This window comes from Fringilla coelebs (assembly GCF_963513975.1).
Source record: "Fringilla coelebs genome assembly, chromosome: 8".
Classification (NCBI taxonomy): domain Eukaryota; kingdom Metazoa; phylum Chordata; class Aves; order Passeriformes; family Fringillidae; genus Fringilla; species Fringilla coelebs.
Window position 1 is genome coordinate 11,771,531 of NC_140066.1, and position 117,923 is coordinate 11,889,453.

Consider the following 117,923-nt stretch of genomic DNA (forward strand, 5'->3'; position numbering starts at 1 on the left):
AGAAAACTCAGGGATAGGAAATAACTCAGGCAAAACAAAAATTAAAAATTTTAATGCAAGATAATTATTCTTTCTCCCCTTCCTTTCCCAAGCCAAATTAATATATGGATAAATTCATGACTGAGAAGAGCAGGGAAATTTGTAGTAAGGATGCCTGCTTCCTGATTTTGGCCATCCATCATCTTTTCATCCTTCCTGAGAAGTATTTTGAATAGTTTAGTTCCATTGCTTTTCCACCTTGGTTACCCCTAGTTCCATAGTCCAAGCTAAGCTAAAATCATTACAGAAACATTACAACTCAACAGCCTATGCACAAAATAAAAGTGACAATTAATGGAGCTCTTTGTTGGCAGTTATTACCTTACAATAATTGCCAAAAAACTTGATGCTCTAATTAGTAGCACTATCTGCAAGGAGGCCAGAGCTGTTTAAAATTTAAGCTTGGAGTTCCCTTTAATCTTAAATGGCATCTTCTGGGACTAGACACACTCTGCCCCACCTGTGGTGTAGCATCTTTCTGGCTAAGCACTCCTCAACACTGCCACTAGACTCCATCTGTTGGGGGAAGGGGAGGGAGGGAGAGGAAAAGGTATGGAAAAACATTTTAATTTCATTTTTTAAAGGGAAGTCCTGTATTGATCAAGGGCTGCAAATCTCTTCATCCATTTTCCTCTGAGCATGTGCACCTTCCATTCCCTGAACTGAACAGCTCACTGGCAATGCTGATTATTGCTGAGCCAGGAGAACAGCATTTGCATTTTATGACAAGGCCATATAATCTACTCTAGCCATGTAATTTACATAAAAACATTGTGCTATAACCTACACATTACAGGGGAAGAGAGGGCTGTAATGCATCTCTCTCCCTAAAGATTTATATGATTAGGAAAATAGTAATTAAAAAATATTTTCTTAATATGATTAAGAAAAAAACCCAGTAAAGAAAAAATGTGGCAATCATGTTTTCCAGACTCTGAACTCCATGGTCTTAATCAATTTCTTGTGGTTTATGTCTTTATATTTTTTATTTTTTAAGAGGAAGGAGCATGCAGTATCTTAATTTTTTAAGTCCTGCTGTGTCAGCATCAAAAGAAGAACAGTAGACCCTGGAACCGAATGGTGCAGGAGGGAGCTGACCATGTAAAGGGGAAAGGTAAGATTAACATTTGGCTGAGGTCTCCAAAACCCTACAAATCTGTCACTACAAAAGCAAACGTGCTTTGGCATTCCCCGTGAACTAGCCTTATGTCTGATTTGAAGTTGCTGTTAATTAAAAGCTAGAAAAAAACAAAAACCAATTGAGAACCATCCCTTCCCCACCTCCTCTATCACAGACGGGCACAACAAAACCTGCCTGGCTTTCCTCCATTTCCATAGTCAAGTCTGTGGCTCCCTCTAAGGGCTGAAATGAGTTTCTCAGCAGCACAATCTGCAGCTGGCTCAGAATGATTGTTTCCCTGAAGCTGCTATTCCATTACAAAGCACCACATAAAGCAAAAATGAGAGCATATTTTTCCAGACCTTCCTTTTCAATAGAGCTCTAGCATCAGTAAATCAGACTGCAGCCTGCTTTGGAACATGAGCAGCTTTGCATGCTCATCATCTTCTCCGTACTCATTCAAGATTGCTATTTCTGCAAGGCGCTGTGTTAACGACAAAGAAAAGGAAAATTTAAAAAAATTGAGATATGTATAGCAAAATAAGAATTAAACAGATAGATTAAAACCTCATCTTAATGAAATGAAATGCAGCAAGAGAGCTACAAGCCAATCAATGAGAAAATACATCTTATGCTGTCAGTCTTACAGCTGCAAGTGAAACTTGCTAACTGGGAATTTTAATAGCGCGGTGAAGATTTACAGCGGCAGATAGATGGGTTTTGCTTGGTTTTATTTTAATTCAAATCTGTTATTTCTCAGTCCCACACAGAAATCAGACAATCACAATTATAGAGAGCACTGACAGTAGGGAAAGCAAAGGGATGGGCACTAACCCAGGGAAAGCAGTATTTGCAGTCCAGGGCTGCAGAGAGTAGAGCCATCTGTCATTACTCCAGTCTCCCAAGGTTAGTTTTGTACTCTGCCACACTAGCTGCCCTTCAGAAGGAGTCCCATCAATGATTATTTTTGCCTGGCACTGTGGCAATCCTACCCAGCAAGATTACTTTAGGGCTATCCCTTTGTGTTCTGTGCCACAGCTGTCACAGACACAATTACACTGGAGCCTGTGGTGCCTTCAAGGTTCAGCACAATTTATTAGAGATTTGGGGACCTGAGTGGAAAGACAGCCCTTTGATTTTTCTTCAATTTTATAATAGATATTCCAAATTCTAACCTGCATTACAAAGGTCTGAGAACTATGTAGAACAATATATACTTGATGTTTATTGCTACTAATATACTAACAATAGCAAGACACATCAAAGAGCTGGCAAGTGCTATCATAATTTTTCAAATGGAAAATAAAGCATCCACTATTAAAATAATTCAGAATGAGTGAGTAAAGTAAACTGAACAGAAAAAAAAAAAAAAAACCAACAAGATTCCTTGATAGAGTTCATCTGAGAAAACACGGTAAAAAGGCTACAACCAGTGTTCCCTAAGACAGACACTGAAGAGAGAGACTTTGGAGAGGAAGGGCAGAAGATGATGACAGAACACTCCCACACATTGCAGTTAACTAGAACAGAGTTCTTGGTGCTTCACCAACTCCTCCCTGGGATTGTGCTGTCTAATTCAATTGGTGTACATCGCATTGACAAAACAGTAATCAAGCTCTTCAGGTCAGGCTCTCAGCTCAAATGGGGTGTGCTTGGTTGGCAGGCAGCAGGCTCTACTTGGGAAGAAATTACAGCTCACTAAGTGTCTGCAGGGATCTAACCTTATCAGATTAAAAGGCACACTGGTAACAGCCTCTAAGAACTTCCTTTGTTCAAAAAGATATGCAGAATGCACTGCCTCCTGCTCTCCTATTTACCCTTCCTTGCTCACATCAGGACATTATATTACACCGTGTGGAACACAGCCTGTGCTTACACTGCACACTGCAGGCCAGCTTTGTGCTGGGTAAGTACAAAACACATCAGCCCATCTGTTTCTCAGCAGAAGTCTCCAATGGAGACTGAAGGAGGCCAGCCATGACCCTTCAAAGCAGAAATGGTTGCCTTTCAACTCTGGAGAGATAGGCTTTTCTTAAGGGTCTATACACCTTTTCTTTTTATTGATTTACCTCTATCTGATCTTTATAATGATCTGTTAACCAAGGAGGAAACTCTAAGCGCAGACAGCTGCCTAAAGAATATTGCTGTGGTCTGCTCTTCTTTCCCTGCCCCTCAGCGCACACCTTCCCAGACCCAGCTGTCTGCATAGCAACAGCACACTTATCTTCAAGCAGGAATTCAGCATTCTCCTCCATATGAATGACTTGCTTTGTGTATCCACAAAGCCCAAAGAGACCTTTGGATTCCATGACCTAATTGCTACATGAAATTATTCCAGCATTTGGTATGTTTGCAGTGAGGTTCATTACAATAAGCTACCCAAGAGATATCATGCTCTACATTATGCGAGTTTCTTCTCTCAGATATATATTAACTTATGAAAATGCTCAGTAAATTCACTTTTTTCCATCTCACCATAAGTGCATCAGAACATATCATGTAAGAGCTAATTTTCGTTAATATACTCCCTGGTACCATTCAGCTGCATTATACATAATGCAGCAGTTGTAGCACATCAACTTCACATCATATCAGACACTACATTATGGCAGCTGAATTGATTACTAGTGTAATTGAAGGGCACCAATAGGAACATTTTTAATCATTTAAGTGACTCATCAGCTTTCCATGCAAAATGTCTTGCTTTAGTGGCATCATGCAAGTGACCTACTCTCAGGCCGTATTCTTATTCTTGTGATCTTTGTTTGCTATATAATCCTACAGATTTACAAAAGGCAGAGCATAAACTGAATGCTGACTGTGAAGGATTTCTTTTGACTGTCAGACTCCTATTTGCAAGACCTAATAAAAACCCAGCTAGACAAAAGTAGTTTTGTTTTTGTGGGTCTGTTGTTGTTCTGTTGTTCTTTTTTAATTGTAATATTTCACTCACCATAAGAAGCCAGCCTTTTCTTTGTTTTCAATGGTCAGATGGAAAAATTCACGAACACTTTATATAGTTCTATTATATTGTTCTTTTCTTTTCAGCTTCACTTGCAGCCCACTTCCTAAAGTAGCAAAACCTCTGCTGCAAAAAAGTGCCTAACTTGCTGCTGCAGATCACATTCAGCACTTCCCGTGTCCTGACACTGAGGTGCTGTTCAAAAGTTTAAAAAGCAGTACCTAAAGGATTTTGAAAATCCTTCCCTTTTACTTGAAGTCTTAATAAGAGCTTCTCCACTGCTGTCATATACCATAGAACAAAGAGTAGCTCAGGACATTCCTGAAACTTACTTGATTTTTTTTTTTTTAACTTTAATCATCTTCACAGTTTCAAACCACAAAATCTGGATTAAGCCCGTTGGCTCATTTTCACAATACGAGCCTGCATAGCTTTGGCATTCATGTCTGTGCTCCATTCACCTGACAGAAAATACCATTTTCAAAGCTATTTGCAAAATTATGACAGATCCAAGTTTCACAATAGAGATGTGTCCCTATCAATCCCTTACTGCAGACTTGTGAAGTAAGAGCAGGCTTATTTCATTCTCTCTGCCCTTGTCATATCCTCAGTCATGAGAGTCACCTCCTCATTCTTTTCCAACAGTACCATGCACTGCACTTCTCCAGGCTTTTATTTTCTAAGTTTCTTCTTTTTATATTTCTATGTTGCTTCCTGCACTAAGCCTCTGCCCACTGTCAGCAGCTCCTGCCTGAAAGGATGACCAGCTCAAGCAATTTCATCCCTGCTCCTCTCACTGCAACAGAGGACAGCAGTGTTTTTGTGGCATCCCAATGTTTCCCTCTCCCAACAGGAAGATGAGCCCCTCTACACTCCCAATATGCAGAGGCAATAAACTCCATTATATTAAATACATTGTACAGTATGACCACAAAATGACTAAATATAAATATTTTTTACTAAATACTCAGAGTTGATTGAGGAATTTCTTCCTACAGAAACTCTTGCTTTGCTGGAACTGACACTGTACCATACAAGCTAACTCATGCAAAGAGACATTACATGAATTGGGTAAATATTCTAGCCACTCCTGAGTAACAATGGATACAGGCAGGTTATGGATGCTGCTTCAGGTCTTTCTATCCTTTTGGTAAGTCATTTTAAGCCACCTTCATGCCCTCAGCTAAAAAAAAACCTGTATTATTTCTAACTGCCAAACAAGTATTATGTTCATGTGTTCATCTAAGAATTCTGTAAGTACCTCCTTATTTTACCACAGTGCCTACTTTGTTGGCCCAGCTGTTAAAGAAAATATAGACTGAAGCAAGTATTTAACTTTATGCTGTATAGTCAACTTTAGTAAAATCAATGGGATTACCTAGACTGTGCAATATTCAAGAGCTTTGTAGGTCACTGAGGAAATGGGGTCAGACATTGCATTTTCCCTGAAAAAGCACAGTAACTACCAGGGACTAGAATGTGATATGTGTGGGAGTAGGATAATACAGGCCAGATTCTTATCCCAGAAATAACCCTTTGGAAGGCACAGGGGGCTCACAGAACGAAGCTAACATTCAGCTGAAAGGCCAAAAAGCTACAAAGACCCTCTAGAACGGGGGGATTGTTTGGAGAAAAGATGCACACATGCAGGTCCCTTTGGGCTGAGGAAAAGTACTGGAACAGCCTTGAGGCTTCTCTAGGCTGCACAGGAGTTTGAACTGCCCCAACTCCACCCCAGGCCCTTCCCACAGACTCCAAAGCTATGCAAAGAGTTTAGCTCAGCTAAACACAGAACTGGTCCTGGTGATTATATTTTACTGCATTTTCTCCCTTTCTAATCAGCCTCTCTTCCTACAATCCTACAGAAGTACTCAGAGATTGTATTTCTTTAGTTGTTGCTGTTCCATTACAAAAGTATTCATAAAAACTTGTTTTCTGGAAATAAAATCCATTGTAGAGCAAGTTGGTCAACACTTGCATCCTTTAGGAGGGCTGCTGCAGACATTCAGGATGTAGAACAGGGACTAAATGCCTAGGAAAAAAGAACAAACTGCAGGAGGATGCAGATGGTTGATACAGGAAGTCAGTTTAAGGTCACAGCTGAATTTAAAAAAAGAAAGAGAAAGGAAAACTGTCACAAACTAAAAATAAAATAAACAGTCTACACTGTTTCAATAAAACAAGGGCCTATATTTTAACCACTAATATTTCATTGTAATCTAGATCTTCAATCAGAAACTATGCTGGACAGGGTTGCAATTTCACAATTTCTACAAGTCCAGATTTCCATGATGTTTGCCTCCCAGACATTCATTAGCTTCTGGACTTACTATGATACATTTTCCTTAGTGAACAAATACCCTTTTTTAAAATTCAGTAGCAGGTTGAGCACAAAGATGCCTCTCTGCTACTTGTATATCACTGTATCTTGCAGCTCTTATATATAACAAAATACTTCGTACCTTTAATGTACCATGTGTGATCTCCTAGTGAGTAAAGATATTTTATGATTTTTTTCCTAAATATTCAATAAACAAAATCATATATAAGGATATTTACACACTCTATCACACTAGGATTGTAAAAAATCATATATGCAACTCCACTCAAAAGAACAATCCTAATTTCATAACTTTTTATGCCTAATTATATATTGTCATCACCAAAGTGGATGAGATTAAGAAAATCCACAACAATTTCAGAAGAACACACTCAGTTCTAAGCAGCATAAATAATTGCACATATCCTTCCCTTGTCATTTCTCTTTCTAAGTTCATGTGTATCAGCAACAAGTCTTTTTTGTGGATTTTACAGGCTCTTCTATGCCCTACAAAGTCAGAAGTTCAGGTAGTTTCAATCATTTCTGGTTTTCTTTGGGAAAAAAAAAAAAAAAAAGCAAATTTTTTTACATTCCAAACAATTTTATAATACCATGAGCAAAATGCACAAGCCCTTTTCTCTGAACAAAGAGGGTGCTGGATTGCTTTGCTGCTCTTCAGAACAGGGAATTCTCCACTCAGATGATGGAGTTTCATTCCAGGAATCTCTCACAAAGAACAAGCATGGGTTTGGTTGACTTCTCTGTATCTTCTAGAGTCCCTCCAAAGGTGAGCTGGAATGATCTTCCAATATCCTTAAGTGAGGACTCTGGTCATTTTTAATACAGCTGAGCTGTAGGACCTACCTGCTTCTTTCTCTTGCTATTACAATTTTCACTGCCTCAGGAGACAGAGAGCTGGAAACACTGGAAATAGAGCAGCTCAAGTCAGAATTCATTCACTGGGCTTTGAATCTGTCTCCTGAGCCTCAGCATGTGCAACCAAAGGAGAACCAGCCTAAAAAAACCTCTAGCTATTAACAAAAACTATTGGAAGCAAACCCTCAAATACTCAGAGGGCCTTAGAAAGAACTGACACCAAAAATTAATCTCAGCAATGAAATTCCTCTGATCTCCGTTATAAACTGAAAAAGAACAGCAGGATTTATATAACAATAGGTAATTAAAAAGTGGCACAGAAGATAGTGAATATTTCTCTAATGTTGTTTGAATTTTGCAGTCAAATACATGAGTTTTCCGAGCCTGACAGAGATAAAGCACAAATAACAATCTAATACCTGCTCCTAAGCCTTATCCCTGAGCAATAAATGTATTAATTGCAGAAAGCAGGATCTAGCTTTCCTTTTGTGCTCTACACATTGTCACACATGGATGGAAATAATTAGCATTTATCAGAAAGTTTTTGGCTCACAAAAGTTCAGTGAAAGCCTAAGTATTTTGGAGACATATCAATAAACATTTCATTAAGAGAGGCTAGTTGGGGCTAGGTCTATCTATGCCAGTGAGACATTCTTATTGCTCTGGCCCTAATACTAAAATCCTGCATGTACCTGAATGAATTCCATCCTAAACTTACACTCAGCAGACAGTAGGCAGAACAGAGGTGTGTGCATTGCAGCCCATTCCCAAACCAGCTTTATGAGCCTAGCTGGGTATCTCTGCAGCCTTCTAATTGAAATACCAAGGTCTCAATTCCAGAGATGAGACCCCAGCACAGCTCTGGTTGTAGAAGCATAAAAATGAACCTGAATCTTCTAATGTGGAAGAAAATGAAATGTCAAAACATCAAAAAATTTTTCTGAAACCAAGCTTCTGTTGTGTAGCCAGCCTCTATTGTGACACATGTTATGAAGCAAATTATCTTTTTACTGAACCAGACAGGAAGAATGAAAAATCTATAGCTAATTTAAAATCTGCCTGCTCTACACAATATCTAAAATATTTTCCAAATGCATAGTGGCAGAACAGTTCTCTTAAAAAAGGGATTTGCTCATTTGCCCTCCAGATCATCATTGATACTCCCTTAACCATTGCTTGGTCTCTTAAAAAGTTCATTAATTATCTTTCAGAAAGTTTCTTACCAAGGTCCTGAGGAAAAAAAAAAGGATTTGAAAGTAAGTTACAGGAAAGGGCACGACATCTCTGAGCCTCAACAAAACTAGGGAACCCACAGAAAAGTTCTCTCTCTTTTTTTCCCCCCTTTCTTTTTTTACAAGAGAGTTAACCTCTGACAGGCTGGGATTTTTCTTATGCTAAACATTACAGGGAGAGAACCAAGGAATGGAGAACTGGCCTGTACTCGTGATAATAAAGGCTTCCCAGGTAAAAGAGAGTGGCAGCAGTCTGTAATTATATTGTCCTTTGGTCACACAGATCCCCAGCTCCTGCCCCACAGGAACATGCACCAAGATTGCTTAGGCTTAACTGCCTTCCTGCAATTCACAGATCTCTAATTCACCACAGGGACTCATTACCTAATTACTAAGGCCTCAGTGCCCCAAGGAGAAAGGGAACTATTAGCTCTGCTTTAACCCCTTTAACAAAAACCTGCAAAAAAATAAATCCTCACACACAGCCGTTCAGACACAGGCGCACCTGTGCAAGTCTGTGCCACGGCCTCCCAAGCAGCCTGAGGGCTTCTGTGGGCAGCAGCACCTGCACAAACCCCAGACTGCCCCAAACACACAGCAGCACCTGCACAAACCCCCCAGACTGCCCCAAACACAGCAGCATCTGCACAACCCCCCAGACTGCCCCAAACACACAGCAGCAGCATCTGCACAACCCCCCAGACTGTCCCAAACACACACAGCAGCACCTGCACAAACCCCCAGACTGCCCCAAACACACAGCAGCATCACCTGCACAAACCCCCCAGACTGCCACAAACACACAGCAGCATCATCTGCACAAACCCCCCAGACTGCCACAAACACACAGCAGCATCATCTGCACAAACCCCAGACTGCCCCAAACACACAGCAGCACCTGCACAAACCCCAGACTGCCCCAAACACACACAGCAGCACCTGCACAAACCCCAGACTGCCCCAAACACACAGCAGCACCTGCACAAACCCCCCAGACTGCCCCAAACACACACAGCAGCACCTGCATCACAGCAGAGGTGGGTGTGATCCACTAGGAGGGAAGTGCAAGACTGGCAAAGTGGAAGTGAAGCTCAGGAGGGTGAATGACCTCCTGGGCTGAGCTCACAGAAACCATTCATCCCAAGAGCACTCCTTAAAATGCTGCAGAAGTGAAGGACAGTCAATGCAAACCCACTGCACACAGAACTCTCACTCCTCAGCATGGAGTGGTCTGCCCATCCTCCTGAGACTCATGGTGCTCATGCCTTGGAGCTAACCTGACCTTCTCCCATGACACTGCTCCAGCACCAAACAAGATTAAGAACAGTGTTTTGAAAACTCTGAGAAACATTAGCATGTGGCACTCATAAAAGTGACTCAGAGCAGAAATCAGAGCATTGCAGCCTTACCAACAACTTGAATATTCACATAGAAGCTTCCAGACTAAAGTTAAATTCTGCCAGGATCACAAACTATCACATCTATTCCTGTTAGTAATTTCTTTGCTTTCCAGAAGCATCTCTTGGGAATGAGGACTGAAATGACATATTTTCTACCTTCCCCCTTTTCTTAGAAAGGGTAGTTTCTTTCTAGTTCCTAAAATCACAGACTTCAATTCCATCAAGTCTCTGACCATTACAGGGATCTCCAGATAAGCTTCTTTGAAATGTGAGTCAAGGGAAAGGCAGGATATGGTGGTGTTTTTTTCCTCAGCTGAAGTTACTTGGGTTGACAGGCATCTGATATTTTCCATTTAGTATTTTTATTCTGTACTAAAAAGCATAAAAATCTGTGGGAGTATGTATATTTTTAGTGCACCAGCACCACACAACAGAGAAAACAAGAAGTGGTGCATAAAAATTGCAGTAGGGGAGAGCAGAGACAGAACTATTGAAAAATAAATAGATTTGCAGGATCTAGACACTTTATGGATAAACAGAAAAGGACACCTGAAGTGAGTGTCACTATAACGTTGCTGCTTTTAATTAATTAGGAATACCTAGCTAAGCTAGTCTGAAAGTGAAAGAAGAGTGACAGTAGCAATTCATACACTTATTGAACAAGTCTTTTTTTACCATCAAGAAATGTTCAATTTGGGAATATGACCATTAGGTATATCCCATTTTAAATACCCTGACCAAACTGCCAGAACTCCAAAATGGTCCCTGGATATGCATAAATTCTGTCTCTAGTGAGTACATAGGGACCAGAGTGCTACATGGTCTCTGCTCAGATTTGATCTGAGCAGAGAAACAGCCTGCCCAGATCAAATCCAACATGCACAAGAACATGCAGAGTAAATCCATTGCACAATAGAGGGGTGTGCTTCTTTTCAGGAAACCTTGGACAGAACTCTGGTAGCTGTAATTACATGTTGTTACCTATAAGAATATATAACAATTTTCATAATAAATCAGACATGTACCTCTAAACTCAATAATGGCATTTGCTAACATGGATTCCCCATCAAAGATTAATCTGAATTGCAGAGAGCAATAAATCTCTGATGTCCTGCACACAGCTGGAGCAGCATGCAGGGAGGTGCAGCCACATCTTTTGGAGCGCTGTGACGTTGGGCACTGCTCCCTGTGTGGTGATGCATCCCCACAAAAAGGATGGCACTTGCTGTGCATCTTCATGTGCTACTGTACTATTCCCAGTTCTTTCCCCAAAGCAGTGTACTGAAGCACGACCACAGGCTTCAGCTTGCTTCTCCTCTCAGATATGCTCACCCTATGCTCTAACTCCCCCACTCTCCCTTCTGTTCTGTTAGGTTTATTTTCATCACAGCTACTGAAGTTTCATGCTGAGCAAGTAAAATGATAGTTCCTTTTCTAAAAATCTTTTGATGTTTCCCAAAATAACTGCATCTACCAGACCTGTGAACCAGACCAAAATACCCTTTCACTAGTATTCAAAGGCAGAGAAGATAAACAGTGTTATATAAATCAGATTATATTCCCCAGCGCAGAAATTCCTTTCCAATAAGTCTTTCTGGTAGTTTACTGCTCAGATCAACACAGATACACACTGTCCACTTTTTTTTTTCCTCTTGGGAAGAGGACAGTTTACTTGAAGCCACAATCAAATGAATCACATTTCCACCTTGTAAAAAATTAAAGCAGCAAATTAAGCTGCAGATGAGAGATACATCACACTGCAGAATATTAGATAACTTAACTTAAAGCAATCCATCAACTAAGAAAGGAAGAAGGACTCATCCATTTATTCTAGATAATTTCTTTTGCTGAAAGGAAGCTTTTTCATTGGTATCCACAGAGAAAATAGTTTCTGCCTGTCTATCAGTCCTGGGATGTGCCTCCAAGAGGAGGCACAAATACAGCTCAGGTCCCCCAAGTGGAGGCTTTACCTCAGGAGCTGTAGAGGCACAGCGCCTGCCTGAGACCCAAGCACATTGTCCTCTCAGCAGTGCTGACCAGTTAATGCTTCACCACAGCTGAGCTTGTTCCTACCTGAGGAGCAGGACACTGCTGGTTCCTCTCACTGCCTCTGCAACTGACTCTCTACCAGGTTACTGATTTTTCAGTTTGGTGTAAACTTTCCCAGTGCAAAATTTGCTCCCTGAGCATTTGTACAGCACCCAGCTCAATCAGCACCTGAAGCTGGTAAGAACCTTGTGCAGTGTCTCTTACAACAGATTTCCAGGATTATGTACAAACAGAAAGAGCATTTTGGCTTGACAGTGCTCTTCTATAAATTTGCATTCCCAAACCATCTTATTTTGTCAATCTTTGAAACTGATTAGTTTGCATATAAAATCACAGCTCATTTGGCACAGGATTTCCATACCTGGCTGCTTGTCAGTGCTTTGTGCAGTGTTATGAACCTCTGTTCCCCCATTAGTATTCACTGCAGCAAGATGATGAACGACACTGAAGATGTGTTTATCTGACGTGATTTCTTACTTGTCTTCACCCATTTACTATATACCTCATTTTGTTTCCTTTGTTGTCTTCAGTCTTTTACCAAGGACAACTGTTACATTTTTTTCATGATTATCATTTTCTACATATCCATGAGCCTGATCCAGCTTCTTCGAAAAAAATCCCATTGACTTCAGAACACACTGGAACTGGCCTCTGTGGAGGATGAATGTGTCTGGCATGCCTAATGCTGCAGTACTACCACCTACTCATCCTCTCTGGTTCTTGTCTCTTTTGGGACTTCACACTTTACCAGCTCTGCCAATAAAATGCTAACACTTACCCCCCTTGCTTGCATTTCAGAAATATCCCAGCCTCTGGCCATGCTGGCAGCATGTGGCAATCCTCCCCAAGCCTCAGCCTGCACTCTGACCTCAATAAACAGTGGTACCTTTGATACCCAAAAGCCAACAACCACCTCACCTTGCCAATCTCTGAGCCAGCAGGAGGGTCTCATCATTTTGTGACCTGCAGCTTAATCCATGACTGATCTTGGTCCCTTTTAAGCAGTGAAACATACCTGCTCTAATTCTCCATCATCTGTAAAAAGCATTTTTTTCTGGATGTGACAATGCAAACATAATGCAGTACACACAAGAATTTTTCCCATTACAGGATGCAAGGTAGCAATCTTTATCTTAGGACTTTTATTTTCCAATTCATACGCAACTTTGCACGACATGTATTTCAATTGGAAAAAAACAATTATGCCAGAAAGAATTCAGCTCATCCTCCCTCTCTATAAGCCCAGCCAAAGGGACCAGCTTTTTAATTATTGAGCAAGAGTGTCAGTAAAACATCTCCACCTCCTTTACAGGATCCTCAGGCACCAAACTCATTATCAGATTGCTTTTTAAGAGTCAGCAAATTAAACTCCCTCCAGCGCTATAATCACCACAGTGATTATAATTCCATGGTGCAGTTTCAGGACACAACAGACTTGGAGCCAGTGTTACAACCACAGACTGCACCACACAGCCCCCACCAAGCAGCACCACACTGGGAAGTTCAATCTGCTTACTGGAACAATCTTTAAATAGTATTAACTGGCAGACAGCATTTCCTCTAGCTCAGGCTGCAGCAACACTAGGGGGTTGTAATGCATCCCAAATAGAACACAGCACATGCTTCGTAAGCTGTCCTATAACTGGCTCTTATTTATTAGAGATTCAACTCTCCCATAAAGTGGGCTTGCAAAGGCAACAGAAAGAAAAAAAACACCTATATTATTTTTCAAACCATTACATTCAAACTATTGCTTCAAAACCAGCAATTTTTGATAACCAATTTTTTTTAAAAGCCATGCTTTTTTAAATAACCATTACAAAATAATAACTGAGAATATTTCAGAAAGCATTCTACTTGATCAAAAACAGTAAGCCAGAGATGGTACCTTCTGACTCTAAAAATTCCTTTACAGAAAGAAAAAAAAAAATCCTCTTTTATATTTTAGCCACAGACTTGAAAGATGGGTGTAAAGGGCTTGGACCATTTCTCAAACGCTTAGCACCTCCCAGATGAGGTCCAGGTATGGGTAAAATTTGGCTAGAGAACACTCTTAAATCTGGCTGTAAGTAGATGCCAATAGTAATCTAATCTCTTTTATTAGAATCAATAATCACTCTTCTGAATGACAGCAAAAGGAAATTCACTAAAAACTGTTTCAGAGATCTGAAAAGATCTCTCCCAATGTGATAATTACTATGTTTCCATTTCTGTTAATGACATCTAAGAACTGGAAACAAAAGTAGTGGTGGAGGATTAAGTAATTATGGAGTATTAGATGCATTTGAAGAGCAGGGTCACAGAAAAAGGCAGGAGGAGGAAAGAGTGAGCATGCTGTGGGCTGCTCATCAGCTTGAAAGCTGTAAAATATTGCCCCTTACTCACGGCGTGGTAGCTGTAAAGGACACAGACTCACAGTACAGATCAGCTGTTCTTTATTGTCCCCATTCTGGAGAGCTACAGCTTTTATGGGTAAGTAAAGCTCTTGTTAACTATAGATAGATACAATCTCTAGTCTGTGCTTAATTTTCTCTCATCTACAAATTGCAGATGTATGTGACAGAAATAGAAAACTAATTTGGGCTCATTTAAATCTACAAGTGTAGTTCTATGATAAATGCAATACTATAGGCGACCTAAAATTCTTGTGTCTTCTATTTCAAACAATACTTAACACTTAAAGTCACATGAAAATTAAGGCTGGTTTAAATAAAACTAGTAAATTATAAGAATGGCAATGAAAAGGGAACTTAAAGCACTGGAAAACTATGAGTTCTTCTGAAAATTAAACATTTGAAAGCAAACTGAAAGTCATTCCTCTCTATTGACTGCACATATCCATCAAAGCAAATATGCTCACATGCTCTGCATACATGCTTCACTTTGCCAAGCACTACTGGCAGGACTGAAGCTGCATTTAGGTGGTCCAGCCTTTGAATATGCTTCTTTATGACTCAACCCTCACAGGGAAAGCTGGAGTACAAGCCCTTAGCTCTGACCTTTCCATGTGGAAGCAATGTCTTTCATACTGGATTTTGAGACATAGACCTTTGAGACTTTAATTTCCATTAGTCTCCAGATCATTCCAAGGTATTGCCTAACTGGATCAAAGGGCTCAGCCTTCCACCTTCATTCATGTGATGAACTCACATCACAGATGGACCTTGTGACATCAGCAGAACTAATCTTAGTAATACTCAATATGTTTAAGGGTGAAATAATCTCTCTTAGAGCAGTATGACAACTGAGCTGCCATTTAGAGTAATTACCTTCCTAGTCAATTAAATTATTATTCAAGTAAAGTTAAACATTTCAGTAGTTTAGGGACACTGATAAGAAAAGCAGGTCAAAATTTAACCTAAAAGCACTTTAAACAGTCAGAGAGATGGGCACAAAACATAAGTGGACTAAACTGGTATTAGACAGGTATTGCTTCTGGCTAAACTACCCCGACTGTACAGGTCATTTCTATAGGACTGACTTTCTATTGCCATTCAGGCAGAGATAGCTGTACTTGGTGGATTGTTTCTTCTACTCCTACATCATTTATGTGCACCTGTCCTACTTCTGAATGTTCTGCTCAGAAGGCTTATCCTTTTGATATATTTGCTGGTCATGGCTCAAAGTTTTTATTCCCACTTTTGTTCCTGCTCTTTCCAGCCTGATTTTACTCACACAGCACAGTTTCTGCTGCCCAAGTACAAAACTCTGGGCAGGATAATAAGAAATGACAACCAGAAACCGACACACTTCTAAGCACGGGGTTGTCAAACTTATCTGAAAAAAAAACCAAACCAAAACCATTCATTCCTGTAAAATCATATAACAATTCAGATAATTTTTAGATCTAGGCTGTGTTACCTTCCTTACAACTAAAAATACTAAAGCCAGCCTGGAAAATGTTACAAATTCCTTGTGTGTGCAGTTTTCAGCATTCCCCAGCACCCTGCCATTTGCTTCAAAAGCATAATAAACCCATAATACATCAATACCATAGGGAAATCCCACAGCTGCTGCTTTTAATGAAAGTTGCTTTTCCTTCTTGATTTTAAAGCATTGTATCAGATGCACTTAAAGAAATTGGAGTCGGCAAACTTTGCTGTCCAGAACCTAATGAAAATTCAGCTACTCTTCTTTAGAACTAGAAATAGACTGCAATAAAGCCATCCTGACCTGCATAGGCTGAAGGAGGGGAGACAGGGTCCCAAAAGCAGTTTGGAACCAACTCCTCAAAGGCTCTCAGCCTCATTTCTGAGGTGTTTTGTGAAGTAAAGCTCTTGCACTTGAGGAAGAATGAGATTGTGTCTGAAGGCTCATACCTGCTATGGGTCCATCTTTTCTGTTTCTAAGGACTTGTTTGAATCAGAGTCTCCAACGATCTGGAAAAAAAAAAAAAAAAAGAAAAAACAATCCCTGTCTTCTTGCTCTGTTGCAATCCAAGTAGCTTAATATCCATTTGCCTAAACTTATCATTCCTGTGCTTTGGGATCTCTCCACATGCATTAAAAAATCTACATTAAGTAAATAAAACACAGTGTTGCTTGCAAAGAGCTAAATTATTTTTTCACTATTGCAATACCAAAATCAAATTTTCAGGGGGAGCTGTTTTCTAATGGAGATACAATTTAAATTAAAACTCTACAGAAAAAGTACTTCATTCAGGGCCCAGTCCAAGGAAGGACAGTGATGGTATATTGCTGTTTATAAACTGAAATGGGAACTTTGCTATGGTCCTTTGTAGCTAGGAGTACAAAACTATATCCTGTCAAGTCTAAAAACATTTGGGAATAAAAGCAGCTCAGCTTTACTGAAAGACCTGTAGAAACTCCTTTAAAAACACCAATTCCAGAGAAGAAAAACAAATATCCATTTAAAAGAAATTACCCCATGTTACAAATTAGAGACTATTTTGAGACTATTAGAAATATCAGAAGTATTTGGAATCAGTGCTGTTCAATGCAGATGTTGAATCTAGCATCCCAAAACTATTTTATCCAAATAATTTTATCATTATTTAACTTATTTGTGTAAAAAAAAAAAAAAAAGAACAATAGAAAGAAATCTAGCCACAAAGACATTCAGCCAAGACAAGCTCAGCACAGCAAAAGAATCTTAGGACTTGTTCAGAGACAGTCCCCCCCTCCCTTTATTAAATGTTTCTTTTTCTGAAAAGCCCCTCCCACCCCCTTTGATAATTTTGATATTAATAAAATTATTTAGATAATTTCTAATGATTGCAAGCATTTCTTCCAGACAAATAAAATTGAGAGAAACCTGCCAAGAATTTTGAACCAGATAGTTTTGGTAACATCAAAAAAGCTTGCCCAGCATTACGTAAAAGTGAATTTGTCCAGGAAAATCTTATTGCAACCTTCAATGCCCAGGCAACACCAACCCACTCATGCAGCAGAGCTCAAACCTACTCACATAGCACAGGTAACCAGGTCAACTTCATTAAGTTAAAACAAACAAGAAATTACCCAGGAAAAATTTAAAAAAAAAAAAAAATCAGATTTTCAAAGTTGCTAAGACACCTGTGTCCACCTGCATACATTTAAAATCTGATCCTTCTTGCTCTGCTGAAAACAAGTATAAAAGTAGCACTTTATAGATATTGAAAAAGGGATGCCCAACTAAGCATATTCTGCTGAGCAACTTGGGTTTGGAGCAGAGCTCTAAATTGTAGGTCACATCTTACAGCAGTGTGTTACTTGCATTAAGCACCAGCAGAGCTTATAAGGCCATAGCTTTTAAAATGTGTGTCAGAACTGAGAATGATATTTTTTATGGTACAAAGTCTCTTATATTGCATAAAAGTATCCAAAAACACACACCCACTAAGCAAGAAAAAATATTCCTGGCACGTCCATTATGCAACCAACTTCAATCCTGTCTTCCAAGGATCCTCTCCACATCTCTCTCATTATAAAATGGGTCAAAAAGCACATGTCAGGATCAAAATCATAATACTCAGCACTACAAAATTTCAATGCCACAAAATAATTTTACATTTAACAGAATTTAGGCAAATTCCCTCTACTGTCCACTTTATTCTGGAGATCTGAGATTAATCAGGTACCTCACTCCATAGGTTCCTGCAACACCCTTATCTTCAACAGTGCAGGAACAAAACCCTCCTCTCTCCATGGCTTTTTCCACATTGTGAGTGGAGTCATACAAGCAATTAACAAGAACAAGACAGGTGCAGGTAGAGGACCAGTTGCAGACAAAATGCACTTTTTTAGCATTGTACCAATGAGAAGAAGCAAAAGAGAAATGAATGTCCTTTCCAGGCCTACAATATATCTTTGTACTATAGCTCTTCAAACAACATTTGTCACGCACAGGCAGAACAGACAATGAGTTTACTTGCATAGAAGCCACCATTAATTAAACCCTAGAAGTTCAGGAATTTTAATCTGGACAGTGGAACCTTTGTGCTGTGCTTGTTTAGGTGGAGTCAAGGCACAAAAGGGCAATAATTGCATTTGCTTTGTTATTTGCCATCTCTCCACACAGGGCTCCTGCCACTGGGCTCCCTGGTGGTTCTCCCTGCTGTGCCAGCTGTGTCCAGCATCCACCTACACTCCCAGCAGATTGTTCAGCAGGGAGAGCTGAGGGCTGGGCTGGTGCTTTCATATCAGCAAAAAGGCTTCTGCTTTTTCACAGCTGTTCTTTTGCTTGGCCAAAAAGCCCCTTGTAGGAGTTGTCAGCCAAAGGAAATTAGTGTTTTCTCTGCCATGGAGTCTAATTGGTTTTTTCTCCACTGACAGCTCTTCAAGCTAAATTTAGGGAGCCAGGAAAATTAGGCTGACTGCTATTTGGCTGAGACTATGGCCCACTTCCCATACACACATGATAACCAAAGGGAAGGGTTCCTTTAATTCACTGCATGCTGCAAAACTTAAGATGTATATTAACTGCATGATCAAAGGTATCTTTAGAGACCAGCATCACTCAGCAAATGCAGAAAACTAGATCTCCAGTGAGCAAGGCAGAAATTTCATTCATTTCCATAAATGAAGCCAATTTATCCCCAGCTGTCACAATTTGTCTGATTGCTTATCTGCTCACATGTAGCTTTGCTGCACTGACAATTTACTCCTCTTTCACAATACATGATGAAATCAACACCTCCTGGAACCAAACAACTAGGAAAGAAGCTGAACTTGGATTTTAAACCATCAAGTTTCCTGACCCCTTGTTTATTAAAACAAAAAACCTACCTGAAAATATTACCCAAACACAAATGGTGCTACAAATTGTGCTGCTGGTGCTTTACTCATTGCTTTTGAGCACAGCACATTTGTGGCTATTCCTGCAAGCACGACTTCCAGCCTTTGGATCTGGAATTTCCTTACCTTGCATAATAAATTGGAGTATCTGAGAGCTCAGGCTCAGCATTAGCCTGTGAAGCTGCTCTGTGGCCAGCAGACCTATTCCCTAAGCACCAAGCCAGTGAAATTATCCAGCACGTGAAAAGGCACATACTGGTACACGAGTTTACAACATTGTGATACCTTCACACTAAAGTGAATTTTACTCCTATTCTCCATCCCTCAACAAAGGAACAAGTTTAATAGAATACAATTAAGCAGCTTTTCTTGCTCTTTGGCACATATGTTCTCCCTGACTGCACTTGGCTGGCTTTATTTTGACTTATCTCACTGACCTGTTTTAGGTTATCATATTTTTCCTCTTATCTGCTTTCAGTCAGGGTTCTGCAGCCATTTTTCTTGTTGACTCCACAGGGCATAACATCAGCCACAAGCCAAGAGGATCTGCTTTCTACCCACAGCTTTCCCCACACACACTTTTTCCTGTACTCCTCCTTGGTGGAATTCAACTACCCAAGAATAAGCCAAGAATGATAAAATATAAGTTGCTTCCCCCTCCCAAAAAAGCTCCATTTCACAATCAATTGCCATTTTTTTCTCTCCATAACCATATATATCAGCTTGGGTAACCACCAGAATATCAGTATCTCCTTTTACCAGGGCCTCTTCTGAGACTGCATTTCTCTACTAGTTTTCTGAAAACTTCTGTCCATCTGAGTTTCTTTTTCATGGATTATAGAAAGTTTTCTAAATCCTTGTGATTAACAGAGAACATTAATCTAAGTACTAGCCAGGCAGGCTTAAATTCCTGTTTTCATCAGCCCTTCCACCTATGGCTCAGGCTAAACAGTGAAAATCTCCTTTAAAATCTGCTGCTTTCTCATGTTCTTTGAATAGTAAACTGTTCAAAGGTCCAGCCCACAGGATCATAGGCATTGAATACTTGAAAGAGCTCAGGATGGCCAAGGCAGTCCAGAAAGGCTGCAAAAGCAAAGAGCAAAGGCTAGATTTTGGGGACAACACAGCAGACTTTCCCCTGTTTCCAGGTCTATGCAAGAGGTATTTTTAGTGCACACTTATGTATTTCTCCACTAAGATTGAGAATAATTACCCATAGCCCAGACCAGAAGAAAAGAATATTGGGGAAAATATGGGCTTTTTCAGATTCTGAAAGTGGGTGGAAGGAGATATTTCAATTCCAAGGTAATGACAGGGCTCCAGCCTTCAAGGAAAAACTGTACTCATACATTCCTAGTCCTTTCCTCCTTGAAGAGAGTTCCTGAAGGATGTGGAGGAACAAGAGTTAAAAACCAGCCAGGTCAGGAGTTGTTCATAATTATATCCCTTTCATCCTCAGGATATTAGTTTTAAATTCTCTCCCCAGGTCCTTTTTAATCTCGTGATTTTTCTCCTACATCTCATCACCCCTGAGTGCAGTGACAAAGACACAAAATGTATCTTTTAACATGGCCATAAGTGGCTTTCCGTGGAGACATAGATAATAGCTTATCTGATTTATAGAACAATTTCCTTGCCATGGGTTTGAAAGTCTGAAGAGATGGAGGATCTGTTCCTCCAATGATCTACTTCATGTACCAAGATAAGATAGCTCTATTGGAAAGAATATAAGTCAGCCCAGTCCCAAAACAGTTGCATGACTTTGTAGAGATGAAATACAATAATTCACCACTGGAAAAATTAAAAAAAAAAAATCTTGCCTTGGATTGAATTGTACCTTTCCCCTCCTTTCCCTGGTAACAAAATCAAAAGCAGCAGCTTTTGCTACCCTTGGTTACAGCAAAATGCTATAATCATGGAGCTGCAGCACTCAGAGCCAGCAGGAATGTGTTTGACCTTACAGGCTTTATTTGCTCTTAACACACATGCACTCACCAGCCCTCCTGGACTTCTCCATCCCCAATTTACACCTTTATATTTCACATGAAACAAATTTAATATCACATTCCCAGACAAGGAGACCTGGAGCTTTATTTCAACTACCATGCAGTAATACTTCTACTCAGCATACAGGTACATTTATTACCATAGGTTCATTTAGGACATGCCACAACAAACCAGGAATTATTTTATCTATTTCAGAGAAGAGCATTAAAAAAATACCGTGAGAAAATGGAGACTTACAGCTACATGATTTTGCAGGCTGCCACATTAACATGAATGCAGGTCAACTTCTCTTTTTGCTTTGTTTTTAATTACATTGCTAGACAGACCCATCAGCTATTTTGCAGTACTATGAGTTAAATTTTAGTTTCTTCAGGCTACATCTTATGCTTTTCAGCTACTCTTGACCTGCAGAACTCTAGGAGTTTCTCAACCCTAACCCTCATCCCTCAGCTGTTACACAGGATATGTCAAAACAGAGACTTATGTTTCCTGCCCTGGTGATACAACATATTTACCAAAACCTGCAGTCAAGAGAAGGCCAGATGACAATTTCAACAAGAAAAAAAAAGAATGAGCTATTTTCTTTCTCAATCCAAAGTTACTTTGTGGCACTTATCTCTAGTCCATGGTCTGCAAGCTAAATTACAAACTTAACATAAATACTTTAATGAATTTAAGTGCAATTAAGCAACATGAAACTTCCACCAAAGAAGATACCTGTGGAGTTGATTACTAGAAGTTAAGAAAACATACCTGGGAAAGGATATATAGTGCCTGCTTTTACTGTTCTTTAATCATCTATTACCAGAGACATTAGACAAAGCTAAATAGACCTCTATTGTGAGTAACTACCTCATCTTTATACTCTGGAAAAACACATTATCTTGTTTTTCTGCTTTGAATAATGCTGATGATAATAATCCATGGAAGATCCTTCTAAAGTATACTAAAGGTAAGTGACAGAAAAATAAGTTCAGTATGTGAAATTACTGAAGGATGAGGCAGCAAAACACAAGGCATTTGACTGGATTAAGTTGTGTCAAGCCCTCAAATTGGCTCATACAGAGCTCACATTGCTCAGGACCCAAATAACAATAAGTAATACCTTGAGTAGCATTTATATTGAAGTATAGAATCTATACTTCATCTAGAAAGAAAGCAAAAATAATTTCTACCCATGTGAGCAGCTATAAAAAGAAAAAAAACCAGAAGCCATTGCTGCTTGAGAAGGGGCAAAAGCAGTTGCTGCAAGAGGGAGCTGTATGGGATTCTCTCACTCCCTGAGGACTTTACAGGTCAAAACTAGCACAGAGAACTGACACTGCAGCAGTTCAAGGGGTCCAAAGAGCTCACTCATGGCTCTTCCCCACTCATGAAGCTGCTGTGCTACAGCACGTTATCTGCACTATTGTCTCCGCTCTCATTAGGTTGATCAAAACTCCCACAGCAAAAGTCTGGTTCCTACGCCCCTTACTCAGTATCTCATGTACAGATTTATGTGTGAATTAATAATCTATGCCTACAGTTCAGGAAAAAAGCCTTTTTACCTCAGTCTCAAGAGCTTTCTAAACTCAGGCCCTGCAGGCAATGAGTGCCCATTTCCCTCTCTTCTGTGATGGATTACTAAAGCTGATGAGTGATATTCTAGCAAAAATGCTAATTCAAGAGAACGAATAGTATTCCTTGAGAACATGTTTATTCTGCTAAAAGCCTCCCCAGAGGCCAGAGGGGCGGGCAGTCCCTGCTGTCTGACCAGCTGGCCGGCCGGGCTGGCGCCCGTCCAGCCTGGCTCCCCGCCGGCCGGGCAGCGCGCCACGCAGCCCCGGCTGGCCAAGAACCACTTCTGCAAAAAGCCTGAAACAAATCCTCCTGGTCTGCCTCTAGCTCCACCGTGCCAACCATCTATTCCAGCACGGGATGAAACAAAATGTCAGCACCCCAGAATTTTCCACAAAGGAGAAATAAATACCCTATTCTGGTCAGTTTTAGTCGCAATCTGTACATGTTGTACTGCTTTTTCACATGAATCACTGTCCCAAGTGTCTGCTTCTTCACTGCCCCTGCAAAAGCATGGACTTAAACACAAGGAGTATTGAGGAATCTGTCCCAAGCTGGTTATGTTAATCAAGTTTTTATGAATAACGAGCATGATAAAATTCTGAGTCCCTGAGAAAAGGGTTCAGTGTTTTAACACTGTTATAGTTAAATGCTGCTTTCTGTGAGGCTTTTAGAAGTAACTCTTCAGTCAGCTACAGCTCGTACTACTCATTTCAAAATACTACAGACTGAAACCAGAGGGGTGTTTTACAAGGACTTTGTCATCATGCATATGGTGCTATTCTACTATCTATTCCCTGGAGAAATGACAAAGCATCTGGATTTCTAGTTACCACTGCACTGATCCAATGAGACACCAGTATACACTGGCTCCTGTTATTTGTAAAACAAATCCTCCATCTTAAGAAATCCTGCCTTTCCATAACTTTATAGATCCCAATTAGAAATATTTTAGAAATGTATTTGCAGACATCACTATTGCTCTAACTAGAGAACACGTTACTAGAAGTCAAATGCACATTTGGGTCTTGATAAGATGAAAGCAGAATTCAGTAGATAAGTCAATCTCACAGGCTTCTAATTTATTTCACGTTGCTCAACCAGCAGCTGTAGCCTTCTGCACACTCCCACTAGATCTTCATTTAAGATCAAACCTGATTTAACTGTCAGGTTGCTCAGGTGGTTTGGGTTTTTTTCTGGTTTTTGTGTAAAAAAGCTGCATTCTGCTGTACTTCATTTACACAAAATCATTAATTCACCAAATTTTGGCAGGAGAACTTGACCTGATGAATTCAGACATTTTTCTGGAGATGGCAGCTTCTGTAAAGCACAAAAGCAAAACTGTTTTTAAAGAACTGTTATAATATTTTAAGCCAAATAATTTTTCTTCTCAATAGGCAGTTACAGCTTTTAATTATGTTCTACTTCAACTCCCTTTACTTCATCCTCTTTTCAAAACAGCTCAAAACACTTCTGTTCCTCAGAGGTAAATTCCTGTATGCACTGAATTCATATGTTTTCATTTAAAAAAATCTCACATTAATTAATGGATACATTAGGGACAGAGAATATAGCAAGTTCACCAACCAAAAATAAGTGATCAGTTATTAATCCTCATAAAATAATTTCTGAGGCATGATTCACGAGTCAGCATTTTCAATGAAACCGTTTGTAAAGCACAAATGCTATTTTACTACAGTTTTGGTAACATTCTACATTATATCATGAACATTAACTACTTCAGACATCAGATTTCCAGCAATATTTCTTACATTAATTGCAGCCACTTTAGGTCTTTTGTTTTAGAAAGCAGATGGAGGAATCTTCATATGAAAAGGACAGAAAATTTTTAACAAAACAATAAAATAAATGGTAACCAGCTGTCAGAATTGGATGCTATACTACAGAATTTATAAGGGATTAAAAGATGATTCATTACATCATTAACTGTGACATGCAGAATAGCACTAAGGTCAACAACAGCATTAATAAAGATGGAAGCAGTAAGAGTGGGATCAGTTTACAAAAACAGTTGCAAGGAATGTGGGAAATTAAAATGCAGAAGTCTGATCTCTGCACAAGTAAATTGTAGGATTATAGTAAAGCACAGAGATACTAAACACGTATAATAAAAAAGGATAGTTTCTCTGACTTTTGTGGAGGCAAACCTCCACAACCTGTTTCAACCTGCTTCTAAACATATTTTTAAGGAGCTGGTAAGAAGGTCAGTAGAGGAGATACTGTTAATGCACTTCAATTTCCACAAACCTTTCAATAACCTTTATCTAAGTTATCTTGGGATATGAGAGATGATTATCTGATGAAGTCTGAAGAGCTGAATAAAGGCTGCTTTTATAATAGCAAGCCAAAATTATTAGAGTTTACCCTTGCTGGAACCTGTGCAATTCAATATATTCATAAATGAATGGTAAGGAGTTTTTTTATTATTTGGAGTACTCAAATTTTACTGTAGAGAATTGCAGGAAAATTGTATCATCTTGTGTGACTTGGGATAAAGGGACATATCAAGCTCAGTCTGCAAATGCAAAACAACCTACATGGGAAAAAGATGGCCAAATTATAAATGATGGTGGGGTTTAAGTTACCTCCTGCTGCCTGGAAGGTGAGAGATCATTTTGGTTAACTGCACAAAAGCCATTCTCAAATAGACAAAGAATTAACAGAGTAGAAAACAAAACATGAAAATCTCTGTCTGAATCCCAGCCCATCTCGAGAACATTTTCAAATTCTAGATCCTCACAAAGAATAAAAGTGAGCTGGAAAAATATTCAGAGCAAGTTATCAAAGTTACTGTAAATATTAAGCAAATTGACAGAGGAATTACAAAGGTGGACTATAATAAAAATCCATCTGATTATGACAGACATGGAAGAGCTAATAGTGAAGGATAATTCCTTTCTCTTATGATAGCAACTCAAAGGCCATCAACTTTCACCTTTTTGGTAAATATTTTAAAACAAAGGGAAATATCTTCCTCTTGCAACAGTGAAACTGTGGAACTGTGGGATGTGGAAATAAAAATTTTCAACTAATTTATACAGATAAAAAAAAGAACAAATACAAGTTGATCAACATGTATTAGATATATATTGATGTAAATACTAGGTATGTTTCTAAAGGCCACAGTTGCCAGAAACAAAGGGAGAAGTATTTGACCCCATCTGTTTCTTGCATCCTTTCAGGACCTGCTACTGGCCGCTGCCACAGTAGATAGTTGAGCTGCAAGTACTGCCTTTATGATAAACAGGTATTTTGAAATGACAGGCTTGATTTGGGTCCTGTAATTATTCCTCTCTCCTCCCCACCTCCAACTCTGCCACAGTTATTATATGTTAATTTCTGTTTCCAGATAGAATTTTTCCCTGCATGCTTATGCCTGCACAAGAGCTGTGTGCTGTCTGAGAAGTGACCACACCTTTGACCTCATGCTCTTGGAATAAATAAGCATATTTAGACCTTGACCCTTCAGGAAATTATTTACAATAAGACATTAGCACTGAAAAGCATGAGCACAAGGAACTCAGTATTTTCCATGCTTGCTCACCAAAGTTTTCTATCCAATTCTGTATAGAATCCCTGAATAAGCACCTGGAATACCTTGGGCTTTGTGGAGATGACACAGAAGCTGAAGATCAGATCCTTGAAAGTTTGAATGGGATTCTCCTGGCTACTACTGAAGATAGTTAAGTATCACTCTGGATCACCAATTAACCATTTGCACAATTCAAAAGAATTCATGGCAGGTTTTGTTTATTGTGATAATCTCTATTTCAAGAAGTGATTGCTGCTGGAACTATAGCTGTCCTCGGGCTGTGTTGCTTTCTTTTGTCTCTGTATAAAACTCACAAAATTACCTGTGACCAGATAAAGTTTCTGGTCACTAAAATAGCAAAAGCTCCAGAGAAATTCCAGGTTTAATATTCTATTTATTACAAACTCCTAGGATTAATTTAGGGTGACCCTGTCAGGTCAGGCATTTTAAAAGTAGTTTCTAGTCTACTTATACAAGAGTCCCTAAAGCCTTTGCACATTCTCCTAAAATGACATAAACCTGCATTTATTTGAGTCTCCTGGCAGATGGTGATTTACTATCTTCAGCCAGCTGGCCATATTTTTGATGAAAAAAGGCTAAGGGAATTGTCTGTTCTAATTGCTAGTCTAATAAAAGATATTGTGCCTACCTACAGAATTAATTGCTAGGCCATGCCTCAGGAATAGCATCTTAATCCCTGACTTCCCATGCCTTATGCAGACATCCTTTTATAGTCAGAGAAGATGAAACTGTTTTCCTCTTTGCCTTGCCACCCCTGCTTCAATTCAGCATAAAGCAGAGTAATCAGCTGGAACCACACTTGCTGCAATTCAAGCAGGTGACTGTGCCCATGCATTCAGACTCAGACAGCCTTTAAGAACCTTGTTAAATTGGAAGATTGGATCCCACAGATACCCACTCAGAACTCTAGGAAACAAAGGCACATGTGAATAAAACAGCTGCAAACCTACTGCAGGTATTGCTAACACTCTTATCACTGCAGAGCAGAGATCCTTCCACCTACTCAGAGGGAGTGGGATCTTCCCAACTTTGGCCAAAATCCTGAAGGGCAATCCACGATGTGCAGTGAAAGCAGCCCACGTGCTCTCAGAGATAGCCAAAAATGGTGAGTCATGCTCAACTATTACTACAAGGCATCTTACAGCACACTGGCTTCATCTTTTCACTCTTGAATTTTGTTTCATGGCTACCAGCTATTGCAATTGTTTTATTCCCTCTCTTCTATCCACTCAGAGGAAATGAAGATACCATGTATTGAAGCAGATTTGGTTCTAACACTGATACCTTTGCTGGAGAGCACAGACCAAGAAATGCTGCTGCACGCTGGGAGGGCCATCGGCCGTATCTGCTACGATAACCGTAAGTGTCCTCTGAGGAGAATCTGCTTTTCCCTGGCTCTAAGGCATCATTTTAAAGGGCACTGCAACCTGTAACTCAGAATAACTTCATGAGACCCGAGCACATCATGCACCTCAGCCTCCAGTTGGGTATGCAATTCACAGAGCTCACAGACCCCTGGCTGAATGCACCCCAAGCACTGCCTGAACTCCGGGATTCCCCCCTACATTTTTGACTTCAAGTAGCACATCTCTGTCAGAACTGCTTTGAAATCACAAGAGGAGCAGAGCCTCACACATGTTTTAACCAATTTTGCAGAGTTGCCTTGGGTCCAAATCCTGAATGGCTTGGACTTCTTCCAAAGTAATAAGAACATCTATAAAGCAAAGCACTTGTTTAAAAAGTGTGTTAGGAAAAAAGAGATTAAAAAAATACTGAGATATTTATCTAAGCAAGGAATAGTCTTCTCTGAGAACCACTGCTTTCATGCAGGAGATCTTTGTGCTCCAAATTCCCTGGATACCCGGCTTGCTAGCTGGGCTCAAAAGTTAAACAATTTTCATTTACTTGCCCAAAACAATTTAAGATTTTTTTATATCTTTAACTTCCAGATTGCCCAAAATATTTACTGTATACTGAAAACAATACGGAAATTTTCACCCAGTATCTCATATCCATTACTCTCTGCCTTCAACCTATCTTCTCTAATCCTTCTAGTGTGGATCTGCACAACTTTACTTAGAAATTTGTGGGTTTACCTCCTTCACTATTCTTATGAAATCCAAGCGTGATAGGTACCTGGTATAGATTCCACTGAGCTCCCTGCGAGTTACATGTATTGGTCAGGGAATGACACAATAGTTTTTAAAAAAGCCGTTCCCTAAAATTACATTCCCAGCTCATGTAACTCCTGTACACAGCACTGCTGCAGCATATGGCCATCCTGCACATCTGCTTCCCTTCTGGCAGAGCACAGGCCCAGCACACGTTTGCCAAGACAACTGTGACATGCTTTAATAAATCCTATTACTAACACAGCAATAAATGCATCAAAGAGAAGAAAAATTAACTTCACCAATTCCCTGTCTGAATTCCAATTGCCTGGGCTACAACAGCACCAGAGCCTTTCTGGTGTCTGCCATCCACTCTGTGACCCAAGCAGCAGCCCCAGCTCTCAGGACTGCTGCAAAAGCAGTGCCATTGTGCTGTTAAAGCAACCATCACTGTCCAACTTTGCATCTTACAGTTCTTGGCACCCTCAAAATCATTTCAGATATTAAGCTTTCATTCATTACATAACAAACTACAAACAGAAACAGTTATCAGGGTTTTCCTTAGCAAGCACATGTGGATGGAGACAGTGGCTGAATGCCTTAAGTCAAAGTCAAACCAGGAGGTTTAGCAAGAATCTGTCCCAGACTTGCATTTCCTCCACACTCACATTAGCCTGGAGCCACCACCAAAAGCTTTACAATTTCTAACTAACAGTGTGAGAAAGAACCAGACTGCCTCGCTGCTAAGCATCTCAGTTGGGCCCTTTCCTCTGATTTAATCAGTTCCTGATTTAACCACCTTTAACACCTCTGCTCTGCTGACCAGGCAGCCTTCAGGAAGAGCTGGTGAAGGTTGGAGTGATCCCATCACTGGTCCGAATATTGACTGACTATGCAGAGAGTGAAGCACTTGTCCACGTTGCTCTATTGGCCTTGTACAATCTGGCAGACCTTGGTAAGTAAGGTCGTTTTTAGGTTTTTTAAAGTTTCTGCATCTTAGAGCAAAATATCATCTCCACACTGCCACTGCCTTTCCATGCCCACAGCTCTGTGGGCTTTGTTTTCTCCTTCATTTTTGGTGTGGGGTAGGGCTGGTGTTTGGGCTTTGTTTTTAAAACACTACTGATATCTAATCAGGAACAGCCACAGTATCTGGATTGGAGAAATAACTACTCTTTTATGTAGTACCAGCAATTACTTATACTACATTAAAACAATTAAGTTTAACAGCTTTTGACCCCAAATTAAGAGATGGCATAATTTCACATAGTAAATTGACAGTTTCAACAACTTCAGATTTGGTACATTAAAAGCTTGCTTATTAAAATTTAATTTCTATTTAATAGTTAATTTTCTATACCTTACTAAAACAGCTTCCATTTACACAAATTTCAAAACAAAAGCATCTCCACTCATTTAAAATATATTTGCCCTACTTTACACAAGTTGTGAGTAGTAATGGAAGAAAAAGACCAAGTACAAAGTTATTATCACTCTCTATATTTGGTCTGGCTAAAATTTATCTTCCTGCATTTAGGGGGATATGAAGGGAAGGGGACAGGATATCACACTGTCACATTACTCTCTAAGGAGGTCTGTCCTTGTTATAGCTGTTATATTATTTAATACGATATTCAACTGAAATGTATTCTATGTCAAATAGTGGCAAGCTTTGCTAACATACATCTTGCAGGTGTTTAGGACACCAGCAAGGCTAGAAGCACCTAATCAAGGCAAAAAAAATATACTATTACAGCAAACTGACATGTGCCAATTGTTATATTAAATAATCATACTACAGATGGACTCGTGCAAGTCAGTGAAATTAAGCCAGGATTAATTTGACACCTAAAGCTACAGAAAACCAGTAGAACTTGGGGGGAGAAGGGAGAGAGCTCTGGTGTCTCAGTGCTGTCCAAAGAAACAGAAGAGTCTACAAGAACAAAAAAAACCATTCAAAGACAGTGTCTAATCACTTCAGATCATAGGGAGATATCTTTAAACACTTAATCAAATAAAAATTCAAAATCCTGACTTGATCACATACAGATTCAGCCAAGGAAGCTCTAAGCAAGACAAAAGTTGCTGAACAACTGGTGAAACAACTGAGGAGAGCAGAGAGCCACGAGAGGTTAGAAATTGTCTTTGAAGTCCTGCAAGCACTTGCAGAAAATGGTAAGGCTCCTTTCAGTCTGGGTGGAAGAAGGGGAGACTGGGTATTGTACTGGTTTAAGCTCTGGGTTCCAAGTTTGCCATGGGATCCTGCTAACAGAACCAGCAAGCCTTTCAGGAGAAATAAGCCCCAAGAACATGCGAGATCCTGGGCCAGACAACACGAGAACAGGTGAGAAAAACAAAGGAAGGAGAAACTACCATTCCCCTGCAGTTCAGTACATCCAAAAGACAGCAGATTCACACTTACTCTCCATGGTGGGTAAGAGGAAAGCAGCAACACGGATGATTTTTTCATTTAAAAAATCAGAACTACTGGGTACCAGTTCAATCCCTGTTTGGGCCATTCACTGAAGAGTTGGACTGCTGCTCCCTGTGGATCCCTTCCAGCTCAGAATATTCTGTGACTCTGTGAAGATGCATACTCTAAGCAGCAGTGCAACACTAAAGCACTGACACTGCTCCACTAAAAATATCTAGATATCTGGCACAGATTTGAAAGACATGAAAGCTCTAGACTGGCAACACAAGAAATGCCAAAGACCAATGCAGAAAGCTTTGCTCAGTCTGCCTCAGTATCATCCTATCTCCAGAAAGCTGCTCTAAACAAAACCAAAACAGTGACTGCACCTGAAAAACAACTGGCTAAAGTTCAAGGTTTCAGCTTTCTAGTTTGAAATGCCTCCACAAAGAGCCAAGAAGCTTTTAATGTGCTTTTGCTGTTATCTCTACAGATGCTCTCAAAGTGCAGTTGGTGGATGCAGGTGTGCCAGAGGTGCTGTCTGAGATCCTGCTGAGGCTCCAAGGCAGTTCCCAGGCTGAAGATGCATGCATTGTGAAGGCTGCATCAGATCTCATTGTCTCTCTGCTCCTTGGAGGTAAAAAGGGGAATATTACAGGCCAGGTACATAAAGAATCAACACCCAAAAGCCTCTTTAGCAGAAGAGTTTCCGTTTCTGGAGGTTTCTTTCACTTAAAGAGGGACCTATTCACAATCTCTTTCATCATCCTTGCAGGAGTTCTCAGGCATGACACTTTTCATTTCTATAGCCTATAGCCCAGTGCTTGTGCCTAAGAGTAACTTAGTTTGTATTGCTGCTATGCTGTATTTTGGGCAATATGGATCAAAAAATAAAATATCAAGAACTGCCCACAGACTGCATGCCACCACTCTCAACCCCAAAGCAATCAACAACATAAAGGTCTTCAATTATTAATCTTAACAACAAACTAAATCATCACTGACAGAACAGTTCAGTTTGGGGCTTATTATAATCAGATATGAGATTCTCTATTTCTCATAACACAAACACAGAAGGTTTTTGCTAAGGGTTGTGGCATCATCTCTTAGAACACAGATATTTGCATGACATCCAGACACTTGCAGGTACCAAGACAGGGGCAAGGCTTATTGCTAATTTTTCAAAAGAAAGGGCAACTTTGGTTATTCTTTACCCTTTAAAGATGGAAAGTGCAGAGAAAACAAACACTATCAGATTTCACTACTCCCTGGTTCTGAAATAGTTACTCACTCTTCTGCAGACTAGAGACTTGCATGCTTTTAAGTTACAGATGTTACTGATACTAAAATAATTTGGGGGGCATAATTGTAAAGAAAGAGGTGATCAAGTATGCAAGCCTTTGGACTTTTTTTTTTTTGGCTGAACCACACTATATTAGAGAGGAGACTCTGAAAATACTTAATGGCAAATATATTTGCTAGAAATAAACACAAAAAACCCCACACACCAAAAAAAACCCACCAAAACCAAACAACAACACACAGAAAAACCTCCAAACAAACAAAAAAATCCACAGAGTTACTGCTGCTTTATGTTTTAAATCACTTCTGGGAAGGGAGGGTTACTCGGACATTGAGATGGGAAGAAATCTCAAGATAAGCCATTTTATCTTTCAATTCCTATTACAGAAAGCAATGAGCCTTTATACTCTGCAGAGAGAAAGAGATATTCTTATGAGCAGACTCCTGGAAAGCATGCTGTGCTCAATCAGTCAGCAAAAGATTCCCCCCCACTTCCTGTCCTAGCTCACTGATAGGCACTGTACTGCCTTCAAACTCAATTAACAAAATTGTGCACCTTTCTGCATTAATAGGTGCTTCATTACCAGAAAAAATTCCCACACATCCATGAATGTTGGTTTTGGGTTTTTTTTTTTTGAAGCAAGCTATCATCTACACATCTCTTCACCTCCACCTCACAACCCTTCTAGACTCCCTTTCTGCCTTGCCTCATACCTTGCTCTGAATCAGCCATTGTGCATCATGGCTCTCCAAAGGCCACAGAAGTGCCCCCAGTGCCTTTAACTAGCTATTTCAATTTACTCAGCTCAATGGCTTGCTTTGTCACTCCCTCTTCTCCCCCCATCTTCCCCACAACAGCATGAGATGTTTCATGTGGAAGAAGTGAATAATCCCTCTCCTGACTCAGTGTGTGCCACTGATGTATGCACAGCTTTTAATCCGAGTGAAAAAAAAAATCCTATGGAAATCTGTTCTCAGCATCAAATGACTTCCAGGCAGTGAAAAGATGACAGACAGCTTTTGCAGCTATGAAAAGTTCCTATCAGATTTTAACTATGAGCCATTAAATCGAATGTTCTGCTGCTATCCAAGCAAAAACTCCATAGGAGAGAAAAGCAATTTGGAGCTCTGTGACAATCAAAGCAAGGCAACCACTAATGGGCTCTGCCTATTTGCACTTTCCTACATGAGGGGGGAAAAAAATGTTCTGACATTCTTCAGTTTGAGAGGTGGGGGGGAGGAGAGAAATTAAGTTCAATTAAGGTTAATCTATCTGAAGATCAAAATATTTTCCCTGTAGAATTTTATCAGACCAAAAGAGGTGACCTATTTCTATGGAACCTGTTTTTAAAGAGGACTGGGCAAATTTCCTCATATACTCTGATCTCCAAAGATTAGGACTAGGCAAGAGAACACTTGAAGAATGACAAGCAAAACCATCAGAATGTATGCATAAAATGGTATCAAAAGATTTCTGTGTGAGTAGCATCCTAACTAATTTCACAGACTGACAGTTCTCTCATGAAAATATCCAACTACATTCTACAAGCATTTGACAAATTCTGATCTAACACATGTAAGAATACAGAGGAAAAACAGACTACTAAGTTAAATGTTAAGAGATGAAAAGAATAATAGGCACTTGTTCAAAAGACAACAGAAGTGTCTATGACTTTGAGGTGGAAATAACATCCTAACCAGCCAAGGTGTTAAATTACTAAGGCCCTAAGGCCCTTTTTACATGCTATACATACAAAAATCAGAAGTCTATACACCTCAGTTGGTAAATTTAGTTAAGACTATGAGAAGTACTGTTGCATACAGGTAGAGATATTATAAAAGAAAGGCCTTATAAAATCAGGCCTTGCTCTGCTGAATTACCAGCTAAACCTGTAAGTTCCCATAAGAAAGAATCAGAGGAATGAGAAGCAGTTAGCACAAGTAACTATTCTAGTAAGAGAACCATTTGCACCTGCAAAATACAAGGAGCCTGTCCCATGAGAATCCACAAAGAAAATATGGAAACACCTGGCTAAGAGAGAGTCTTATACATACACACACGAGCATTTTCTAATTCATTGAGTGGAAAGAAAGTTATGACCCAATTAGAGTTATACATGAGCTCTTGACAACTGTACAAAAATGAGCTGCAAGATTTGGCTTTTCTGCAAGAAGAAACTGACTCCCATCTGCTTATTACTGCAACAAAGTAGCTACTTTTGGCTAGACCATGTATTTGCATGAGGTGTGTATAGTTCCATGGATAACTCTTCATTCCAGGTGAATATGTCTTTCTATTTAGTGCTCACACTATTCTGCCATTTTTAACAAACAGCTTTCACAAGGTAAAAGCACACAATAAGGAGATGTTCATGTGTGTCAGAAATATACTTCTCTTGAGGCACAACAAACTACATAAAGCAAAATACAGAAAGTTATTTTCCAAAAGGCATCTTCAAGAAACTTCCTTCAGAAAGGAAGGATAGCATAGAGGGCTTCCTTTTGCTCTTTGGCAGAACCTTCTCATTTCCTAACAAGGTAGCTAAGCAGCTTCTGAAGACAAAGCTGCCACCTGTACAGAGCAAGTTCTCAAAGACAAGAGGAGAGATCCAGACATGCACTGACAAAATACTGCAGTGCATTGCTGGGCAAAGTGGTAGTTTTTTTGGAATGTACAAATCTGCTCATTCACTGGGATTTAATAAACCAGATCTCTCCAGGTCAACTAATTTTCCGAGCTTCATGTGAGTTCAACACAAATAGAGTTCTCATTTCAGAAAACGGGTTTCTCAAAAGAGCTAAGAAAAACCCAGCTTTGATTCTTTCAAGGAGTCATTAAAGACAATTTATCTCATACAAAACAAAGGCTAACAGCAGTACAGAACTAGTAATCAGATTTACCATTTATGGGTAAGATCCCTGGTTTCACAATATTGTCTCAAATCAGTAGAATAGCAAAATTAAAGGAGCATTAAAGCTGTCCTGGTGAGAAATGAAAAATGCCACTGGTATTCTACATGTATAGTGGAAAATGCAGCAGCACTGAGGGGAAAAAAGGGACTGGGGAACCAATGGTTTTGAATTTGACAGTGATTATCCCTTGGAAGCTCTCTCGAGTTAAGCTCTGCTGGAGTCTGTCTCAGCATCAGTTTACAGGTAGCTGATGCTCACTTCTCTCTAAAGAGCTGAAGGTTGCAAAAAAAAAAAAAAAAGTAAAAGCTATAGTCTTGATCTTAGCAAGACACAAAAACAGCCAAGGCAAAGACTCCCTGAATTCTGAATTTGCATCACCGTGTTTCTTCCCTCTCTCCCCTGCCTGGTTCTGCCTCTCTTCAGATGGGAACTGCCTGCGGCTGTTCCAGCTGGGGGTCATCCACCAGCTCCTGGACCTGCTGGAGAAGCACGTGCGGAGCGGGGACACCTCGGTCCAACAGGCTGCGCTCAGCGCCCTGCAGAGCCTCGCTGTTCCAGGTGCGCGGCTGGACACCACGGACTCACCCACTGCCACCCTCTGCAGCCCTGTCCAACACCAATACCAGCAACTGACCTTTTCCCCCTCCCCTGCAGAAACATATATCTGAATAATTCATTGGGAATTCCTCATCTACATGAAGGGTTTAAATATCATAAGGTGTAATCTCATTACCAGCTGCTGAAATAGTTTCATATTAATAGCACACAGCAGCTCAAGACAAAAAATAAAATCAGAACAGGGTTCATAGCCCAAATTACAGAGAACGGGGTGAAGACACCTGGTAGGGATGTCTAACTTTCTCTTCCATAAAGCTAATATTAATTTATACAGAACTAGTAAATCTTAATGTCTTTTAATCTTAAATCTTAAGTTGTATTTTAAAAATACCAATACATAGTGGATATTTTCACCCCCGATGAAGGGGAGAGAATGATGCATCTGACTCCATCTTATCAGAAGGCTAATTAATTACTTTATTATACTACATTATTCTATACTATATTACATTACATCTAAACTGAATCTGCCAAGCACTCAACTGCACAGCATCTCATGACTGTCAGCTCATAGTCCCGACACACACAAACACATGCTTGGCCCTGACAGGCCAAGGAAACAAAACACCATCACTTTGGGTAAACAACCTCCATATTGCATTCTACTTTTGCACAAACACAGGCACAGCAAATGAGATAAGAATTGTTTTTCCTTTCCCTGAGATTCAGAGAATGTGAATCTCAGAAATATTCTTGCCTTGCTTTTCTCTGTGAGGAGAAATGTGGCTACACCAACATACAGCATTTTGATTATCTCTTTTGTTCAAGTTATTATAAACTATTTTAGATGTTTCCAAATGTGTGGACACTTAAAATGCTATTCCTACAATATACTTTTTGTCATAAATTCATAAAAATATCTGTAATTTATCTGTAATATCTGCCAGGTATTCTCTAACACTTCTAGAAAGACTTCTAGAAACACAAACGCTATCACTTTCAACAATATAATCTGCTACCTGAAAAAGAAAAATGAAAGACACTGAGTGCAAATCCATAAACATGAATTAAATATGGGTGAACACTTGGAAATAGACATAGAAAACTCTTCAATTCAAGCATTGATCTTAAAAGATAACAGATGCTTATAAAAAATTAAAAAGTCATTATGATCTAGTAAAAGGAGTCCGTCTGTGCCACTGAAGAACAAGGACATTAAGAGCAAGTTACCTAATAGGGTGTGCTTCTCAAATTGCCCAATAAAAAGATGAGGGATATAACAGTTAATTCCCTCATTTCACTGTCCAATCTTCCTCCTCACCCCAAAAATATATGCAGAAGACAGGAAAAAAAATTGCTCTGGAGGAAGCAGCTTTTGGTAGCACAGTTAAGCAGTATTAAGACTCCTTGCAGACAAGCTTCTGATTATTACAAGGGATTTACTGCACCAACCACTGGAGCAAAGACAAGAATGAGAGGAAAGCACAGAAACAAAGGCATGAACAACGGGGCATCAGTGAGCTCATACACAAAAAGAAAATCCATTTCCAAGAAATATGGCTGAGTAAATCACTTCTGCCCCCCAGTTCAGTTAAGGTGAGCTAGCACAGAACAGGCTTCCTCAAGTGCCTGGGCAAGTGGATGGATAATCTATTACAACTAGAAAAAGGAAGAGCAACAACAATGCTGTGTTTTCTGTAGTTTGTTCTGGGCAGGGCTAAGATCAAAATAACCAAAACTACCCAAGAGCAGTTCCTATGACAGTTTTGGCCCAAAAGAGAAGTCTAAGCAAACAGGTAGCCCTGACCTAATGTCTGAGCTCACTAACAAGTTGGACTTTTCACTAGAAGCCTAACACAGCACACAATTCACAATAGTTATGACATATCTATATTTTGAGATGTTTGTGTCATTACTGAGCCTCACAGCAGCCTCTCTTTCCCATTTTGCAGTTGTCAGCAAGGTTCAGATGCTGGAGGAAGGCGTTGCAGAGCGGATCGAAGCGCTGCTGAGGTCAGAGAGCCCTCCTGTGCAGTTTAAACTCCTCGGGACATTACGGACCTTAGCAGATGGTCAAGGTAGGTAAGGCTCACTGAGATCAGCCCTGAGCTCCCCTCCTCCCTTCCCCTTCAAAACAAGCTGTGCAAGACTACAGGCTGAGCGTCCTGCTAACCCAATTCCACTCCATCTGGAGAGCTTCCAGCAGAGATTATTGCCAGAGGCTGCACGCTTTCCAGACTGCCCCGGTCAGCCTCAGAGGTAGTTGAGAAACAAACCACATGGAACAAATCTGCAGCAGTGAGAATGGGCAAAGGCCTAAAAAGGAGGTGTTCTTCACCAGATACAGCAGCAAGGCATGAGTCTGATGAAAGAGCCAGGTTTTAATGCCAAATCACAGGACAACAAATCAATAGAGAACTAGAGAACACAAAAGGAATAAAGGGAGCTGGGGTGGAAGAAGGCAGGAGAAATTAATTTCCACCAGTCTTTCTATACATGTTGCCAGTTTTATCTTGCTCCTGTGGCTCAAATGTTGAATTTACTTTTCATCTCATGTATTGGATTATCTACTTGTATTTAATTCAATTTAACACAGAGGGGGGTATGCAAAAGCAACAATCTTTCTGTGCACATCATTGTGCAAGTTTCTCAAAATGCAATGTTGGAATTACATTAAGATATACTTCAATATCTTAATTTATCCTTAGGCTTACTTAGCTCTTCCCAGTGACACAAAACAAGTGTCATGGAGTTTGGTATGGTCTTTCACATTGCCAGAGCAGCTGCTCTAGAGCACTAATCAGTACTGATTCCTTCACATGCAGGAATAATGTAAGTTAAAGCTAGAATAGTTATGACCATTTTGTGATGGGAAGTGATAACAGACATAGGACAATTACAGACATCACTTTTATATGGAAGAGGATAAAACTTTGCTGCATTCCATGCTGCACTACTGCAGACACCACTTAATATGCGAACTACTTGCATCTTTTACCAAATTAACATGCATGATAGAAGATTAAGATCTAGTCCTTCTATTAATTTGCACTACTTCCAGTCCAGTGTAAAGCTGCTCTTGTTTACATTTCACTGTGGTAGGAAATGAACATTGCAAGACACATAGAAACCTAGAATCTTCTTGTTCTGAGGCTTTGAAGAAGTCATTAGAAGGTCATTTCTCCAAAGTTATATCTCAAGGTTATCCAAAGTTATATTGTGACAAGGCATTTAACATTTAAAATTGAGACATCACAGTAACATAGAACTAAATTATCAAACACTAAATTATCTTTTTAAATTTTATTTACCAGCCCTAAAACAAAGTCAGAATTTGGCACAAGGTACAACTTCTGAATCTGAAAGAAATTATCAAAATGCAAAGTAGAATAAAATATGTAGGAGACTCAATGTTTATCTATTCCCACCTATGAACACACAATTCTCCCACTTTTAATTACCTTCTATTCTGTTTACCCATGAGCTAACATTGCCTTTAATTAACTCAGCCTGAAACTCTTATGAACACATATCTACTAAGAAGTCCACACTAAATTAGTTAATTGCCTTATCTAGTATAAATTCATTACTCGGACTATCAGCAGGCATGCTGAGGCTTACAGACTAGAAGAGGCAGGTATCTTTCTAACCACAGAAAACTGCAGGCAGATCTGTCAGCTTCATTACTCTAAAGAGATGTTTACTCCTGCTTCTTCCACCATTCAGAGGAGCCGAATAATTTGTGCAGTTCAGTGGCCAAAGGACTTTCAGCACAACTGAAAGTTCAGCCTTATAAAATAACAAATTTGAATAAATTGTATGTAAAAAGGTCTTCCTCTTAGGAGTAACTAGCTGGAGTTTGTGGCAGAGGCAGGTTTTTTACTCAGTTTGACAGGCAGTAGAGCTCTTTGAGACAAATGTCTTAAACTGGTTCCATCTTCCCACCTGTTAATTCAACTTCCTGTACTAAACTGGATTACTGTGATCTCTGCAGCCTAACAAGGAACACCTGACTAGAAACAAGAGTCTTGTGTTACAGGAGATAACATGCAGGTAGCCCTGCAATGCCCAGTAACTCTTGTCTCAAAACAAAGTATGCCAGCTAGGCTATAAGCTCTCCGATTCCTTGTGGGATTTTGAAATATGGATTGTTCCTTAGCGTACTGGACAAATTAAAAAGCAAGTGTGTACACTTTCCCATCTCCCTTCCCCAAAACAGCGCATGGACTGATTTACAGCTTCTGGAAAATATCCAGAGCCATCATGGGGTTTATTGACACTGACCTTCCCATGCATGCTCCATCTGATTCTTCCAGCGTATCTCAAAAGAAATGCAGTGCACAGGGAAAGGGACAGGTAAAGGAACAGGAGCAGGGTGATGCCTCTATCAAACCTATCCCTTCTGTTGCAGATGTTCAGGTAACTTATCCTAGGAAGTGGAACTCTAATTAATCTAGTGAGGTTTTTTCCAAATGCCAACCACAGACACTAATATTTCTAGCAAGTCTTGAGATACGGTTCCTGAAACACAGGGGAATGAAAATGAAAAGGCTCTTCCACAGTAAGGGGAATTTTTGATAATGCTTTATACATGGTTCAACACACATTCTTAAGACTCAGGTCATCCAATTACTGACACACTGCCATTCTGTACTAAGCCTTGGCTTCCCACACTACCAACACTAATGAATTATCACCGAAACAGCACGAACGGGCTCCCCAGAGCCCACAATTACATTTGCGCAGGGCTCAAAGTGCAAGTGCCAAAAGCCAAGTGGGAAAGGAATGGGCCTCCTGAAGTATCAAAACAGAATATTTCTTTTCAAAGACAGAAAGCTGCTTATTTTAAGTCCTACTTCAGCAGCCCCTTTAAAACGATAGGTTTATTGACACAGTTTATGCTGTCCTTCCCCTGCATGATTCCTTTGGAAAATATTCCCAAGATCTTTCAGAAGCAGCTCAGTGCTTCAGTTTAAGAGTTCTTGAAGGTTGCTGATCACAGGTCCACCACCCCAGTTACTTCTACATTGGTATTCCTGTGACAGACAGAGGGGTCTGACTTTGAACACCTCTTGCTGATGCTCTTCTCTCCAGCTGATGCAGCTGAACTCCTGGGCCAAGACCCGCTGCTGCTCAGCAGGCTGGTGCAGTGGTGCAGCGAGAGCGACCACCGTGGCATCTGCGGAGAGGCCAACCGGCTGCTGGCATCCATCCTGCACCGCAACAGATCCCAGGTACCAGAAACCCAGCCCTGACACGTGTCTACTTCACCCTTCTCAAGTATTTTTAAAGCCTGTAGACAGAGCTAGGGATTAAACAGCACATGCAGCTCTATAATGAAAACCATGCAGGTTCACAGTGACAACCTCTCTGGTCTGCCTCAATGCCAGTAAGGGGGAGACCTGTGCTCTCCATAAGCACAGACATCTCACAGAAATGAGCACCATGGTCACTGACTGCCACTTGTCAACACTGACCCTGCTCCAGTAAGGCTTGACAAATGGTAATGAGCAGGTAAAGATTTATATGGCCATAAATGTTTCAAATTAAAATGGTAAAAGTAACCCAGAGCTGTCCTAAATGTCAGTCCTCTGGAACCTCCAAAGAGCCCACTTATCCACGATGGACAAATCCGGCACGATCTTTACGTGCTGGCATTTTCAAACAGGTTTCTGTTTCTTGTAAACTGTGCTATTACACACAAGAATCCCAGCCATGCTTTACTATGAGGTAGTGACTAAAAAAAGTAAATACTGTGTGCACAGGCTTTGATAAAGCAAAACTAATCCTTGCTAGTTTGATGGCTTGAAATTAAAGAGTGGAATAAGGAGAAATTGAAACTAAACAAAATATATATTTGTCTTACAGATATGCATCTATAGTTAATTCTAAGTATTGCTATTCCAGGTATATTAGACCAGCCCCAAGCAGACATGTATGACCAGTGCCAAAAGCAATGTTATCCCTAGCCTTTAATATTGTCAGTTTGCACTGCAGCAAACAAATAATTTCCCTTTATTCAGAAGCTGAAGGGTGCAATCTCATTTCCCTCTTCATTCTACTGCATTCCTACATTAGATTCCCATCTGTTTTACCTTTGCTTTCACAGGAAGTGGTCAAAGCCATCCAGGCAGCACACGGAGTGAAGCATCTGGTTTCCATGACAACAAGTGAACATGCTGCCATGCAGAATGAGGCTCTGAATGCCTTGGCAATAGCATCTGCCATCGATTTAGGTATTTTCCTCCTAAAAGCATTTATCTGTCCGAGATCCTCAATCATTAAGAAACACTGTCATGCTGTTAATTCTAGGTAACATGTACAAAAAAAGCACGTTTCTGGTCTAGATTTAGCTCTTCAGCATGAAATAAAGGTTGTCACCATTCAGATCATAAAATCAATAGGTTTTGGGAATGGCCTGAAGGGTTTTTTTTATTTAGGATAGAGTCAAATTATCATGCTGTGTGGACAGGCACTATTTGAGCAGCATAATATGATGCTAGAAGCCTACAAAAAGAAGGGGGAAGTGCAGGTGATGGAGACAAAAAAAAAGATGATAAAGGCTAAATGAAGGACAAATAATATACTCAAATGGACAATGAAGACTGTAAGTAGCAGAAATAATCTTCAAACAGACATAAGGAAAGAATAAAGCAGAAGCATAAATAAAAAGGCACTGTAGAAGCTGCAAATAAAACAAGTGAAAAAATGGTAAAGATTCAAACTACTTTTCCTGAGCTGATTTTCAGTTTGGTACAAATGTTTTCAGACTTTTCCTGTATAGCTTGAAAAAAAGGTCTGAATTTATTACAATAAAGAGACACCAGAGAAACCTACATACCTCAAAAGGTAAACTGAAAAGAAAAATAAACTTGAAATTTGTAATTTTCTTTACCAACATGTAAGACTGAAGAGCCCATTTTACTGCTTGTCTACGATTAAAACACTTAAACTCATTTCGGCAACTAATGGGAATCAACATTTCTAGCACTGAACATTGCAGATTTTATTACAAGGTTAATTATACACAGTCAACAGCAGACTGATCCTGTCCTCAAGAATAAGGCCAGTAAAGAAATTCTGTACAGAAAAGAGCACAGAAATTCTTCAGTGCAGAAGAGAGATGCTGAAGGCTTCCCTGTATAGCCAGCTTGAAATGAAGCCAGTCCAGAACTTTCTTTAAAAAAGGAAACATAATGACTTTATAGTTTATTTTCAAAAAACAGCTCAGGGTTACCATTTCTTTGCTTATTTTTCAGAAACTCTTGAAGCATCTTTTAAAGAATCACAGCTAGTTCAAAGCTTACACAAACTTCTACGAGATGATAACACAAGTCCTGAGGTGAAATACAATTCAATGGGCCTTTTGTGCAGACTTCTTAATTCAGGTAACCTCATTTACGTTGTCTGTAACAGAAGGATGAATATTTGTGAAGAAGACAAGAGGGTTTTGGTTACCAAAATATGCTGCCTGCAATTCTCCAGTTAATGAGTAAAAGATATTAGAGGTTCATTCTGTATTGATCACCAAAAATCAGAGTAAAGTAGTTTCCTTCTCTATGAAAAGCTGATTAAACCATTAGTTGAATAAAATTAACAAAGGGAGGAAGGCTTCATTCCAGTGAGTCAGTGGCATAACTAAGTCTCAAAATAGCAAAACTAGTCTTGGAGTAAAAGCAGCTTTTTCCAACTTCACCATGCACAAATGCCTGGCAGTCCCAGAGCATTTCTGTGTCCAAAGAAAGAGTCTGTACCATGCTCTCAGGCAGGCAGATATTTGTTCTGCCTGTGCTGTGAGCAAACCAGAAGTGGAGATAAAGCAGCCATTTTCGCAATGCTGCCTTCACAGAGACTTTGAGTAAAGCATCTGAAGGGCACCATTTCAGTTTCACTCCACAGTCAGGGAAGACTTAAAATGCTTCCAGCAGTATGGGACTATCCCAGATGTGTAGCTCAAAATCAAAATCACCTTGAAACCAGGAGTCCAAAAATCTTGTGGCAGTTTCTCACATCTTAACACAAAAAATTACATAAATTGAAAATAACAATTGCACTTGGGCAAGGATGGATCACAAGATGAGCTGCCTTTTAAATCCTGTATTGACAGACAAGCTTGATTTTGCAGTACTCTCTATTTTATCCCTGCAGCCACACAGATATTGGAATAGGGATAAAGAACTTGCAGCTTTCAGTGCTGCTATGAAGTATTGACATAACAGATATGATCTATAAGACTTCTTTCCAGAGATGTATATACTTTACATTTTATAGACTAACTGTAAGGCTAAGAGTTGAGTCTTACTAATATGGAATATGGTAGCAAAAAGCAGACAGGCAAAAAAGTGCCAGACATTGCCCTGTATTAGAATTTCAAAATTTCCTTTTCTGTCAATAAGTTCTTAGAAGTCAAGTAAGAGGAAAAAAAACCTTAATCTGGCCAATACTTTCAATGGCTGAAAGAGTATCTATTGAAACAAATGTTTTAATTGAAGCAGTTTATTACAAACAGCAAGTACTCCAAACTTTTATATTACAATTGTTGGGAGCCACTATGCCATGGCAGGTAACTAAAAGTCATCATTTAATCTCCCATTCAGGTGATCTGAGACAAGAAATAGAAGAGGACAAGATCAAAGACACCCTCGAGCAACTCTGCAGTCACAGCAATGCAGATGTGGTCAAGGAAGCCACCACAACATTACAGGTTTTGAGAGGAGAGACACCCTACTAGCCTCCCCTTCTCCCACCTGGCAAGCCAGCACTGCTGCTGAGGCACACACCACCAGCTTGGCAACCCTTGCATTTGTCATGCTGCTGCACAACCAACACTGCTGAAGCCCAGGTGCAGCTCCTGCTTTGAAAGCTGTGTACAAAAACCTCCTCATTAGCACATCTCGTTGGCCTGATACTTGCACCACTGCTGCTCCTCACTGAGCCACTAACACAGCAGCAGCAAAAAGTCCTCTCAAGCAAATGGGGTTAAGAAGCATCACAGGAGAAACATCAGGCAATTGCCACTTGTTATACATTTTTCAGCAGCTTGGTTTTGTGATATTAGGATATACACTTGCAATTCTTCTTGTATCAATGGGAACATAAAATAATTATATAAAAGCCTTAAGCTTTTATCATGCAACCTGAAACACGAGTTAGATTAAACTGTAGCTTAAACAATGCAAAGGGATAACTGGCACCAATTCAACATCTGCACATCATGAATGACACTGTGAGCCCAACTGTTAGGTGAACATGTCAAAACCAAAACTACCTTTAAATTGACTCCCCCTTCAATCTCCAGTTTTAGAGCCCATCTCTGTAACTGTACCTGCTCCTGTCACAAGTTATACTCCTAAATACTTGAGGCTACAAGTCTTGCCCTGATTTCAGAGTTGCACCTACTGGAATGAGACCCTGCAGAAGCAAAGTTTACAAGAAACCACAGTCAGTGAACACACAGTGCTTGGACAAGACAGAGAAATAAAACCAGTCAGAAATTACAAGTGGGCAGGGGTGAGGATGTGGAGGCAGCCAGCATTCCATTATCACCAATAAGAGAACCTGGGTTTAACTTTAGATAATGGAAAAAAATGTGGTAAAACACATGTCTCTGAACATTTCTGTGGAATCCTTTTGTACTTAAAAAGGTCACTAGATGAGAAGGTAACAGATTTATTCCACAACTTGTTCTTATGGGAAATTTTTGAAGCAGTTGAAGGTACATTGCAGAGTCGTGCTATCCAGACCTAGAAGATCAAATTCAAAACAATGAAGTGGTAGAGACTGAAAGGCTTGGGAGCAATTACTTTTTTTTTCTTAGCCAGCAGAAAAGTTATTGGGGAAAAAAATAAACAAGCACTGATCTTCAGAAACCTATCATAAAGCAGACTGTATTTAGAAGTCAACAAGTCTTCATGTTCTCAATTTGAGAACAACTGGCTTATGTCTGCAAACAAGTATGACAACTTTGTTCCTGCAAAAGCTCTTCCACTTGCAAAACCCAGTAACGCTACTTAGCCCATGACACTCATCACCAAATATCACTCTCAGGAGTGGCCTTGAGAAAGGGAATTTCATAAAACCACCCAAGAGAAGTGACACTTGTTGGGTAACACACAAGCAAGTCTTGACCACATAATAGGAGAAAAAAACCAGCACTTCTAACTTATTTTGATGCCCAGAGATTTAATAGTTACTCTACACCATTCTGCAGCTCTTCACTTGTTCATGGCTTTCCATTAAAAATGCAGAGAAAAGCATCAGTCTCACCTATTATTCAACAACTCAAACTGAAAAAAAAAAAAAGAATTAGTTTCAGCAAAATACAAAAAACAAGCACCCCTGGACCTTCACCATTTCTGGGTTATCCACAAACTGCAGTCTCAGTAGCCAGTCTAAATCTTTGAGAGAGAAATATTAGTGACTGCAAGCAACAAATCTCAGTAATCAAACTCCAGGAGTAGAAAATATTGAATTTTATTTAATCAAATTTAAGGCTTGAGAAAAAAAATATATCGAAAGTCACTCAGAAAAGCCATCTCAGAAGAGGAGACAGGAGCTCCCCTCACAAAGGCTGAACAATGTTCAAGCTGCATGACAATGCACAGGCAGTAAGGGGAAGAAAGAGGGAAGGATGGAATGGGGATACAAAACCCAAGGCAATTCTACACCTAAATCAATGGCCACATTGAGCTCCATGGACTGGGAGCACAAGTCTGTCCACATGGCACTGCATGAGCTCACCAAAGCTAAAGATCTCTTGGGAAGAAACATTCAGGTTTTCACAAGGCAACCCAAGGTCCTTTGGTCACTGCACTTTCAGTGCTTAGATTCATCCTCCTTTTCATGTACAGGGAATCTATGTCCAAATGCAGTTATATCAATAACACCAGAGGCAGCTGCACTGTCAAACACACTGACACATACGTACATTGCCTAACGGAAATAAGTTGTGCTCATTTCTGAGAAATAAAAGTAATCACATTGAAGTTTGCTTCTCAGTCCAGTTCTTCAAGTCTGACCTCTTTTGACATCTTCATGAAATACTCTGGTTCCACTGTAGTGTTGGTGAACTTGTTCCAAATGCAACCGCTGAAATCTCAACATCAACAATGTATCAGACCTCTCTGAATTAATTTTCCTTTCAGGCTTCAGAGGCAGGCTCACACCCAGCTGCTTTTGCTGACAAGACTTTTTTAGACCATGAACTAAATTTTCAGCCATGAAGTCACTGCAGGTCCACAGAGAAGGTGCTAAATAAAACTAAGTAGAAAGTGTTCCCATTACAAGTCAGAAATTACACCAGCCACGGATGGGCGTACTTCAGAACATAGAGGGGCAAAACAATGCAGGGCCCCAGGATATTAAAAATTATACTGAATAAGCACAGAGAAGTTTATCCACAGTGGCAAAAAGACAAATCACTCCATAAATTTAAAGGTCCTCAAATAAGTTGAGCTCCTCTCAAATTCAGCTCCAAATAACTGAAACAAAGGCTGGTGTTAATACGGCCAAAGCCATTAAGAACATACTGTGGAAAGACAATGCTTCAGTTAAATTCAGGTTTGCATACAAACAGTACTTAAAAAAAACAAGTACTAATTAGTCTGCAGGTAATTTGGCAAGATTGGCAGATCCTGGATTCCTAATATGTAATGCTGGCTCTTGTCAGCAGCTAATTTCAGTGCATGAGCTCCACAGCCATCTTGGACACCAGAATGATTTTTACCAAATCACTGGAATTCCTTCCTAGCATTAGGAGCTGGCTGTGTCAAAAACTGACAAAGGGAAATGTACTCCCTAGCAGGTGTTTTCAATGCTATGTTTAATGACTAAAAACTTCCAAATAGGAATCTTCCTTCTCCCATTTTACATACATCAGATTATTACACATAACCAAGTAAATTGGCTGATGAGGTGTTAAAAAGTTTCAAGCACCAGAATTCAAAGCAAAGTTTGCTGGCCACTGCTCTCCTGCTTACCAAGTTGTAAGTCGTAGTACAATCACATATTTCTGGCTGCTCCTCATGATCAGATTCAACAAATAGGTAACACAGACCTCAAATTCACAACTTTACAGAAGAAATGCCTCTTGCTCTCCCCTCAGTGATCTACTGCTATCGTTTTCTTGTTGTATACCAAATTTAAAGTCACAGCGTACTTCCAGCCATTTTACCATCAGGTTTTCAGATGAGTTAACAGCAGACTCTTCTCTGCTACTTAAGGAAATCAGCCATCCTTAGACAAGCTTCCTTTTCCTGTTGTGTCTCAATCACTGGCCAGAAAAGAACTATGAAAGCTGAAGTACACATGAGCACTGTCTGAAGTGCTTCACAGATTACAAGCTAGAAGGATGTCTGGACAAGCCACCAGACACAAAGATTCTTACTGTTGATCAACTTTTGCCAGTGAAATGTTTGTTACTGCATGCATAATAGTAAAAAAGGACATAATATATTTAAAAGCTTGGCTTCCAAAGAAAGCCATATACTTTAGAAAGACAAGTATTAAATCCTTCAGGCACACTACATATAGTAAAATATCATTATAAAAATAGATACTTTTCTAAAATTTACACTGTGTTAGGCACTGTAAGTGAACCTGCTCTCCCTGAAAACCCTGGTGTCACTGGAAGCAGTATATGATGTTAGTTATGTGGCCCACAGTAAGACTGACAGCTACAGCTACTTCCAACACACTTCAGCCACAGACTTGCACCTTACAGCGAAGGATACAACACCAAAGTCTTACAGAGGAGACTGGAACTCCTACTGACCTACAGATTTCATCTACTAACTCCCACAAAGGCAGGGCTGGAAGAAGAGTTTACTTTTCTCTTGATTAAAATGAAAGCCCTGACAGAAGAAGGACTAGTTCAGCTTCATGTAGAAAATGACTGAAGAAATCATTCTGCTTCCCCTCCATTTTGATTCACATTTGAACCATGAACCAGGCAGAACTGATGGCTCAATAGCTTTATACAAGACTTTAAAATTCAACAACTTTAATATTTTGCTAAATCTGTACTTCCCTATTTAAAAACATATTCCAGTAAAGATTAACACTGAATTTTTAAGTCTTTCATCAGTCCTGGTAGTGGCAGTTAAGACTTGTGGAGATCAACATAGCAGTTGTGACAGAAACTAGAGGAATAACAAAAGCCATCAACAGCTAGCACAGCATGCTTGCTACCTACTGAAACAAGCTGCATTTTGAAGTGTATGCAGACAGCACTTTTTAAAGCTATTACTGATCATTGAAAGGATAAGCATTTTTAAAGAGGTTTTTCTTCTATAAATAAAGAATATTTATATTTTTCTTAGACAGGAAACAGCATCAGGGCTTTACACCCTCTTGCCTGAAATGGAGATTTTTAAGACTTAATGCTACAGATAGTTAGATTTTTCTCATCCTGGGAGCTGGCTTGCATTTTTCAAAACATCATGGGGTTTGCACAACCTAAAATCAACTAAAGAGCTAGACATTTTGTGATTTTTTTTTTTCCCAATTTCCAATTATGGTTGCTGGATATGTTGCCAAAAACAACTGGATAAGTCTACTGGAGAGATTAATATGATTGCAAGGTTCTGAAGAAATCAGCATGAGACATTTGAAAAGATTACATTTCAAGACAGAAGACAGGAGTGAAGACAGAACAATCTTCTTAGCAATCCTTCAAGGAAAAGGTTTACAGCAGTTTCATGGCTCCCTGCTACAGTCTTTAAAATCTGTTCTGCCAGTGTCTTGGGAAATTCCATTTCTTCCATTCCAGAGATCAACGCTGGTGCACTGAGTTGTCTTGCCAGAAAAAAGGTAGACAGCATGTGTTTGGTGATTGCTTTTTGTAACAGCTTCTAAGAAAAACCAGGAGCAGGGAAAAAAAATCCACATAAGGCTTTTAACAACAGGAGTATTTCACGGTCCGTGCATTTCTTCTGCCTTGGTGTCCAATCAATAATCTTAACATACACTGTCTTGTAACATGGGTCTGCTTTCATATTCAGAAGGCATTACTTGCCTTGACAGCTTCAATATCAGAAATCAATGTCCTGGCTAGGAAAATTCCAAAAATCTAAAAAGATAAAAAATATACCATTTTGTGAGATAAAACACTTGTAAATGCACCAGTCTGCAAGATGTTTGTTGGCAGGTTCAGATATCATTTCATAGCCAAGATCATCCATCAAAGCATAGCTATTACTAAAAGGTAATAAAGGCAACAGAATCCTGCAGGTAATAAAACTCATGAGAAAGATGCTTTCATGTAAAACTTCAGCAGCCTTCAAAATAATAAGCTTTCAGATGCCTTAGAGCTAGAACAAATCCACTTAACCAAGTCTGAGTGTCATAAACACCCATGCTTGCTTACCTACTGCTAAAGCTACAAAGCAGACATTTGCATTCGTTCCACAACTTTGAATAACAACCCAGTCAGTTTTCAGATCAATTTTTTTAAATACAGACAGAATGTACAATTACCTGTACTAAAATGAAATTCTTGTTACAGACAACACAGTAGTCCCAGATTATTCAGAGACATTTTAAATTTGAAATTTTAACATTCATGTCAGTTCTCAGGGAAATCTTCCTTTACAAACTGAGGATAAACTTCTAACTTGGCAAATTTCCTAAAACATTCTTAGCAATAACATAAAACTGGGGTGAAGTTTTGGAAAGCTAAAAGATTTCATTTAAATGCAGTCAGGTTGTGTCTGATTCTCAGTCCCACAATAAAATAGCTTAATGCACAAGGAAAAACCCAATTGGAAAATACAAATAACTGAAAGTGGTTTCACAGAGTCTTGGGACATGAACAGAGAAGCATTGTCAAGTTATTGTCAATCAACACATTGCCAAAAGATTAAACTTTGTGTCTTGTCTCTTCCTAGCAAGAGATGCTTTTCTTAGCATAGCATTTCTCAATCCCAGGGAAGCATTATCACCAGATAGTGATAAAAATATCAAACCCTAAGCTACAGAGGGCAGTATTACCAGGGCTGAAAAAAGGTCTTTTGCTAGCACTCTATACTCAAGTATTGTCAATTACCTGGAAAATCCTTTCTGTAGCAGAATTTAAAGTTTACTGTTTCCCACCAAAGTGAAGGAATTTCATTGCATGGAAATTAACACAGTGCAAACACTGCCACAATGAAAGCAGCATTCACTTTGAAAGCAGCAATGTAACATGCTTTACTGAGAGCTTCAGCTCCCTCTCTGATGAATCAAGCACTGATGAGGTAATAGAAGTCACCATGTTCCATCTGTTTCTGCTAACATCGCATTTGCTACCTGGTCACCTATTTCCCTGCTCTTACATTCCCAACCTTTTTGAGCAGCATGTTACAACCACTTTAGGTCAGCCACTGCAGGCTACCTACAGCTGGCTGAGGTAACCTCAGCATGAAGGACAAGGCTGTATCTTAGTCAGTTCAGGTTTGGGATAAAAGGCCAGAGCTCAGATCTACTGGAGCAGACAGCAGATACTCCCCTCTTAATTAATGACATTGAAACACAGGGAATATCTTGTATAATAATCATCTATTACACATGACCATATTAATATTACTATATATATCCCAATTATTACCCACAGTATTATTACTGCACTGTATTTTTATAATAACCTTCAGTGCTTTGTGCAACAGGTGTTTGCACAGTAACTCCCCATGACTATAATTGGTGTTTCTGCCATCCTCTTATTACACCTAAAAAAATCCACATTCAAAATATTTATTTTACCTCTGTCTATAAATACTTTTACCTTCAGCAGGTCTTTATCTGCAAACATGATGTTTTTTCCAAAGAATCATAACGATAACAACTAACCTGGAGCAGTGAGATAGCTATGAAGACACCTGCAACAATGTAGATATTTCGGGGTAACCAAGCTTCAAGCGCATGGATACATCCTTTGACAAAAATCTGATCATCCCATTGACTTTTGCTCTGAAAATAGAAAGGAAGAATAAGAATATTACTTTTCTGCTCAAGTTTACTATAAGATCAACCACATGATGTAGCTAGGCTCATGTTCCGTCACTTTTGCAGTAAAGTTTTTAACCACACTTCAAAAATACATTTCTGAATGAGGGAACGTAAGACATTGATATTTGCATCTTCCTGAAAATCCTGTTTATTAGAAACACGGTAGAATTAGCAGATAATAGACTAGCAGATAACAGATGGTCAAATTAGCAAACAACAGATCAGCAGATTTAGACTATTACAACTGGTAATTGAAGTGCACACTTGAAATCCAAGTCCTATCCCTTTTTGAAACCCACCTTTCACCTCACCTGTTCCCACTTGTTTTCTCTCCCCTCACACAGTAGGTTACTCTAAACAAAGGAAAATGTCTACCTTGCTCTACCTGTAGTATGATGTAGCATAGTTATTAGTTCCTAGAATTTTGAGCTAACACATCTGTCAGCAATCCCACCAGTTTTAGTCTTGTCTATGCAGGCACAGAACATGACAGACAGCACCTTACCTTCTTTCTGATATCATAGCCACACTGTGTATTCACAACTTTTTGCTGCAAAGCAAAAGAGATTTTAAAAAAACAAATCAATTTACTTGTATTCACTTCTGTTCACAGCAAGTTTTTCTATCTTTTATATCCATAAACAGATCAATTGTCAGAGCCAACCATTTTTAAAAGCATTTTTAGTAAAAACAAGCAAAGCCCTAGCAGAACACAAGAAAATTATTGACAAAGCAAAGGTGTGTACTATAGATGATATCAGATGAGATCCTGCACCAGAAATCTCAGCTGCTTCTACCACTTGGCATTCAGCTAGCAACTTTTTAACATGAAAGCTGCACTGCCAACACATGAGGTGAGACATCTGCATTTACAAAATTTATCGTAAGTTTTACTGAAATATTAATAATAGAATCTCACATTAAACAGACTTAAGCATCCTATTGCTACCTTAAATATAGCACCAGCAACAGAAAGACGTGCAGTTGAACAGTACTGCTCCAAACTAAGCTAGAAAATAATTACTGGGGAATCTGAACATGGAATATGTCCCTGACAAAAAAGCTTTCCTTGGCTGATTTCCAATACAATCAGAAGCCTACCAGGTATTAAATATAACTTACCAATGGCTCTCTCAGCACAAGGATTGCTGGATGGATTTTAAGCTGTAAATATTCCCAGTAATACCATAAAGCACTATAAGTTAGCCCCTAGCTCCACATTTTGGCATCTCCTGCAAGGCTCAAAAGTTTCACAGAGTTTAGTAAAATGAGTTAACCAATAAGCACCTAAACCTTGCCAAAGCCAAGGACGGACTGAGAAACTTTAAACGTCATACATGAGTACTTCACTAATTACTGACAAAGCAGCAAATGGAGGTACTCCGGCCTGTCTGGCAAAGGGGTGGTGAAACATTAATTCCAGCTGGGGTAAACACTCTTAGAGCTCTCAGCTCTTTACAAGCCAGAAAAAGGGGAGGGATCCAAGAAAACAACACACTGGGAATAAAAAAAAGCCAGCCACCAGTGCTTCAGATCCAAACCATACTAAAATGGCTTGAACTCCTGGTGACAACACATTTTCGGTTAACAGGTTGCCACATTTGGACTCTAAAAAGAATGCAACAGAAACACCATAAAAAAAAGTTTGTCTGCACAAGAGTGATTTTTGATCATTTAGGAGACCTCAAAGCCCTTCAACACCTTATTCAGGAAGTACTTCCTGTCATAACTTGACAATCTCAGGGCAAAAACAAAGCCAGGAAACAACTTACAGCAGGATCAGGTATACAACAGGAAAAAGGAACTCCACACTTCTCACGACTTTTGCTTTCACTCTTGCAGTCAAAGTAGATGTTGAAGTCCCAGTCTTCTGGACCTTGGGCACCACAGCAATGGTTCTGCAGCAGATAAATACATTCCAGAAGTTTGTTCAGTGGATAAATTATCTCTAAAATATCTCCAAACAGTAAGTGTTTGCTTACAAATCTTCACTATCCCCAAGTCTGTGCAGAATCAATGACAACAGCAGAGTCAAAAAAATTAATAGACATGAAATCAAAGCTCTGTGAAATGAAAGCAATACATCTGGAATACTACTCCTGGAAACAGGTGTTAGCATGTCAAGAAAAATCGTAAAAATTATCACTTCAGATGTAATTGTCATACAACCAGTTCCACTGCAAAATTTTTTTAAGAGAAAGCTTTTTCTTAGGGAGCAAGAGAAAGGGGAGCAAATGAGAAAGGTCAAAGGCAGATGCATGCCTGAGAGCTTCCACAATAGACATCAGAACAAGCCTGGACCTCAGGATAATCTTCTCTCCCTGCTGCTTTAAATACAGAAGGAAGAAAACCAGCACATCTGTAACACAGTATTAGCTACAAATTATTGTAATTCTATAAAAAATGAAATCTTTAAAATCTATATTGTCCTAGAAGGCATCAAAGAAGTGACAGAATATGAACTTACAATTCTCTGTAGTGAATCAATGATGTTCTGGAGGTCAATGTCATCTCGGTAGGATTTAATGTTATTCTCAAAGAATTCTTTTACCCTGTCCCTCACCCAGTCCTGGAACAGGAAAGCCATAACTGCTACTGCCAGCTCCAACAGGAATATAAACACAATTGTTCCACAGAACTGTAAAAAACAAAAGTCCTAAGTTAGAAAATATTAATTCATTTTGAATGCATTCTTATACCACCAGAAACAGACACAGAATTGGGTTCAAATTTTGATTCAGTACAGACACTGAGCATGGTGAGAACACAAGGTAAAGAAACCCCAAGAGGCAGAGTTATCCTTTTGTTTTTGTCACCTGAACTTGACAGTAAAAAGACCATCAGACAAAGTCATTATTCACAGCAGTGAAAACAATAATAAATGAGAATCAGTAAAACACAGAGCTAAAGAGTCTTTTTTACCTCTTGGATTATTGCTAATTTCACAATTTTTTTTTTTTTTAGAATTTTTTGTCCAGCTTAGCTGTTTTCAGATCTAAAGCAAAGAAGAAGCCTCAGTATAAAAAGAACCATTTAAGAAATTTTACATCAGTCACTGAAGTCCCAAAGTTTTGCCAACATTTACAAGAAACATTAAAGTTTTTAAGGGATTTTGTTCCACTATATTATATTCTCCCAGTGATTCCCAACTGACTAAGCATGTTCCATAACAACACAATGTTTGATTCTGATATACCTTATAGTAGTAAACCAAACACTGTACCTTATACATCACTGCAGAGCAGAACAAATTAAAAAAGGCAGGGAAGAACATGTTCCACAAAGAGGAGAAGAGACAAGCTGGAACCACCCTGCTTTCAATGCCATTACTCAGAGGTTTGCAAGGCAGCAAGTTTACCATATACTTTGCCACAAACCAAATTCTCTCATGAATTATCTGGGTTTGCTCCCAGTTCTTCATTATTTGCAGCTTTGACACATATAATAACTCCCTCATGTAATGATGCTACTTACAAACTTCAGCAGGCAGATGTTTTCTCTCAGTGCTCCCACACAACCAGCAAATCCCAAAGTAAACATCACTATTCCCACCACTAAGACAAGCACCACTGGGTCCAGACCGTGAAGACCAGTCACCTTTGTCAGATCAGACAATACACCCTGCAAGAAAAAACCAGAACAGAATGTGACCACTGTAAGCATCTCATTCACTCAGCATTCCTTCTGGATGATTTCCACATGATTCCAAATGAACTGGTTGCAAACCCTTGAACTTGCCAACAGTGACACCAACAAAAAGTCTTGTTGTAAAGTGGTCGTTGACAAGACCAGTTCTCTTCACCCCCGCAGAGGAAGTATTAAAGCTATAGCTAGCAATACTTTTAGTAAGTCAGTTTCTTGGGCTACATCCTCCAACATCTATTTGCCAAACAGAATTCTACAAGATGGTGCCAAAAGCTCAATTCTATCACTGAATGTGCATTTAGTTTCAATGTAAAAGAATTAATGTTTTATATCAACTTGAAATGCATCAATCAGAAGGGCACTCCAATATCATGGTCTAAAAAATATATTAAAAAAACTTCTCCAATCCTGATGTTCAAATGGGAGAAAGGGAAAGCAATTCTAAGACAAAGCGCCTTATGGATGACATTTGAAAGACGGAAATTTTTTTTCTTGTTTTCAAGGGAAGCATATTTTTCCTCTCTTTTTAGTCACAACCCTTCTAGTGCCAAAGAGACATAGTAGCGCTCCTCCAAACTCTTTCAGAAGTATAAAAGTATCATCTAAACACTCCCCTTTCACACCTGATAAATATTATTACACCAAAAGCAGTTACTTGTTCTCTATACTTGCAATTTTGCCTAACAGAAACAATATTTTCTTTTTTAACTATCCAGAAACCATTTATCTTGACAATAATCTTTGCTATGAAGCCTGTATGCTTAGATTGCTAAATCTATGTGAATGCAATGCTAACACAGTGAAAACCTTCCTTTTACTTTCTAGATTAGGTTTTAAAAAGTTATTACACCACCTACCATTAAAACTCCATCAAATACACATAACAGGAGTCTCATGGGATGTGCAAGAACAAGACTGAACATGCAGAAGACAGAAGGGACAAACAACAAACTCCTCATGAGAATGATTTGCAGGGACACCCAGGCAGCTTTGTAGTCTCAGTGTTCATCATACAACACACAGAACATTTCAATAAGAAAATATTTTCATTTTTGAAACAAAGAAATAACAAAAATCAACACGGCACAGTATCCCATAATCACATGTCCACTATTTTTTTTTCTTTATCAAGTATATTCTCAAGGTAACCATGTCTGGTGTAAAAGAAAAATATCAGAGAGACTTGCAATAAGCTGCCCAATTCTTTCAATAAAATGCAAATTACCATCTTTCTACCAGCTACATGTTCTAGAATGAAGTATAAAGGATATACATCCCAAGATAACACCTTGGAAAAATCCCTATCACTTCTTATTCAACTGCTTACTTAACAAAATAAGATCCACAGCATTAAAAGAAAATGTGCCCTTGGAGGAACTCCATCAGCTGAAGACATTGATTAACAGTACTGCAGTGTTCCACAAGACTCCATCTTCTTTCATAGCATGTTCCATAACAGATTCTGTCAGAGCTGTTAATTTGGCAACAGCAAGACAGAGTTGTTTACATCAAAACTGGCTGATGGGATGAAAAGGAAAAAAAATAATTAAACTGTAGCACTCAGAATTGCCTTGCAACAGCTGGTGACTAACAGCTGAAACAGGCTATTACAAAATGGTCCTAGTTTGTTGATAATGTTTTACCAGTCAGACACTTTCATTTTTAAAAACTGTTGCATCTCACAGCTAACAAACTTGGTCTACCTGGTTAATTATGACAGTCCCACCTAATCAAACCTTGGCTCAGACCCCACAATCAAGAAACACCTGTCAGGATCACACCATCCTTGTAGAATCACCATGCTGTGAAACCAAACCCTGTGTGACCAGGGTGCTGAAACATTCATAACCATTGCCAGCCATCTCCTTCCCATACCTAAAACTCAAGCTTTTTGTTTTCAGACAATCTCACTTGCTCAAGCAACATTTTTTGGAAGACAATTTCCTCTGATCAAAGCATGTTACAAACAGAAGGAGGCAGGAACTGGGTTTTATTTAACCTAGGATGTCACTGGTCCACTACACTTCACAATTCACACTTAATGTTTACAACATGCTCTTTTAAAAAGAGGGTTATGGGGATTTTGCCTAAGAAATGATGTTAAGTCAAAAATCCTGAAGGAAGGAAACAATGGAATCAATTCAGAAAACTCTCATCCCACCATACCCATTTTGCTAAAGACACTCCTGCCTGTGCCATCTGCACTGGTACAAACAGGCTGCCCTTGACAACACAGATTTCCTCAGGTGCACAGGAGTGCAGCCTGATACCTGCACTCAGTGTCAGACATTCTGTAACAAAACTCACACTAAGTCTTTCTTTCAGTCACACAGAACAGTGACTTATTTGTCCATGCCCTTGAAGTCCCTCTAATCAAGAGTCTTAATTTGAAAAATGACTGTCCCCTCTCTGTTATTAGCCACAAACTTGCTGGAATGACACAAGGCTGATCAGCCTCTAGCTTCCCAGATCTTTCTTTGTGTCCTCCTTGAAACCACTCTAACAAAAACTGGTTTCCTGATAAGAGCGCTCAGTGTTATTCACCTTGTTTCTACCAACACTTTACAATAATTCACTCTGACTTTTGCAGTACCTGTTATTTGACAGATATCGACTATTAAAATTTTATGCAAGTTAACTTTTACATGACTGTTCAGAATAACCAAAGCCAGTTACAAAATCATAAGAATAGGCCAATTAGATACACCAGTTAGAGAGAATAGATCTTAAGCAAATAACAGGAGTCACAACGGTAACATTTTTCCATGTAGTATTTTCAAAGCTCCTCCCAAACCAGCAGTCTCATTTCAATATATTATCAGCCAAAAGAGAAGCACAGGATTCACAGCCAGAGAAAAAGACTGATGAGGAATTAATCTGTACTCCTAATGCACAAAGAGGAGAGAAAAAAATCAGAGAAATGAAATGGACCTAATGTACTTCATGTTGTGGTAAGAGACAGGATGTTCAGAACTCTTCCACCACCTGTAGTTTATCTTTGGGTTTACCACTGCAGCTCAGTTTCTGCAAAGTTTCTCTCTTACTTCCCATCTATTGTTCACTGAGATGTTTATCTGTAAAATACAGGCACGACTGGCTGAAGAATGACACTACTCTGAAAGACTGAGAACAGCACAGAACAACTGACATAAAAATAACCAACAGATTCCATTAACCATTCAGAAGTTCAAAAGCACAGGAAAGGCTTTGAAGGATTTATTTGCAAGATAGCACAGAGAGCAGAAAGAGCTCAGGCAAAGTTCCAAAAATAAAGACAGAAAGAGTCTGCCTTTGCCTTTTAGTCACTTCAGTGTACCATAAAGCCAATTTGGCAAATGGAAATATTAGTCTCCAGCCACGCAGATCCTATGTGCTTGTATACAAAAGAAGAATGAACATTAGAGAATACAAATTCAAGGCAAGTTTAACATCCTCCTTAAGGGGTTGGAAACAAAACTCTTTTGTAACAACAAAATAGGAGGCAAATGCATTTGTGTGTCAAGGTAGGTTTTCAACTAGCAATGACAGCACTAATCCAGTTATGAGAATATGTGCAAGCACACGGGGAGCAGGGAGCAGGAGAATAAATACCTCATAATTAAAAGCACCGTAAAACTCACTTCCAGAAAGCAGAGGACTCTCAGAACCTCTGTGCATGCAGATAGCTGCTGTATGGAACCACTCCAATTAAGGAAAAGTGAACATAAGATGGGAATTGAAGTCTTACTAGTTCGTGGCACAACCTGCCCTCCACTCCTGCCTGAGATGCAGATCAGTGACTCTAGTAATGGTCACTGTCTCCTAGTGCTTGAATTCATTGACAGCCATTCAGAGGGGGAACCATTCATTTCCATACCTGTATCATTCTGTTCTCTTGTAACAGGAGAACTCTGAGCACATGTGCATGTAACTTCCTTCAGCTGAGGAAGTTTTTTAGCTACAAGAAACCTTTGCTAAAAATAAGAGTTATTCAGCTACATCATGTTCCCAGTTTTGCTCCTCTACATGGAAACAATCACTTAAGCACTCCTTGGGGAATAAAGTGGACAATAGATGGCCAGACTGGGAGCATCATTCTGAAGTATTTAAAATATACACATTTAGATTTAGTGGTGCTTTTTAATATATAAAGACAGCTCATATCCCTCACAAATATTTGTTTATAATAAAAGGAGGTGAGTAGAGAAATACAGATTTTAGAAAACATGCTTTTGAAGACAACTTGTACATAGAGGCTAAATTCTGCCCAGCATCCTGCTCTTACAAGTTCATAAAAAACTTTGAATATCAAGGGTCACAGCTTAACTCCTGATCAGGGAGAAGAAGCAAATTCCAACTAAACTCAGTTTAGATTACTTGAACATGCTCCTGAGCTCAGATGCTACATTAAACTTTTGCTGCTTCCTGAGGAAGTAGTTTTACTGGAGCAGCAGGAGGGAGCCACTGAAATAAGACCAGTAATCTTTTATTCTTACCTTTTCACTCCATGCCCACAGACCAGCTGCAAGGAAAGCCACTCCAGCTAGCTAAAATTAAAAAAAAAATGTATAATTAGATATAATAATCAACCACATTATCAAAAAACTTAGCTAGTAGCACAATTGCTCAAATAAAACAAATACTGCCTGTAATTTGAGACAACAGTAATGGGATCTTACTCCCCATGAGACCATCTCTTACAAAAATTATTTGAAGGGCATTTACTCCACAACATTTATTCATTTTATGAATTACTTTTTTAAAAGTATTTTGATTCTTCATGATTAATCAAGAAGAGATACTTAACAGACAACCCCACAGAGCAGCATGCAAGTGAGTTATCCTTGTCCCAACAACCTGCTATAAAGTGTCTGCCTGCCCACTAATGAAAATGTCAGAATATTTAATGCATTTTGAGGTTATTCCCTATTTAGTCACTTCACAGTTCCAATCTTATGGCTATGACAGTACCATGCTTGCTCCTTGTGATTTCTCAGCGCCAAGGCTCTCTATATTAGCCTCTTCTCTGATTAGATACAGTTTGTCTTCTGAACCCTTATAATGTTTAAGTCCATCTGAATCAAGCTGGATTAATGGTCCATTTGCTTACTTTCCATAAGCACCAAATCTAATTTACAACAAACCCTCCACTAATTCATATGTTTGAATAATAAATACTTCTGAATTACAGTCACTCAAAAGAAGCAAGAGTTCCTTCTTCTAATAGTTTATTCCCTTTCTTCAATGCTCAGGCAACTTGCTTTTAACATCCAATTTCAATAATCAAACTAAAATGACCTCTCAATTTTCCTGTCTATGCAGGAATTATTATATGCCATAATCTGGATTAAGCAACCAAAACCACCACTGACACATGGAGCTACAACTGAACCAAGCAGTACTGCATAAATTGCCAGAAGCAATAGCACAATGACTACTCACCTTGGACTCTGAATCAGCTAAGAACACCTAAAGTAATCATCTGGATCAAAACATAACTTGAAAAATACTATTAAAAACCACATCAATATAAACAGACTATTGACCCAGATTAACCCTAGATCTTAACCCAGTGATCTTCAGATCAAAAAAAGCAGAGAAAATAGTCAGTAATCAAACTTGTATTTCATTAAATTGCACAGCACATGTAATGGATGCATCTTTCATCCTTTTCACTCCAAATGCTCCAGGAATGCTGGGAGACAGATGAAGACAGCTGGTATAATTTGCAGTAATCAAGGTAAATTACAAGACAGCTGGATTTTTGGAAATTTTTCTACAGAAAACAAGGTGGAAAAAAAAATTGGGAAGACATATTCCACTCTGTATACAAATTAAGGGTACTAGAATACTAATATTGTGCTATTGAATCTGTAAATAGGGTGACCTCTTCAGACTGCCTTCCATTATAATTACTTTCTTAATTAAATTTTAACAAATTTTTGATTAAGTAGATTTTTCACTAGCATGCATTACTCTCACCTTTGAACATGAACTTTGCTCTCATGTTTTTATAAAACATTCAGTTTCAAGAAAATATACTACTTTTGCAAATTCATTTCCATAAGCATCTGTGCAAACTAGCTACAAGTAAAATAGAGTTTATCAGAAGAAAAATAAACTTCTTCTCAGTAAAGCAATGTGGATAAATCTAAAACTTAATTCAGCTAAGACAAGCAATTCAAAAATTTCACTAGAAGCAACCAAACCAGATACATTAAAAAAATCTTTTGCAAAAATCCAGTAAAGTATGAGGTACTTGCAGAAGAAACAAAGCCATCAGCCACTACATTGACAGGTGCAATTACCAAAACAACCAATCTGCAACAACGTAAAATAGTAGTGAAATGAAAAATGGAATGAAATACTTTTGCTTCAAAGACTATGCGCAATATACTTTAAAGAATCTCACTGAAAACCATTGTAAAAACACACCATGGTGATCAAACTAGCTCAGCAGTCAGGTGTGATTGAGCATGCCCAGAGTTCTACAGAGAATCAGCCCCAGGAAAATACCCTCTCTAACACACCTGCACAGAGGCATCCAAGTGATGGCTGCAAGGCAGACCAGGGAACTGATCCTGCCTAAACTAAAGGCCAAGTTTTAACCTCCTTCAGCTCACTGAACTAAATGGCTGAGTGAATGGGACAACAGGCAGCTGAGAGGCAAGGACAACCAAATGCATTCACAGGGTGAGAGTAGGCTAGCCAGCTATTTCAAAAAGCACAGCATTTTGAAATTTGCCTTTCACCAGATTTCCCAATTCACTGCTGCGCTGCAGAGTCCTTCAAGCCATTTACTCCATGAAAGGTTACATGAAAACATACACAAAGCAGCTCAATTTTGCCCAGAAACTGAAACACTATTTACCAGCATTTGCTTATTTCCTGCTTTAGAACTGATAAATCCACTTTTTTAATATTTTGCATCAAACTGTAGGCACTGTTCAGACGTACAATACTGATGTCAACTCAGTGACACTGTGCCCAAATGACCACTTTTAAGCATCACCCATTCATCCATTCCCAATCACACTTTGAATTCCTATGATTCCTATGACTGTGCTGCCAGAATCACACTACCAACTGAGGAAACAGGGCTAATTTGGTTCTCAGATGTAGTCAGTTCTTGCAAAACAACTCTGGCACACAAAGTGATTGCGGGTCAGTCTGTGCCTAGGTCTGATCAGCAGCAATAGGAATTGCATGCAGTTTTGTGTATTCTCACAGAGAATACATTTCCCACTCCCTGGACAATCCTATTTTACACTGCAGCTCCACCCATGCTAGAGCAATCAACAGCCCGCAGTCCTTCCTTCCTATCCTTTACTCTTCAGAGACTCTTCCTCTCAAGGCCCGGAAACCACCTGGTGGTGCATTCTCTCCTCTTCCTGGCACATCATTGCTGTTTCAGAAGTTCCTGGAAAACAACATACATTGGAAAAGCCAAAAAATCTTATGCTAACCTGGGTCTTCTCTTATTTTTCAAAGAGACAAATTCAGAATTCTTTTCTAGAACTGAAGAGAATTTTTGACTTTCATCACCGCATGAAGAGCAAAATGCCAAATCTCCTATAGGATGAGTAACAAGTTCTGGTTTTGCCTCCAATAACACTTAGGAGTCGAACCCAACTACAGACCTTGAGAAGGTAATCCCAGATGACAGTAGCTAAAAGCTATTTTTCCCTCCCCTCTCAATTCATGTGAGAGACAGGAAGATCATATGCAACATAAAAGGCTTTGGCAGAGCACACATGCAATCCTTCACTCCACTGAAACAGCTGAGGTGCAATTTTCAATCTACCCCAAAAAACACCCTTTCAGCCAGAGGCAAAGCAGCAAGCACCAGAGCTCTCACAGAAGAGCTTACACAATTGCAGAAGGACTCAGAACAGAAAGGTGCCAAAACCAAGCTCTTCACTTGGCATTGCTGCAGTCTTTAAATTGCACCATGACAAATGAAGTGATTTGACCAAAAAAAAAAAAAAGCTTTCAAACACAAAAAGGTCCACCCTTCTTATCTTGCTCTCTGCAGGGCTATCTTAATGGCTGCAGTACTGCCTTATCACCACTCATTAACAAGAGTGTACTTGGACAAGCTAAGTCTTGTGAGCATGCCTAAAAAGCAAGACAAAGTAATCACACATGAAAAATCATACCTAGGCCTCCATTCCCTTTCTTAGAAGAATAGAGAAGAGGTATTACAAGCCAGCAGTGCACAACTAAAATCCAGAACTTTCTATTCCCAAGTCACTTGCCTGAAAAAAAAGAGACTTTGAAAGAATGAAGATTTACAGATCTAAAGGGGGATTACACTGAGCTTGCCATTATTAGTCATATTTGCCCTCTTTGATTTCAATATTTTGTTTAATCCCAATCTATGTGAACTGCATTTGAAGCATGACACAAATTGCAGTAACCATTCATTGAAAAGTCCAAAAACTGTGGGAATTTCTACATCACCACATGTTTTAAACTTTATACAGTCAATGATATCTTCAGAGCTACAATGGGAAAGTCAACATTTAACTTTAATAGCCATGACAGAAGAACAAATGCAACTATTTAGTTGGTTTATGCATCAACTGTGCATAAAAACAGGAGAGCTCTAACAGCTTATATGGGCAAAAGAACCTCTGACAATCCAGCTAAATCCATCCCTCATCCACCTCTAGAGCAGCCAGGCTCACTAACAAATGCTCACAAACAAATTCCCAGAAGCACCGGTCCTGCAACCCAAAGAAAGTGAATCAAAACTAACATTCCCTCCTCAAAGGCAACTTGTGAGTTATGGTTACATTTCCCCTTCTGGTTTTGTAGTCCTTCAGTTTTTTTAAAGGCACACAGAAAATTCACTCTGTTTCACAAATGGTGAATTTGTAGTCATTCCAGGCAGCAGGATTTCACAGGCTCGTGAATCTTTTTGTCAGCTACGTGATTCATGGATTGCCTATAGGGGTGTCTACCTTCAACATTTACATAGCTTGTTCTACAACAAAAGGTGCCAAAAATCTTATCCAAAGAGCTGTAGCTGCACATCATTTACTAGGTCAGCCTGATAACATCAACAGAAGCATCAGACCCTTTTGTTGAGGAAGCTACCAGAACTTTGAATACCTGTTCAGAAAGCTAATTCCTCCAGCCAACAGATCAGCTGAAACACACAGGTTGTATTATCAATTCTCCTCAATGTTTTGGCATCTCTTTAAAAGCTTTTCTTTAAAGAACAGAAAAATCTTTATATCTTCATAATTCATCTCAAGAGAATACAGTTTTTGAAAAGTGAAAAAAATGTAGTGACTGCAGAGAAGAAAAAAGATACAAAATTTATTCCTGTGAAACAAGCAGAGGCAAATTCTTGATAGTCTTCTTCCCCTTACAGCAAAGACAAAAAATTTCAGTTTAAAAGATTGTCAGAAACAGTCACTCATAGACCCCACTTCATGAGACATTCACTAGAAAAAGTAGAGGCCTAGAAGAATCCTAATATGTTCATGAACAAGAGTGTTGATTTCTCACATATCCCACCACGAACTTCTGAAGAGCATCCCCCTAGTTATGAAGTGATTTCTCTGAAAACCAGAACAGTTTGACAAGCACCACTTCTCACTGTGCCACACTCCACCATGGGTACATGGGAATTGTACAACACAGAAGAAAAGGAACTGCAGAGCTGGTGGCTTGTAAACACAATTTTTGACCTGTTGAAAGCACCCTCAATTGAGACAGAAAATATACCTAATGAACACTTCCACTATGCAATATTGTAGCAAATTAACCCTTAATGGAACAAAAATTTCTGCAAATCTTTTCTGTCCAGGTATCCACAGGAGGATAACTCCCATGTGGTTTAATGCTACAGTATCATGCTGGAGCATTGCACTAGTAAACAAAAGGTGGTGACAATAGCAAGAAGTTCTGTGGCTTTCAGCAACTTCACTGCTAGCACTGGACAAGTCACTTTTTCTGCACTCTTCCAGGACTACTTATGATTTTCATGACTGCAGTTCTAGGACTTCACGTTCAAACTTGTTAACATTTGACCTGAAACCTCCAAAATGAATTATTGAGTTTGTCTGAATTGCTGCCTCACCTTCCCCTCACAGACATCTTAACTCTTTCTGGTGCAACACTATGCTCTAAAAGGCCTTCTTTTCCAAGGCAGGTGCTTCATTAATATCTAAATCCACTAATGTATTGTTGTACCTTCTCATGCTCACAATTCTAAACATTAGAGGCAGGTTAGTCTATAGCTAAGTATTTCAAGACGGTATCAGACAATTCAGCTGCCCGCAGAGCATGACATGCACTGCCAGCTGTTGACACATCCCTGAGGAAGCTCCTTTCTTCTCTTCTGCATAGTGTATTTACAGCTACACCACCCAACAATGATCAAAGATGATCTGAAAGGAAACATTTTAAGAGGATTCTTTTAACAGGGAAGCAACTTAACAAGGATAATATGGATACTGAGTCCTCACACTTTCAGTAATACTTTATTTCTCACAAAGGATAAGCATCTTCAATTACAAAACACCTGGGGCATACTATATATCAGTTTCCTGCTTTCACACAACTATTTCAGCTTGTTCTCTTGACCAGAGTAATGAAGTTACTAAAACTTAGTTATGCCTAAACTATTTCAGCCTCTACATTTTGTACTCACCCAAAAGACAATGTTGTAGCTGAAGAGCAAGTATTTGTACCAACAGCTGACTTCTGCATTAGAATATCGGTAATAGTGCATCTTCTATGGCACAGCCTCTGCACAAAAGAGAAAGAATGATGGGATTAGGTAAAGATTTAATGATAAAGGGTTCTTCCCAGGTCTCTCTTGCTCTGTTGAGAAAGAGAGTAGAGTAATCTGTACCATATGCCATCAAAAGGTATTGTCAAAGTCAGCTCACACTTCCACTGACCCTACAGTTCCTTTCAGTTTCTGTTGCTTTATCTTTAAGCACCCTAATGTTATAACAGGGCAGACACACCCACAAAGGAAACGCACTATACAGTTAGCCTAGGAAGATCAACATCAGCAAGCTGACACTCATCTGCATTCCCACTCTTTCAAAACCATTTTACTTCTGCAAATGGGTGCTTGGACTTATCCACAAACCCTGTGGATTGTACATCCAGCAATCCAGCTAGCAGGATATCCAAAGTGGTTACCTGAAATCCCTCAGTGTCTCTGGATTGCTAAATACAAAGGGTAATTCTACCCAGCTCTTCCATATTTGGGTGTTCCTTTACCAGATCATCTTCTTTAAGAGGTTTTATTCTCAAGATCCAAAGTCCCACCATTTAAAACCCTCCGCTCTGTAGAGTTTGGTTTGCTCCCTTACACACACTAGAGAGGTAAGGTTCAACCACAACTCTTGCTCAAGTATTTCAGACAACTACAGCTGTTCAAAGAGTCATAACTAAACCACCTCTGCAGGAATACCATGCATAAGAAAAACAGAGAACAAGCTGTGAATTCAGAGAAGGAATATGCACTTGCACAGCCCTCACATTCTAGACAGCTGAATGCTGCTTAAAACAGATGAGCAGCATTTCAATCCTCCACTTCCTTGAGGTAAATGTCAGTAGAAGGTTTGCAAAGGCAAGGAAACAAGAATGCAGAATTTTCAAACACCTCCTAACTAAAAAAACATTCTGTGCCACGCTGGTCATTCACAGATAGCGTTCAAAAACCAAGCCTACCCAGTAAAGTCTGAAATCCAGACCATGGAATGGACAAGTGAACTGCACCACATCCACAGCTATGAGAAGGTAAACTAGGTTTTTTAGGGTTGTTTCTTTTTGGAGTTTCTTTTCCTAGAAAGTAATCTGCACCTCACAATAAAAAACACTCCCACTTACAGAAGAAACAGAAGTTGGCATGGAGAATCCCATCCAGCACAGACCAGAGTGTGAATTAATACTTCAGCTTGCTATTTCTAGAGTTCAGATGTTGATTTCCATATAACTTTAACCGAACACTGAAAACAGGTTTTCTTCCTTCACCTTATAACTTCTAATGTGTATGGTCTGTTTATAGCCAAAAACATCTAACTTTAATGAAAGCAAAGGAAATTGTACTTTATGGCAGCATAGGCAGTGACTGGAAAGGACCTTCCTACATGTGGCCAGCTGTACCACATAAAATGAGTTTTTGTAATTTAGTTACTGACCTTTGCAACCCATCCAATGTTACAGACAAAATTTAGGAACCTTTACAACTGTTATGAATCATAGCAAAGAACTCTTGCTTAAGCGCCATCCCCTTGCTTATCTAAGTCCACAACTGAATGAATATAAGACAAGGAACAAAGATTGGTTTTCCCAACTTAATTTCAGTTTCTAGCTCCAAATGGCAATTTTCATGTCAACAATCATTATGCATGCACTTGTCCAAGTCAGTCAGTCTGATGTGCCTGGGCAAGAGAGGAAAGAGAGGGTACAAGAACAGAATCTCACTAATCTCAGCAGGGTGCAAGGCTCATTTGCATGACTGAAATCCCATTTTACAGCAATACACTGGCTGGCCATGCAAATACATTCTCCAGATGCAGACACACTGAGGCCTCCATCATTGTTGTGCCCCCTCCCTCTGAAAATCAGGAACCTGGTAAAAGACAGGAGCAGCAACTGCAAAATGCACATAAGGAGCACTGCTTTTGGCGCTGCTACATCTACGGAAGAGAAGGCAGCAGGTTGCATTTAGCTAGCGCATCACTAAATTTCACAAAAATTACAAAGAGGCTTAAAATATAACCCGAGGCAAAAAGGCAAGCACATCACTTCACAACCTAAAGTACAAACATCATCTGAAGACTTTTTGTTAGGTTGCCCTCCCTAGCATTGGACTTACATTTAACTGTTCAGCCGCAGCTTCACTGAAACTATTCACAGGAATAAGAGGATTAAAAGTATCCTTATTGACAAGCATTATTCCCCACCTACCTCACTGTTTCAAGCACCAGCTTGCAAGACATTTCTCCATGCTTCAAACAACTGCTAATATGCCTCAGTCAATACAAATCACAGTATTTTGGCAGAATGAAAAAGTAAAATACTTTCTCAACATACACATTTCTAAATGCTCAGAAATGATGGGGGGTGTATTACCACTACCAGCAAGAAGCTGTCCTGTAACAGCACACAGCTCCCCAGACACATCTTAGCTTCCAAAGCACCTGCCTCTCTTAAGAGCTGATTGGGCTTGCTCTGTGCTGACCTTCCTCAGAATTCTTCCGGTGGTTCTTGACAGACCACTGAACACAGCATGGCTAGTATGGGAGTAGCATAATAAATCTGAAGTGCAGGTATGTGATTTTTTTCTCCACTAACACTACAAACAAATAAAGCAGTCCACGCAAGACTACAGAGCCACCCTCCCCATGTTTATACTAAAAGCAATCATGTTTCCTAACACAGAAGGCATCTGTAACCAGTCCAGAAATCTGCTTGTCAGTAATTCACTTTGTTCACAGCACAGGCTGCATAGCTATGGTTAGGCAATACTAAAAACACTTGGAAGATTAAAGCAGTATGTGGGCAGCACAGACTAATAACGTTCTCTACTGTGTTTCAGACAAAGCAAGTCACATTGTGTCAGCTGACAGTTATCACCCACTCACAGCAACAGGAATTTCTAAAAATCAAATACAGAGCCCTGCTGCTTTGGTAGAATAAAATTTTGTCTTGGTGTTTACAGCTTTAGTGAGAGGGGGAAAAATGTAGTCATTCATCAAGAGGACACTGCCATTTCCAAAGCTTTTCGACACCCACAATTCCACTCTTAGCTTCAAAATGCTGCAGCAGTGATACTCCTAATGTATATTCCTAACTCTCATAAAACACATAATGTGATCTGTTAACTAATCTACTGTAGATATGCAGAGAAATCCTCATGGATAAGACATTAAGTCTAGAACAACTGCAACAAAGTAATTTTCTACATTTACATCCAAAAATTATTTTACAAGGCAAACCTAAGTCACACTAAAATTCCAAGTTCAGCCAATACTGCCACTTTATAGAGTCCTGATCCCCCTTCCCTGCCCCTCCTAAAATTCACAACCATTAATCAGCCTATTCAGTGGAGCAAAAAGCCACACAGCAAACCAGAAGCAAATCTTCAGATCAATCCTGTAATCTTGTACCACACACCAAGTAAACAGGTTTAAGCCTTCAATCCACCTTGCCAGAGCATGTACAAATGCCAGTGTGGGGGCAGTCAGGAGGTGGCAGGAGAACGAGGATGGGAAAGCAAAAGCTTTCCCAGGATTGTGCCCATGGAAACACAGCATCCCTCCAGTGCCAGCCTATATCAGCAGCACACCTGAATCCAACACACTGAAAGATGAGGGGAACAAGGGCCCGACTGAAGCAAGAGGAAAAAACAAAAAAGTCATTTGCCAAGCTGTTGGTTTTCCCACCACTGTTCATCAATACAAAGCATCTATACGAAGCTGGTGAAGCAAATGGATGTAGAATAATTTGCTGAGGAGCAAGAATTTTTAAAAACAGCAAGAGATGTACTTTAGTCTATGATTTGTTTTGATATGACTCAATTCCATTCCATCAAGACCAAATATATATCAAAAAGCATCATTTCATTCAAGATATAGTGCCATTAAAAACAACTGCCATTCTCTGAAAGTGCTCAATCATTAGGGGTTTTTGTGAAGGTAAAAGGCAGCCTAATCCCTGACCAGGAAAAATTCAGAGATATTCTAAGGACCTTCTAAAAATGGAACAACTAAGAGGCACCTATAGATTGCTCTTTCCACATCCTGGAGAGAAGCTAACCCATAAATGGGTCCTAATGTTCAGAACAGTATTTGGGTGCCAGCCATCGAATGTTCATGTGAAGGGAATGAGCTGGTACAGCCAAAAAGCAAGATAAACTGACAGGATGTGATGCTCTTACAGGTTAATCTGCTCCTGGAAACAGACAGTCCTGCTGATGACTCAGGAACTCCAAGCAAGCATGCGTCACTTCACAATTTTGTCTCCAAGAAACTCAGACTAGGACTTCAAAAAGAACAGACAAGTTTCTCTTAAGGAACACAAGTATAGTTCATTTAGTTCTGCTGCAGTGCAGATCAGCAGAGAAATATTTGCTCATTCTCAGAAGAAACCTGAGGATTAATCAACAAAAGGGTATTTTTTTAACCTGAAAGACTTATGATGAAAGACAAATATCACTAATAGGTTATCCCTGTTTCACCAGAAAAATAATGGAAGTAACAAATCTCAGAACTCAGTGGAAAACATGGCCAAAGCCAGACAGAATCCTAAAGACATCATCTTTTGGGACCCTTATTTTGTACTGTGCTGAAGACTCAAAGAATATTTAAAGCAAAAGTTACTCCACTGTAAGCACTAAAAACCAATCCCTCAGAGAAGAACAAATCCCCAACCTATTGGGAAGGGTTTCAGGTTTCAGTGACCAGGGTTTAGTCTATTACTGCATCACAAACTACAACTTAGGAAAACTCGTCAGAAACACACACCAGTGTTTCTAAACCCCAAACAAGATAGCAGTAATTCAAAAGAGCTCCACTCACACTCCTTATGCTGCACTCTTGGCCAAACCACAACTTCTATGTGGATGAGCTGCGTCCAAAACACCATGTAAGTGCTCAGAACTCAGCGTAACAATCACAAAGTGGACACTGCACATTTTTGGGAATAAGCTACATGGTCATCAAGAACCTCCTCTGAACTCCCCACCTAACATCACCAATCCTTTGGCATAAATGCTCTACACTGCACAACTGTAATTCAAGGAGTTATTCAAGCTATGATTCATGGAATACTTTCAGCTCTATTTCATTTCTTAAACTAGCAGAACTACACTAAAGACTTGCAAAAAGCAAGCAGAATCAGTTCTGCTCCCACAGCAATTCAAAAGCTGTAACAGAGGACAACAGCAGTTCCATCAATTTCACTTTTCACTGTTCTTCGTAGAGAAGCTACAAAAGATACAGTTGGCTAGCCTTGGTTCCCTGTGAAGAAGTATTTATTCCTACTCAGCAAAAAAAAAAAAAAACAAAAACAAAAAACCTACTACTGATATTTAAAAAGAAATCAGCAAAACAGAAGAGGTAACAAAAAGTCCATATTTTCATTTATACAAACCAGTCAGAACACCAGTCAATGACACTGTACAATGGAAGTCCTACCAATGTAAATTCTAACTACAAATATTTTTAGTTATTGACACTGAGGAGAGACACAATTATCCAGAGAATTTCAGTACATTTATGCTAGTTCTGCCCCACTAACTTCAGGTTCATTGAAGAAGTAACTGAACAGCTGAGGTAGTTTCTGCTTCAACATACAGAGGTATCAACTGTAAGGCAAGGATCTCTTACCTAGTTCAAGGAAAATCTGCTCAAAGTAGCAGACTGCAAACAAAGCATCTACTCCACATTCAGACTTAAAGCAAGAGAGAGCACAGGAAACAGAAAAGGAAATGTTACATGCAAACTTCATCTAAAACCCAGCAATTTTCCAAACATAAGGCGAATGCAGAAGAAGAGAGACAGATCCTTTTGTAAGATACCCATCTCTTCACTAATATTTAAGAAATGCAGAGAAGAGCAGGAGTACAGGATGTAGGGCCTTCACTGACCTTATCCTCAAAAGCACTATTGGTTAAAGCTCTGGAGTTAAATCTCAGTTGAGATTACACCAAGGTAATCCCATAGATATTATCCCATAGATACTATCACTACAGTTCAACAGATGACTCATTAACATCTTAGAAAAGTTTAGAAAAATATTTTGTGTCCGTGAAAACTTTCTTTAATAAAGCTATTGACCAGTTTCATCTGAATAGGACCATGCCTGTGCTGCAATTTATTCACTATACACAACAAGCCACAAGTCATGCTTTCCTTTTACTTCACAGCAAGTTCAAGCATTGGGAAACACATAGAAGCCAGTTAGTCATTCCGAGCAGGAATTTATCCACCCCAGGCTGCAAAACCTGTCAGGACAAGTAACCAGAATAATCTTAGCTGACCCAAACTTCTCAGCTGCTTTCTACTGCCTCTCATGAGAGCAGATACACACCAACTCTCTGTAACATCAACAGTTGCAAGGCAAAACTCAAACTCTTAATTTAAAAGAAACATGTAATTTGATTTTTTTTCCTCCTTCTAACAGAAGGTTTTGGAAGCCTTACAAAGCAAATATCTTATCTGAGGAGCCAGAACTTCCAGTTTGGGGAATATTTTTACTTCTATGTAGTAATCCAAGAACAACAGAACCTATTTCATACGCTTTGTCCGCTCCCTCCCATACCTCCACATAGACCAAAAGGTTTCAAGAACAGAAGGGGTCCCTCCATTTGCTATACCATTTCATATCATAAGAGACATGAAGCCACCACCTTTCTTTGCTGACAAATACACTCTTTCTTCAGAGAACATCTTAAACTTTTATACAGATTGTAACTTTTCGCCACTTCCAGGAATGCCACTTGTTCAGTATCCAGTTTTATTTCAGTCTGAAAGAATATATCTTTATTTTCTCTTTTCATAAGAAAAAAAACCCAAGAGACTGATTATAGCAATATACAACAAAGAAGTGATGAGCATACAATTTGCTTTGGGTTTTGTGGTTTGTTTCCTTAAAAATGTTCCTTGCTTCAGATATAATGTGCAGTCTGTCTACATTCACACCATATTTCTTAACCTTCACACTGACTATTCCTATATACAAATTTATATATATAAACATCTCTCTTACATATAATAAAACAGTTTAACAGTTTAAACCAGATCAAGGTATTTCTTAGTTAAAAAAAATTTAAAATTCCAGGGTTGAAATCTAATCTCCAGAAATGAGCATGCTAAGTAATGACTGCAATATCTGGACATCACTAGCTACATTAACCACTCATTCTGCTTAAACAATGCTGACTCCATGTCACGGAAACAAGAAGTGGAGTTCAATCCACAAAACCTCTTTTTTTCCTCCCCTCCCACCTCAATTACCAGGGCCTATGCTTTCAACACCAGAGCAACACTCATTTCAAATGAGGCACCAGGGAATGCTGCTTTTTAGGGAAAGGCATGGGGGGTTTGGGGACAATGCCCCCAAAGCTTTCTTTTGCTGCCCTCCACCTCCAGCAGCTGCATTCATAACAACCAGGACAGCCTCATTTTACTTGCCAAGGACAACAATCACCAGCTTCCAAGCCACAAGAGAAAATGGCTCCTTGTGGCCACGTAGGCAGCTCAACCACTGTGAAATTCATCTCTTTACCTCCTTTCTGGTAAAGAAACACACTCGTGAAACTTGCAAGACGCAACTAGAAGATAAACCTCTAAGGCGGCACTGGAAAATCTTCAAGAGGTGACTAAACAGCCTTCACCAATGTCTCACAATCGTAGCCACTTCAGGAGAGTCAATGTCTCAGCCCAAATACACAGCAACAATTAATGCCCCAGGAGCCATAGCAAGTAGGTTTGCAGAGCACCCTGCACATGCTACCACACCACAGGGAAAAGATTAAAAAGACAAAAACCAATGCTGCTTTGGGACAAGCCCATGCTTGAACAGCTCCAGCCCTTCCCCCCAAAGCCAGTGCTCTGGCAGGCCGTGAGAAAGCCTCTACCGTCTCGCCCAAAGTCTCTGCATCCGCCCCTGGGGAAGGAGGAAAAACAGGCTTTCCACCTCTCAAGATGATGCCAAGAACAACACGGTGCCATTTAGAGATCAGGGCAACAGAGGCTGTGAAGGGACACAGTCAGTGCTCATTCCAACACAGACCTCAGTCTGCAACAGCTAATTTCAAACACCAGCAGAATTAGAAGGTGCAGAGCTTACACACAAACACTTCCTAACCTGTGCCTTCAGTCAAACGAGAAACACAGCTCCTGATGGAAAAAAACATGACAACACAGGAAACTACCACCTGAACGGGCTGTCAGTACAGCGTGACTGGCCACCCAAGCAGCACAGCTCAGATAAAACACCACCACAGAGTTGAACTACACCTTGCCTTCTCACTTGCCCCAGCTGGGCAGGCTATTTCAGTTCAACCCTCCCCTGTTTTGCAGGAGCAGACCACTGCTATGACCACTTAGTCAAAATATCCTTTGCAAGCTCAGCATGATGGACACGTGGCAAAGAAAGCTGCCTTGCTGTCTTCCAAGAGCCATCTCACCATCTGCTTTCCAAGAGTCATCTCACTAATTGCCTACCATTAGTTTCAAGTCAGGCAAGTTTTTTGATGAACCTTCCAGCTCCACAGGCTCACCACACAGCCAACCTGAAGTAACTTAGTACTCAGGGCAGGGTGGAAAGCTTTGCTGTTGTTACCCTTTATTAGATACAGCTCCACCACTGCAGGCATATTTCACCCCCATGAAGTCCTTCCCTAAGCACCATCTAATAACAAACTGTTAAGGGAAGAGCAATATGCATCCAAAGAATGAGCTCCATACCCCAGCAGCCAGAAGGCTGCTGTCACATAACGACCAAAGTAAAAGCTCTCAGGTGTCTCCCTTCAAATCCTAATTACTTTAGGCTATTGCCTTTGCTTTCTATTCCAGAAGTTTCTAGGTGTCAGCAAACATATTTCAGCATCCATTTTATGCCCCAAAGCAAGAGTACACAACTTGCCAAGCTGAACAAATGAGGTTTTAAAAAATTTTAAAATTCACAGCATTCAGCTGCCTCCAAACACTCAGCTTCATCCTGTAGCTGCAAGGGCAGCAACTCAAACACCTGACTTTGTTACCTTCAAGTCCATCAATTATTTAGACAAAGCTCCTTTCCAGAGAGACTCAAGTATCAATTATTTAGTCTTTGAGCTGGAAACAAAAACTGATAAAAGAGGAAAAGAGATTTCTGGAAAGGGCTGTTGGGACACATGAACATATTTGAGGTTGTACACAAACAACCTGCCTGAATCAGAACAAGAATGCCAAAATAAAACAACCCCTAAAGCCAAAAGCTCACATGCACACACGAGCGCATCAAATGCCAGAGACAATTAGTGCCAAAGAGCCCCAACTACATCAGGGAGGTTCAGAACTTCTCTTCCCATAGAAGACCTTTATCAGTTTGGTATAAACGCCTGTTCTCTAGCCCAGGAGCACAAAACACAGAAGCTCTTTTCGAGTACCCCAGAAGCTCTTCTACAACACCAAGACAACATTCAACAACGCCCACTACCAAAACCAAGGGGAAGCAGAGCCCTGGGTTTATTACACCTTCACCTTTCCCACTCAGGTTCAGATTAAAGATGAAGACAGGCCTAAGATTTTCAGCTTTTGCACAACTTCTAAAGACAATGACACAGCAAGAGCTCTCACAGCACAGATAAAGCATTCACCTTACATAAGAGCAGAAATTCTTCCACTCACACAACATACAGAAGCTGTAGTACAATGAAACAGACAAAACACTGTTGCTTGGCTCCCAAAGAGTTGAATAAAGACAGGAAACACTGAAGCAAAACAAGTGCTGATCCCTCCCCCCTGCCAAACAGGGGCTGAGGCACACTTTGGATCAGAAAGGAAAATATACCTATTTTTAAACCCAGTTAAGAGTCCTGGGTTTAGATACAGTCCCTATTGTGGCCAGCACATTTTATTTTTATTTGTTAAAGGTTTTCTGCACGAGTGATAACCGAATTCACATGTGAATAACCAAGCAGAGTGGTTCTTCTATCTGAGGGCTTCAGCTCCAAGAGGTATGTCAGACTGGTCAAAAAGTTTAGCAAAAGCCTGGCCATTCAGGGCAGTTGTTTCAACTGCAAACATCACAATCCCTTATGCAGTCAATTTTTAAGGATCACCACTTTTGCAGGTGATCCTCAACACCTGCACTTTGCTATTATCCTCACCTGTGACAGTCCCAAAACAGTAGAATTTGCCCAACAATGATTTTTCAGCTGACTGACAATCTGAAAGCAGATTTTCTCCAGAATAAAGTTGTTTTACAACACAAAAGGAAGTTTAAATATGACATTCAGCTACAGTTAAGTAGTTAAATTGTACATTTAAAATTAAGTCATCAGAGCTTAGATTTTCAACCCCTCCCCTTCTTTTTAGATTGTTGAATCAAAATTCAGATTCCCATATTCTTGGGAAGATCTAAACTATTACTCTTTAAAACCCACACATACCTAACCGTGCTAAGCTTTAGTCTGACTATCTCTGAAGTTATTCTTAACCTTCATGAGATACTTTTGACTGAGCATGAGCAAAAGAATAGAAGAGAAGGATCCTGCTCCTGTCCAAACTGTGCCAGGGGCTGAAGGCAGTATCAGTAGCTCCACCCCAGAGACCAAGAGCAGAGGTTTGGAAGACCCAAAGACTTTAGGACTGGATCAAAACCAGAGAGGAAGACACATGGCCATCCTTTGGACCTAGAATATAACCTCTGCATCTAGAAATAACTTCTACTTAATTCCCCTTTAGTAACAGCCTGCACAATTTACTGTCTGAGGGTCTAATTTACTTTACCTGAGCTACTTCAGCTTGAAGCAAAACACAAACCACAGCACGTTCATGGATTTTGTGAATTGCAGCCCTCCTAGCCTTAGAAACGTACCACAGGTGGCAAAGTGTGAAAGTCTGTTCTACCAAAAAACAGGAAGTTTTGACACAGGAAGCCACAATGCAAAGCAACATGGCACAGAGAGCTCACAAGTGTGTCCGAAATCCACAGATTTTTCCATACCCCACCCAGGTGAAACTTTTTGTAAAAGCAAAAAAATAAAGGGAGGATCTGTGGAACAGTTTTGGTAATCACTCTGTGAACTCCACTTCCCCTCACATACACCCCAATGAGAATTCTGTACTAACACAGGGACATCAAAACAAGCGTTTAATTTGTTCACACTTATCAGTGCTCAAACTGTGCCACACCTAATCCACAATGAGAAATTTGACAGACTAAGAGAATCAACTGTAGCAGTTTGTCAGCAGAAAAATTCCTTTTTTCCAAACAGCCATTTCCAGGTAATGATAGTGGGTAGCCACCCACTAAAGCTTCAAAAACTAAATAAAAATAGCCTCTAAGAAAATGAGAGGTCAGCCTCAAAACAATCCAATATTCCTCAGTTATTCATTAGAAACAGACAGATGAACTCATTCATCATCCAGATAAAACCAAATTCATAAGACACCATGTCAACAATTTTCTTGCTACACCCAAGAGCAAAAAGTTATGCCTTCAATACCAAGGAAAGTATTCCAATTAAACAGCATCTTAGGGCTCAGAGCAAGGGCTTTTTATGGTCCTTTCATTAGGAATTACAAGGCCTAACGCCAGTAAAAGGCAGTGCAGAACACACCCCCTTGCAGTGCTGTTAGCTATGTTACCCATGTGAAGGCTCTGCACAGACAGGGCTCCTAGCAAAGATCACACTTCTTCCTTCTTTTCTGCCACCCTCCCGCTCCCCACAAGGAGGCAGGAAGGACAAGAAAGAGGCTTTAAACAGGAAAGTTTGCCTACTATGCACTAAATGTCAGACAAAGCCTGTGCCCAGAAACAAGAACAAGACTTAAATGGGTTTTCTCCTGATTTGGGGACTGGAGATAACGCTACAACACAAAGGGAGCTACAAAGGAAGCTAACTGGATCGACTTACACTAGAAAAATAATCACACAGAGCACACACCACCCAGAAATCAGCTTTCCATGATTGGGATTTAGACCCAGACTGCACCTTCAGCAAGTTCACCTAGGAACAAGATCAACAAACAAAACGCCAACTGTGTAACTTACTTGTTTTTACTTGCAACTTACATTGTTTTTTTTCAATTTAAACGCACTTACAAACTTTTGGAAAGTTTTTTCTAAAAATTCCTGTTTCAGTGACATTTTAGTTTTGAACAAGGCAGCCCTCTAAGGACAGGCAGCAACAATATTCCATCCTCCAAGAACAGAGCTAAAAGGATACAGATCACACCCTAGAAGTACTTTCTTCCAGTGTCATTAACCAAAGGATAAAGAACACCATTCGCCAAACATAAGCGCCCTGAATTCCTCTAAAAAACCCAAACACACAAACCAAATCAAAAGCTGCAAAGCAATTTCCATCACAACTCATTCCTACTTCATATCAATGACTAGACTTGACTTCCCACCTGATCCCTTCTCTCTGCAGACAATTCTTGTGTCAAGCAGATGGGGTGCTAGCACCCCAACCTTCCACACCAAAAGCATGTCAAGTGTCACACATTTATTATGAGTATAGAGTGTCTCAGTACTGATGCCTTACTCCCTGCTGGAGACAGCCAGAAAAGAGATGGATCATCTCACCAGAGAGCACTTAGGAACAAGACACACCCTGTGCTTCCCATTCTCTAGGAACTCCTTCCATTTCATCCAGAGTTCTAGGTCACACGGCTTATGTCACTGTAACAAACAAACAAAAACCTAACCAAACTAAAAAGCAGTGCTGGAAGCATTTCGTCTTGCCAGCTATTTTAAAATATCCTTCACACCTCCACCACCACCTCATTGGAAGATCCACCAGAGAAAGGAAAAAACACCCAAACAAGTAGCTTCTTTTACAGCATAGGCTAGGTTTCTTAGTGAGGTTTTATTTGTTTATTTTTTATTCAGAATGTCTCGAAATGCTAAATGTACATAAAGCACGTAAGATAAAGCAAGAGCCAAAACAGAACTGACCACGGAGCATCACCTCCGGTACCCCGCGCTCCACGGCCGGGCCTGTTACGGCAGGAGGCTGAAAGGGTGTCAGAGAGCTAGATCACTACCACAGCCCACAGCCAATTAAAGTTAAGTTATTTTTAAAATTAAGTTACGGGCCTCAATCCTTACACCCACTGCGCCGTGTCTCCCTCTAAACAGCTGGAGCGACGGCGGAGAACGGAGCGGGCAAACTCTGGCTGCAGCACCCCGAAAGGCCTTTTTCTTCTATTGTAATTTTTGTGATTACTACTATTTTTCTCCCTCGTGGCACCTCAACGAGACAAGCTAGCGCGAATTCCCAGAGGACTCCTCTCCCGGCCTCTCCGCCTTCCTTTAATGGGAAGGACAATGGCAGGGGCTCGCCACAGCCCCGCGCTGCCGGGAGCCTCAAGCTGCGGGGCTGCTCCCGCCCGGCGCTGGGGCATGCTGCAGGGAGCACACCGCTCCGCGTTCCAGGACGGGGACAGCAAGGGGCACCCCGGGGCAGAGGGCGGCGGGTGCCCGGGCCGGGCAGGGACTCACCGGGGCAGGCGCCTGCTCGCTAAGTTTCGCCGAGCTGGGCGGAGGGCGAGGCGGCGGTCGGCGTAGGTCCCTCCGCTGCCTCGGCTAGTCCATGGACACGGCGGCGCTGCCGGAGCCTCCTCCCCGCGTCAGCTCGGCCAGAGCGCCAGGCGTGCCCGCCGGGCGTGCCCTTGTACCGAGCCGCCCCGCCGCTCTCCCGCCGGGCCCGGCAGCGCGGAAATGAGAGTCCGGGCCACGCCCGCTCCGCACGCCGCCGCGCTCCACACAAAGGGGGCGTGCAGGAAGCCCGGCTCTGCCTCCGGAGCCCCCGGCAGGCGTCCCCCCGAGCACCCCCGGGCCGGGCGGAGGCTGCGGGCGGCCCCCGCCCCTGGCGGTCCCGCCCCCCAGCCCTGCGAGCGCGGCCGCTCGGGGGGGCCCGCGGCTCTGTTGTCTCGGGCTCGTTCGTGGCCGGGCGGCTGCGGCCCCGGCCCGGCCCCGCGTACGGGGCTCAGCCCAGCCCGCCCCGGCCGCGCCTCTCGGCCCGCAGGGCTGCGGAGCGTGACCCAGCGTGTCCGGGCCAGCACATGCTAAGCGATACTACAGGCACGGTCGAGCCTACCTGGAGAGCCGGAAGGCGAAGGACAGACATGAAATAAAATGACCCCGCAGAGTATTTTGAGTCTTCGGGCGTCCCAGGGCTTTTACACCTCCCGAGACAGACGCCGAGAAGAGAGGAGGCAGGGAAGGGAGGGCTGAGCTGTTTAAAGCCGTGTAGTTAGCGGGCGATAGCTCCCACCTGAGGCAGGCACCGCCTGGCAGGTGGGAAATGCCCCCCTGCCGTCTCACTGGGCTCCCAACCTCCGCCCTCCCCTTCTGTTCATTTCCACGCCTTGTGATCTCTCTTGACACAGGGAAACATTTCTGTCACTTTCATTCCCATCCTCATATACAAACCACAAGTACTGTTTTCAGCGCTTCGCTAACTGTGAAAATACATTTGTGGCAGGAAGGCAAGGCCAGGGGAGGTAGAGCAGCACCACACGTGTTCTTACAGGCTGCCTCGTATTGTCTGCACTTTCTTCATCTCCTCCAGCCCCTGGACTTGGAGGAATTCCTTATTCCCCCCCCCCCCCCCCGAATCAGGAACAAGTCCACTCACAAGGACAGCAGCAATCGCACTGAAGTGAAAGGAACTGTTGAGCAATCCAATGGTGTGAGCTTTGCACTTCTCTAGTGTGCTAATTCTCCGCTCATCAAAGCTGACAAGCAAAAGCGTGCTAGAATTAATAGTAAATGCACAGTTCCCCTCACCCAACCCCTTGTGATGTCTGACAGAGCAGATACACACCCGTGTGTCACCCACTCGCCGCTCACATGAACAAGATTCCTTCTCATTTCCCACATGCAGTTCTTTAAATAAATGGGGGCTTCGGTTTGGTTTGGGTTTTTGTTTGTTGTTGGGTTTTTCTAACGGGAGGGGGACTATTTGCCAGCCTACCCCGAGCTTGCTCAAGCCTTCTTAGAAACCAAAGCCAAATTGAACTGAGTGTTAAAGCTGACAGAAGATGCTAGAAGAACTACCTGAATTTTGAGCGGAATCTAAGAGGGGAAGGGGAGCTCGGAGAGGTCACTGGATTATCAAATGGTAAGAAGAACTAAAAGAGATCCTTTCTCCATCTCAGAAGTACTGAAGTAATCTCACAGAGCACTGAGTCACGTCACCAGAAAGTCCAGAGCCAAAGCAGAAAGCTCTAGCATGCTGATTCTGTAAGAGATAGGAAGATGGTGTAATTCTGAGATTCAACAGGGAAAATGGGAAATTTCAGAGAAATTCAGCAGCTTTAGGATGTAAGGACTGTGGAATTAGGAAGGGCATTTGTCGATAAAATAAGGCTCTCTTGCAATTTACTATTTGTAAAATGGTTAGTGTTAGCAGTTCACAGCATATTTGAATTGACTGTGCTCACTGTTAACATGGAGCTGGTTCCAACAGCCTCTCTGTGTCCCATTTATTTGCCTTTGACATTATCTCTGCACAGTGCTTCACTGTGTTGCCAAGTAAATTGGAGTAAAAATCTCATCCATCACAGAAACCATTAACTAAGTGCTAGGGCAAATTGGAACACTTTTAAAAGACAGTCACTTCAGCAGTTAGAGATGTACTAATCCCGCAGGAATGAAAATAGGAAATCTGATTTTTTGAGTGAATATGTGCAGGCCGATGGTCATGTGTGGTTTGTTAATGTTGTTTCCCTCTGACTACTACAAAATGTTTTCTAAAATAAATGAAATCTTCACGAGGAGTAGCTGGTGGAAAATGGCCTGACCAGACTGTTCACCACAGTGTGTGTTTAACATTATCACCAAATACTATTTTTCAGTGTAAAGAAAAAGTCTATTTATGGAGGGAGGAATCCAGAAAACAGAGTTATAGTTGGAATTGTCATATGGTTTTGATAATTCTGAGGTTAAGAGAGAGAGGTGTGCAAGGAAACAAAGCCCACAGAAGCTACTGAGGGACCTTAAGGAATTTCAAATACAAAGAAATCAGTCGCTGAATCTAAAAGAGAAAGCAGAAACATTGGATGTAAAGCCTTTGTAACACGTTCGAGATCGATTAGAAGAATAATAAATCAGGATGGAACTGGTCAGACACCCAATAAATTCGAGGGGATCAGTCTGAATCAGTGATTTGAGTTTGCCCTCAGTCCCAGAGCGTTTCCCCACCTCCCCCTGCTGTGAGCGGCGGCTGTCGCAGCTCTCTGCTCCGGTCCCCTCGATCGGCCCCCGACAGTCCGTGCGACAAAGGCAGCCACGGCAGGAGAGGAAATTAGTACCACAAAAGGGCAATAGGTTAAATGTTGTAAGTATCGCAGTGAGTCTGTTAATAATTTATTCCCTCCACTTAGAAATATCTATATACCATAGACTGTGTTCGTCAATACAGTATATCCTTTTCCCAAGTCTCTTAAAAGGAAAACGTCCATACAAGTGTAAAGATGGCAGGAATAGATGTCTGTTCCAGCAGCTTCCTTCCAGCCGAATCGGACCCTACAGCGGTCGGATCCTGGAACCTGTTCAGCAAATCTTCCACTGCAGAAAAAACCCCTCTGGTCCACCTCTCCCCTGCACTTCGGCTGGGTAGCAGTGACATCCAGCGGTGCGGAGAGAAACTTGCCTTTTCTTTTTCTTTTTTTTCCCCCTACCACAGTGCACCACAGGAAACGCATCAGAAAATGGCAGGGATCCCTTGGCATTCCCGTCTCGTTGTGGATGTTCGCGAATGGCACCAAGGACAGGCACTTTGACAGATAACGACGTGAACAGATAACGCACACGGGGAGACAAAGATGCAGAACCAAAAACATTCTCTGGGGCAGACAATCTTTCTAATGGTCCTAAAAGGACACTGCAAATAGGAAATGCAATTGGGGATCCCTGAAGTTCAAATAAAAAGCACTTTCCTATATTACACCTACATCAATTACTTCATAGCATTTTCATTCATGAAATATTTTTCTTGAACCCAGTTATGCGCTGAAGAAAAGATAAATGGGCTGGCAAACAAGGAAAAGTTGATTGAAAAAAATTGCACAGCAGAGTTGTGTTTCTCAAGCCCTACCCTTGCATTTCATGCATTTTTCTACTCACCTGATCCATCTTCAACCTTAAAGATGAAAATAAATAGAATATCATTCTGCATGGGTGCAAAATACACATCTCAGACTAACAAACAAACTTTTAATTATTAGTTTCCAGTAAGTTGCTGAGTGTTCAAGTATGATGTGATATTGATGTGCTGAGAAGTGGTTTAGATTTTGGGTACATGCCATCTTAAAAGAAAAAAAACAAAACATTAAATGCATACAAGGAACTGGGCCAGCAGGGGTAGCTGTTAGCACAACAAAATTAACAACTGTAATATTTTTTTTTGAGTGGACATTCTGAATTCAGTCTGCAGTATTGGAAATTCACTTAGATGTAATTTATTCCTTCTCTACTGTTTTGCTCTAATTTTAGTTATTTGGTTTAACCCATTTTCAATGGTAATTATCTGTTCCCAGCTTCTATCTACCACCTATTTTCTATCCTTCCCCTTTTTATTTTGTCAGTGTGGGATTCAGAAAGGATGAGTCAACTCCAAGTAATCCCAAGGTTGGCTTGAACAAAAATAATCAGATTTATCAATAACAATTTTTCAGAACAATTTCAAATGGCATTTTGACCTTCTTGGGCTCCAGATTTTTACTTGATTTTTGAAAGACAAGGGTAAGAAAACTTTAAAATGCACATAAGTTTATATAACTTTCAAAGAAGTGCACTAATTGTTTATGGGAAATAATAACTGTTTATAGGAAATAATACTGTTCAGGGGAGGAAAATACCTCAGTCTGATGTGGTTTCCATACACATCCCTCTGGGGAATCTGCCAAAGCAGAAAACTTTCAGTTTCCATGAGTACTTTAATAAACTTAAAAAGAATTCATGGCTCTTTCTAAAAATGTTTTTACATAACAGGAACACTTTAGCATGTTGTAGCGTTAGCGATTTATATTTTTGACAGCCATTATACTTCCAAATGCTGGACAGCATAGCTCCCTGCTTGTGTTGCCACTCCCTTTGGGTAGGCTGAGAGCAGGGCTGCAGCCTCATGGCATCCTTGTCAACATCTAAGGCTCCCTGCAGTCCCAGCTCTGACAGAGTGGGTGGAATTCAGTTGCCTGTACACAAAATTGTAAGGAGATACTTTCCACATTTAACAGGTTCTACAGGCACTTCACTTTATCTTCAATTTCTAAGAATTTATCTGGCTTCCATCCCATTCTCCAAGGACTGTTTATGCCTTTCACATTTCTTGTTTATGTGAAATGCACAAACAGCCCTTGGGACAAGGCCTGAAATGCAGGTCTAAGATCAGTACCTCCTTTGCTGGTCTTTGTGCAAGACCAATTCTCTGCAAATGGCAAAGTTTTCTATTTCCCATGAGAAGGAAAACTCGGGACTCTACAGAAGCCACGCTCCAGAACACTCCTCCTAAAGGATCTTTGTTATTCAAAGCCCTTGGCAAATATAGCTTACACCCACTGCTTTCAGCACCTCTTGTGTTCCCTACCCCTTGCACTCCCAAGTATCCATATGCTGACTGCTGACTCTAAGTGGACACTTACACAATGCTTTGAACTTTTTAGGGGCTTGTGTCAGCACACCATACCAGTACTGCCTTGCAGCAGTAAGACCCAGGAAAAGAATCCTTCAGGCACAATTCTTTATTTCATGGTTCCCTGCACCTGTCCATGGCTCCAAGGAGAGCCTTTACAGACAAAGTCTATATCACAGAGTCAATTTGCTGCACTCTTCAAATCCTGTTCCTTTCTTCATCCCCAAGTTTCAGCTGATAGTAGCATGCATGAGTGCAATTTCTATTTAGTTCCCAAATGAAACATGAATCACTCAAAATTCTCACTGCTAGTGCTGTTTCTGGGAACTGTGAAGACTCTGAAGAGCATATAAATATTTTTTGCTAAAATCAGTTTTACCTGGAAATAAATACTAAGAAAAAAAAGAATTTCATCCATAAGGATGCAATTTAAAAAAAAAAATATCTTAAATACAAAAAGGAACCTGCCTTCAAGCCACTATTATCTTCCTTGGAAGGAATCACATGGACTTAGAAGATCTAGAACCAGCAGTGAACTAACAAGAAATTCACTGTCCAGACATAGTGGCATGTCTTGAATGCAAAATCTCAAGAGTTAGACGGACAGGGTGTAGTCTTCTAGAAACACAGATGTATTTGCATGTTAATGAAAAAGCAAAAACCAAAGACATTTTATTTATGTAAAGTTTTATTATATTTTCCCCTCAGCTGGTACACCATTACCACAGCCTTAGAAGAGTTTTGTTTCCCTAGGTAGACAGGTTTTCAACTGACTGTCTCTGACTGAAAACATCTAGGCTAGGTCAAATTTTAGACTCAGCCTTTCATTAATACAGCCAGATACAAAGGACCAGTCAAAATCCTGACCACCTGGAAGGCTGCAAGGGAACCAAAAACAACCCAAGAGGATTTTAATCATTTTCTATGTTTGAATAGAGAACCTTTCCTGTGCTTTGATCACTAAATAGTTAAGCAATTACACCACGCATTCAAGACATGGATACATTCTACATTTCGAGCTCTAATCAGAAACATGTGCAACTGTTTTTCCACTTATGAAGCCTGTGGTTTTATCTTCTCAGCAGCTTCAAGGACAGATGGAAGGCTGACTTTGTCTCCAAATTCTTTCTCACGATGCTCCAGTAAAACACCCTAGTCAAAGACACAAGAGAGAAATTCAGACACGTCTCTCTGCAAAAGATCCACTGCCCAGGCAAACAATTCCAGGAAGCAAACTTCTGATCTAATATGATAGAAAAAAGCCTCCTAGACGGCCTGCAGTACCTGTCTTCCTGCCCCAATCACATATACACCTCCCAGGGTGAATCCTTCTCCTTCCAGATTTCCACTATATCCACCTCTCCAAGCACGGAAGAAATTTTGCCAAACTCCCAAGCGGAAGAATCCTGACAACATCATTTTTCGTCTGCGTGGACCATAAAAGCCTTTCTGCAGGAGAACAGAAAATATGTCAAGAAAAAAAAAAGGGAAAAGGACTTTTCATTCATGTGGATTTTAAGCTCATCCACAAGTATTTAAGCCCCATGTACACCTACATCCCTACTGCTGACAACAGCAGTGCTTTGTGATAAACATATTTTTTGGTTGGTTGCTGGTTGGGGTTTTTTTAATTCAGCCTGATTCTTTCACACAAGCAGGGGGAAGAGAAAAAAAAATAAAAAAATCATCTAGTTGATTTTGAGTATTACATATTCTTTTTTCTTCAGAACCCAAATGATTTTTAAATGTGTTTCCTGGTTTAGGGAGAAAGCAGGGCGGTGGCTCTGTAGGACATGAGATTGGCAATCCAGCACGTGCCAGTGTACTGGAACAAGCCATATCACTGCAATCTAGCCTGTAAATAATGAATTAATTATATGTGTCACCTTCAAACCTTGATTCACACATCATAAATATCTGCAAGTCACACAGACAGTGAAAGAAAGGAATAAATATTAACAGGCCATATTGTTTACCTGCTGAAGGGGAAGAATAATCCTGCAACAGCACCTTATCAATGCATTGCTACACTGCAGTTTGTAAGCTCAGCAGGATATATAAATTTAGAAGAACAAAGCCAATTAACTTCTTAAACTACTAAATCCTTTTTCAATCAGACTACATTCTACTTATTCATACAAGCTCCTCAAAGAGGGCATTCATAGATTTGTTTTTAAACAAAAGGAGAACACCAACTTCACTATACCTTTTCATCCAGAAAGATTTCTCCTTTGAAGTAATGCTGAAAATCCTCCACTTCAGTCCCTATCTTCTCTTTCACAACAGCATAGAGAGGGACACCCAGCTTAGACAGCTGGGGTTTCAGAGAGGAGAGCTCAGAAGCCTCCTAAGCAAAGGAAAAAACCCCAAACATTTCAGTCAATAAATGGAGGCTGGAAAGCTTCACCTTGAATTTCAAGACCATGAGAAACACACAACTTCTAGCCTGAGGCACAAGCCAGAAATAGACCTGTAACATTTAAGCTAGTTGTACTCCTAAGCAGCTCTTCATCAGATTTACTACAATTTTTCTTTGTTAAACGTGGAGGAAGAAGATTCTTTTGAGCATTCACTGGAAAAAACATATTTTTAATTTAAAGCTGTATAGATACTTTGCCTGCAATAGGGCTTCAATTATCTTCTGAAGTATTTGAGAATGGTAGGAATATAATGCCTGCGCATCACTTAACTTTTTCAGAATTTTCAATCTTTTTTCCAAGTCGACATCCATCATTTTCAGTCCTTCTGCCAAGTATTTTGAGGGTTCTGTGCAGAAGCAGGCTATACAAATTTACAGTAAGTAATGAAGATATACCCTCCTTCCTAATTCCCCCACAAAAAAAAAAAAACAACAAAAAAACCAGGGAATTTCTTCATAGACTTGCAGTATCCCAGAAGCAAACCTGCTTTTTCTGGTGTGTAAGAGTGTGAGGTGTCACCACTCATCTGCTGGGTTTTTTGTTCTCCTGAAGGAATCCCAATTCACACAGTTTGTACAAAGATCCCTGAGGTTTTGAACAGATCAGAGTGTGCACTGAAAATATGTTTCTGATCTCCCATGGAGAAAGGTCATTTTTACTGGACAGAATTCCCACATAAAAAAATCAACTCCACACTTTAAAAACATAGACACAGTTTACATGATCACTCTCAGTCACCTAACTGAAATACCTTAACTGAAAGGCTAGCAGGACACCTAGAATTCACTGAGTACCAAGGAGCAGATAGGGATAGGGATCCCGAGATCCCGAACACAAAGGAAAATTTGAAACTTCCAGTAATACTACTACTGCTAATAATAAAAAAATCACCCTGGGATTCTTGACTGAGTGTGTGTGAAAGTTACAGAGTCAGGCACCTAAGTGCATTCTCCTCCTGCCTATGCTACACCTGCTCAGAGAGCAGAGCACTTGAACCTTCCACAAATTCTACATGTATTCAAGCACTTACTACTGATGGGAGCAGATGCCTTAATGAAGAGGTTGCAATATTAATTACTCCATGTTATAGAGCAGTGAGTAACAACATAATAACTATTTTTCCCTATAGCTATGAGAAACATAATGTCCAAGGTGCAAGGCACTGGGTACATTCAAATCGTGTTTTAGGTGTCTGCTTCCAAGGAGCTCCACCCAAGGAGCCTCATGTCGACTTAAGGATCAGAATCTGTTTTCCAACCCACCTTGTTATGGAACAGAAACTTCTTATCTTCAGAGTCTGTACCTTCCTGCCTCACATTTAGCACCCAGAACCAAGAGGTACTCCCTCTATGCACACCTCTTTTTCTGCAGATGAGCCTTATCTGATGGCTTTCTGCCAATCCAGTCTTGGGCTGTATTTGACCAGACACTACCTGGCTCACAGAGACTTATTTTGGACTATATATATATAAATAGCTCATAAGACTCATGACCAACTGAATCTTGTGCAATCTCCCCTTCTAATTACCATGGGCTAGGTCCCTGGCAGATGTAAAAATCATGTAACCATCACCTTCAGAAAGAAAAAGCTCAGGGCCTGGACCATACAAACCAGCTGCACAGGAAACTAAGTATGCTGGTAGCTGGTGACCAGTTTTAACCATGAAACAAAACCTTTCAGATACTTTAGATGCATTTGATAACTGTACTATTCATCCCCTCCCTTTATTTACAGACTATCTATGCAAGCAGATCTCAACTCTTCTTAATTAATCCCCAAGCCCAGCAAGTACCTCTCTGCACAAAAATCATCCAGGTCTTCGTACAGCCATGATCACTGCACCATTTTCCTTCCATAGTTCACCTGCTTTGAATGTCCTTTGTTCTATTTGTACAGGAGAAACAACACCAACAATAATATCAGTCAGTCTTGTCTATAATGATTAATACTTTATAGACCAACAGAAAGCACTGCAGAGAATTCCACATTCAAATACAGTTATAACAGAAAAAAAAATGTATATGCATAAGAGGAGATTACTGCATTATTGATTTTTAGAAGTGTGTCTTGTTTCATCCTGAAATAAATAACAGTTTTGGTTGGTTTTCCTTCACCACAAGTATTGGGTATCAAGGACGCTCAACTACATGTCACGGCTAGGAAAGACTAAGAAAACTGCTTCCAACCCTGGCCTTAGAAAGGCACTTATAAAAGTCTAATTCTTGAAGAAGGTGGTCTGAAACAGCCAGAATCTTACCTGATCCCAAAGTCTTTAGCTCTATCTCCTCTAAAAACTCCAATGTAGCCTTTTCTGGCTTGGACAAAAATAAGTCAGTGTTAGCAAGGACGATCCCCGTCACAGCTGCACCAATGGCTCCCAGGCCAACAGACCACATGCCCATGGTGAAGGCCCCCAGGTCAGGCAGGAAGGACATTTCTGGAAACAGAAAGAAAGAACAGCTCTGACACTGAACATCAATGATGCCAGAGGACAAGGAATCGGATTAAAACAACTAAAAGCTCATGCAGGTATTTTTGGTTTAATGGAGATGATCTGATATTTATTTATGTACCGAAAGGGGTTTTAAAAGATAGAGATTACATTCCAGTTCTGTGGCTGACCCATATCAAAACTAGATATTGACAAGATGTTCCTATCCTTCCCTGCCCCCAGACAAAAACATCAATGATTAAGTGCTCAGTGCAATGAGGAGAAAGATGACTGAAGTGTATGTGTGTAATAAAGAGCCATTAAGAATAACCCCTGTACATTAGCCAGTAACCTAAATTAATAAGACAGCAGTTTCTTTCAAAACAAAAAAGAGAAGCATTTGTAAATTAAATGTTTTACACATGCTAGTCTATATAAAACTGTGAACTTTACAAATATACTATAGAAGACTTGGGAAAGAGAAATCTAAACCTGCTCTATCTGGTTCATCAGAACTGGTAACCTTTCACATTCTTTACAGTTCCCCACTGAGAACCAAAGCAGGCACAAAGCCAAACTTGGAGCTCATGCCTGCGGACAGAAAAATGTAGACTTGCAACCATTTCATTACCCAGTGATACTGCAAACACGCCTGGGACAGCACCATCTTCCTCTGTGTTAACTCACTGCCACTCTCTCTAAAACAGAAAGGACAGCAGGAACAAACAGCCTGCACTCACACACACCACTTGGAACTGACAGCATACAAATCTTCCAGCGTTCAAGTACACACACTGCCTGTTGGGGCTCAAGTTGGGAGGTAATTTTGTTTCACCACCTTCCACAAAGTCCCCACAGCCCAATCCTGACCCTTGCAAGTGTTTCACAAGCCTGGAAAGGGCATCCAGCGAGGCAGTATCAGTTAAGGAGGATGCTGGAAATCACAACAGCCCTGCCTCACGGACAAAGTTCAAGATCCAGCTCTGTGAAATAACTGGTACAAGAGTCACTGGTGTTTTGGCAGCACAAGAAGTCACTGTACACTTACATCTCAAGGGCTGTATATCTGCACTCACACAACTGTAGCCTTACACATTATGGAGAATCGATTTTTTTTCCTAAAACCCCTATTTCCTGATAGAATATTTTGTAAATACTGCTGTCTCTATATACTTTTGTGTGGGCGAGGTTCCCACCTCAATAAATGTAAGAAAATATTACTTTTTTGAACTGTGACTGCTAATAAACCAGACATACACATCATCTTTATCCCCATAGGATAGTTGCCAGAATTCATAAACAATTAGGAGTAGCTCCTCAATTTTGTGTCCAGAATTTTCTGCGGGAAAATCCCTTTCAATCTTTAAATCCAGCTCCAGAATACTACTGATAAACAAATGCAACACTGGGAAAGAAAAAAATAAAAAAAGATCACATTGTTCTTTTAACAGCATACTTGGTTTCAAGGGAGGCAGTATCATGGTATCTAAAAATGTAAGTAACCCATGATCCTGAGCAAGAAACAAGGCCAGTTTACACAAACATCATGCAGATAAGAGAATAGATGCTACCCTATTTCACCACTCCTTCCTAACCAAGGCAAAACTTCCTTGACTGTATCTGCTTTCTCTCCATACTTCTTTCAAACACAAAGTCATGTTGTACTGACATTTTTTTATATCTGCCTCTGATACCTATCAGAGACCATCCTGACCCCAGCTTTTGGAATGATGCAAATGTAACTCCAAATGTATATAATACAGCAATATCCTTGTGTTAAGACTTAAAATCTCTGTAGCATACCCAATTGGCTAAAGTCCTGCAGCCCTGCTCCCTCCCAGAGTTCGATTACCCAATTATTTGGATTTCAATCTCACCAGGTTAAGGAGCGTTTTTTTTTTTTTAAATTTATAGTTACAGGCGGTGGAGGGGGACCCAACTATTAAACCCTTGTGCACATCATTTGTATACAAAAATGTTACAAAATTTGTGGCAAGTGATTAATGAGTAGTTCTCACATAGCTTTTCATTTTTATTAGCATTAAGAGTATCTCTAAAAGTCAGCTTCCAATCAGTAGTTATTGATCTAGGAGATCATTAAGTGTAGGTGGACTCTTTGTCACTCTCCACACAGTGACAAAAACCCCAACCTTATATACATGGGAAATTTTTGCTATTTATATAAGTAGGAAAATGCAGCTCTGCAGGGTGATACCTAAATTCCTCCCCTGCTAAGCAAACACCATAATGAGCCACTTCGAAAAATATGCATGGGAAGCAGCAGGCAGGATTATTAAACCATTTGCTAACGAGACAGGCTGAGCCCTGACGCATCATGTCATTGAACCCCAAGTGCCGAGACTGACTGGAAAACAGCTCAGCATTTGCAACTAGCAGCTCCATTTCTGGTAAGCCGCTGTTTATTAAGGGCATCTGAAGCTCAAAAGGACTTCACAACCCTCCCCTCCCACCTTAAAATACAAACAAATCAGGATTTTAAACACCGCGCAGCACTAAGAGGGCACAAGAAAGCATCCCACAGGCCATAGTCCATGAGAGGAGACAGGAGAGCATCCCGCAGGGCCCTGCAGGGGTGCAGCACTCACCGGAACCCATGCAGGCTGCGGGAGCGGAGCCCCGCGGGAGCGGAGCCGGGCTGCGCTGCACGGCGGCCGGGCCGGGCTGGGCTGGGCAGCGCCGGGGAGGAGCCCGCAGCCTCTGCCCCTCCGGGACCGGGCCGGTCACTCCCTGCCCCCGCCACCGCAGCGACAGCAGCCAGCACGGCTGTCCAATCCCGGACAAGGCTCATTTAAAGGTGTCCCAAGCGTCCAGCCTTCCGGTCTGTTTTTTAACTGAACACATGGTTAGCCTTTTTATGGGGCGGGCAGGTACAAGGAACAGGGATTACAGAAAGCCTTTCTGAAGCTGGGAGCAAAGCACAGAACTTATAGATAGATCTGCATGCTAAGCCACGCTCTTCTGTAGAACTGGGCATTTTTACAAGTAACGTCTTCCCTGTGTTTCAGCCTATTCTACATCTAACCCCTTCATACACGCACACAGTATGCCCAAACAATACAAACAACCCTACAAATTAAAAAGTCATCACCACGCACAATATTAGGAACAAAATTATTAGTATAGAGGCTGTACCTCTATAGAGAATTAACCCAGTGTTTCTATAGTCAGTTACCTGCTTTAGTGGCAACATCCCTTTGCTAAAAAGTATCATTTTCTCTGAGCCTAGCAGATCTTCAACTTCTCAATTTTGTTAAAACTTCCAGAATAGAATGAACACTCCTCTTTAAACAGTACAGGACAAAGAAAAAAGGAAAAATATCTTTTTGTGTGTATGTTTTTGTGGTGACCACAAGAGGTCTACAAAATAACAGTGAGTTATTTTATGGCCTGTCAGTTAACCAGAATTTAAACAAGTTTAACCTTAATCCTGTTTTAAGTGCCAGTGGATGGTCTTCACTTTTGTCAAGACCAGTTAAAACGTTGTTTTCTAGATGTCTCATTTCCCTCCCACCCACAATCAAAGAAAAAATTGTCATTCAGAGGACAGCTATCCTTAAACATTTATTTTAAGAGTAAACAGGACCCATTGCAGCTGTGTCCCTCTGTTTTCAAGATGCCAGTAAGACTCAGAGTAGCAAACAGATTTCCTCACATAATTTTCCTAAAAAGAAAACTGTCTTGCAAGTTTGACCGCACTAGCAAATACTCTCTAGCTTAAAATGGTTTTGACCACTGCTTGTTCTTCCTTCCTCTCCCACTCCAGCTTCCCCAAGATATTCCATATCAGGCCTAAAAATGCTTCAGAGCTTTGTCAGAACTTGCGTATTCCAAACAAGTTGAGCTGATTTTTTACGAGACATTTCCCACCTCCCCCCCCCCCCCCAAAATGAGTCACGATTACAAATACCTTTGTAAGTTACCTCCTATAAAGAAAATTTACAATTCACAATAACCGGTAACATGCTCATCAAGATTTCATGAGCGTTTAAATACCATTAGGGATTGCAAAATACAGCATCCTGACAGACCTTCAAACTTAGCCCTGCTTGAAGCAGGGATCTGACTGGTAAAACCTAGGAGTACTCTTCCAACTTATACTGGCCTGTAAACACCAAAATCAATGCACAGAGAAGCCTCCTAGCATTTCTTGTGGCATAAATGTAATTTTCACAACACAAGGGATTATTTTCCTTTCTTTTTAGGTCTTTGTAAAGACCTAACAAACCGCACATTGTGTTGAGAATAACAATCATCTTTTCAGGTTTTTCCCAATTTGGGCATGGTTTACTACTGAATTCCATGGCTGTAGCTGTAGAGAAAGTTGCTGTGTCAAGCAAACAAACCATACTCCTTCCTTTGAAAGGAAGTTAGTTGTTACCCCCATTCTTAGACTGTTTTAAAGAAACCCAACATCTCAACAAGCCTTTTCTTTAGAGCAAGGGAGAGCAAAGAGCTCTGGCACACCACTTTGGAAATCTTCCAGTTAGTTCTCTTGTTGTACTGAGAGGGAACAGGCAGCTAGACACTGTATGGAAAAATTCAGATCTCTGACGAGTCAGTGAATGGATACCACAGAGATGTGAGATATTTCATGGAGCACAGAACTGCAGAAACTACCTATCTGAAGATAACACAGGATGAACTCACAGCTTGGTCTGCTGGTGATGCAGAGCAGGAAAGCTGCGCTCTGTGTCAATCTGAAGAGGTAAGAGAAAACCAAAAGACCCACTAGTAATACAAGTCAGCATTTACTGAAAGCATAGCAGGTGCTGGGCAGCAAGTGATCCCTCCTGTTCCCACACAGCAGATCCAAGAATTCTAAGTCCTGCAGATTCAAGCTTAAATAAAGATTTTCCCACCCTGTTGGGTTCTTAGGCCTTGCCTATATTTTCACTTTCTATATTTTAACTTCCACATTTCTCACACTAAACAATTCATAACAGCAAAATTGTTAATAAAAGCAAAGACACAAGAAAATGGACACGTTTCAACTCCAGCCCATAAGGCAGAGGGGCTCTAGGCATGAAGGAGGCTGTAACACATCGCCATATACCCACCCAGGGCAGAATAATCTCCACACAACCTTGTTTCCCCTTGTCTGCTATGAACCAGCTCTGATGGGAACAGTGGTTATAAAAGAAAAAGCTGGGAGACTTCCAAGCTGGTCCTTTGAGCAGCTCAAAGGTGGATTTCTTGACCTGAGCAATTGCACCCAGGACCGAACCAGTGCATCACGAATGGAATGAGAAAGGAATGTCTCTGTCCTTCACGGATCCTGCTGTGCTACTCACACACGGGATAAGATTGCCTAGCAAGCAGGGATCTCTCAAAACGTCAAACCACGAGGGCAGGCATATGTAGGGACAGCTCGGGATGGCGAGAGCCGCGGGGAACCGCGGCCGCCCCTCGGGGCTCAGCTCGGGATGGCGATCGCCGCCGCCTCCCCCCGCCGGCCCGCTGCGGCTGCGACCCGGGGCCGGCGGGGGGGGAGAGCCCCTCCATGGGGAGACAGCCCATGGGAGGGACAGCCCGGCCCAACGCGGACCCGCGAACCCCCCCGCCCGCCGGACGCCCACTCTGCGGCCCCGCACTCACAGCGCCGCTGTCCCGCCCATCCCCGACGCGCCGCACGCACACGCGGCCCCGCGCCCGCACCGCGGCCCCGCACTCATCCCGCGCCCGCACCGCGGCCCCTCGGCCCCGCACTCATCCCGCACCCGCACCGCGGCCCCTCGGCCCCGCACTCACTCCGCACCCGCACCGCGGCCCCGCACTCACCCCGCACCCGCACCGCGGCCCCGCACTCACCCCGCACCCGCACCGCGGTCCCGCACTCCCAGCGCCGCCGCTCCCGGCCCGCTGTGGCCGGCGCCGCCCCCGGCGCCCTCCGCGCACGCCCCGCTGCCGGTCGCACCGCGCTCGGTGCCCTTCGGCCCGGCGGCTCTGCGCCGGTGCGGCCGGCGAGATTAGCTCCGCCGTTAGCGGCTGGAACGGATGAAAGCCTTCTGTTCCCTCTCGGAACCCATAGTCCCCTCTCGGGGGCTACTGCAGCTTCTGGCTAAGTGAAGAAAGAAATGAAATACATTATGGGATACAGTGCTTAAAATAGGCAAGGCAAAAAAAGCACCCAACCCATAACGACCTGAGTCCAAGAATGTAGTGAGCTTATCATTCAACTAATCTGATTAATGGGGCACTTAAAATGTTTGCATATATATTGCATTCAAGAATATACTTGCTCAGATAAGACAGCCAATAACATGTCACAACATCGTTTAACAAACACGCTCTTCAGCTGCTTGTGGTCATTGGGCACCACTCCAACCACAAACTCAGAGGACTTGTCTTCACTACCTTGGGACTATTTCCTGAGATCTCCTGTTAACCTGGCAGCTAAAATCCCCCTCCACAAAAAAAAAAAAAAAAAAAAAAAAATATTAAAAAAGGTAGTAGCAATAGCAGAACAGTCTGGTCTGTAACACAACAGTAGCTCAGGAGAATGAACATAACCCTTTTGATGGTACTGGCATGTCTACATTCCACCAACCGCTGTTTCACTGTTTTTCACCAAGTTCCAAACTTGGTGAAAAAACGGCCTTTTCTTATCTCTCTGCTCCTACAGCCGAGCACAACAGCCATGTGTTGCCAGTAAACCACACAGAAAGCAAGTTCTGCAAGACAGCCTATTGCACATGTCAGAATGGCATGGGCTCAAGCAGTTGAAGGAAAAGATTGAGTCTTTTTGCCCAAAATTGTGGTAGTTATGCTTTTATCTACACACATTATTTTAGAAATCAAATTGATTATAAAAAGCACTAAAGTCTTAGCAGCAGTTAAAAAATAACCTAAGCAAACGTCATAGCAGAAACAGCATTACCAGACTGCCTGAAAGAGATGGGGAATTTGGAAGGATTAAGGATTTGTAGCTGTTTTTTCCTGGGAAATACATGAAACAATGTATCTGCTTTTTCTCCTTAATCCGTGTGGGTTGGTTTTCTGTCAACACCAAACATGATATGCTGAAGTGACTTTGTCATTTTTTTAAATTCAATCAGCATTGATTCAGACTACCAGAATATATGTATCTGCCATGCTGACACAGCAAACATTATGAGCAAAAAAAATTATTGGCAAATATTGTCAGCCATCATTGTATAATTAAAACCCTAATTTCTGCAGGCTGTCAAGATTCCTTTCTTCTGAATTTGACTAAGGTTGTGGACTGAGCTGGCAACATTTGGCAATGGTAGAATGGCAGCTCCATTATTTTTGTTTCCATGGTAAGTACACAAAATGAACTTTTTCTTAATGATACTTCTGCACATGACACCTCTAACAGCCTGGCAGCTGGCCTACCACAATTCTAAGGTAGCCAATATTGCTGAGGAGGAAACAAAACCCCATCTATCACAAAATGACAATATCTATCTATTCTTTGCTCTGGGCAGGAGTCCATGACAAGGCACCAGGCAAGAGTAATAGGCAGTTCATCTCAGAAGTGACTCTGATTTCATTTGTCCCCATTGTAAAAATGTTGCACTAAATGCAGCAAAATCTGAGCCCATACATCTGGATTCCATCCAGGAATAGCCCTCTACTTTACAAAGCAGCAAAATCCTTTGAATGCACGCACACATCTAACAGACACAGAATCCAAAGAAATAGGTTGTCATGAAAATCTACCAGAATCTAACCTTCCTTTCCCACACCTCCAGAAATGCCTGCTTTCCTTGCAAAGCTAATGTATTGCATTAAGTGGAGTTGCAGCAAAAATCACTTTGTCTCTATTAGAATATCTTTGCCTTCATTGCCTCAGAAAAATTTTGGCAGGAAAATGAGAATTTGACTTTGGTTTTCTGGTTTTACCTATTGATAAAATCATATTAAGATTGATCTATTATAGTTAAATTTTTCCATGCACTTCTTCACATGTTATTCATATATTTTTCCTCTTAAAAAGAGACTAATAAGCTCTCTAACACATACACACAAACTTCACAAAGCAAGGGACACCAATATTTAATCTTCAAGTTACCAGGTTTTGAACAGTGTTCTTAAAAAATACATTCAGGCTTTTACTTTCTGCCTTCATGATTCAGTTTTATAACAGTGAATGAGGAGAATCAGTCTGTAAACTGCTTGTACATCAGTTAATTAAATTTCCCTGGCATGCCTGTAAGTCAGAATGCAGTGTATCAGTAGCTGTGCTAAAACATGATCTAGTATTACGAAACTTTCAATTCATGTACAGAATGACAAAGCTGTGCATTATTTCAGGAGTCTTTTCTTTTTCTTGTTGGGTCATGCTTCTATAGATCAGCCTTAGACCAAGGGCATTGTTAGACAAACAGCTTATATTAGAGACACTGTCTTTTCTATGAGGAAACAGGAGATCTCTAAAGCAACAAGGAAAGACAGTTGGTGGGATCTAGGCCCTAGGTCTGTAAAAGGACTTTCAAAACCAAGCCAGTAAGATTAGAAGTAGATATATAAAAAAATACAGCTTGAACTTCTCACCTATGTGCTATTAAAGGCAAAGCAACACAGATTCAGACTGACGTAGCTCTCCACTAGGCCAAGCAGAAGCTGTCTTTCGTTTGAAGGCTCTCCAGTGCATGTACCTGTGTAGGGGTGTTCTCAACCACAGCCTGATTCTAAAGAAATAAACACACCAGTCAACCTAGACACAGAATCTCAGCTTTCTCTTAGCTAAGATCAGGGTGCAGTAGTCACAGATGAAACCAAAGGAAATACAGGTCTTTTGAAATTAGTTCATTCACATAAGCAGTTCACAGTGGGACACCAAGAGATTGGTGCAATACCCTCCATCTGGACATGAACAGGAAGAAAGAATTAGTAAGTCTTTTCAGCAGGTACACAGACTCTTACAACAAATCTCTTTTGCAATAGTGTAATAAACACTGAATCACAGAAAAGCCTACCATTTACAAGACAAAAGATAACCAAGGCATTTGGAAAGTGCAGATGAGGTCATTAGTCCTCCCACTGTCCTTCAGTCTTCAAATATCCTTGTGTCAGGTAAGTGTAATTACTAAGTATAAGCAAAATACAATCTGTGGTCTGTAATTTGTCCGTCTCCAGTTTACTGCAGTGCTACAAATAAAGTTACTCTGAATTTTTAGTATTCTCATAGTAGATAGGACACTGAAGACCAGTAAAAAAAGTTGCAATTTAATGACTATTCAAGCCACAAGAATAGTGATCAAGCCTCGGGCTCTACAAGCAAAACCAGGCTCTTGAACATCTCAAATTACCCACAAAGATAGCACTAAAAAGACAGAAACTGCACTTCCGAAAGATCAGGACATCAGAGGAAAACAAGTCATTTTGCAGTGATCCTAGTTAATCACCTGCAACTACTGTGTAGCTTCTATTAAAATCCAGGCACTCAACATGTTTCTAGGCTATTTCTCTAACAAGCTATTGTGATAAAACTGGCATGTTTAATTTCTTGCTATGGACTTCAAGAGTAGATAAGCATCTTACAATCTATAGAAGTCATGAGTAAGGACAAAACTGCTTGTGTTCTCAATACAACTGAAGCACCCTACACTGTCTTTAAGACACGGTCCTGTACTCAAACAATGTATCTCACCAAGGTGGTTGTTTGTAGCTAGAAAATCTGATGTAAATACTTTCCATGTAAGCATTGGAGGTGATCGGTTTTTAAGGCTTAAAACAACCTGTTGATTTAGCTGTTACTCAGAAGTATTTGTCCAACATCTAAGGCAGAGAACTGGGCTTCCTCTAAACAAATTTGACCTTCTCCAGTACATGAGCTGGTCTTAATATTTAAAATCTGGGAGAAAAATTCCACTACGTCTTTTGCTAAAGAACATCCATGTGATAAAACCAAAATAACCCTCGTATTAGAAGTGCTCATGCCAATGTGGGTCATTTTGACAAAACTTGGCTAGAAATCAAATACACATGCCAGCAAGCCTCAGTTCCAACTCCTGGTGACAAGGTTTGTAATGAGTAGTTAGGCACAGTAAACTTCTAATCTAGCAGAACTACAGCCACACTCTGACCACAGCCTTAGAGTTGAGCTCTTAATCCTCTTATTACACTGAGCTACTTGTCTGTGTAACTTTCTTCTGCTAGAGCAAAACACAAATGTGTCACTATCAAACTGAATTTCAACACTGCATTTCTACATTTTGTGATAGTTGTGTTTGTTCTTTATACATCAATCTAGGAAGGGCCACAAACTACGTATTTCATATTTTCAATGCAACATTTCTGTTTAATTCTTGGGGAACTTTCTTTTTGAGAGGTTATGCTCATCTCTCATGGGCATATGAACAATTTTCATGTTGACATCTACCATTGTTACATAACTTTATCACAACAGCTTGAAAGAAAAGCAATATGACAAAGTATCCAATGCACAATCATAGGGTATTTGAAATTAACAACTCTAATGACTTAATCTGATATGGGTGAACATCATGGAGAAATGCAAAAGACATTCTACTTACCTGGCAAGGTACATTTCAAGCCCACAGCATCCCTTCTGCAAGTCCTATTTCCAAAAACATAGGGGTTTGTGTGCCTTTAATGGGAACGTGGAAAACTTCCAGCAGAATACATAACTAAATCATGATCAGCCTTTTTTCCTAGAACCAAATTATACTCCATAACCCTTCCTCATGACTGGTTTAGTCACCAAGATAGAACTAAAAGTTTGCAAAGATATTGTTTGCCTGAATGGCTGCTTTGTTAGATAAAGCCTGTCAAATTGTAATTGGTTTGAGGAAGGTTGATAAGGTTTTTTCCCCCAAGTTAAAAAAACCAAAACATGAATATAGTCTTCTGTTAGTAATGCGTTTAAGTGTACTTTCTTTCAACATTTCTCCCCACACCCATTTTGTTCACATCCACTGTAATTTTTTTCCACTGTATAAACTGTCAAATAAACTTAAGTGTAGCACATAATTAATTGTGTAAGGGGCAAAACTCAGGAACGTTTTAGTTAGATTTGCTAAATTAATAACAAGCATAATTTTAATGCATTTTGTATCCTAGTCTTAACTAAATTTGTATTTGGGTGATAAGTGGATGACAATGGGACAGCACGATGTGTGGTATGAAACAGTGCGTGGCTTATGTTGAGAACTTTCAAGGTTGCCATTTGTTGTGCTGCCCTACCAAGCCAGCATTTTAACAGGGATTGTTCATTTGTATCTTGCAGGTTAAGCTTGGAACACAGGCTTTTGGAAGGGAAAGGAGTAAAGGGCAGTGGTAAGGCTAATTCCATTTCAAGCCACAGCTACCCAAGAAATGATCCATGTCATTGCCCATTCCTGTGGTTTTACTATTATGATCCAAGAACAATTCACAAAAAAAGTTAGCACCCTGAGATAATTTGGCAAATGCTTTTCTGCTTATGCCAGCTGTTGTTCCAATAACAGACAACCTGGAAAGGCTCTGCTTAGCTGAAACTGAAAAAGCTCTAGAGCAGAACAGTTATTGAAAACCTGATGAATTTAGTTTCTCATGTGTAGTAAGAGATAGACTACAGACCCAAAAGGTTTATGGGATATGAATGAAAGTCACTTCACCTGGGAGGATGACAGGTGAAAGAAATGACTAAGGACCTACCAAGCCAGATGAGCAATGCCCTAGATGCTAAATAGGGGAAACAATGAAATTCACAAAGAATTCTGAATTGTAGCCATTTGACTCACATGGAAACCATTAGAGTGTGTTCTTGTTGAACCAGGGGAAGCCCTAGGTAAGCACATTACAGATGACTCAGAGGAGTTGGCTCTGAACTGAAGCAATTTCTAAACGACAGAGATGCCAAAGACAACCCCATCATCAAATGCCATAGGTTGAGCTTTGGATGAAATACTGAATAAACAGGAAAAATTATGTTTCCACTTTAATTAAGATGGTATTCAGGCTCACCCTAATTAGTTCATTTTTAGTAATTTCCTTTAACTATTGCTATTAAACCATTCAGCTTATTAAGAACCACAGAACATCACAGCTCTAAATGACTGCCTGACAGCTGCAAGCAGTTCATTAGGTACCTACAATCAAGTCTTTCTCCCAAAGGAAGAAGGCATCAGTAACTACCCTTCCATTAATCTAGGGTTCTCTTCCTCTCGCAAAACAGTAGCAAATTACTGACATACTAAAATCCACCAAGAGCTTACCCTTTCCAGGACAGTATCTCCTCTTTATGCATTGAGGGACTGTTACACAAATAAGCCAAACATAGTTTTCAGAAATGCTGATTTTGTTAAATATTAGCAATGCTCTGTAGCACATTTATGCTATTACTAAAGAAAACAGTGGCTTTAACCAAGAAACACATGGCTATTATTGTGACATCCTAATCACTATGTCCTTAATACTACTAGGCAGGTCACCACTTAGGGAAAGTGACAATGTCCCTGTGAACATATTTTTGGTCTTATCTGATCATTTGCCTTAACTACCCTGTGATTGCTTTATGCTACACCCTGCAATTATTTTCTGGTATTCTCTACCTGCATTTCTATTCCCAAATTTCATAATATATTAAATCATTACTTCATGTCACTGTATAAATAGAGCACCCAACCAAAATTAATGACCCATGGAACACTTTTTGCTATCCCAAGTAAACATGGATGGTTTGAAATTTAAGTAACTATAAAAACAAATATATGCAGCTCACAAAATGACAGATTTTTAAAAGAAGACCTAGGTAGTTACACGTCAAAATCCAGAGCTAATGAAAGCTTCTAGAAATCATCTTCTCATTAGTCAGAAAATTCATGAACAGGGCTTCATAACCACAAAGGTGAGTCAAAACAAACTCCTTAAAAAACACTAAATCAAGCTGAGTGGATAAAGAAGGGAAATGAAGAATAACCAAAGTCTAGTACTTCATTTTAAAAAAGACTTTTAATATAAATCTGAATACAAAAAATAACCAAAACACTCTACAGTCATCACAAACAAATCCTCAAGGTTTTCTCTTATCAGTTCCCTGACAGTTTGGCAAGCGCTTGTTTTCTCTGTTCTGCAGTCATATACTCACAGGCTTCCAAAATATTTACTATAATTAAAGTCTGTTGAACTGTTTTTGCCTTTACCCATATTCTTCCATTCATTCCCAGCACCAGCTCAAATGGGTACAATTGTGACAACTCTTGAATTATTTCACATTTGGGAGCCAAGAGCCTGCGGACAAGAGAAAAAAAAAAGTCAGAGGAAGGAGTGCTCACACTTAAAGACACACAGTATTACTGACCAGTAACTCCAGCAGTACAGCTATTATGGGATCTATTTCAGAAACACTTAAAAATTATGTAGTTGCACATACATCCAAAATACCAATAGAGTTTTAGATTTTCAAGGCTCCTGTTAATTAAAATACATGCACCTAAAAAAATAAAGCCATTGTAAAGTTAGTTTTTTTCTTATTAGATTCAGAAGCAACCCCTGACTAGTTTAAAGTGAATAGATACTTTTACAACCATCCTATGAGTTAATAAACTCTAAAAGTACAATTTTTGACCACATGACATTTTTGAAATGCTATTTATTTGACACCTCAGAGGCGTCTTTCAAAACAGGACTTCCCTTCTACTTCAGGAAACAGTATTAACAGCAATAAAGAGACTACTTCATTTTTATTAGATGACAGCATACTAAATACTGTAACATGTCTAGGATTAAATCAAGATTGAAGAAGTATTCACAAAAACTAAACTCATATCAGAATTTAGCACTTTACTTGGAATATGCTGTTATTTTTTTACTTGCATACAGGCAAAATTTGGAAAACAGAATGACTGCAAAAAGTTTTTTTATCAGTTCACACTGACTTCTGATAGGACCTATAAATCAGACAATGCCAGGTATGAAAAAGCTGCTCTGCACTGCCAGATTGCTTATCCAAAGAATGACAAAACAAACAAAAAACTCCACCCAAAAAGCAACCATGAAGTTTGAACATTGTTTATCCACGTAATCTGGTATTCTTTGACAGTCACAAAAAAAATTCTGTATTTACATCAGCATAAGTAACTCCAAAGTTCACAATACATTTAAAAGCTTATGAAACAGTTCCTGGACTAATGTGTCAGTTTTAAACTAAAATCCTAGATTTTTTAAAATCTGTATCTTTATTTCAGTGTTATTTATTTTTCTTTGGAAGTCAGAAAATAGAAAATAATGTGTACTGATGAGCAAAGATCCCTTTAATCAGCTGTCAGCCAAACATACACCTATACTATACCATGAAGCAGAAAAAGGACAATAAGCATTGCCAGGTTTTTAACTCCAAAGTAATATGTACATACCTGAAACACTATCCTGAATGTCTGACTTCCCTAAGTCACTACTTTTATTTTCCATACTGCCTTGGCAACCACATTGTTTTTTTAACAGGTGATGCAACACCATACAAAAGAGCTTCTCAGTCTCTTAAGAGGAAAAATAAACTTTCCTTCTAGATCAATCCATACACTATTCAGTAAATCTGGTTTCAATGCACTACAAAAATCACACAGTCTGATTTACCAAACTGCCCACACTGCTCAGAAGAAACAGCTGTGGGAATCTTACACGTGAGAGTGACTACTTACATTTTTTAGTACTTACTTTCTTATTAGACCCAAAGAAACTTTAAAGAGGAAGCCATCTTGTCCGATTATTCCCATGCCACTTGATTTTCCACTGCTGTCTATACAGACCATCTCTGGTTCCATGTCTTTATTTGCTACAACGAACTGACCATAAATAAGATCTCCCACCTAAACAAATCAGCATCAAAGAACAAAGGAATAATCTCTTATAAACATTTAGTAGGACCACAAAAAAAAATATCACACCGGCCCATTTGGTTTTTCATTACAGCTCCTTTTACATTCTGGTAATGGCATTTCATCTGAGTGCAGAAACTGGCATGCATGTGATACACAACTATTCATAACATAGCTGTTAGAAGAACGCACACAACTAAAGTTTTCTACCAGCATCTCATGTTTTAAAACCCTAACATTAGAGTGCCCTTTCAGATACACCTTACTCATGAACGGTATCTGCTCCTGGCAGCACTATGAGCAAACTAACACACAACAGTGAAGCACCCAGCCAGCTGAGAGAGAGAGCAAACCCAGCTAGTTACAGTCCTCACAAGAAAACCCAGAAAGGCCGCGGCCTAATGGTGCAAAATGCGAGGAGGAGTACCAAGGCAAAAACCATTACTACCACACCCGCTCACCTCCTCTAACGTGGGCTTATGAAAACACTTCCCCTAAGAAAAGCTACCGAAACGCAACAGAAGCGCCACCAAAGGACGCAGCTAAAGCGCTACCGCCAGCTAACCCGGGCACCCACCTGCACGTTCGGCCTGTTCCTCTTCGTGGCGCCCTCGAAGGCCAGGTAGGACAGGGACGCCGGCTCGCTGCCGCCCACGTCCAGCCTGAACACGTCCCCCGCTTTGGCCGTCACGATCCCGATGACGTGGTCGCCCTTCACCGGCACGTACTGCAGCGGGAGAGGGGGGCACAGGGTCAGGGGAGCGCGGGCGAAACGGGGGCTAACACACACACACACACACACACATCCACACGGACACCCGGGCCCCGCCGCGCCCCTACCCGCTTCTGCTGCGAGTCCACCCAGTAGGCGCCGCCGCCCCCGGGCCGGTGCCGCAGGAGCCCGCACTTGGTCACCAGCAGCCCGGCCCCGCTGCGCCGCAGCCCCGGCCCGCACAGCAGCCGCCCCTGCGGCGCGGTGCCCGCGCTCAGCCGCAGCCGCTCGCCCTCCGCGTCCTCGTCGTAGTGCGCTGGGAGCAGCAGCAGGTCCCCGGGCAGCACCACCTGCCCCACGAGGGCCTCGGCCGCCGTGCCCCGTTCAGCCGCCATGGCCGCGCCGGCGCACGGCCCCTCAGATTGGGGCGGGCGGCTGCGCCCTGCGGCCTGCGCGCAGCGTTCGCGGGGCGCCAGCGACACCCGCCGGCCGGAACGGCCCCGGCCGCCACAGCCGGGCCCGCGCCCGCCCGACCCCCGAGCTGCTGCAGCGGCTCCTCGCCCCTCACGGCACCTCCGCCAGCTGCCTTTCTGTCAGGAAGGCAGCACGCCTTCCATTTCTGCCGGGGGGCGGCCAAGATAATGTGAGTGCACTTAGGCGTCGGAATTATCAAACGTACGGAGGTAATTCTTCCGGCTGCAGTTGTTTGCAAGGTTTTTTAATAGCCGATTAGAAGTTGGGAGTAAAACATACACTGGTCAAATTTGAGGTGAACGTCAGCCGATGAGTTTTGCAGGATGCAGAAAAGATCGCGTCAGTTGTGAAGGGAAACTGCTCACAGAGAGATAGCATTAAAACAGTTGTAAAGGATCACAGTGGGTCAGCTGGTCCATCCTCCCTGCTTAAACAGGATTGTCCTAGAGCACATTGCACAGAACTGCAGCCAGACAGCTTTCAGTATCTCTAGATAAAGAGATTCCACAACCTCCCTGGGCAATCTGTTCCACTGTGGGGTCACCTGCACAAAGTAAAGAAGTTCTGCCTCCTGTTTAAGTGAAACTTCCTGTGCATCAGTTTCTGCCCAGTCCGTGGTGTCCTAGGGGTTGGCACCATGGAGCAGAGCTTGGCACTTCCCCTTTGGATATTTATACATATTAAGGCAGATAGTTTTCTTCAGAAGCTGATTAAAGTTTCTCCATCACTTTCTGGATTGTGTTTTTTTGTTGTATCTTGATCCACAATAAACTGTTTTTGTTTGGCAAGGGCTGCTCTTTCAGATAATAAAATTTCTTATTTCATTGGAAGAACGTGTTCTTAATGGAGAGAACTCTCCTCTTCACTGGAGAGACACTTATCACAGACTTTTGCATCACTCTGGTCACACCATGTGTGAGAATTTTTTACATATTAACGAGGTCCTCTATCAAGCATCTCTTCTCAAGGCTGAACAGGCTCAACTCTCTCAGCCTTTCCTTGTAAGAGAGATGCCCGAGTCCCTTAAGCATCTTCATAGCCCTCTGCTGGACCCGCTCCAGGATCTCCATGACTCTGTCACTGGGGAGCCCAGAGCTGGACACAGCACTCCAGGCACAGCCTCAGCAGGGCTCAGCAGAGGGGCAGGATCACTTCCCTCGACTTGCTGGCAATGTTCTTCCTAACGCACCCCGGGGTACCATTGCCCTTCTTGGCCACAAGCACACTGCTGCAAGATCTTGTTGTCCATCAGGCCCCCAGGTTCTTCTCCACAGAGCTGCTCTCCAGCAGATCATCCCCAGCTTCTCCCAGTGGTGGGGTCATTCCTCCCCAGGTGCAGGACCCTGCATTTGCCGTTACTGAATTTCAGGTCTCGGCCCCTCCTGCCGGTTTTGTGCCATCGGTGACCTTTCCGGGCAGGCCCTTCGCCCCTCCGTCCGCTCCTGCGGGCGGCGCTGGGGCCGCTGTTGCGGAGCAACCCCGCGCGTTCGGGGCCGGGCCGGGCGGCAGGAGCGGGGCGGGCCTGGGGCTGCCGTCCCGGGGCTCTGGGAGCCGCTGCGGGGAAGGAGCCGGAGCGGAGCTGCTCTCCCAGGGAAGGCGACCGGCTACAGCGCATCCCGCGGCAGCAGAAGCAGCGAAACCACGGGCTGCTGGGGTCTGTCTCCCTCTCGGAGAGTGAGGCGAGGCGGGGTGACGGGCCAGCCGCGCCCAGGATTCCCAACACCCGGCGTAGGGATGAGGAGCGGGCCCGTCCCTCCTGGAGCCTAGGGGAAAGGGAGGGGCGCAGCCGGTGCTTGAATGGAGCCCGGACGACAGGTCGTGGGCATTAAGATTATCTGGAGCCGCTATGAGCACGGGGGATGGGACTTGATTTGCTGCTGTGCTAAATGCCCGGGCTCTCTGTCCCGGCATGGACACAGCCCCCTTGATAGCAAAGGAAGGCTCATGTTTACTTAAACTGAGCTGGTAAAGCGTATCTGTGCCTTTCCTAACTGTGGACAAAGTGTTTCAGGCCCTTACCTTGCATATATGTCTTAAAGACAGTTCAAGCTAAAATTAATTGTCCTCAAAACTACTCGCCTGTTTTTTGAGTATCTGCATAGAAGGTTTCTACGTCCTGTTGTGGTTTTCAGGGTTTGGTTTTCTTTTTTATCATGCGGACCTAGAACTGGCAGCATGTTTCAAAATAGTTTATGAATTATACATGTCCAAACTGTAAGGTGGAGTTTAGGCATTTTTTTCCTGCAGTGATTGTTATAACTGACCTGTCACTGGAGCTTATAAGAACTAAACCATTGCCAGATAACTTCCTTGTATAAATTGGAAGCTTAATAAAAAGTAATGTCATAATCAGTGTTTGGCACATGAAGCAACAGTTCTTAAAGCCCCTGACTTAATTCTGACATTGGTATCTAATATCTGTCTGTTTATTGTCAGTAGATTTGGATGGAGTCTCAGTATCTGAAGCAATGCCTGGGAAATTGCTTGAAGAAAGGGCTGGCAGAGGTTGTAGAACATCGGCCAGCAGATCCAATAGAGTATCTTGCACACTGGATTTACAAATACAGAAGAAACTTAGATGAAGAGAAAAAGGTGGATCCAACTTAGGCAAAAAAAAAAAAAAGATTGCTACAATATAGTTGATGCTATTTAATATATCTTTCATTTTTATGTTTAATTGATTCTGTGTTACCTCTGAAATAGAGAATACTGGAGAGAGCTGAGCTGGAGCAAGAACGGGTGGCAGCCCGAGCAGAACTTGAAAGGTTAAGAATCCAGGAAGAGCAGCGGAAACTTGAAGAACAACGTCAGGTTATTAATACTTAATAATAGATCGTTCCAAGCAGCATGTGGTGCAGTGGCATCTTGGAGCTCTTTGCCTACTTCTAATAGCTGGATAATGATTTTGATAAAGGTGACATAAAGCAAGTATTTTAGACTCACTTTTCAGAGTAACTGAAATTATTAGTCAACACATAGGTAGGAAAAACAACCTAATATGCAATAAAATGTTATTAAAAAAGTTAAAAGGCAGCCAATTTAGGAGTTATGTGAGAAGTGACTGAAAATACTGTTTGGGCTTATAATATGAGAAATAAATACAATATCTGTGTTTCTAGCCGTTCTTTTAAAGGAGTCATGTGAACCCAGTGTTGCCACGGTGATGCTGATGTGACCTGACTGGATTTTTTTTTGTATGAATGACTTCCATGATGTTAAAGTTAAATGCTTAATTTTAAATTTATGCTGATCACATTAAGCCTAGCTCTAGTGTAAGATGCATTCATTTTATTTCACTTGCAGTTTTAAAATTTGGACTTTAGTAATTTGCAAACCAAAAGTAATGTGTGTAAGGGTTTCATGAGTGATGTAAAATAGTAAATTAAAATCAGGAAATTGTGTCTAGAAATAATTCACTGAGATTTAAATTGTTTCACCTAAGCTATGGGAAAGATGTTGAAAAATATTCACATTAGTCGCATTTTTTTTAACCTCAGTTTTGTAGTCAAATACTGAGGTAAGTTTTGCATTTATGTACCAAAAAGGAATAGAAAATTATGACCATGTTTGTAGCTGCTCACAAAATGCAAGAGCAAACAATATTTTCTAAGGTTGTTGAATGTAAATACTTAGATTATGCATTTTCTGAAGTTTTGATGTAATAGGACTTATGCTCCCAATTAATATACACTTCCTGTTAGATATTTCCAGTTCTAAATACTAAAGGTTGCTGATGGACATGATTAATGTTAATGAAATTGCTTGCCAAATTTTTCTATAGATTTGATTCTATATTGATTCATCCATGTGTGCTAGCTACTACACAAAGTATCAAAGAACTTAATCCAGAGGATAGGAGATAACTAATACAAACTGGTAAAGAGCTTGTGTAATGAGACAATATCTGAAGTGTGTACACTAACTTCAGTCAACTGTTTTTTCTTCCTTTTGGTAATAAAGCCTCTTTATCAAATACCTTTCTCAAACCTTTGAAAATGATGGTGATGATACTGAAAGGACTTTGTTATTAGCATAACATAGCAGTTATGTTTTATGCTTACTTTTTATTTATAATTTCAACATTAAATACATTGTAAACAATGTGGTGGAAAAGATACATGTGGGTTTTTTTTCCTCTCTAATTTGTCCTTTCTTAAACTGATTTTAGGCTCAGTTGGAGAAAGAACGTGCAGAGTTGGAAGCACAGAGAAAAGAAGCTGAAATGCTGTTGCAGCAGGAAGATCAAGAGGTTTAAGCCAATGCTTAGTTGGTGGTTTGAAAACACCATTTATCAGCCATTTTTTCCAGATGCAGGCATCAATTACAAAACAAAAAGCAGAAGCCCATGGGTGTTGAACTAACACATAATTAAAGAAACAGGAGTGTAGATAGAGGGGAATGTCTAACATATGGCTTCTGCAGTCTGGGTTTTATACTTGAATTTTGGTCAGAACAGAATATAAATTTACTCCAAAAACCCAGCATAAGGTCAGCTTACCTGATGCTTCCACATTTCTTGATGGTATTTATTAGAAAGTTTTATAAAATAAGCATGTCAAATTTAAGTACCAAGACAGTAATATTTTACAGGGGGTTAGCACAAAATCTATGTCCTGTACCTGGAAAAAGAGTTGTGGTTTGGAATTGCAGTGCATCTGGATTCTGCTGTCTTAGTGGTGTATGGGAAGAGTGTGTATACTGATATCCATGTTAATGGTCTTTTAATGCTGCTTCAGTAAAACATACATGGATAATTGGCATGCTTATCTCCCTAAAGTTTTTAAAATTCTGTTGAGCATGGAGTATTTTAGAAATACCTAAGTTGTTAGAAAAGTCTGCTAAAATACTGACAAAACATACTTGTAGGAAGATGAGCATATGAAAGTGACAATAAAAAATATATATGTAAAAACTTTAAATTGCTGTTAATTAAAAAAATATTTTAAAATAGGGTTAAGCATACCAAGACCATATTCCCATACTACTAAATTTCTATAGCACTTATCTAAAGTGTTCTCTTTACATTAATACATATTGTAATTTTAACACACCTGAAATGCAATTTCATGATATGGGACATTTGAACTGAAAACTGGTTTTCATTGCCACAGGAAAATGAACAGACAATAGATGAAGTTCCAGATAGACCTGAGGAGCTAGATGAGAGTGAACCGGTAAGTATTTAGAAAAAGATTATAAATTACTGATTCTTTAAAATTTGCTTCTCTGTGCTGACAATAGATTTATGAAAATATAACTTAGGACTATTCTTAGGGTCAGCTTTTCACATGTGTTTTTTCCACTGAGGTAAATGAAGTGTGTATGCAAGATCCCATTTAGCCCCATTTTTTATAATTTTGTGATTATTACATATTTTAAAATATTCTTTAGGCTTTGGGCATATTTGATTGGTTTTTTAATAAGAAAATTGTAAAACCAGAAGTGAAAATGAGTCTTAAGTGCCTGCTGCTTCCTACATGTGCCAAGTTTTCATGCGTAAAGGTGTTAGATTACATTGGCTTTTGGAGATGTTATTTCAGGTTTGCGGTGAGATGTTTGCTACAAATTAAGAACAGATTGATAAAATAAGACATATAGGCTTGTACTATTGATTCTGCTCTCAAAATCACAGTGCATCATCCAAATTTGCTGGATTTTATAATAGAAGTCTGGTGATGACATTAATTGTATTGAATGGAAGAGTACATGATTATGCTGATAAGTACCAACTTGTCTGTCTGGGCAGGTTTTTTTCTATTTTCCTTTTTACAAAGCTCAGTGAATGCTGAGTGGTAAGTGGTAGACTATTTTTGTTGCTGTTTTCCAGGGTCAAGCAGACCTCCCAACAGTAATAGAAGAAGAAGAAGAGGAAGAGGAAGAAGAAGAAGAAGAAAATTAGAACTGACCTGAGAGCAGTTAATATATTTTCTACTCACTACTTGCTATCCTGAAGTGTAGTATCTTGCTTTATGTATTTTATAAATATAACTGATTTACATAACTGTTTCTCTGGTGTCTGTTTTCAAGGTGTTTGTGTGAAGTCTGTTATTTCTGATACTGATTCTTCCTTTTTGTTCTTAAAGCATTGTAGCTGGCATGGCTGACTTCCAGGAAGAAAACTGAAGCTGAAGTGAAAGCAGCAAATATATTTTCTACTTATTGCATATTGAAGTAACCATAATAAATAAAAATATAACTAAAGTGTCAATATGATTTGAGGATAGATGCTACAATATGATAATTCGAATCAATCTTAAAAGAAAAAAAAATATAACTGAAAAATATTTTCCAAGAATTTGAATGGTTTCTGACAGAAAAAGGGAATGCTCTGCAGATTAAAAGATGGAGAGAGTATTCTGGATTCAAACCTGGTGCAAAAATCCAATCAGATTTCCCAAATGTATTTGAAAGAGGTAAATTGAACTCTGACTCAGTATATACTAGAAGATCTTTTCTCCTAGAAGTCATGAGGTGATCTAGGCTTTATTATTGGATAAATATATTTCTTTTTAGAACCTTTTTTGGGTATTGTGTGGTACTAGGTAAGCTGCAAGTATCTGCATATTAGTCTTGATTAGTCAAGTTTTTAAGACTTTTCTGCATTTTTCTTGAATTTGTAAATCAAGAAATGAAATGTGTTCTCTACTATTTCTAAAACTTCACTTCTAAAAATTTAGAAGAATATTTAGTTTGATCCATTGTTATCTATAAAAATAAGTATTATAATCTTTAAAGATTGCAATTTTAAATGAAAAGATGTTTGTAATCACTGGTATCTTGGTATAGGTTGTCAAGAATGTTCTGTGTCTCTTTGTTATAAATGGAAAAAACATCCACATCAAGAAATCCTGCTGTTCTTCAATAAAATGTGCCTTTGCATCTCTGTCTTCTACTATAGGTTAGATGGTCATGGTCAATATTGTGTAATGAAAATAGCTTTCATCAGAAAATCAGTGCATAGTTAATGCATTCACTACATTCTTCCGTGTTGGCATGAAAGAGATTTTTCTGATAATTTCACTTCAATTTTTTTAATAGTATCGCTGAGTCGAAGGGGTTTGCTATCCTTGGCAAACTGTTAAAAATATCTATACACCCAACAGACAAGGGTCAATCACATAATAAATGTTTTCCTGCTCCAAATAACTTGTTTTGATCATGTAGATCAGACTAAGAATAATCTTTCAAAATTTTAAAAACATGAGCACTATTGATTTTTCTATATATTAATATAGTATTTTTTCCCTTGAAGTATCTCTATTAACAATATCCTGTGCCCATCTTATTGCTACACTGCTTTTTGAATGCTGTTAATGACCATGTCTTATATGAGCATCCTTAAAGTCATTTACCGGGTTTTAATACTTAGAAATGTCTGTGTAACTTTTTGAGTCATGAAAAGTGGAACTATTTTTGGTGTCTAAGTGGTCAGGCTTTGCTATCTACAACAATTCTGATTGCTTTGCAGTTTCTATGATAGTCAAAACCTTTCCTGTGGCATGAATACACCCTTGTGGTTGATGTTCCAGTAAACAGATTTTGACAGAGTTTGCAATTATATGTTAGTAACAGTTACAATAGAATAATTCAAGGACACACTTTGATACCACAGTTCTAATTACACCTGTTAACACTGCATACACAGCAGCCTCTTGTGCCAATCTCAAAGGGATGGAGTTTGTCTTTTAAACAATATTTATAACTGATGCTTAATATTTAGATTAGCACTTTCAAAAATTGATAACTCATGCTCATTTACATTTGATGTCCAGTCATGTTGACCATGAAAATTTCAACCTTCATACAGCCTTCAAAATGTAAGACACTATTTTAAAACATGCTAGAAATTAATTCTGATGACACGTTGCTTTCATTTCTTTATAGTTTCTACTGTTTGTATCTTTGTTTGATTTTGTTATATGTGTGTCCACTAGAGTGCATCCTAAATAAGCACACTGGGAGCTCTGTCAATTACAGCCCATGAAAACTACAACTTCTGTCTGTCATTCTGTTTCAGCTTATTTTGAACTATGACTTTTTCTTTGTGATGTTGCAGTCCATATTCCTCACTTTATTTCAAGGTAGGAAGTTTGGGATGGAAACCTTTATCAGAAAATTACTAAGCAAGGGTCAAAATAAAGTGGTAAATTCCAGTTTACCTGTTTCTTTATTGTTAGGTACAGAAAACTTTTGTTGTTAAAATGTTGTTTATAGGAATTCCCATTTTTTTCAGGATCTGATGTGCACAGACCTGGTGCATTATAGCTTTATAGGAATTCTTATCTTGCATATGTGACAAGAGGTAAACAGTTCTTGGCTCCATGCTTTCTTGAGGTGCAAACCTGCCTGTAGGATACCTGCAAATGTAGTTCACAACAAAGTTGACTTCTCCTTGGGTGTCTAAACCTGGAGGGAAATTAAGGCAGCTTAAAATAATTTTTGCCTTCTCTCTCTGAACTTTCACCTTCTTTGGAGTATAGCAAGGTAGAGCCTGGAGGAAGATGTATGACTCTTAATTACTGCACATGATGTGATTTCAGAATTGTTAAAAATTAAAGTATTAAAATTGTACATTGGAAAGAAAAAAAAGCAATTATATAATGTAACTTCATCTGCAGCTTACACTTCCTTTGAATAAATTTTAATGGAAAGAAGATAAAATTCATAGACATTATGAAAAGTGTCACTGAAAATAAGGTTCTAAACACTGACAGAAGATTTATGAAATTGTCATTTTTCCTTCAGAGTAAGATCAGTCTTGTTTAGGCTGTGACGAGGCCATGTGAAGATCCTTCAGAGAACATGCTGATAGTAACATGCCCATTCCCAGCTGTTCTCATTCCAGCAATACTGAAGCACAAGGATGAAAACAGATATGAAGCCCAGAATAGGACAAAATGATTCAGATTAACTGTCAGTCTGCTCACAGAGCTCTGCAGTGTGAGAACCTTCTCTTGCATGGAGAAATACATGCAGTAAACACATTTTGAAGTTATCTTTTACTGGAATAGCTTTTATTCAGTTTGCAGTCCCTTTTATGATGAATGGTTTTCCTTCATAGTCTAAAGGAACTAACTAATCTTTTTTTAAGCAGAAGTTTTATACAGTAATTTGCTAATGGTAATGGGAGCCATATGAATTACTCTGGATTAAATGTTAAATTGAATTTCTCTGAACTTTGCAAATACAGCTTATTCATATTTGAAGTCAGCTATTAATTGCTTTACTTCTTTGAAGAATTTCCTGTACTTAGGTTAGAAAAAGAGCAATGTTGTCTATTGACTACAGCTAGAAATGAGGGTCTAAGCCTGTTATTTGCTGATAAGCACTGATGTACTTTTAAAAATATCTAACCGGTGTACTTGTTTGCTTTTACAGTTTTGTTTTTGAGTTGTTGCTTTTTTGGAGTTTTTGTTTGGGTTTTCTTGTGGGGAAGTTTGTTTGCTTGATTTTATTACTTTTGTTTGTTTTCTGGTGCTGCCATTATAGAGCTTCATGCAGTCATTCATGCAGTGTTTTATACTTGTGTATTAGTTATTAATACAGTGGAAGAAGTTATACTATTACAAACATTTGTACAGGTATTGGGCCAGTAGTAATGGAAGAAAGGCCAGGTAGAGGAAGGTGCCCTTTTTTTGAGCTGCCACAGTGTAGCAGATTTTTTAAAAGTTAAGCAGAAGGCTCATTCTCAGAATTTGAGAGTTCTCAGATGTATATGCAACTTCAATACTGTGGGTCTTCCCTGTTAACTTGTGCATCATAGAATCATTATCATTAACCAAAATCAGTGTTTAATTTAGATCAGAATTTTTCTAATCTACACTCTTTTTTACTTTAAATAAATTAGAAGATATTATATCATGAAAAATTACATTCATAAGAGCCTGTCTGAAGGTACTGAGTACTCCAATTTTTTCTTTAGATATAGGTCATCCAAAATCAATGCCCAGAAATTCACACCATATTAATACATTAATACTGAGCATGTTTGTTTTAGCACCTGAAAGTAAATGCACATTCATACTGTCAAGTAATGGAATGAGCAGAGGAGGTTGCCTTTTGGTTCTTCTTGATTAATCTTTCTTGAGTTATCTATTTCAAAGGCTGTATTGACATTTCTGTACTGCTACAGAAATATATGCTTCACTAAAAATTCCTAATTTTCCCCCATTACTTTCATCCATCACAATTTAAAAATTCAGTGTACTTTAAATGATGATGTGAAGTTTGAATTTGATTTAGAAATAAAAATTGATATTTAGGCATATCACACCAAAGTTATCTGAATAATCCTAACTTCTCTAAAGGCAAGTAAAAGGTTTAAGAATTTTTTAAATTAACTCCCCAAGGGAATTCTGCCATTTTCTCCTTGTAGTCACTCATGGTTCTCAATAGAAGTTGATATAATAAAAGTTTTGTGGTTTTCTTCCAAAAATCTTGGGAAAGTACTTGTTAAAAAAGTGACTTTAGTTTGATGCAAGAACAAACTGGTGTTTGAGTTCAACAAATTATTTTATTCAACAGTTCCTCCATAGTTTAGATTTTGTCTAGCAGATGCCAGATAAAGAAATTGGCTTTTCCTGGTGGAGGAGGTGGATGTATGTTTGAACTTGATCAGTATTTTGGTTAGTCTGTTTTTCTTAATGAACTGAGTCATATTTTCAGCTCCATTATAGAGCTGATTGTTGTTATTTGGTTTAAAAAAAAATTTAGTCAAACTCCTTTTTGGTGTACTGAAGATGCATTCCAAGGATCTCAGTCTTGGTCTCTTTGAAGGTGCTGAAAAAGTTGTGGTTGAAATTATAAGATTTCAAGATTGAGCTCTCAACTAACATGGACTTTACTCCTGAGAAGCCATGTCCTAGTTATTAAATTTTTAATGTACTTAGTATAAAAACAGGAGAGAAGTGATTGCCTCAAACTGTATCTGCAAGGCAGATAGCACAGAAGTAAAAAGAGCTTAATTGTGGGGAGGGTTGGAAAGAGGAAACATTCAGACAACAAATCATTTCCATTTCAGCAGAGGGGCACTGCAGCTCTCTTTTGCTGTGTTTCAAGTCACATTCCTGGGAGTGTGGTAGGCTTCTCCAATCATTCTGTCTAATTTCTGCTCCACCTCTTGGATGTACTTTCTTGCAGAAATGACTGGCTGCACACAGACACACCTGTATTTGGTTCATTATCGTAAGCAATTGCGGTTTTGCCACTGATGTGTTTAGTAGATAAGTTTAAAAAATTCTGTTTATTTAGCTGATAATTGTAACCCGGGAAACAGATCTGTTTGTTTGATTCTAGGCCAGGCTGCACTGAAAAGTTACCCTTAGGCCTTGACAACTGAAGATTTCTAGGGCTGGGACTGTGGTGCAGTTCTGAGGCAGCTGTTCTTCAACATTTTTTCTGTGAGCATAGGTGTCTAAGTGGAGCCTCTAGCAAAAATGCACCAGTATTTTGTTTCTCACTTGAACTTGGGTTGTTATTTTATTTGCTTGTATTTTAAAACTATTGAGTCAGATTTATTGGTAAGCAGTATGAATTCTATAAAAACTACCACTGATGATATATATAAAGCACTACACTAAAACACTGACTATTCTCTTATCTCAAAAGTTTGTGTTTATAGGCACCTGCCTCTTAGTATCTTCAGGATAAATGGTTTTGCCACTGCTCACATGTAGGTTGCTATTAACTGTAGCATGTTTTCCCCTTAGCCTCCTTATGTGACTTCTCTACATTATTTTTTTAGCTATCACTTAAAAACTCAGCATAGTTACAGTGTGTGAATCTGTCTATGAATTTGCCCAAGCTTTGCATGGCACAAAAAAATCAGGAAATAATTCTATTTCTATACATTTGTCTTGTCTCTTGACAGAGTAAAGGCAGGCTTCTTTATTTTGGTGCAGTTTCTTCAAAAGTCTCTCCAGCAGCTACAACTCTTTCCTTATTCTGTGACTACAAGAAAGTCACCACTTTTGTGTGTGGTGAGCTCATGCAGCTGGCATCCATATACCAATATTCTTTTCTGTACTTCTTTAAATCAAAGGACCATCTAACCTTTAGAGAGGTCCAGTGAATTCTCTCAGTTTTGCTTTGTTTGGTAGGATAAGTAAATTCCTAGTTTTAAGTTAAAAAAAAAATATTGCTTACAGTATTTCATTGTTATAAGCACCATAAAAATGAAACCTACAGCTTTGAATAGGTTCACAGATTTGTGAACTCAAAATCTGTAAATTAATTTAATATTTTAGTTTCTAAGGAGATCAGGTCTGTGCTTACTGAATTTCCTGGCAGGAATCCTACTTGAGTCCTAGTAAAACACTCATGCCAACTGCGTGGGAATATCTGTATGTGTCTTAAAAATAATTACACATTGAAATAAACTGGCTGACCTTGCCTCTAAAGACTTACAGAATCCCTGTGACATGTTTTATGGTACTGCAGAGGGGGAGAGGGAACAAACTAGAGCTGAT

At 40.2% G+C, this 117,923-nt stretch overlaps 5 protein-coding genes across 7 annotated transcripts; 2 read left to right on the forward strand and 3 right to left on the reverse strand.

The window, feature by feature from the left end:
* Window positions 1–27,609: 27,609 nt before the first annotated feature.
* LOC311156451 (rap1 GTPase-GDP dissociation stimulator 1-like) lies at window positions 27,610–45,030 on the forward strand (the record flags this gene model as incomplete). Its single annotated transcript, XM_084210375.1, has 10 exons — window positions 27,610–27,734; window positions 29,313–29,437; window positions 30,532–30,657; window positions 31,389–31,532; window positions 35,534–35,668; window positions 37,621–37,746; window positions 40,763–40,902; window positions 41,778–41,904; window positions 42,928–43,056; window positions 44,266–45,030. The coding sequence occupies 10 exons, from the start codon at window positions 27,610–27,612 to the stop codon at window positions 44,397–44,399; spliced, it is 1,311 nt and encodes a 436-aa protein (XP_084066501.1). The 3' UTR covers window positions 44,400–45,030.
* A 1,036-nt stretch (window positions 45,031–46,066) lies between these two features.
* Window positions 46,067–79,664, reverse strand: TSPAN14 (tetraspanin 14). The gene is made up of 9 exons (XM_084210238.1): window positions 79,475–79,664; window positions 65,940–66,037; window positions 59,770–59,820; window positions 55,124–55,270; window positions 54,117–54,287; window positions 53,422–53,547; window positions 52,155–52,199; window positions 51,491–51,610; window positions 46,067–49,736 (listed from the first exon to the last, which is right to left on the reverse strand). The coding sequence occupies exons 2-9, from the start codon at window positions 66,018–66,020 to the stop codon at window positions 49,665–49,667; spliced, it is 813 nt and encodes a 270-aa protein (XP_084066364.1). The 5' UTR covers window positions 66,021–66,037; window positions 79,475–79,664; the 3' UTR covers window positions 46,067–49,664.
* Window positions 79,665–85,271: 5,607 nt separating this feature from the next.
* On the reverse strand, window positions 85,272–95,464 carry PRXL2A (peroxiredoxin like 2A). Of its 3 annotated transcripts, none has more exons than XM_084209888.1 (6): window positions 95,293–95,464; window positions 89,290–89,469; window positions 88,825–88,916; window positions 86,818–86,958; window positions 85,896–86,060; window positions 85,272–85,763 (listed from the first exon to the last, which is right to left on the reverse strand). In XM_084209888.1, exons 2-6 carry the CDS (start codon window positions 89,465–89,467, stop codon window positions 85,665–85,667), a joined length of 675 nt encoding a protein of 224 aa, XP_084066014.1. In that variant the 5' UTR covers window positions 89,468–89,469; window positions 95,293–95,464; the 3' UTR covers window positions 85,272–85,664. The 3 variants fall into 3 exon arrangements, with proteins under 3 accessions (XP_084066014.1, XP_084066015.1, XP_084066013.1); XM_084209889.1 differs by lacking the exon at window positions 95,293–95,464 and adding an exon at window positions 95,263–95,274; XM_084209887.1 differs by lacking the exon at window positions 95,293–95,464 and adding an exon at window positions 92,070–92,205.
* A 6,932-nt stretch (window positions 95,465–102,396) lies between these two features.
* Window positions 102,397–105,393, reverse strand: EXOSC3 (exosome component 3). The gene is made up of 4 exons (XM_084210255.1): window positions 105,111–105,393; window positions 104,848–104,997; window positions 104,110–104,261; window positions 102,397–102,684 (listed from the first exon to the last, which is right to left on the reverse strand). The coding sequence occupies exons 1-4, from the start codon at window positions 105,375–105,377 to the stop codon at window positions 102,483–102,485; spliced, it is 771 nt and encodes a 256-aa protein (XP_084066381.1). The 5' UTR covers window positions 105,378–105,393; the 3' UTR covers window positions 102,397–102,482.
* A 1,630-nt stretch (window positions 105,394–107,023) lies between these two features.
* Window positions 107,024–112,201, forward strand: DYDC1 (DPY30 domain containing 1). The gene is made up of 6 exons (XM_084210256.1): window positions 107,024–107,110; window positions 107,896–108,048; window positions 108,160–108,267; window positions 109,625–109,705; window positions 110,568–110,630; window positions 111,284–112,201. The coding sequence occupies exons 2-6, from the start codon at window positions 107,902–107,904 to the stop codon at window positions 111,353–111,355; spliced, it is 471 nt and encodes a 156-aa protein (XP_084066382.1). The 5' UTR covers window positions 107,024–107,110; window positions 107,896–107,901; the 3' UTR covers window positions 111,356–112,201.
* The last annotated feature ends 5,722 nt before the right edge of the window (window positions 112,202–117,923 follow it).

Coding starts and splice junctions, on each gene's coding strand:
- DYDC1 (XM_084210256.1), top strand. CDS start 107,902: ATGGAGTCTCAGTATCTGAAGCAATGCCTGGGAAATTGCTTGAAGAAA. Junction 108,049..108,159: donor ACTTAGATGAAGAGAAAAAG/GTGGATCCAACT, acceptor CCTCTGAAATAG/AGAATACTGGAGAGAGCTGA. Junction 108,268..109,624: donor AACTTGAAGAACAACGTCAG/GTTATTAATACT, acceptor AACTGATTTTAG/GCTCAGTTGGAGAAAGAACG.
- TSPAN14 (XM_084210238.1), bottom strand. CDS start 66,020: ATGCACTATTACCGATATTCTAATGCAGAAGTCAGCTGTTGGTACAAA. Junction 59,821..65,939: donor GCTACAACATTGTCTTTTGG/GTGAGTACAAAA, acceptor TTTTAATTTTAG/CTAGCTGGAGTGGCTTTCCT. Junction 49,737..51,490: donor TAGCTATCTCACTGCTCCAG/GTTAGTTGTTAT, acceptor TTATCTTTTTAG/ATTTTTGGAATTTTCCTAGC.
- EXOSC3 (XM_084210255.1), bottom strand. CDS start 105,377: ATGGCGGCTGAACGGGGCACGGCGGCCGAGGCCCTCGTGGGGCAGGTG. Junction 104,998..105,110: donor TGGACTCGCAGCAGAAGCGG/GTAGGGGCGCGG, acceptor CTCCCGCTGCAG/TACGTGCCGGTGAAGGGCGA. Junction 104,262..104,847: donor GGAACAGGCCGAACGTGCAG/GTGGGTGCCCGG, acceptor TGATTTGTTTAG/GTGGGAGATCTTATTTATGG.